This window comes from Anoplopoma fimbria, chromosome 24 (genome assembly GCF_027596085.1).
Source record: "Anoplopoma fimbria isolate UVic2021 breed Golden Eagle Sablefish chromosome 24, Afim_UVic_2022, whole genome shotgun sequence".
Lineage (NCBI taxonomy): Eukaryota > Metazoa > Chordata > Actinopteri > Perciformes > Anoplopomatidae > Anoplopoma > Anoplopoma fimbria.
In genome coordinates this window covers 24,032,985-24,154,880 of record NC_072472.1, presented here as the reverse complement: position 1 = coordinate 24,154,880, position 121,896 = coordinate 24,032,985, and the positions used below count along the sequence as shown (strand labels likewise).

At 40.9% G+C, this 121,896-nt stretch overlaps 5 protein-coding genes across 7 annotated transcripts; 3 read left to right on the top strand and 2 right to left on the bottom strand.

The window, feature by feature from the left end:
- Window positions 1–281: 281 nt before the first annotated feature.
- cltca (clathrin, heavy chain a (Hc)) lies at window positions 282–32,851 on the top strand. Its single transcript, XM_054626497.1, has 30 exons — window positions 282–590; window positions 10,291–10,498; window positions 13,879–14,147; window positions 14,336–14,497; window positions 14,606–14,719; window positions 15,216–15,389; window positions 17,768–17,965; window positions 18,144–18,344; window positions 18,775–18,927; window positions 19,185–19,307; window positions 20,169–20,306; window positions 20,410–20,574; window positions 20,690–20,870; window positions 21,760–21,923; window positions 23,515–23,640; window positions 23,733–23,875; window positions 24,451–24,685; window positions 24,810–24,932; window positions 25,014–25,159; window positions 25,266–25,449; window positions 25,546–25,738; window positions 26,354–26,511; window positions 26,598–26,870; window positions 27,003–27,320; window positions 27,529–27,660; window positions 28,112–28,222; window positions 28,333–28,503; window positions 28,623–28,844; window positions 30,830–30,905; window positions 31,535–32,851. The coding sequence occupies exons 1-30, from the start codon at window positions 549–551 to the stop codon at window positions 31,666–31,668; spliced, it is 5,037 nt and encodes a 1,678-aa protein (XP_054482472.1). The 5' UTR covers window positions 282–548; the 3' UTR covers window positions 31,669–32,851.
- A 435-nt stretch (window positions 32,852–33,286) lies between these two features.
- Window positions 33,287–35,299, bottom strand: ptrh2 (peptidyl-tRNA hydrolase 2). The gene is made up of 2 exons (XM_054626498.1): window positions 35,213–35,299; window positions 33,287–34,576 (listed from the first exon to the last, which is right to left on the bottom strand). The coding sequence occupies exon 2, from the start codon at window positions 34,564–34,566 to the stop codon at window positions 34,051–34,053; it is 516 nt and encodes a 171-aa protein (XP_054482473.1). The 5' UTR covers window positions 34,567–34,576; window positions 35,213–35,299; the 3' UTR covers window positions 33,287–34,050.
- A 5,129-nt stretch (window positions 35,300–40,428) lies between these two features.
- Window positions 40,429–92,846, top strand: LOC129113425 (vacuole membrane protein 1-like). Its single transcript, XM_054625700.1, has 12 exons — window positions 40,429–40,507; window positions 40,688–40,826; window positions 44,290–44,380; window positions 45,916–46,026; window positions 59,055–59,160; window positions 59,236–59,297; window positions 63,168–63,299; window positions 71,971–72,051; window positions 72,439–72,555; window positions 76,091–76,152; window positions 90,695–90,797; window positions 91,961–92,846. The coding sequence occupies exons 1-12, from the start codon at window positions 40,429–40,431 to the stop codon at window positions 92,102–92,104; spliced, it is 1,227 nt and encodes a 408-aa protein (XP_054481675.1). The 3' UTR covers window positions 92,105–92,846.
- Window positions 92,847–101,693: 8,847 nt separating this feature from the next.
- On the top strand, window positions 101,694–112,220 carry rps6kb1a (ribosomal protein S6 kinase b, polypeptide 1a). Its single transcript, XM_054625338.1, has 15 exons — window positions 101,694–101,909; window positions 102,603–102,646; window positions 103,588–103,708; window positions 105,251–105,319; window positions 105,945–106,092; window positions 106,320–106,377; window positions 107,106–107,206; window positions 107,320–107,410; window positions 107,539–107,629; window positions 107,755–107,862; window positions 107,963–108,025; window positions 108,193–108,270; window positions 108,367–108,474; window positions 108,980–109,092; window positions 109,577–112,220. The coding sequence occupies exons 1-15, from the start codon at window positions 101,838–101,840 to the stop codon at window positions 109,815–109,817; spliced, it is 1,506 nt and encodes a 501-aa protein (XP_054481313.1). The 5' UTR covers window positions 101,694–101,837; the 3' UTR covers window positions 109,818–112,220.
- Window positions 112,221–112,312: 92 nt separating this feature from the next.
- On the bottom strand, window positions 112,313–116,436 carry rnft1 (ring finger protein, transmembrane 1). Of its 3 annotated transcripts, none has more exons than XM_054625340.1 (9): window positions 116,242–116,436; window positions 115,226–115,706; window positions 115,067–115,143; window positions 114,882–114,982; window positions 114,469–114,622; window positions 114,193–114,351; window positions 114,010–114,075; window positions 113,821–113,922; window positions 112,313–113,374 (listed from the first exon to the last, which is right to left on the bottom strand). In XM_054625340.1, exons 2-9 carry the CDS (start codon window positions 115,638–115,640, stop codon window positions 113,240–113,242), a joined length of 1,209 nt encoding a protein of 402 aa, XP_054481315.1. In that variant the 5' UTR covers window positions 115,641–115,706; window positions 116,242–116,436; the 3' UTR covers window positions 112,313–113,239. The 3 variants fall into 3 exon arrangements, with proteins under 3 accessions (XP_054481315.1, XP_054481314.1, XP_054481316.1); XM_054625339.1 differs by having other exon boundaries at window positions 115,226–115,686; XM_054625341.1 differs by having other exon boundaries at window positions 115,226–115,573.
- Window positions 116,437–121,896: the final 5,460 nt, after the last annotated feature.

Genomic DNA, 121,896 nt, shown 5'->3' with positions numbered 1-121,896 from the left:
GCTGAGAGGAACAAGTGTACAACACGTAGTCCTGACGTTAATTTACAAAGACGAATGATGTGGCAAAAATCAAAGGGCGAATAGAAAGAAGTAGTTCCAGTTTAACATGTATTTGTGTATGTCTAGGTCTTGTGTAGCTGTTTGGTAATTCATAGAAAACATTTTATACATTGAATCTTTCAAAATATACAAATAAAAAAGTGATTATATACGCAGTCACACTTTTAAAAAAAAGTGTGACTGCGTATCCATCCGCCGCATTGAGTGGACTTCCATTTCCGGGATGTTTTCTCTGCAGACCGACCTCCGCCGCCATTGCAGGTCCAGGGAGTCGGTGTAGCGGCAGTCGGTTGTTAGCCCGCAAGTAAACAGCTCAGGGACGGTTTATAAAGTACCACCACACCGACAGCAGGTTCCACACAAGGCCTACACTTAATCCACTTGGACTTTATAAGAGAACCCCCTGGCTGTCCAGCTAGGATCGTAGAGAAGCAGCCGTAGTTTGTTAGCATTAGAAGAACCCGGAGGAGAGAGAGAGAGGACCCGCCATGGCTCAGATCCTGCCTATTCGCTTCCAGGAGCACCTGCAGGTATGTGGATGAATGAATAGATGAATTGTTATTGTTTCAGTCACTGTAAAATTCTCAGTGGTTCATGAGACCTTTCAAACACAAAGTTAAGGATCGCTAACAAGCTGTTAGCTAACGCGAGCTATGCTAACTAGCTTGGCAGGGTGGATGACGTTTATCTTGGTTAGCATCTAGCTAGCCTTCTTGCTAACACCCTGACCAAAGCTCCCCGATTCGTGATATAAAGGACGAAAGCAATACACAGACAAAGGGTTTATAAACGTGTCTGTAATATCAGACATGTTGTGTTATTCCAGACATTTATTATGAGTTAACTTTCTCAGAAAAAGTGCTTCATGGTTTTCTCAGAGTAACGTCAACGTCACACACTGCTATAGTGTTGACACAAATGGGCACTGTCAATAGTTGTCTAATGATAGTTGTTAGAACAACTAACGTTATACATTGAATTAGTGATTCAGTGTCCTATCACCTGCACTCACCAGTCACCACATACACAATGACAGCTAAATGTAAAGTTACAATATTTACACTTTTAAAGTTCACCTACTTTGTTTTACATATTCTAGAATATGCATTGTCCTATGACTCTGAAAGTGATTATCCGACCTCAGGAGGATTATCACGTTGGCAGGTTGTAGATGTGGTCATGTGGTGTGTTGGCTTGCTGATAGCTATCTGAATAACGTTAGACATGTTGAACCACTCTGACAAAGTTGGCCCATGTTCAGGTATTCACTAAGAATGACTTATGTCAGGCTTACTCTTGCCTTGATATGGTTGTAATAAAGCAGGTATCACATATGTCTGCAATACTACAGGTGGTTCTCTTGATGTGCAGGTCTATGCACTACATGGACTGGGCTTGCTTCTTGGCTTAAATGGCCACACCTTTACTATGACCCCGATGAAACTACCAGTTAGTCAGGTTGAGGAAGTGGAAACATTCATGGCTTATGGATTCAGTCTGGAGTGCTGACTTTCGAGATGTTATGAATAAATTATAGTGACTTTTGGTGTGACAGTCAAGCCTGAGATGAGATATATGATCTCTCCACCTATTGGCTTTAAGAAAGGGGTTTCATGTTTAAGTTTGGTAATTTGTTTATTCAAAGGTTTCATTTGTTTTCTATCCTGGTCCGAACACAAACAGCTTTGGGCTATACAGGCTTATGTGATCGATGACTTTGAGCAAAATGTAGACAATTTACTTGGGATCCAGGCTGTTCTTGTATTTGCTCTATTTTTTCCTTAATCGACAAGAGGCCCCATCTCTGTTCAACACTTAGTAATAACAACAGGGTTTGACACTGATCCCCGATTTGAGGTCAGAGGTCAGGGTCAGTACAATTGGAGTAGATTGTGACTTTCGGTATCTTGTTCAGTGGCAGCTCAGCAGAGTGAATGTTTGAACCCAGGCCTTCTGGACTTATTTCTTCCTGCCACTATGAAACTATCACATATCTGACATATCTTGTGAGAATAGCAAGGTTGGGGTCTTGTTCAAAGCAGGCGGATGCTAGCCTCAGATTTGTCTTGATTTTTCTTTTGTCATTTTTCAAGATGTTAAAACAAAAGACAATCAACACATTTATTATATAGAGACAGAGCTCCACAATGCTATGCAAAAGTCCTTTGTGCATACACTTACAATGAAATTATTTTAGAATGAATTTTGACTCTTTTGTTAAGTCCTCTTCTTTGCAGGAGTGGGAGTGAAAAAGTGAGCACTACAGAAGTGGTGAATTACTGTGGGTACTCTGAATTATAATTGAGATAATAATTTATCTTCAGCAAAGTGAAAGGCTCCTGCAATCATGATGCGACACTAAATCTTTGTAATGAAATTATACTAGTTGTAACATTTGAATTTAACTATAAGCTTTCATTCAGGGAACCGGTGTATGTCACGTGGAACTTGACGGAGCTTCTTCTCATTCATACTTGTTGATATGATTTACTTTTATGTGCAATTTTTGAAGAATACTTCAACAACTTCTAGCTTTTTTTCAGATTACTTGCTGTACCGCACTCTAGTTCTATGTGATATGAACTGCGTGCTTTTCCTGATTTGTGTCATTGCCACGTCACAAGGTCATTTCGTGTGACAAATCAACTCCCAAGAGATCTCCAGCAACTATCACTAATACATGGCCTGCATATGCTGTTTCATGCATGTTTCACAGCATGCATCCCTTGAGCAGATCATGCAGAATAATAAAGCTTGACGATATGACCTAAAACCTTTTATCAAGATAAGTTGTTACAATTTCCTCAGTAATTACAAATGGGTCTCCTGTTTTTTGTGTTGGCTCATTTATTCTAGGAGTGTTCTGAGAAGTCTGTCCATTAACCTTGTTAATGAGTTTATCAGGTACAATAAGATTCCAGGTTCACCCTGGGAGCAGGAAGGAAGTTATTCTAGTTTATTGATGCCTATTGAGGCTAATGTTATTTTGGGTCAATGAGAGGTGCCATGAATTGGTTTCAAGTAAATTCCTCATTACATCATACTTTTGATGATACAACTTTTTTATTGAAGCTTACAAACATGATTCTGTCATTGACATTGTCTGCAGGATTTAAATTATATATTTTTTGGAACTAATGTAGGAAGGTAATACACAATGTTGTGCATTGCCTACAACAGCTTGAGAGCAAGCATTTACCTTGGGCTGTGCGCTCTCTCTCTTTCCCTCTCCCTCTCCCTCTATCACGTTCTCTCTCTGGCTTTCCGTCTTCCTCCCTCAAACTTTGCAATTGTGTGTCTTCTGTCATCCGGTCAACTTGCATAGCTTGCATTTTTATATATCATCCATTTATATAGTGTAGTGCAGACTCCAGTTAAAGGACTTTAATTGCACAAGTGTCAAGTAAAATACCTGTAACTTAGGGCCTCCACACAATGTAGTAAATGCAATCAGTTTGTCATGCATTCTACTTTGTACACTTATCCTAACAAACTCAAAATATGTAATGTTAAATGAACGAATGACTGAATAGCAGGCAGCTCCTACTTCCCAGTAAGGAGCCAGTATCGATGTAAGAGTAATCCTCCATACACATGCCTACTTGGAAGTTTGTTGTCTGTGATAATTAAAAATGGCTCTTTATCCTGTTTAAGTCATGATTATATGGTGCCCATTCTTTGTTGATAAAGGCTTCCCTTGCATATGGTATTTAGTAAGCAGGGTTTGATAAGCCAGGTTCTCTTCCTGTGCCAAATAGGCACTGGTGATGAATGGTGAAGGGAAAAGCCTCAGCTTATCAAATATTGTGTTAATTCAGGACAGTATTTCGCATGCATGTCCATAATGACATCTTACTGTTAATTTACTTTCTCTCCATATGTGGACTTACATTTTGTAAGTATACACAGTAATCTGTTATATTTACAAAATATGTCCAACTGTCCTTGCTAAAAAAACACCCACCAAGAAACCTGTTGTTAATTGTCTCATATGAAGTCTAATATGGCAATCGTTGTATCTTACATAAAAAAAAGTGTACCAACATATTTTGTAAACTTAATACTAAAATTCCATGGCATCATTTTTTCTTTTCATTTTTCATCTCTAGCCGCTGAGAAAGCTTTTTACTCACACACTTAATCAATCCGGGATAGCCACATGAGCAGAGAATCAGACAAACCCAGAGTTATCGAAACTTTTGGAAGATAAAACAAAGGCTAACTTAATATACAAAAAATGATAACCCTTACTTTCCTTTGTAATCACCCATTAGGAGTTACTTCGTTAGTTAAGTGGGCATAGTATTCTCAGATCCCAGCTGCCAACTTTGTGACTAATATTTGCAAATTTGCCCGGAATGCTGTTTTGAGGGAAAGAAAAAACAAGTGTAATTGGTAGTCTGGTTCATTCAGATGAATATGGATAGTTTTAAATTAGATGCTGTTGGTCTGAGAAAGCACCCACTCCCCTGAATAATCTGAGAAGATGGGACTTTTAGTCTGGCAGTAATGACAATGAATGTATATAATTCAGATTTATTTCCATCGTTTTTTTGTAATAAATATAATTTGTTTGTGCCATTACATCCCTACTGTTTGCCTGGTGGGAAGGGCATCAGATTGTGGTGCCATGCGCTTAAGATAATACCTTACAAGGGTTGCATGGTGCACTTTGAACTGTGCTAGTAACTGACCAGCTGACATCTCGTGACAGGCCGGTGAGGATACAGAACTGCTGAGCACTTGACATTCTGCAGCACTGTCTAAATGTAAGATAAAGTGTGCATTTGTGAGAAGAAAAGGAAAGACTGCAGTCCAAAAACCACCTCAGCAGAACTTGCCTGGAGTGTAGATGGATGAGCTCCAGAAATGCATGCATTCCTTCCTTCCCCCCCCTTTGCTTTATCAGTAACGGTAAAGCAGCCCACTTGCTCCTCACCCCTGGGCTGGTCACATGTCTCCCACCAGTGTCACATGGTAGTGGAGGAGGCGGCACTGGGCAGGCCTGTTGTTTCAGTCCTGGTAGACAATGGATCCCTGGTTTCCTGTTGTGGAGCACTGCAATGAAGTGCTGCAAGCCTCAGCACATTACATAGCACATCCTTCCCTGCCCTCCCTTGAACTTTAAATGTGCGGGACACACACAGGGCTTTTTTTCTGCTGAGCAAGAAGCTTCTTTCCTTTGAAGGAAGAGCATACAGGTTAAATCAACAATGGGACTCCCTTGGCGTCGTTGGGAATAGTTCTAATCTGCTGGCAGATTCCTTAAAAGCAACCATCAGCTGGATTTTGACTTTGAAATTGAGTCAGTTTTACTTTCTTACAAGAGAACATGTGTCCTCTGAGCTGGATGACTGTTTGCTCTGGATCATCTCAAATGAGCAGGAACACATCATCACTAGGGCTGCATGATGCATCAGTTATTTGCATTGGGCAAGAGTTGCATAAACGTATGTTGGGATTTTGGGACCCATATTAAATGTATGCCTGATATTACACCTGTTGCAGGGAAGCTCTCATGGGTCCACATGCTGAATAAAAATACAAATATGTTCAAGTAATTTGATGCCAAGAGTGAGTACTTTGTTGTAATTTCCTTAAATTATTTTAGCCACTAAGACACAGTTTAGTAATAAACTAGGTTAGATACTTATTAACTAGCATTTATTTTGATTACTGATTCAGAACCAAACATAATAGTCACAGGCACATGGTGGCACTACAATGTAATCAAGATAATACAGTATTTGCCAGGATAAGACAAGTGATCGCTGGTCTTTATAGAAATTATATGCAAGTGAACTTCATGTGGGAATTTTTGTTAACTCGTTTTCCCAATAGTTCTGGCTTGGGAATTGCTTGGGCTTGAGCCAATTTGTTTTGGTTCTTCTCCACAGTGAAGCTCTTGCTGCGCCTTCAGAGTGAGGGTTTATTACCCTTAATCCATCTATGATATATATATAATAGGGTTTTTAAGTGTTTAGGCTTGGCCAGTATATTTTCTGGTGGCAAAGAAGATATGTAAACGGTATTGTTTCCACTGCCGTCTTCTGTAGCGGTGCTGTCACAGCAACTGATTTTTATTTATTCTTTTGTATCTCATGGACTTTTTGAATTTCATGACCTAGACTTTTATTAAATGTTTTTGAACATTGTCAACTATGACATTTTATCAGTAGTTTTGGCAAACTGTATGTCAACTGATTCCTGGGAACAGTAGTAGATCATCAAGTTAACTTGACTGATTAGTGTAACTGCAGTAAATCGTCAGTAAAACACCCAGTGAGTTAGCAATAAAGGGCACTCACTTCCTGACACTGCCCTGATAAGTGTTGATGGTTGACATTACCTGATGGGCGTTCTCTGAGGCTTACATCATTTTACTTATTTGCATGACAATTTTGTCAAACACTAATTTGGGACATACCCGACTATAATGTCATGTCATTGAAGACCCAGTTCTGAAAGTGATTAGAATTGATTGAGGTATCGGGGCTGAGTTGGTGTCTAATGATAATAATGCATCTTGTATGATAGTGACTCACTGGGCCTCTTGCTGCCAAAAATGCTGCCATTTCTCTGGCTAGCTTGCCTAGTCTCTGCAACATTAGCGTCCAGGTCCTCATGCAAATTCTTTCTCTAATTTAACAAGGTTACATGCTTTGAACACAGTCGCAAGATTAATGTGTTGCTCATCATGCTAGAGTATACTTGACATCACTTCTAATTTATCACTTAGATTTTTGTCCAGTCCCCCCTGTGCTCTCATCCTGCTAAACTGTTATTTAATAGCTGCAGATGGATTTGTAGGTTTTAAGCTAGCATCTTCCCATGAATGCTTGGGCCCGATCCCCGGCCCCTCCTGTCTGAATGTCATAGTGTCCTACAGCAATACACTGAAACCCAAGTTGCTCCTACTGCTAATAATGCTTAAGGTGGGTTAAAGGCAGAGGTCAAATTTTGTGTATACAATGTATGTGAAGATAAAAAGTTGTTTATTTAACAGTTGAGACAAAAGCAGCAGCACCAAGGCCAGGGCGGGCTAGACTAAGTGACTAAATGATATTCCGCATTGGTTGTAGTTTCACTGGTTTGACCTGCTTTAACCCAAATTCCTTCTCATTGATGTCACAGGAGCGTTGGACCACAGGCAGTTTGTTACTATAAGGTTTCCATAGCAAACCAGTCTGACAGACCAAACTGTGGTGTGGTCCATGTTCCAGAAGTGCAACATCTGTCTGTTAGTTATTTATCCCAGGAGACGGAAGTAACATATTCATTGCGATCAGGCCGAACTGCTTTCTCCTCTTTTACGAAGGCTATTCATTGTGAATGAAAGGGCTTCCTGCTGATCCCAGAATAGATGACAGATGGTAGAGTGAGAGAGAGAGAGCAAGTAAATCTGTCTAGAAAACTATTGTGTAATGATAGAGGATAACCTCCTGTCTGCTTAATACGTAGGCATACCTCAGTCTGGTTTATGGAGATTAGAGAGACGATTTAAAGAAAGTCACACAGTTATTCACACGTTCTTGGATCTCACAGCTTCTACATGGGATCTTCTGTTATGGATTCATATCAGGCACACACACTTTTTTGTAACATAATTTCTAGGAACATGGCATTATAGTGATCTCTTTAAGCAAATTGTTTGCTAGTTAGTAAAGCATATTCTCTCTGCTCGGCTTTTCCCCTTTGTGTGGTTTTTGAATAAATGTTGCGAGAGTAAACAAGGCTTGTGTACTGGACAATGGCCACGATAAGAGGCACTGAAGCTCCAATGACGTTACTGTATGATGTCACCCTCCACAGTATTAAAAATAAATAAAAATAGAAACACTGGTGAACACTTGCTACATACCATTTTTAGTTATTTCCACATAACTGGTAGTAACACTTGTTCTGTAAGGTTGTTTATCGCAGTGTCATTGAGAGGGAACGGGGTTACACACTAGTGAAAGAATGTGGGTGGGGCAGGCTAAGGGGAGGGTGTGTCCTGTCATTGATAAAAGGTGTTCCCATTTCGTTGAGCATTTCCTGGAACTGTGGTTTCTGTTTGCTGATTAGGACACAACTGTAGCCAATTGTTGACAGTGGAGCCACATTTTATCATTAGCAAGCCTTGAAATGAACACTCGATGCCACCAAACACTAAATTTAAGTAAATTGTGGCAGGCAAGCTTAAAGGCAGATATCAAGTTTGTGTTCATAAAACATTGACATTTAAATTATGTGGCCACAAATTACGAGTGACAAGTAAAGTAAAGCAGTCATTAATACTTGCCAGTACAGTACAGTACAGGACACAAGTAATTAGAATGTAAATTTAACATTTCCCTGTTCAGCTAAAGCCATCAGCTAAAAGGTCTTTATGCAATTTTAATTCAGAGAGCTGTCAGTTATTCATGACCATCGTTAAACATCCAAGTACACCTGTCTGCTTATGATTTTGATCTAATCAGAGAATTGAATTATGCCTCGGTGACTGCACACAACCAAATGCTGATGTGTTACTGTAATACTACTTTAAATAAGAATTACCTCAGACTGTACTCAAGAAAGTTGGTTCAATAGATTTTTTGCAGTCATGATGGGGATAAAATAATATGATTTAGTGGCATTAAATACTGTGACGCAAATAAGTATTAGTATAAGTAAGAATTGTATTTGTTTATATTTATTCAGTTTGCAAATATATGTTTAAGGTAATATAATGTCTAAATGTGTGTAATTAATTTAATCTGGTCCGTTATGTCAAATGGAAATGATGTCACTACAAAGGTGCAAATAATTGACCACTAAAGACTTTTGTAAAGTATGCATCTACAGAGCTGCTGTGACTCAAGTTTGATCAGAAAATCATGCTCCAGTGTAATTTGTACAACTGTGGTGTATTGCTGTTAGGTTGCAAAAGTAGAGGAAATTGCAACAGCAAACTTTTTTTTTTTGTAGTTTCATTTCCTCCAGGTTCTACTTCACAAAGTGTTGCCATTTGCGATTTGTAAGCAAGAATACAACGAAGTTCCGTTTGTGTAGTGAAAGCATTTTGTCTTTGGCCATGTTCAGTGTTGTCGTTAAAATCTGGTTTGCAGTGGTTTCATTTCAGAATTGTAACAATGATGCATGGTTTGTACTTGTACCAGAGTCTTGGCTCTCCTGCCCAGAGCGGTTCTGGCACTGCCCTAGGTAGGCTTGTGCTGTGTCAGGGTTTGTGTGAGGCAGGCAGGATGCTGTGTTTCCAGCCTTGGCGGTAAACTGGGCTGCAGAGCTTGCTGGTATCAGGCTATGTGCTGCAAAGCATTTCACCCATAGCCGCAGGCTTTTGCTTTTATGCAGATTAAACATTTTTATGTTCTGTATCACATTGTTGGTTATGCAGGGACACCAGGGAAGTCAGGTAAAACTGAAGCCATGCTGCTGGACTGTGGTTTACTTTGTTGGTTGATTCAATTTAGCGCATTCCTTTAACACAGATAATTGTCAGGACAGCTGTTATGGCAGATAGTCTTCATGTACCAATAGTTTTACTTGTAGCCTCGTCAAACTGCTCCCCATATGCAGTAAGTTGCAAGAAGTCAGACTTGTTCAGCTTCTGGTGTTCAGACTGCAGTGAGACTACAGTGTTGTGTAATATGGTTGTAGTTAACTCTTTGGCCCATGCTTTGAGAACTTGGCGTTGGGTTAGACCTCCACCCAGTTCAGCTCTTTAACCACTAGGACCACGCCACAGCTCCATGTGTCCACAGAGCTGCTGTTCAGTGTCGGGCTTGATGACCTCATCAGCTGGCTGTGTTAGTGAGGCAGCTGACCAGAGTGTCAAAGCTTTCTTATTGGACACTGTTGTTGCTTGATCAAGACCAAGCATTTATTTATTTTGACTGTTTAAAATCATAATTTCTGCTTTCAATGTTAACTGGGATTGTGAGCCAGCTGGCACGTACTGCAACACTTGAAAGTCACTTCCTTCAGTCCGAAGAAGAAAAAAAAATTCCCTCCGCTATTTCGCCACATGGTGGCTGGAGTTCTCTGGGGAAATACTGCACTGGTTTGAAGTGAAATTAAAATAAATTAGAAATGCTCCTTGGAAATGGAAGCCTGGAGATGAGATTGTTGCAGGAAGAATGTGATCTCAATATTGCCATTGATTATCTTTGCAACTTATATTTAACTTTTTTGCAAGCTATTTTCTTCAACCTAACATATCTCCCCCCATTTTCCCTTTTCTCTTAGCTCCAAAACTTAGGGATCAATCCATCCAACATAGGCTTCAGCACCCTAACCATGGAGTCGGATAAGTTCATCTGCATCCGGGAGAAGGTCGGTGAGCAGACTCAGGTGGTGATCATTGACATGGCAGACCCCAATACACCTATCCGCAGGCCCATCTCAGCCGACAGCGCCATCATGAATCCAGCCAGCAAAGTCATTGCTCTTAAAGGTAAGGCAGTGTATTGGCATTGCAGACCACATTTCAATAAATCACTGAAACTAAAACTACATTATATTATTTCACTGTTGTATTTTAACTAGCCCCCCTGTAAGGGGCCTGCAGCATTCAGTTCTGACATGTTTGTTCAATATAGCAACATTATCCATTTAATTATTAAGAATATTTATAAATGATTCTCATTTATTTATGTCCATAAACATCCAGCTACTTTAGTTTTCCACTGTGAATAAGTTTATCGGCCAACATGTATGTTTCTTCCAAACATTTGTCCTGTAAATATTCAAAGTAGCATATTTTTATTATTTTTGTCCAGCATCCATGATTGCTTTGACTTTTTGTTGTTTTTGTTTTTGTCTTTTCTATGTTCTTTTTTTTCTTTACTGCTTTCTTATGTGTTTGCAGACGGTGAGTTGAAATTTAACTACTTCATGTGGAAGTAAAATCCTGTTTTCAAGACAGCATTTATGAAATTATCCCATTCAGCATTGCCCTCTGCAGTAAACAAAAAAAACATATAGACTATATTGATTACAGCTGACAGACTTTATCAACCATTGTGTACCATTGGGCACTTTAAACTCGGGTTTTGGTACAATTTTCTTGTTGATGGCTTAGTTTTTTTAAATATTTTATATATCTGAACCCATCTCTGGATAATTCTTTTGACCTTTTCTTAGCAAACAGGATTTAGCTTTCACAACCTTATAGCTTGCTGGCATTCCATCATTTTTATTACATTAGAACCTGTTTAATATGGTAATACTGTGGGTAAAAATAATGATTTCATTTTAATTCACGTTTCTTCTCAATTTTCATTTGAAATCCATGTCTTCCATCTGTGTGAAGTGGTAATTACCCAAACCTGTTGTTTCACTTGTTTCCCAGCTGTGTTTAATATTCGTTAGTTCATTCATTCTTTTGCCAAACTCGTGGTTCTCGAAACCAAGGACTAAAGATTAGTTTTCTCCAACTACCAGAGAGCTTAACGTCCTAACCTGTGTGGGAAGTCTAATGGCATGTGATGGCTACATTCACTATCATAAGTTGTACCAGATGAGGTGACTTGGGACAAGCAGATATTTTCGATAATAACCTGTGAGGCTTGCTTGTTAGAGTGTGAGAAAAAGAGTTAGAGAGCATTTATTGTCCAGCTGACCCAACAGCCTTATGTGTCCATCTGTCTGTTTTAAGCTCATGGACTTGTCCCCTCCCAACTATTAAAATTACATTTCATGAGCCAAACTGCTTGTGTCTTAGCACTTAAACTATCTGCCTGTGATCCCAGTTTTATGCTATAAAATGGTTGGATGTCTAAGGCCCTTTGGTCCTACAGGTTTTCTTGTAAAGTGACTTATATCAATATTTCATCACAATGATCATTAGGGAATTGACATGACCAAATTGTTTACCCCAGCTCATTAAGTTTGCATCAGTTAGTGTTCATGATTAACAATGAGAGATGATAAGGTAATTACTGGTAGAATTGTTATTTTTGTCCTGGGGTGTAAATAGTAAAATAACTGCAGGTGTGACGGTGTCTGTGAAACTGGCCCTCCCTTTAAATTTATTTATAAGTTATACTTAGTTCAACAGCCTTCCTCTGCTGACTGTCTTCTCCACGGAGGATGTGGTACAATGTGCAGTTGTAAACTGTGTGCTGAACTTTTATAGAGTTCTAGGTCATTGCTGACAAACATGTGACATGCATACATGACCAGAAATGAGCCTGATTTACATTATGATCTCTTTACATTATGCTGCGTCGTTAAATCTAACACAGCAAACGGATAAGGCTCTTTGTTTTCTGTATTTCACCCTGATTATGTTTCCACATAAATACAAAAGTTATTGTGTTAATGCCGCAGAGAAGACGCTGATCACCTCTGTTTGCTGTAAATTGGGTTAATTTGTGATTAAGACGGCTCACAAACTGCTCCCCACAAAAAAATATATGAATTTATGATACAGTTAGTTGCTCAAGTTAATGTATCGGTCTTTTCCTTACTAATTATGCAGCGTAGGGTTAGCGTAGACCTCACTCTTCCTACCCCCACTGTCTTCTCTGCTCACTCTACCATAATAATGCTTCTCAGCTGACGTCGTCACATGACACAGTATCGAGCCGTAACCTTTTCATGTAACCATTTCTGAAGGACGGACACAATGCGCGTACACACTTCCCGACAGCTGATCATAACTCAATTAAAATCCCTTTGCTTGTTCTTTGAAATTTGGCTGCTGCTGCTGCAAGTGATCCATTCGCCACACCGCTTTCTGTACTCTGATCCCATGTCTCAGTGATGGCAAACTCATCTTGACAGTTGTGCTAACGCATTGTCGACAAGTATTGAATAATGAGCAAACAAGGAAGTCACACTGCTTCTTAATAAAGCTTTAGCTCACTAAATTAACCCCAACTAAGAAATATAAATGCAGGTGAGTGAACCTTTTGTGAACATGTAGTTTATGATCCATAAACAATCAACCATGATCGTTATTGAAAACCTTTCCTGCGATTCTTTCCCTGTTAATTGTGCCTGTATCTGTCATGCTTCTGTCGTATTCCACCGTTATATATTTGACTCAGATGCAGATGTGTTTGCCTTTTTTGTGAGTTGTTTGTTTCTTGCTTCTACCCTTTGTCTGCTTCGTCTCTCTCGATGAAGGCTGTTCATTTGATGGGGTGGGCCACGTAGTCGGACATGACAATACCTGACGCATACTGAGCACATTTTTGAAACCTCTTTGAAGAGCTGTGGTCTATTTAGTAAAATTTGCTGTTTATCAGTCTTTATTCCTAATTTATAATAACTATTATGCTAAGAAAAAGGTATTCAGTCAATCACACTCCCACAGACCACAGGAAGCCCCTTTAACTACTTTTGTTTTAGTTTTGCTCACTGGATTGTTTAGATGAATGCCCATTGAAAATAACTTTATTTCTTACTCAACTTATTTGACGTTTAATCCTACATGCATCTGGCATTATACAGCTCTGCAGTTGTGTTCTTATTGGACTTCCAATTTATAATATACCAATAGAGTAGAGAGATAAATGTACTTGCTTGAAGTGCACAGAATTGTCACAATGACCAAAATTGAATAAATTTTTTTCCATGCCAGTTGTCTCACTACACTTCAGATACGACATTATTTCCGACTACAGCATGTATGGCATCCCCTTTCTATCAGTCATGGCATCGTTGCTTGATGACCTCTCTATCATGGCTACCAATATTTCAAATTTAAATCTCCTTTTTTCTATCGAAATTTGGTATTTTCTATGAACGTCTGTGGGGACATGCTATTGTCAGAGACTATAACATTCCTCTGGGGCCCGGCTCCTGCCCCCTTTCTCCCCCCACTAGCCGCCAAAACCCTTCAGATCTTCAACATCGAGATGAAGAGCAAGATGAAGGCACACACCATGACGGACGATGTAACCTTCTGGAAGTGGATCTCCCTTAACACAGTTGCACTTGTGACTGACAACGCCGTCTACCACTGGAGCATGGAGGGTGACTCACAGCCTGTGAAAGTCTTTGACCGCCACTCCAGCCTGGCAGGCTGCCAGATCATCAACTACCGCACTGACGCCAAGCAGAAATGGCTCCTGCTCATCGGCATCTCAGCCCAGGTAAATAAAGTCTAATGGGAAATATATTTAGTTAAGATTGAAACATGCCTTCCTCACAGAGAATATACAGTAGAAGCCCTGCATTCATAATTAACCATAGATACAGAGTATCTTAAGGTCTGGATGGCCAGTCGGTTTAACATATGTTATTAGACATATTCATTTGTATTTTTTTTTACCTTTTTCAGCAAAATCGGGTGGTTGGAGCTATGCAGCTGTACTCTGTTGACAGAAAGGTTTCTCAGCCCATTGAAGGCCATGCCGCCAGCTTCGCCCAGTTCAAGATGGAGGGGAATACAGAGGAGTCCACTTTGTTCTGCTTTGCTGTCAGAGGGCAGGCTGGAGGGAAGGTGATAGTGCTAATAACATAATAGGGGGAAACCAATTTTAATGTAATTTGGCATTCTCGTAGCAAATCCTGCATCTGTTTCTCACTGTCTTTTTTCTCTTTGATGCAGTTGCATATCATTGAAGTGGGGACCCCACCAACTGGCAACCAACCATTTCCAAAGAAGGCAGTGGATGTGTTCTTCCCTCCAGAAGCCCAGAATGACTTCCCTGTGGCCATGCAGGTATGAAGCATACTTACAGAATTTACCTCCTGAATCAGATTATGGCTGCAATGTTTTCCAAAAGTAAAGGTCGAACGAATTTGAACTAACACCTTGGTGTGATTATTATGTGATAAGCATGGCTTTGCTCACTAGTGTCATCATCTGTTTTTATACATCAGTTTTGTTTACTGATAGGTCAACAGGCCATGCAATAGGTCAAGCTTATAGTGAAGCTTTAAAGAATGCCCTCTGCTGGACCACAAAGCAAACTACTTGGCCTGTTGCACTTAATAGATAAGTGCACATTCCAGCACGTCATTTCAGTTCAAATATATATGTTTTCCCCACGTTCGAGCAAAAGTTTGAATTTCCAATAAATAATGACGGCCTGTGCGCAATGTAAAATTAGTAGGCTGATAAAGCTTAATGGACTACATAGGTTTAACGAGAGGTCTTTTTTTTTTTAACCATAATCCCATTTTCAGACTCTATACTTCATCTTTGTTTTTGACAGATAAGCTCCAAGCAAGATGTGGTTTTCCTCATTACCAAATACGGCTACATTCACTTGTATGACTTGGAGACAGGCACCTGCATCTACATGAACCGTATCAGCGGAGAGACCATCTTTGTTACTGCTCCACATGAGGCCACAGCAGGCATCATCGGGGTCAACAGGAAGGGACAGGTAAGAAGGTCAACCTGTGCTCCTCCTCAGTGCTCAAGGAAATTAAATGTATTTTGCGAGTGGCTGCTCAGTCTTAATGATGTCAAAGTAGAATTTTGCTGATTATCCAAATATTTTTTCTTAACCTCTAACACACAACCATAACAGAACCACTTCATTATTATTTATGTCATCAGCAAACGCATGTACAGCAAATCTCACACAGGTTAATGAATGTAAACCAGCAGAACATCAACATCAGTTGTTGCATGTGGAAAATAACAACAACTCTTTGTCTGTCTGTCGCCATCAGGCAAGCTCAGACTTTGCCAGGAGGCATTATAAATAATCCAAGGTGTAGGGTTTCACACAGAGAGAGGAGAGGGTTGTGTCTTACTGCTTTTGTAAAGCTGAACCGGAGAGGAGAACTGGATCCAGCCAGCTGATGAATAATGTTCCAGCCAGGCCACACACCACATGAATAATTGAGCGAAGGGAGGAAAGCTGATCTGAAGCGGTGACAGATCTCGCTGTATGGCGGGGCAGTGGAGTGCGTATGTGTGCGTACACACATCACATGCACACAAACGCGTACACAGTGGCAGTGATCTGAGAGATAATGGGCCACTTCTGGTGCTTCCAATTGGTAACCTGATACAAAGTAATACATTACTACAATGCTTTTACCATTAATTTCTCTTAAATCATTTTTCGTTGTGGTATTACAGTACTTTGGTTAATTGTAAGCAAAACCCACTGGGGGGGAAAACCCTGCTGTCACAGAGGTGAGAAAAAACATACCGCCATAACCCCACTTTGAGGTCAGGTGCTAAGATGTTGATGTCATGGCTACCAATTTGAACATAAGAATCCTGGTTTGAATCCTTTTACTTTAATTTCTTATTATTCTACTGGTTCCCTGTAGCTGGAAGTTTCTAATTGGCAGCTATGAACTTCACAGTATCTGCTTGTGAGTCTCAGGATCTCTGATATTGTGACTCACACAGGGCAGTGTGTATTTGTCAGGCCGGGCCTGACATTGACATGCAGTGGTGATAGCTGTAGAGCAGAACTGCTCCACACAAACCAGAGAGAGACCGAGAAAGGGTGAGGGAAAGCGAACAAGCAAGAGGGAGAAAAAGGGCCCACCACGCATCAGCACATGATGTCAAGAGGGAGGCACAGCCTGGTGCCCTGAATCCTCTTAGTGCTGGTCCTCTCATCCAATCACAACCTCCACCTTATCTCTCTGCAGTTTTACTCTGGTGTGGGTGTGTGGGCCAGTGTATCACTTGATACGACAGTTCATTTGTCATCTGAAGCTTGGTGCTCTCTTGTTGAGAACAGTTGTTCTGGCAAGCTTGTCTCTCTTTTTTCCCATCACACTCTGATAATTGAAATGGCATGTTGCATTTTAAATTAACTTAAGTAATGGCTCACTTGTCCAGAGGATGTATCATATCTGCCATGTTTTCTCTTTATCATTCTTGACTTAAATATTGGCCTCATTATCTCTTTCTAATGTTTTATCCTCCTCTCTGACCACACTAAAAGCACATACTGAGTAGAACACAAAATCAGTCAGTGTTTTATTTCAACCAGCCTACCTCCAATTAGTCGACCCATATTAGAGTGAGTGAGTGACTCTGCTTTAGTGGCTGGAAGAATGAGGTCTAGTCACCCGTGTTAAAAGCTGGGGGCACTGACCTGCTGGGCTTGTTTGTAGAGGGGCCAACACTGGCTGTCTTTCTCCTTTCGCCCCCCCCTCCCCTTTCCTACACCCTGCTCTTTTCATTCGAGTCATTCTCCTTTCGGTTTCTGTTGCCAGACTTCTCACAAAAGCCATGCGTTACACTGACCCACTAATAAAACATTTGCATTCAGCAGCCACAACCCAGGGCCAGGCAGCGATTAATGGCGTTTAGTGCTATTGCCCACAGTTACATTCAGCTGAGCTTGCCAACTCTGCAAATTTCTAGCACAGGATGGAAATAAGGAATGTGTTGATTTATGCCAGCATCGATGAGATGTTTCTATGTTTCAAATAAAAAAGGACCACCTATCTCTATCAGTCTAGCATTATTGTGGAGGGTAGGGTTTAGGAAGCAACGTATTATTTGATTTCATTGACTTTAACATGATTTCTATATGATAGATATATATACCAGCTGCATATTCACTTACTTTAGACGGACTGTGAAAATAGAGGATCAGAGTGGATGATAATGAACTGAGACAAAAACGTCAGAGGAAAAACATGCTGTAAGGAAATGTGGTGTTTTCCATCAGATTTATACAAACCAAGAGCTTTAAAATAAGATAAAATCGTGCAGCTTGATTACAGTGTTTTGATTACAGTGAACTGTACTGCAACATTCTCTATTTTCCCTATAACACAGGTGCTGTCAGTCTGTGTGGAAGAGGAGAACATCATCCCCTACATCACTAACGTGCTCCAGAACCCGGATCTGGCTCTCCGCCTAGCTGTCCGCAACAACCTCGCCGGTGGTGAGGAGCTCTTTGCACGCAAGTTCAACAACCTGTTTGCTGCTGGCAACTACTCCGAGGCCGCCAAGGTTGCTGCCAATGCACCAAAGGTACTCATCCTGTTAGCATGGGGTCAATCAACAGCGCACTGAAATAGTCAGAGTATTTGTATTTATTTCAAGGTTGAAGTGTCTGATTGCATTATATTTTATATTTTACCCGCTTGTTTTTCCTTTTATCAGTCGTTTAGACCTCCTCTCACCTTCAGTTGACCTTTCCCCCTTTCAGGGTATCCTGCGAACCCCAGACACCATCCGTCGCTTCCAGGGCGTTCCGACTCAGCCAGGCCAGACCTCCCCTTTGCTGCAGTACTTCGGCATCCTGTTGGACCAGGGCCAGCTCAACAAGTTTGAGTCCCTTGAGCTTTGCAGGCCTGTCCTCCAGCAGGGGCGAAAGCAGCTCCTGGAGAAGTGGCTGAAGGAAGACAAGGTATTGCTGATCTCCATCTTGGCCTCCATTCACAGGAAGAGGCTCTTCCTGAGCCGGCTGTTTGTTTATGTGACTCGCCTATTATATTGGATGATGTGAGAACATCCGTTATGTCAGGAATTTGTTTCCCTAAGGAACTGCAGTTTTTGGTTGTTCTAAGCTGCCTCAATGGTAAACAACATAATCTGAGATGGGGGGAAATCATGAATCATGAATTCAGCATACAATCATTTTCTCAACCTTAGTATGCTCTCTTTTTCATTTGACGGTTTGGGTGTATTTTCATTATGTATGTTCCCATTTGGCCTGTTTTAGCCTTTTAAATTATACAGATACATAAAAAACCACAACAAATACTTGTATTAGAAAGTAAAGATATGAATAATAAATTAAAAGAGTGTATGCTGATCTTAGTTGTCCTACGTTTCAGTTGGAGTGCTCGGAGGAACTGGGTGATCTGGTGAAGGCAGTGGATCCCACCTTGGCACTCAGCGTCTACCTGAGGGCCAACGTCCCCAACAAAGTCATCCAGTGCTTTGCGGAGACCGGTCAGTTTCCCAAGATTGTCCTGTACGCCAAGAAGGTATGTCTGTCTGGCTGAGATGATGTTTGAGCTCTTTAAGTTTGAAATGCATGAACAATAAAGGAGAGGGCAGACTATGTGAAATGCATTTTCTAAACCGTGAGCCTTCCCTAATGCCTATACAAGGATGTAGTTTTCAAGTATATTGTAATACAATGTCAAATGTTTCATGCTTTAATGAAGATATGCGTCTCCATGAAGTGTAGTGAACATACGACTTGATTATAAAGTTGATGGGTCCATTGTTTCTGTTCCAGGTCGGCTACACTCCAGACTGGATCTTTCTGCTCAGGAATGTGATGCGGATCAACCCAGAACAAGGCCTGCAGTTTGCCCAGATGTTGGTTCAGGATGAAGAGCCACTGGCTGACATCACACAGGTCAGAGGAAGGGATGATTTCTAGTGATCCATCAGGAACACTTGGATTTGATTTTGATAATAAATTATTTCCTATTTATAAAAGAGGAGTTTGGCTGTATGTTGTTATATCTTATTATTATTATTATTATTATTATTATTATTATTATTATTATTATTATTATTATTATTATTATTATTATTATTATAAGAGTGGAATAGGTATCTATTACAGCACTTTAAAAAGATGTATGCATTTTTTCTGATTTGAAACTGACCGAGATGAGTTTAGTAGAATTTTAAAAATCAGTTGTTGCCCTGCAGCACAGGATACATTGGATTGTACTGCAATTGTGAGCTTCTTACAACCCAAGTCTATGGTTAACAAGTGGACTCCAGACTTTCCTTGTAACTTGTCAAAGTATTTGACTGAGTCACATGGCATGCCAACATCTGTGAACCTCAGCTATTCTGTAGTATTGAGGAAATGCACCTCTTCCTTTATTTCCCCCCACTGCAGATGCACTCTAATGCAAATACCAACTGCTGACACAGCTTTCTGTGTTGCCTCGAGTGCTGTACTGGCGAATAAAAACATGTTGCATTGGAGACTTTCTTAAATCTTTGGAAGAGGGAATGTGTTGTATTCAGCCTTCTTTCTCTATATCTCTGTCTATAAGTAAAATCTGTCAGTGGTACAGAACATTAGAAGACTGTAGCAGGAGTCTTATGCTTATGTTGGACGAAGGTGTTATGTACCAATGGCTACAGGGCAGTAGTATTTAATTTTTCAATAAGAAGTATTTTTCTTGTCAGGGTTTTAGCAGCTAAACAATCATTGTCTGTCTTCCTCTCTTGAGTGCTCTCCTTTGTGTCCGTCCAGATCGTTGATGTCTTCATGGAGTACAACCTGATCCAGCAGTGCACTTCATTTCTCCTGGACGCTCTGAAGAACAACAGACCCTCAGAAGGACCACTGCAGACCCGCCTGCTGGAGATGAACCTCATGCATGCTCCACAGGTGCGTACATCTACACATGCTTTACTTTAAGGAGTCCAATTAATAGAGCTGGGGGTGATTATTTTATTTTTTTTCTAACTTCTTTCTTGCGTTGTGTTTTTAGGTTGCTGATGCTATCCTGGGCAACCAAATGTTCACCAACTATGATCGTGCTCACATCGCCCAGTTGTGTGAGAAGGCTGGTCTCCTGCAAAGGGCGCTGGAGCACTACACCGACCTGTATGACATCAAGCGTGCTGTGGTGCATACACACCTGCTCAACCCAGAGGTAGGCTTCGGTTACTGACTAAGTGAAATTAAATTAAAACTTGAGGCTATTTTTCTTTCCTATCAAAGAATGTTCAGCCTGTGCGTTAAACTATAACTCCCTTCTCCACCTCCAGTGGCTGGTGAACTTCTTTGGCTCGCTGTCGGTGGAGGACTCTCTGGAGTGCCTCAGGGCTATGCTGTCGGCCAACATCCGCCAGAACCTGCAGATCTGTGTCCAGGTGGCATCCAAGTACCACGAACAGCTCACCACACAGTCTCTCACAGAGCTCTTTGAGTCCTTCAAGAGCTTTGAAGGTGAGATCCCAAACTGAACACTTGCATACGGCTTCATTTTATTTTTGAATCTTTCTTTAATAAAACACTTCTTATTGATCTTTCTTGGCTTAAGAAAAAAACAACGTGTGCGTGTGCGTGTGTGCGTGTGTGTGTGTGTGTGTGTGTGTATAATGACTATGACTGATCTGTTACACTTGTGGAACAGATGGGTGTTTATGGGATTCATCGTTGTCAAGTGCTTTGCTAAACTATGTCTGTTTATTATTTCTTAAACTATTGCTAGACACATGCAAATTGTGTTGTTTATTACATTCCTGGTATTATTTCCAGTGATACGCTGCCTGTAGAATGCCAGTTTTTGACTGGGTTTTTTTTTTTAAGGCAATTCTCCGTCACTTTCCCATACAAATGAAATGCGTAAACAAATAAACACGTTTTTAAGTTCATGGACAATGATGCCATCAGATACTCTGAAAGTACTGAAAAATGGCTAATAAAATCCTGAAAAGTGCACGATATGTTTTGTACAATAGGGCAGTTCACATCGCGAGACATCAGAGTGGTATTCAGCTTGTCCTTCAGTTGTTTTAATGCAGCCATTCCCTCATGCCCAGTTAGATGTCCCCTAACTATCAGTTAGACAAGTAGGCCACAGCAGAGCCAGGACGATCAATAGATTGTGCAGGATGGCCTGGAGGTAATTAAGTTCACCTCTACTATTACTGGAATAATGAAGCATAAAAGTTCAGTAAGCTAATTGGGGAAGAGCAAAACGGCCGTCATGGAGCTACATTTTTAATGTCCGTAATATCTTTTAGAATGTATTACTGCATCCATAATGTTGTATTACAGCCAAACTTCTGCAGCTTCACCAATCTAATGATAAGTGACTGTATGTGTCTCTCAGGTCTGTTCTACTTCCTGGGCTCGATTGTGAACTTCAGCCAGGACCCTGAAGTCCACTTCAAATACATCCAGGCCGCCTGCAAGACGGGCCAGATTAAAGAGGTGGAGAGGATCTGTAGAGAGAGCAACTGCTACGACCCTGAGCGTGTCAAGAACTTCCTCAAGGTAAAGGCACAGGGACAGCTGGAGTGATCAAATGCTGACATTTTACTTATTTTCTTCCTTTACTTGGTCCTTTCTTCTAATGTGGTCACTCTCTCTCCCTTATAAGTTGCATCTCTCTGTTCCTGATCTGCTTTCTTGCGTCTTTCATTTTAAATCTTGTCTTAACCAGAACAGTTTTTCAGAATTTTATGCCATGTTGGTCTCAAGGCAAAGTTTAGAGTGTTGCATTTTTTTAAATCTCCATTCCCAGTCTCAAATCACATAGTGTTCGTAGTCAACTTCGCTGAGTCAACCTTTAAAAAGCTGCATGCTATTAAAGGAAAAGCGTCACACGACTCATTAACAAAAAATAAAATATTAGTCACTGGCAGATCCCCAGCAGTGAATTATCTTTTGTGCTTTCCCTCTTTTGTCTTTGGAATGGCAGGACATGTATCAGGTAAATCTATCCTTCCCCACAGTACAGGACATTCCCTTCTTTCTTTTTTTTTGGCTTTCACCCCTACCCCTGAACTTCAGGCACAGGATTGAAATTGGGATTTGTATGGAGGTGTATATGCTTATACACCACAAGTCATACACCCATACTACATAGCATTATGTAGTCCTCGTCATTCATTGGATGTTTTGTGTGTAATTGCAGTTTATGGTGAGCAAGTTAGGTTCCTGCACTCCATAGTTGAAGACATTGGAGGCGTCTGTGTGTATAGTGTGTATTCCTGTAACAGGAGCCCCTAGTCAGCTCAGCATGTTCTTGGATGACATGGACATGGTGCACAATCCCAGTTTGTTAATCCTTTAAGAGTGTGGATGGCGGCATTGTGGTACAGAGGACTAGTGGTCAGTGCGGTGTAGTGTTAAACCGGACAACTGGCAGCTTGCTGTCTGAGAATAAGTAAGAAATAGAGATGCACCGATGAACTGTCTAGTGAACGGAATCGGACAATTTTAAGCTTGATCCGCCATCCCCGGTGACTGGCCAATAAGTCCCAGATATAAGGTACATGCTTTGCATTCCTAAGATATAGCTATGCAGTGTTCTAAGCAGACCTGATTTCATGCAGCCGATGATAGAACACGTATTACAACCAGAAGAGACTTCTCTTGGACTTGCAAATATCGACTTGAGCATCTCTGGGTCAGACTCAATAATCTGAAAAAAATCTGAATCAGCCAAGACAATTGCAACCGGTGCATCTCGAGTAAGATAGCTACCGTCGAATATTTAGGTTTTGTTCTGTGACTCTGCTGTGAAACATGCTAATTTTGCGATGTGACGTCCATTTGTTGTAGTGACAAACCTTTTATTTTTTTCCCCCTTTGATATTAATTAATTGTGTAGTTTTTCAATCTCTTAAGGAGGGTTGATGTAGCTGGATAATGATATTTGAAATTACATTTTCAGTGACTGATGAATGTCTCACCATCTTACATTACAATATTGTCATACCTATAAAATACATGTAAGTACATTCTAAGTGCAGTGCTAAAAGATGCACCAAGGTTGGTTGATGTGTTGTGGCTTGTTTAGAACTGTTGTGTTATATTACTGAACCTGGCGTCTTTTTCCTCCACTGTGTGTGACGGACAGGAAGCCAAACTCACCGACCAGCTGCCGCTCATCATCGTCTGTGACCGCTTTGACTTTGTCCACGACCTGGTCCTCTACCTGTACCGCAACAACCTGCAGAAGTACATTGAGATCTATGTTCAGAAGGTAAGGCTTTCAATGAAGATCCTGACGATTATACTACATTATTGTATTTTAGAATTAAAATAATGAGATTTATTGTTTAATTTGTGCCTTAGGTGAATCCTAGCCGTCTGCCTGTTGTGATTGGTGGTCTCTTAGACGTGGACTGCTCTGAGGATGTCATCAAGAGCCTGATCCTGGTCGTCAGGGGACAGTTCTCTACTGATGAACTGGTCGCTGAGGTGGAAAAGAGAAACAGGTGCTGCCCTATTCTACCTACATGTTTCTAAACTTCACAAATAAAAGAGTTAAAAGTAATTTTGTCCTCCCAGATTAGGTTGATAGTTTTTACTTTAATTTAGAAAGCTGCAGCTTTGTCTGAAACACAAGATGGTTGAGAAGATATGAGTATTTGAAATTTGGATGACTTTTCTATGACAGACAATTTAGCTTTGAAATATAGGGTGATTAATACTTTGATTGTAACAGTGTTGCTGCATTATTACTCTCTGACGACAACAAAAATGTCAGATTGTTCATTCATATTCCTCAGAAATGGGCTGCTTTCTGTTGCAGACCTGCATAGCCATTACTCTAATTTTCATCAATCAAAAAGACATTTAGCAGGAATATACTTTTCTGATCATTTACAGGAGAGTTAACCTTAGTTAAACATATTTTATAGTAGTAGTGGAAGTAAAAAGTTACATCTTATTTAATTCAACAAGTCAAACACAGATCCCCTCATGGGGAACCTTGTCCATCTTGTGCTTCATTCCCGTCTGAGACGTTGAGTGAGCAGTCAGAGAACGTGACATCCCTCTTCCCCTACAGACTGAAGCTGCTGCTGCCCTGGCTGGAGTCTCGTATCCACGAGGGCTGTGAGGAGCCCGCCACCCACAATGCTCTGGCCAAGATCTACATCGACAGCAACAACAACCCGGAGCGCTTCCTGAGGGAAAACCCATTCTATGACAGCCGTGTGGTGGGAAAGTACTGCGAGAAGAGAGACCCCCACCTGGCCTGTGTGGCCTACGAGAGAGGACAGTGTGACCAGGAGTTGATCAATGTGAGGAAGAACTTTTTGTACTTGCCTGCCTCTCACCTGTGTATCCAAATGCTTCAGTTCACCCTCCTTTTTTGATCCTTCACTAAAGCAGGAAGAATTGTAATTGATGTTCTTTTCACATCAGGTCTGCAATGAGAACTCCCTGTTCAAGAGCTTGTCTCGCTACCTGGTGCGCCGCAAAGACCCTGACCTGTGGGCCAGCGTGCTGCTGGAGAGCAACCCCTTCAGACGACCACTCATTGACCAGGTAAAGTATACACAAAACAAGTCTTATCCCATTTGATGCGACTGCCTGACATTCCCTAAGTGTCCATTTCTTGGCCCTCAGGTGGTGCAAACAGCACTGTCAGAAACCCAGGACCCAGAGGAGGTTTCAGTCACAGTCAAGGCCTTCATGACCGCAGACCTGCCCAACGAGCTCATTGAACTGCTGGAGAAGATTGTGTTGGACAACTCAGTCTTCAGTGAACACAGGTGTTTAGTTGTAACACTTTTGGATTTCTTGCTGTGTCATTCCAAAATCAAATAGCAAAACTAAAGTGTGCTGATGTTTTCATGTCTGTTTCCTTTTCCTCCACAGAAATCTGCAGAACCTGCTGATCCTAACCGCAATCAAAGCCGACCGTACTCGTGTGATGGAGTACATCAGCAGGCTAGACAACTATGACGCTCCCGATATCGCAAACATCGCCATCAGCAACGAGCTCTTCGAGGAGGCGTTCGCCATCTTCAAGAAGTTTGATGTCAACACTTCTGCTGTGCAGGTCGGTCATTAATTATTATTTAATAGCAAGAGCAACGCCTTATTGACTGAAGAAGTATTGATTGACAATGTTCTTCTGTTTGTTTTTTTAATCTAGGTGCTGATCGAACATATTGGCAACCTGGACCGCGCCTATGAGTTTGCGGAACGCTGCAATGAGCCGGCTGTGTGGAGCCAGCTGGCTAAAGCTCAGCTACAGAAGGACTTGGTTAAAGAGGCCATCGACTCCTACATCAAAGCAGATGATCCCTCTGCTTACATGGAGGTGGTACAGGCTGCCGATAAGAGTGGTAAGGACACTTGTTGGGCTCAAGTAAGAAAATAAATCGAGGGGGAAAAAAACCATTTTATTTCATAGTGTTCAATGTGGCTAAGGCCACGCTGCTCTGTTCCAGGCACAGCAGAGGACTTTGAAAAAACTGAGCAAAGTGTAGAGGGGTAGAACCCCACCTGACTTATTGTGAGCTGATCAATCACTATGAACAGAAGGCGGGGTTTCAGAGAAAGCTGTTTGTTGTTTGCCAGTGCCACTTCGTTTGCAATCTATCAATATAAATCAGCTGTGCCGTGGAGTGTGTTGTTGGATTTTTATCGTCCAGGGGTATTTTCTGATCGAAACATTGTTTCAATTCAGCTTGTTGCGCTAGTTTATCTCCACCCAAGCGTACTAATTTTACTGTTTCGCTTTCGGCTGTTTAGGGGTTGTTTTAAGTAACTCCATGCTGATGAAAACCCTACATTACCCGATTTTTCTGCTCATAGTTAAAGGTTTTGAGCAAAAATAATGGGGAGGAATTCAGAGAAATTAGCGTCGCTCTGTTGGCTGCTATTCTTTCATAACAACAGGCTTGATTACCTTGATCTATGTAGAAACACACCAGCAGCTTAACATCGCTGTGTTTCAGGAAACTGGGAGGACTTGGTCAAATTCCTTCAGATGGCCCGTAAGAAGGCCCGTGAATCCTACGTGGAGACAGAGCTCATCTTTGCCTTGGCCAAAACCAATCGCCTGGCTGAGCTGGAAGAGTTCATCAACGGACCAAACAATGCTCACATCCAACAGGTTAGCCTTGCTCTCGTACAACCCTCTGTGAATACACTGTCGGGTCACAAAATGAATACTGTTTCTTTATTGTATCTGTTATGCAGGTTGGTGACCGCTGCTACGATGAGAAAATGTATGATGCTGCTAAGCTGCTCTACAACAACGTCTCCAACTTTGGTCGTCTGGCTTCAACTCTGGTGCACCTCGGGGAGTACCAAGCCGCTGTGGACGGCGCCCGTAAGGCCAACAGCACCCGCACTTGGAAAGAGGTGTGCTTCGCCTGCGTGGACGGAAAGGAGTTCAGACTTGCCCAGATGTGTGGTCTCCACATTGTGGTGCACGCTGACGAGTTGGAGGAGCTGATCAACTACTACCAAGTAAGATGGGAGTGAAGGGATTTTCTTGGTTGTATGTTTGAGTTTTCAACACCTGGTGTGTAATTTTGATTTATCCTACAAACATGTATAAACCCATTTTTCCCACAATCCATCCTCCCTCTTCCCTCTCAGGACCGCGGTTACTTTGAGGAGCTCATCACCATGCTGGAGGCCGCCTTAGGCCTGGAGCGCGCTCACATGGGGATGTTCACGGAGCTGGCCATCCTTTACTCAAAGTTCAAGCCCCAGAAGATGAGGGAGCATCTGGAGCTCTTCTGGTCCAGAGTTAACATCCCGAAGGTCCTGAGAGCAGCAGAGCAGGCTCACCTGTGGGCCGAGCTGGTCTTCCTGTACGACAAGTATGAGGAGTTCGACAACGCCATCATCACCATGATGAACCACCCGACGGATGCCTGGAAGGAGGGACAGTTCAAAGACATCATCACCAAGGTACAGTTCGATTTGTTGTCAAAATTAAAATAGTTTGTTTTTTAAATATCATTATGTTTTTTGACGTATTTAATTGTGTCTCATTGTAGTTTGCTTATTCAGCTAGTATTGCAAAACCATCATCATGGCTCATTTTGCACTGTTTTTCTCGCTCCAGTGTTTATGCTCATTATCGGCTCTTATGGTTTTCCCTCTGCACCCTGTGTAGGTGGCCAACGTGGAGCTGTACTACAAAGCCACCCAGTTCTATCTGGAGTTCAAGCCCTTGTTACTGAATGATTTGCTCATAGTGCTTTCCCCCAGACTGGACCACTCCCGTGCAGTCAACTTCTTCAACAAGGTAAACTTTAATCTCTCATGAAAAGAGAAGGGGTGTGATCTAAACTTCCTCTGATTGTTAGGATTGAGTGCTTTTCGATCAACCTGTTTTTATGCACATTTTCAATTTGAATGTTCAGTGAATCTTTGGGAATTCTACAAGGAAATCTGTGTGGACCATTCCTAAAATTAATACATTAAACAAACATAATCACAATATTCCCATCATGTTTTCCACTGTTTGAGATTTGGTTTACGATCTTTTGACACCCTCTCCTTGTGTCCTATTCTTCTGCAATGGTTTTATTGCACCTGAGAGGAAAATGAGTGCCACCAACTGTTAATCGCTAAGCACCCAACTCCTAATATTTACCCAATGGTAGTGAATTTGTGGAGTTTCTGGAAATTCTGTTAGAATTTAGGATTTGAACTTGTCTAATGAGATGATGGTGACTGTACACGTGTGTCCACAGGTGAAACAGCTGCCTCTGGTCAAACCCTACCTGCGGTCAGTACAGAACCACAACAACAAATCAGTCAATGAAGCACTTAACAACCTCTTCATCACAGAGGAGGACTACCAGGTGAGAGAGTCTTTGACGGAGCAACTGTATTTTGTTCAATCTTTTCATTTCTTACATGTCATTATTCTTTGATTTGATGTTCTCCCCTGTCCCCATCACGCTCATGTTAGGCACTGAGGACATCAATAGATGCCTACGACAACTTTGACAACATCTCACTGGCCCAGCGCTTGGAGAAGCACGAGCTCATTGAGTTCAGGAGAATCGCTGCTTACCTCTTCAAGGGCAACAACCGCTGGAAACAGAGTGTGGAGCTCTGCAAGAAGGACAAACTCTATAAGGTGGGTTTTTTTCCCTCTTGGAACATTCACCTTTACTCTCGTTGCAAATGTTTCTAAAACACTGCTTAGATTTGGCATAGACCATCCCTGAACCCGTCTGTGCTGCGTCTCCCCCACAGGATGCCATGCAGTATGCGTCGGAGTCCAAGGACATAGAGCTGGCAGAGGAGCTTCTGTCCTGGTTCCTCCAGGAGGACAAGAAGGAGTGTTTCGCCGCCTGCCTGTTCTCCTGCTACGACCTGCTGCGGCCTGACGTGGTGCTGGAGACCGCCTGGAGGCACAACATCATGGACTTTTCTATGCCATACTTCATTCAGGTCATGAGGGAGTACCTCAGCAAGGTGGGTCAGCTCTTTTCTGAACGTGGAAATAAACTGGTTTGATATAAACCCGCTGTCATCAAAGCTTCAGAGCACATTCAAGTTTGTTTAAACAAATTCATGCAGGTTTTGTTATGGGGGCATTGTGACAGACAGCCGGCATATAATCTTAACCAGGTTTGAACTTTTTAGACGGTGCAGTCAGGTATAAGGATGTTGATTGATCATGTTTTAATTATTTATCTGTTTTTAGGCCTGATTCTTTTAAGTGCAACATCGATTATCCAAACTTCAAAATTTAAGTAATTAATCATCCTCTTTATTTTTTGATCCTTTGAGTTTCTTAAGTCTGATCCATAAACCAGAAAGTTTACAAAACTGTAGCTGCCTAAACCATCTTATGTTTTATGGACAATTTTTTGGAAAGTTTCAAATGAAAGACATAAAAAAAAAAAAAATGATTTCCAATAGTTGTCTGTTTACCAAAATGCCTTTACAGGGAAATCATTTTAATGTTGTTTTCCTATGCTGCAACTCTTCTCTTCCAGGTTGATGCGGTAAATGAACAGGTGAAGCTAAATGCTCTGTTTTTGGTCTCAAAGTATTTAGCTCGGAAGACTGCAGCCTCGAGTGTGCATGGTTTCAGCTACACTCTCATTTTGACACAGTCACTGAGACATCTTTCAAGCTGAAATTGTAGTTGTTGTGGAACTTTCTATATGTGTAGTCCCTAATAAAACTACTAAGTCTGAGAAAATGAAACTGTAGCCGTCTGCTGCAACAATACAGGATTGGAGATTCCGTATTCACTATATTGACATCAGATGCATTTTGACATCTGTCATTAACTTGCATGCATAATCTGTCATCATAAAAAAACCCAGCTGTGATTGTATTTATTATTTAAATGATGGCCATCTAAACTACAGTGCTTGTGGAAGGAAACAAAGAGTAAACCTCAACATTTAATCTAGTCAGAGGCTTTAACAAGTATTATAAATTCTCTGCAACTTCACATAAAATTGCATTTTCTCACAGATGCTGACACTGCAAAATATGAAGCTATATGTTCCGTAAAATGTGTTGTTTGTTGCTGGTTATATGATAAAAGCATGTCACTCATGTCTGTTGCTGATTTATAGCAGCAGACTGTTGTTTTTTGCCTGGCTTCCTGTAGAAAAGCCTTTTAGCTTTAGGGATCACCTGGTCTGAGACTCCCCCTCCTCTCTCCTCCTCCCAAACTGCATCTCAGTGCTGCAGCCTCTTACTCACTGCCAGCGGTGTAACACAAAGAGCATGAGACTGTTTCTGTTCATTGAGAACTGAAATAAAAGATCTACTGTTTTTCTGAAGCGGCATGGAGATAATGAATGATAAATGCATATGTACAAGATGTGAGAGTGCACTGCTGAGCAAGCCTTTACTTTTAACACTGCAAATAACTGCATCCAGGTGCTGCTGCTCTCTCACCCATTGACCCGATGTGTACATTGTGCTTATGCTGCATCTGACTTGCTTTCTGTGTTTTCTTATTGTTCTCTCTTTATTTATTCATGTATTTATTTAAAGAATTTGGCTATTTTTATTGTTACTGTCAGACACCCAGCCTGTTCAAACAGAGGAAAACAAAAGATCAGTTTAACTTTTTTCTTTTTTCGTCTTATTTGATATTACTAGTTAGACTTCTACTGCTAGTAGTCAAATTTATATTTAGTATAAACTGTATCAAAGCATATTGTGTGTAAAGTGTCAAAAGCTTAAGCAAAAGCACTGGCTCAATCACTTGAAACTGTCTTGTTCCTGGCAGTTTTGTTTTTTTTGTCTTGCTGCTGCGTGAAATCTGCGTATTAGCGGCCCACATGAATGTCCCTTGTCAGAAATGTTGTCACAGATAAGTTTACGAATACATATGTAACTGTTAGTGTTTTTTTAACTTGTTTGGTGTGTTGTTGACTCATTAATTGTTGTGTCTTTGCTCTAAATGCTATTGTTTCTTTGCTTTGCAGGTAGATAAACTAGAAACCTCAGAGTCTGTCAGGAAAGAGGAGGAGCAGGCAACAGAGACGCAACCCATCGTCTATGGTAACAGTCCTCTCATGACTTTAGTTTCCATTTCACTTTGATCAAAAGCAAAGGCAGCAGTCTTCCCTTCATATATGGATCAGAATAAATGACAGACCCCGAAAACTTGTCTTCAAATAGTAGCTCCTCCATAAAATACAAATATTTATTACCAAATTAGCAACTATCACAGTTTTAACAAAGGGAGGTACTATTTATTAAGAGTTTTCAATCATTAACCAAGTCTGCATTGAAACGGTTTGATCAGATTTAATTGAGATTGACCAAACAACCCACCAACTGACAGATTCTGTGTAAGTAAGTGGTATTGAGTTCATTTAAGATCCTCTCCCTTTATAGAAAGAAGTTGATTAAGAAGTTTTCAAGGCATTTTGGGGGGAAAATCTGTTTGGTTTTTGTGCATTAATCTCAGTAGTTGGTAATTGCAGCTTTTAGTTCCACAGCTGAAAAGGAAACAACATGGTTAACCACATAAGCGCTTTTTAAAGCAAAAAAACAGGATAAACAAACCAATCTGGACGCGCTGTGACCACGTAATCTTCAACGTTTTACATTAGTTATTTGACTCTGGTTAAAATAAAACAAACCAGTAACATGTTTAAAACCTGACCTGTGTGTGTTTCTTGCAGGCACGCCCCAGTTGATGCTGACAGCGGGCCCCAGCGTACCCGTGGTACCCCAGCAACCGTACGGCTACGGCTACCAGGCGCCTGCAGGATACACCCAGCCAGCAGCTCAGCCAGGCTTTGGCTACGGCATGTAAAGACCCCACCCCCTTCTCTCCACATGCAGGCTGGAGCAACCATCCATCCATCTCCCTCAGTCCTTCACCAGACCATTATTGTCTCTCTCTGACCCCCCACACAGGGATCAAGGAATAACACAGACAACCCTTTTTCGCCCCTTTTTTTTTTTACCTTTTTTTTTTTCCTACCCCTTTTTAAATTGTCATGAAGGACTCAGTTTTATTTCTGTTGTCAAAGAAAAAGATTGAATCACAAAGATTAATTTTTCTCACATTCCGTATTGACTAGATTAATTTTTCTTTTGTCTATTTTATTTGAATGGGAAATGGTTTATGTACAATGGGGGGCTTGTGGGAAGAGCTAGTCCTCTTCTCAGTAAAAAAAAAAAAGTCTGTTGTGAAGCATCTGATTTGCACTCTGTAGTGAAAAAGAAAATTAATGTTAGAACCTCTTACTTTTGACGTGTGTGAGCAGCTTCTTCTGTCCGACTGTAAAATGCATTTAATTATTGTATATTCAGACACAAAAAAAACGCTACTATGTTCTTCTATATTTGAACATGAGACCGCCGCTTCCATGACCACAATCCTGAAACACTACGATGTACCAGTCATGTCCCCACACAGAAAACCCAAGAGAGTATTTTACATACGATTTACAGGAGAGTTAGATCCTTACCTGCAAAGCCTGTGGAGGACTCCCCAAACAAATTGGTATTCAGACGACGTTTCCATGTGCTTTAGATACTGCTCTAATGTGGGACCATTCCACCTCAGGAGGGACTGCAGACCTGTTTGACTAACATCCCCGTTCCCCCTCTTACTGCTGCGGTTTGTTTCTGCTGGATATCATTCACTGTTATTGAGTGCAGGAGATATTTTTCAAACTTTATTCTCCTCGTGTCCTGTTGAGCGGTTTCCTTTTGACCTTTTCAGTTGACCCGCTCATCCAATTCAGAAACAGGATCACAGGACTTGTGGTAATTTGAAGTTTTTATCAAAGGCTTGCGTGTATACAGGAAATCAGTCATTAACTCCTTTGATCTTATATTCTTATCTAAATTACCTTAGATTGAAATTGTGCACTTAAGATACTTGATTGTGCATAATCAGGATCATAATGAATGAAACAGCGGTTTTGTTTTCCACTTAAAAAAATAAAGGCTTCTTGTTTGTCAAGAACAGTCTGATTGTGTCTTACTTATACTGTGCAGGAGTAATGGTGCGGGTTACATTAAAATTACATCCAATGACATTGCCGCATTCAGCCCCAAAAGGCCACGATGTCACGTTTCTGATAGGAATGATATGTAAATAATGAGCAGAGTGATCATCGGCTGTAAGGGGTATGATGAGATGCTGTCGTTTGTAGTCCAATTTCATATTGCAGAAAGAGTTAGAGAACTTCTAACTTAATATGCTCAGGTCAGTTCAACAACAGCATTGGCTCCCTTTATGCATAAGGATGCAGTCTTAACACCCTCTGGTGGTAAATATCAGTGGGTGCTGGAAGTAACACTAGCATAAAGGCAGATCTGATGAGTTACTGCTATAACATTTTTAATATCTCAAAAACGTCTGGAAGATTGTGATTTAATGTTGTTCAGAGTAGATTCACACATTAGGACAACTTGGATTTGATTGATTAGATGGAAGCATTCATTCCTACTTATCTAGAACAGAAACTATTTCCATGATGATCAACTGTAATGCAGCATTCAAGACCAAGAAAAATATTCAAGATACTTTGATTTTCTTTTTTCAAAATACAAATGCCATCCAGAACATACAATATTGTTATGATACTGATGTAACCAGCTGAACTGCTAAATAATGTCAGATCTAAGTGTTCATGGCAGTTACTTCCATTGTATTTTATCAAAGCGTTACAATACAACTGATTAATTTTCAGAAATACTTTTGTGAAATTAGGGTTTGTCTTTACTTCTACATAACAGAACATAATTTGGGGATTCCACTCATTTACAGCAGGTAAATCATTTAACTTATACTAATCATCAGGGCACTGCTGTGTTGCCTACCAGCTCACAGCCCTTTTTAATGTTATTAGTAACACTGCTTTTCTTGCTTTGTCAAGTCAAAATGTCTGCAATGGAAACGGTTATTTTATTGTGCTGAGATTCCGATGAGATCACTGATGTTCATCTGTTTCCTCTGAGCATCATGTCTTCAGGTGGAGGACTGAAAATGAACACTTGTTTTTTGCCGCCGTCACACAAGTATCACAGTAAATTAATACACATCAATCCGTTACTGGTATTCAAGAGTCAACCAATGTGATCGACGTACGTGCCCAAAAATGCACCACACAATCAAGTAGTTTATCATGTTATTGAGTCAATTGTTATTTTAGAAAGACATAGACTAAATGGTGTCCCACTAGTAGAGTTTCAAGTGTCCAGTGACTCTGTCAATCAGATCAGCCTGGCCAGGACCGATACCCAACACGGTACGTGACCCGGGTGCGATTTGAGTCCTTCCTGCGTCCTGAATCAGGCTGACAGGAAGCCCCACTTCTTTGGCGTGACCCAGCAGATCGATCAGGGTCTCCTCATCGGGGGCCTTCACCACCACCTTGGGCTGGCCGCAGTATTCCCACTGTTTGAGAAGCTCTGGGTTCCTGCGCTGAACCTGCTTGTAAGCTGATACAGCAGCATGGGAGCACTGGGCAGCTACCTTCCCTTTACCCATCTTCAGGTCATTTCGGACCACTAGTATCATCTTGAACTCGCCTCCTTCCCCCATCACGCTTGCTTCACCAGCCCCGTTCCCCATCGCTGCCATCAGGCTTTTGGATGTTGGGCCCAAGCGAGCTCGAAGGTGCCAACCAAGCAGGAGCCCACAGCCCAGTCCTGCGACTACACCCAGGCCCAATGGGCCATATAGCAAGTCCATATTTTTGAGCCTGCAAAAATGGCATTCAGAATAAGTGAAGTCAATGTCACATTTACACCTCTAAACTTTATCAGTCAAAGTTATTTTTTAAGTTTCTTTAAAACATAGGAAGCAGCAATTGAAGAAACAATCTCATCACTAACTGATTGTTCCTCCATGTTGGCTTACAAATTGAGATTGAAAGTATTTCTTGAAAGCTCCAGGTCGGCTACTAATGTTGTTAACCTTTTTAAAAGGTATTCGCATAATAAATGTATGTTTGCATAACTGATGTTCTTGTGTGGAACGTTAGAGAGGAGCATCAGTTCATTGTGCATTTAGCTAGTAGAGAATATAACTTACTTATTCTAACTTACTTTAATAGTGTTTAGTAACTTTGGCTTTAAATAAAACCTGGCTACACATTTGACCAAATTGTTTGTTGTGCTGTTTTATAAACTAATGAGAACTTCTTGTGCTAACAAGCTAACGCTAGCTAGCTAACTTTAACTGTATGTGGAGCTAACGTTAGCTTCCGGGCTAACTCTCCAAAACACCGCTTAAGTACAGTACACATCACTTGGCAAACAGACGGCCACACGTTTATGTCTTCCATCCCCCTGTAGAGCCAACCAACACCGTTCAGCCCACCAGTAACACTTCATACCTGCTGGTTCTGTTCGTGCTAGCAGCAGCGTGAATGAAGCTTCATCGACTGTTATTGTCGCTTGGTGGTGACGTCACAGCACCGCGACTTTCCGTCAAGTAAAACATCTGTTATTTTTTTTTAAACATTTATTATATATTTTACTTGAATAAAGTTGTTAAGAAAACATTTTTGCCCAAAACTGATCTGCCACTACACATAACATACTGTTAATGTATATTTTACACATCTTAGAAGTAGTCATACCTCTTATGTAACACACTGCATTTGAAATATGCTTGAGGTGCAATGCCAGCAAGTCTTCTGTTGTTGCTGTGAGGTTATTTCAAATACTTCCAAGACAGCAGCAGCTCAGGCTGGAGAAACACTCCCTCCACAGCCCTGAAGGAAGGAGCCAGCATCACCATGAGGTCATTCTAATGAAGATACAGTTGCACATTGTTGTCAACATTGTAAACACATGGTCACAGCTAGGTAGAGCAAGAGAGACCTAAAGGTAAAGGCAGTAGATTATGTGAGGGGTTGTATGGCAATAACTCAAAAACTAGCTCACTCTAGTGGTTCCACTTGGAAGAAAAAGCCTTCAACCAGAAGGAACCCTCAAACTAAACAGTGCAGTTTATAAATGCTGCCAGTGCTTCTGTGACTGTATGCTCTAGGAATGATGATGAATATGTTTAGAAAAATACAGATCTTTTCAATATAATCAAATTAATTCCAAAGATCAAATACAAACTACATGTTCTTATAAATATCCACCCCTTTTACTGTAATAGCACCAGAATAGCACACACCTAAATAATCACTGGTGCAGCTGATTAGAATTAGAAGTCACATAATTAGTTAAAGAATATCACCTGTGTGTAATCAAGCGATTTCAATTGGTTGTGGTGTAAATACACCTGTATCTGGAAGCTCCAGTGTTTGAGTACCGTGGCAAAACCTACACAAATAAAAGGAACACTCACATTATAGCACAGCTGTAAATCCGCCTCCAGCAGCCCGAGTGTGCCAGTAGACGACCAGTGAAGGAGGCCACCAAGACATATTTGATAACTCTGAATAAGATCACTGTAATGCATTACACTCAGACTGGGTTATTTTAAAATGCTAGTCAATTATTAACGAAAATGTATTCCCAAAATAACCAGCAAAAATATAACTCAGTTATTACAATATTTGCTCCTACTGTCTTCTGCTCAGCTGCTCTCAAAGTTGTTGCTGATCCTGACTGAGGTCCTGGAGAGGACAAATGATGAAAAAGAACTCTGATGTTGAAAATGGAGCTAAGAGTCACTTCCAAATATGATGTTTTGAAGATTGTCATTTTCTTAATTAATAAATCTAATCTTACACATCTTTGACACAGCAGGTTAGGTGCCTTGCTCAAGGGCACCTGACTCTCCCCACCCAAACCTTTCCTGTTGGATAAAAACTGTCTTTTAGATCAACACTGCTCTCTGTTGAGCAAAGCAGAGAACTACAGGCACCTAAAAATACAACCCGGTAGAAATCTAATGTAACATGATGCCATTTGTCTCTTGCTCCTCATCATTTAACAAAACACATCAAAATGTTTATTTTTGGGGCAACATCTCTCATAGTCTGATACACATGCATGATGTCAAGTGTACTAAAGAAAAATGCTCTATATCTTTTCCTTCTTATCCCACATTTAGGATACTGTGCTGTGGGTTGTGGTATCAAACTCATCTGCTTCATATCAGTTCTTTTTTAATTCAAATATGGAGATAAAACAAAACTGAAGTTATTACAATGTGCCAATGTGTGAAATGCATTGTTTAGAGCATGATGATTCATTGCAGTATACATTGTTAAACATGATAGACGGACAGTGATTCAGCCTATAGTTAGTGTTCTGCATATGTTCTGACATGCTGCTGTAAACTGAGACGACTGCATAATGCCAGTTAGCTTAGAGGTGACAGAGCAAAGACTTTTTCTTCTTCACATGAGTGTTAAGTGTAATAGACGACCTTGGAATAAATTAGAATATGGAAACTGAATAGATTGATGTGAAAATGTTTGCCTTTTTTTTCGGAAGGTTTTTTGGGGGTGTAGAAGTTATTCCCTCAATAGTATATTGCTTTAAAATCATATTTAGCTATGATTATAATAAAATATAAAAGAAGTCCACATTTTTCACAAAATCATAACCTAATAAGTGGGGGTGTATTTATTTTGGGGTAGTATTCTTTTACCTCTTTTCTTCCAGAAAAGTAGGCTACAATAATATACTGTGGTTTGAGCAGAACCATGTTGCTATTGTTCTGGTGACAAAAGGTACAGCACCGTCTTTTTCTGGAAGTTTCCACCAGTGAGTCAATATATATTTATTTGGAAAAAACCTAACTTATGACAACGATAAAATTGCTTTACTTTAATTCGTAAGTATTGTGACCCTTCACTGCTCCGCTGTAGTTTCTGCCTTTGAAATGCTGTGGGGAATTTGACACCCTTTTCTGCCTTGGTGCCCATTACTGTGTCCTGCATCAGTCTTTTATTTGACAATAACTTTCTTTTAAACCTGTTGCTTCTCATATGCGTATTATTAAAGATGTCTGAGCAATATTACAGGTGAAGAACTGATAGGAAGTAGCTGACCTGACTGAGCAGCCTCTAAAGGTTGTGCTTGACACATAAATAATCCATTCTTTGCTTTAATGTAGAGTACAAAGTCATTTAAGTCCTATGTTGTAAAAGAAACTTTAAGCCTTGTCCCCTAGAGACTTACTCTTGCTGCATCTCCCTAATAAAGTCCCAAGGGACAGTCATTCAAAAACTCTGAATGCTCAATCAGACACAATTTCCACCAGGAAGAGTTCTGAAATACTTTTCTCACCCAGATAAACAAGTTGACACTGATACTGAAACTAAAACATGGTGACATGATGTCTTCCGTCTCTAGTTATGACCTGAAAAATGTGATGTCCTGAGGTGGTTTCTTTTTTCAAATTGGGAATTAGCAGAGCTCTCTTTACCCAAATTCATTCACTCTCTGCGTGAAACCCACTGAGGACCGAGTGTTAGAAGTGCGCTCCAGGAAAGTGATCCACTTATTTATAGCGCTTTAATTAGACTGGGTCTCTGGAGGTTCTACCAGCCAAATTATGAAATCTCCCCCTCTTTCTGTGTCTCTCTCCTGCCAGTCTGTTCTTCCCTCCCCCGGCAACTCTGTATCAGTCCTCGATCCCTCACTGGCCTCCTCCAACACCACACCCTGAACTCAAGTTATGATGCATTTCATGGGAAGCCTACTTTTGCCCTACATTGCCACTGGAACGCCACCAAAGGTTTCACTTGAGCCCAGATCTTACTGTGGATCAACATCAGCTGAACGGTGAGTTTACCTTCTCTGCATAGTGCATTGCTAAAACATTTGAGGCTGTTACATTACAGCACTGCTTTGTTGTTTACCCTTTCTGAATTCTCTCTCCAGTGCACTGTTGTTATCTCTGTTTAAAATGGGGAAATTGATTTGCAGATTATCACATTTCTCATCCTGAAGTGTGTGTGCATGCTCTGTGTTGAGTTTCTCATTGTCCATCGCACAAGAGTTACTCAACAGGTCTGGGTTGTTTTGGTAGAAGAGTTTGCGCAATCAAGTGCTTGAGCAGTGCAGCGCTACTGTGTGTCACACAGCACGCAGTGTTGCTATGAAACGGTTTACTTCTGTATGTTCTGATTGTGAACAACGCATAGTTTAAATGAATGACCTAATTGATTATTATGTAGAATAAAGCACATACTTGTACACAAGCAGCTGAGGTGCATATGAGCAATTTGGCACCAATTCTAGAATTAGTGTTGCTACACGATATTACACATTGATCAACTTTGTTAAAGCCTTTTTGTTAGACAATGTATGGTTGTCAATGCAAGAGAAAAAAAAAGTGTATTAAAGTAGATAGATATTGAGCAAGAAGTATTGGCACACTGCTTGCCTTCAGAACTTTCTGCCAGAAAAGGGTTTATTTCAACCCAAAACGTGATATTTTCCCAACATAACCAAGTAGGTTTGTTGCCTAAACCTCAGGAGATTTCTGGCAGAAAGTACTGACAGCAAACTTCTCCCATGTGCTTCCAGTGTCAGCATGTCTGTTCAAGGTTTAGAGTCTGTGATGAAAAGCTTTTGTTTGTGGTTCCCTGAGAAGGCCAAGAGGAGCTCTCCAGATGCCTAGCAGTCTAATGATCTGAGAAGATTTTTTTATTTCTTCTGTGTGACACTTCAGTTGTTCCAATCAGACTGCAAAGTACCCACAGCCTCGTTGTTCAGTGTGTTTGTCCTTCAGGACCGCACACTAAACCAAAACACGCTGGACCTACCAAGTGGTCTTTAACCTTTTCAAGTCTTTCAGGTCCTTCAGCAAGACACAATTATTGGAAATGTCACCGCCACTGCAGACCTCAGAATGTATCATTCATTTTCCTACCAGCTTTAAAGAAGCTTCGTGGCTGTATAGTGTCTGTCACCTGACAGCTCAGAGTGTTAATGCATGGAAACAGGAGCCAGAGGCCCAGACCTAGGGCACAGGATAGAGGGATTTAGCTCCTAGAGAGGGACGAGAGTGAGAAAGAGTATGTGCGCGCGTGTGTGTGTGTGTGTGTGTGTGTGTGTGTGTCTGTGTGTGTGTCTGTGCGAGACACTGACAACACCACCAGATGGTAAACTGCATACCTCCGTGTCAGAGTCCCCGTCTCACCGCTCACTGACAGATTCCTGAGAAACCTGAAGCTCTGTAGTGAGACACTCTGCACGCATGCTTTTAAGCAACTCTTGTCCCAAACATTTCCACCCAATAGTTACTCATATTACTGTTACATCCACTGTGTAAACCATTCTGTCACCACAGGAGGGGATTTATGATCCAGTTTACACACAGAAAAAAGACTTGCTCCCAGTGTCAACATTGATGCTAATTATTATTGATGCTATTATACCGTTACTCATTAGGTCATGTTACCTGTAATCTGCAGGAGCAGGTGAACACCAGGCTGGTGTGATGAGTGTGTTCGGATATGGTGAAGTGGGAAGAGAGTTTGGGGCGCCGTGTGTTGTTGTGTGTGAGAGTCTGTTTGTTTTGGGCTCACTGGCCTCAGTTTCAGATTTGGCGAGCAGTGTGTGGTATGGTGTGTGTGACTCCGTGCTGAAGACCCGTCTCTTCTCTCAGCAGGACTCCTTCCTGGTTAATGAGATGGCAGAGTGCGAGGCCAAACGTGAACTTCCTCAGATGCGTCTTGGTGTCAAGGAACAACAAAATGGAGAGCTGACTGGTAAAGACAAGAGACGTCTAAAATACAGCTGTGGAATAGATCAGACCATTGCTTAGAGATACTTATATTATCGGTGCATCAGTACTTAAAATGCCTCAGTGCAGATGTAAATGTTATGTTGTTGTATATCAGTGATTGTTATTTTTGTGTGTACTTGCAATACCCACGCTGTGCGGCAAGACTGGGATCTATCTGTGGATGAGAGGAAACAGAGGGACAGGGAGGAGTGTGAAACTCTGGTGTTATGGAAGAAACCTGTGCTCACACTCCACTACTTCACCCTGGAACTGCTTGTCACCTTAAAAGAGTGGCTATTGAGGTGAGACCATGGTCGGGCGGCAACCTCCACCAAAAGCACTGCCCTTATTCTGCAGTATTGCACTTGAGGTGTTCCTTCTATTTTTCATATCATGAATGAATGCATTTGGACAATGAAAGTTTAACCCCGAATTATATTGATGAAAAACTTAAAAAAGATAATGAGGTAATTATTTGACTTTTAGTGCCTCAGTGCAAATTTGACTAAAACACTCTGGGAAAAAAGCAGATAAAAGGCAAAGATGAATTTTAAGCTGTAATGTCTGTGTTTGGTTGGACTACCGTATAAACTTAAATTCCTGTCTGACTGATAAAAACAGTATATGAATAATGATTATAGTACATATTATTCATCCGTTAATGCCACTAGTGCCAACTGCAGCTAAGCAGTGTTTTTGTGATGTTAGTTTTATTTATAGAGGTGCTAGTGCTGCTTGTCAATAAAAAAAAAGGTTATGACGGTTGTGAAAGGAAAAATAGCTATCATACACTCCCAACAATATGTACCTCGCACACGCACAAAAGCACAAACACACAAACACACAAACACACATATAGAAGCAGACAGGAGGTGACCTTGAATGTCTCTATCAACCCAGAAGGTCTTCCCCCTCACAATTTAGTCTTCAGGCAGATGCTTAATGGAGCCTATAATGCAGCACTAAGGATTTGCTTATCTTTTTCTCCCCCTAATAACTTTAAAACCTTACTGCTGGTAGAGCTGGCGAGATCTTTCCACTTAACTAACTGATGTTACCTCTCTCACAAAAGCAACAGCATCAGACCAGACTAGTTTGCTTTGATGAAAAATTCATTGCGCTGCACAACATGTTCTTTACACACCTTACAATCTTTGTTGACACAGAGGGCCTAGAATAAGGTCAGAGTGTACACTCAGGGAGGCCTTTGTGGTTAAGTGTGTGAGGACAACGTGTTTATTTTCTAACTACAAGAGGATGTGGTGAGCCGCAAGCACCACGAGCCGTGTTCTGACTGAGAGAAGCTGCTGTTCACCGACACTCAAAACACATGTTGTTGTAACGGCTGCAGGGGGGTACATGAGAACATGTTACGAGGAGCGCACAGAGAAGTTTATCTTGAATGTCGATAGAGGTGGTTTGTAATTTTTAGCATATGCACAGGGAATCCTCAGTGCTCTGCACTTGTCTTGCTCAAGATGTAAATGGTGACAATGGTTATGAAACAAGGGAAGAGTTGGGAGGGGTTATGTGAGAGACTCTTATTTTGTAAGAAATCCTTGTATTCAAATTACTGCTTATTCTGCATTTAGAGTGAATCCCATATACACAACAAAAGCCTGTTACAATTGGTGCTTCCCATAAGAGAACGGCTTGCAGACATAATCCATTCCTGTGTGAGAAAGTCACAAGGACCAGTATTACAGCATGACATAGGCTCCAGTCATTATTGCCTACTGAGAACATTTCTCTATCAACAGTAACAGTTTTTTTTTGTTGACACACTGCAAATTGCTGGTATTGTAATATCCGGTTAACGTGGATATTTTAAAAACATATTTAGTGTCAACGAAATTTATAGAGGAGTTGATTTGCAGATAGAGCCAAGTGGTCACTCGGGACGCGCGTGCGGTCGGTAGCACCATGTGTGAAGTGACGTAGACTACTGAGAGCTGTGCAGGCTGTCTGCAGGCTGTCTGTCTGCAGGCTGTCTGCAGGCTGTCTGTCTGCAGGCTGTCTGTAGGCTGTCTGCAGTGCAGGCTGTCTGCAGGCTGTCTGCAGCTGCAGCAGGCTGTCTGCAGGCTGTCTGCAGGCAGGCTGTCTGCAGGCTGGCTGTCTGCTGTCTGCAGGCTGTCTGCAGGCTGTCTGCAGGCTGTCTGTCTGCAGTGCAGGCTGTCTGCAGGCTGTCTGCAGCAGGCTGTCTGCAGGCTGTCTGCAGCAGGCTGTCTGCAGGCTGTCTGCAGGCTGTCTGCAGCAGGCTGTCTGCAGGCTGTCTGCAGGCCTGATGAGACGAGGCCGCGGGAGGGCGTCCTCCGTTAGTTCAGCCGGTCAGCACACCGGTAAGTTCATTAACGAGGCAACATTTCCGGTGGCCCTTCAGACCGACTGAAAGTTAAATTATGAACGTTGGTAGCTGGCTAACGTTTTCTAACCGTGTTTCACGTTACTTTACTTACACTTGAGATAAGTAATTAGCTCAAAAAAACACACGTTTAACAATACAGCGTAGCTGGCTAACTTAAGTTTAGCAAGTAGTCAAGGTCACCACATCAACATTATTCAATAAAGGACCGTTACACATGACATGTTGAGCGGCAGGAATAGGAAACACAAGTACTTCAAAGTTGTAACCTAACGTGACGTATTAGGTAACTTTAAACGTAGCTAACGTAAGTTTAGTACTCCTCGCTATGGTAACTACAACAATATTGACATGAGTTAGCTACACAACCCAGCAGGTACATTCATTTGCTAACTTTATAATGTGTCTTAAGTAAATGTCAGCCATCACTGTTCATTCTTCTTTTAATATACACGACCAACCTCTCTCAATACACTGCAATAGTGAGGTTTAAAGTAATGTACCAAAGGGTTACGTACACATGCATATGTCAATTAATGTCATTCAGTTTTGTTTTTAGGTGGAGCAACAACTAAGGTATTGCAAAGATGTAAAACCAGAAAATTACAGATTTTAAGGATTTCACATTTGTACACAGTTTAACAAAGATCAGTGGTGGGCATTGGGCACGTATTTACCTGTTTTTCTGAGCTTTCTGTTATACGACTCAATTCCCTGCTTGTATACACTTTAAATTTAGTAAACGGTAGCTATGTTAGCATGTTAAATCTGGTTACTTTTACCAGCGGTTTGGTTTATAACAATATGGCACAAATGGGCTCAAGGTGTTTAATCGAAAGTTTTCTTCAAAAGGCCCACTTTAAAAACATAATCCATGTTGTTTATAGTGACCCCAGTAACCAAAGTCTTCCAGCAGTGCCCGACGTATTTCTCATGTCATGTATTATCCAGAATTGTATTTATTTCAAAATGACTGAGTACCGCTTAAACCACACGTTTTATTTTGTTGCCAGCAGTAGGAGCTTTGCCCTATTGCCCAATATGACCCAGTGCCTCTAAGTGTATTTCCGTCATGACCATTATTGATTATTATATTATCCTATCGAACATGCCGCTCATATTTGTGAAACGTATAATTGTTGCGGCTTGATTAGTTTTTCGTGACTTTCTCTCTCCCACAAAGTTTCAATAAAAGTGATGTTCTCTCTCTCTCAAATATTTCCACACACTGACACTGCTTCACTCATGATTTAAACAATTCCTTTTTCATCTGCCCTCACACTTTGGCCACCATCTTTTCTCCCCACCATCTTTCTCCCCGACCTTGTATATCATTCACCTCTGCATGCTCATATTTTAATCCATAATTTTCCACCTTCATTTTCTTCTTCTCCTTCACCCAGGCTCTGGCAGCAAAGACAGACTGTGTTTGGCCTGCTGATCCTGCTTATCCTCCTCTTCATTGCCTACTGTTTTGAAGGAGCACACCAGAAGGTGACTGAATACTGTAAATATTTTCCAAAGTACATAATAACCATACTTTGGGTGCTATTGAGGGTCTCAACCAGAACTCAGGTATTCCAGCTTGTTAAGGTGACATTAATCATAAAGTCTGGGTCTCCTTAAGGGAGGGTACGATTTGATCATTGTTTCTTTCTGTGGTGGTTGTTTTCCTTATAGTGATGCAGTGCAGGTTACAGTTCCCTACCTTTTTCATCATCATAAGACTTACTGTAATGCAAGAGTGGGTTTCTATTCATCGAAGTGTTGGTGATTTAATCCCTGGTTCCTCCTGTCCACAGGTTCAGGTTGAAGTGTCCTTTAGCAAGGCACTCAAGCAGCACCAGCAGTACTAAGGCTATTTAATGCAGTCCATTTACTATTTATTTAGGTCCTGCATAGTGACGGGGGTGATCAAGTCCGATTATAGTGCGTCTGACCCAAATAGCTATCGGCACAGATAACTGGTTGGGATTCACACCGCAGGAACACAAGTGCGTATGAGAAGATATTTGGATGAATATCCTCTCTAACAAATGTGTGCCTGTTTGAGTGTGCTTACATCATGGTAGTTTAATTATTAACTTTCTGCAAAGCCCAGTTGTACCTGCTAATCTCTTATGTCCACAGGACAAACAACTGTAGTTGTGGCTGTAAACCAGAGCAGACTGTGCTACAGATCTGAGTAAAACCCTTCCCCTTTCATATTTTCCACATTTTGTATTTTTCCTGACATGTGCTGTAGTATTTTGAAACCCAATGCCCTTAAAGGTTTTTTTTCAGTTTTATTAAAAGAGACTCAGAAGTTGTATAATCAGTTCTCAATAACTAGGCGTCACGTAATGATTGCCCATGTCTGGCACTGCACTTCCCAGCAAAGAGTGAGGCAGTATGTGGTGTTTTTGTTTTGCTGGGTTTCCTGGGAAATGGAGTCTTCGGTCAGAGCCTCCCCCAATCCCCACCACCCCTCAGTCCCCTCCCTTCTTCCCGTAATCTACACACTCCATGCTTCCTCCTGAAAATGACCTGCCTTGGCTCAAGGGAGGAGGTGTAAACCGAGTGATAGATGGAGTGATAGTGGCGGATGTACGAGAGGAAGAGGAGAGAGAGAGAAAGAGAGAGACAGAGAGAGAGATAGAGAGAGAGAGATCTTGGCTTGCCTTACTTTACTAGTTGTGTAATAGCTGGCTGCCACCAAAAAGAATAATGGTGCTGTTCTTCTGTCAGTGTGCTGAACACTCCTACCCTACGGCTCTGTCCTCTAAACTCAACAACAACCTCTGTCTCTAAAGGTCTCTCTCTAAGTGTCTTCCTCTCCCTCTCTTGCTCTACCACTCACATGCCCTTACCCACCCCTTTAAGTGCCCTCTGTTCTCTGTGTTGCACACTTTCACCCTTGTACCTTCTCTCACTCACGTCTCTTTCCCTCCCCTCTTCTCTCTGTGCCCCCCTCCCCCTTGTTTTCCTCACACTCTGTGCATGTGTCTCTGCCATGTGGTTGACCGTCCCTCTTCCTGGCCTCTGTGCAGTATGTGCACTACATGGAGAGGAAGACGCTGTGGTGCCTTTACTGGGTTGGCCTGGGCATCCTCTCCTCAGTGGGTCTTGGCACCGGCCTGCACACCTTCCTTCTTTACCTGGTAAGAAAATGTTTTTGTGACTCCATGACAAGTTGCCTTCCGCTTTTAGAGTGCAGTTATTCACTTGCCTGTGCATGTTTATGACAGTGCTGAAACTCAAACACAGTGGATGGTGGTGGTGCAATGACGCAGGTCTCAGAAGCCTGTGTTTATGGTGTTGTGGGTTGTTGCTAAGGCTTTAATAAGAGCATCGATGGATACTTTTGGAGGCTCCTTAGGCATTTGCACATGCATACGTGAGTTAATATGGGTTTGTGAGTGTGTGCATTTCAGAGTGGGGTGGAGATGAATAGACGCTGTGGTAGCCGCACTGTTTTGACAGGCAGTCTAGGAACAATCGCACTCACTGACCCCTCTGACTGAGTGCACATGAGGATAAACCCCCCCCCCCCCCTTTGAGTTCTTTCTCCTTCCTTTCTCCCTGCTCTCCTGCTCCCCACTGTGTTGCTCACTCTCACTTTCTCTTACACTCTCTCCCCTTACTCCTTCTTCTTTTTATGTAATAGTGAGCGTACAGTCCCCCTTCTATTCGCCCTTTCCTTCCCCCTTCCTCTTTTCTGTTTTTACCCAAACTCTTCTCTGCCTCTGAGTGTTTTTGCACAGTTTCGAGCGTGGGGAGGTGTTGGGTCTCTACTGCTGATCAGATCAGGGTCCCAAAACATCTGCTCGTCTTCACTGCTCTCAGTCCATCTGTCATCAGGGAGTCCACTGTAGCACTTGTATGCCCAGTGCAGATGAACTGGAAACTTTGATGTGCGTGTTCTCTATTCTGATGTTTTTTAAAGCCAAACTCTATTGCTCCCAAATGTAATTTGAGAGCTTATTGCTACTCTCCCTCAGTGACCCAGCTCCCTTTTTTCATGGGGTTTTAGTGTAGGATATCACCATCTAGTGAGCATGGCTGCTACTGCAGGTTATGGTGTCATTGGGTTCAAGACAGAACTTGGTGCTCTTTGCTGGAGCTGTTTTCTGCATTTTTTATAGAGTTGGACTGATATTGCTTTTTAAAGGCAGATACTGGTATAGATATTTTTGGATTTGAGCTATTGATAGGCTACAGGATGTTTTGGTGTGGATATTAAAACAAAGGTTTTTCAGAATTTGACCTTATATGCTTCTTTTTATGAAGAATCTCACTTCTAAGTATTATTATTTTTTCCCAGAATTGACTCCTTACAGGGTGGAATGCCTCTGAAATGGCATTTAGACTAAAAGAGTGCTGTAAGCAAATTAAACATTACAGGCTTTTACGGACCGATTTAACTTAATCTGTTGATAGCAATCCAACTTGTCAACACTGAAATAAAAGATGAATACAGTTTTAAATAGTCTGTGGTCAGTAGGGATCATTCATTACTTTGAAGATGTAAAAAACACATTGGCTGATTTTCATTTTTTTTTATAAAAGTGTAGTGTTGGCCTTATTTATAACTCTAACTATATTTGTTTTATACAAAGAACCCTGTCTGATCTAGTATCTAAATCCTCTCTTCAACTCTGAGCTTAAACCATAAGTAAGAAGCACAGAACTGACCTCAGAGAATTCTAATTACACATCATCTTTTTTGTTGATGCTTTGAGATTTTTCAGTGATGTTGTTAATTTCTGGTTCTGACAGATATCTTTGATTTCTGACAGTAAAAATCGTTTTTAGAATTTCTGTGGTCAGTGAACAGTGGCGAGTAGCAGCAGACTTGGGTCACTGATTGGATTAGATCAAATGTCCCACATGCAGCTTGAGCTTTCTGGCACTGTCTTCCTTCCTGTCCATAGGACTTAATAATATGCTAGGAATGAGAACTAAAGTGGGCCTCGATGTTTACCAGCTCTTGACTTTGATTAACTGCCATGTCAATATTTGGAAACAACACCACCACAGTTACTCTGTAAGTGTTGTACAAGTGCACCACCAAAGATATACACTAGCTCAGGGGAGAAGTGCCACAATTAACTTTTATTTCACAGCTTCTCATCCAGTTTACCATTTTGTGAAACGCTTTCATTGGAATTTCCTGATAGTGAGGAGCTGAGCTCAAACAATCAGTAAATTAGACAATAACTTGACTGGCATCCATTGTGATAATTACTGTGATAGTTACTTGTTAAGCATTAGTAAAGTGGGTTTAAGCAGAATGGCCCCACAATTCCCTAGTTCCAGCCTGTAAAATGTTAATAGAATCTGGTTGTCTTGCTCTACTATGATAGTAAACGGACTTCTCGTGGTTTTGGACTGTTGGTCGGACCAAACAAGACATCTGAGGAGGTCACCCTGGGCCCTTGTAATATACATTTTTCAATTTTATTTCTATTTTTGACATTTTACAGACCAAAGGACTCATCGAGATACTAATCTGTAACTGAATAGATGATGACAATCATTGTTAGTTGCAAGCATACCTGATTATTTTGTAAACCAAAATAATCTTTCGCGGCACCTGGTGTTTGTAACTTAGCCGGTTCATTACTATTAACAGTCAATAGAGGGTGCCAGTGGTTTTAAGATGTTGATAAACCAGAAACTTCAGAGCAATTTTTAATTGAAATACTTCCACATGTAGTATCATTCAATTAATACAAATCATTTCACATAAAGGCTACAGCTGAAGATAAATGTATTGTCTCCATGGCAAATGAAAAATGAAGAGACTCTGCAATATATCGGATTATTGATGAGTATAGTGAGCCAGAAAACTACTTTTTCTGGCTCACTATACATTTCACTGTACTCCAGTTTTTTTTACATTACATTACATCAGCAGCTCTTTTTTTTAATTCCCATCTTTTTTGTAAGATTTAGAAAGATGTGAATATTACCAGGTTTAATAACCATGAAGGTCCTCTGTAGTGCTTTTTCACATGATATAACATGTGACTCTGTGTTGTCATATGACTTCCCCTACCTTCCCAGTTGTCATAATGTGTCTGTCCCTTTTCCTGACTTTAAAGGACTAAACTGCTAGATTGAAGCATTTGTTTTACCTTTCTCCAGTTGCATTACATGTGTGCTCACATTTTTCTCTGAAAATGTGTTGACTTCACTGAATTGGGCACTGCTAGGTGCTAGGTTTCCATTTATCATCTGAGGGACTGATTTGACAATCTTTTACCACTAACAGGTGTTTTGTTGGAAATAAATGACCACACAAGTTAACATATTAACAGCACACATCCGTAGTGGTTGGCATGGAAGCCTTGAACATTGTATTATATGAGTACCGCAAAGCCACCAACAGAGGGGGATGCAGGGCCAGTAACATACAAACTATCCCAGTCACTGAAACCAGAGCAGAAGTGGCAGCTTTCCTGTTCCCTGACATGGGCAATTGCTGCCCTGTGTCTCCTGTCTGTGTTTGTGTCCCGCTGTGACTGCGGGAGATCATTGTACACGGTCAGGACTGGTTATTGGAGAAAGATAAAACCCTGCAACTCAGGCGTGGAGAAGGAAAAAAAAAAGCATACTTCTTGGCACACCATCAAGTGTATTTTATCCAGCTGCTCTGAGGGAGGAGGTCGTGGGTGGGTGCTTAGAATACAGATCATGAAAACAATAAAATCATGCAGGAGCAGTGGAGCGATCTCATTTCTGATTTCTGAGCTACAGTGCACACACTGAGAGTCTTGCACCTGCGCATGTATCTGTCAAAATGATTGTGAAGATTTGCAATTATGAGTGCCAAAGGCTTTCATCCCCACTCAGGTTTTTAAGTATTTGTTTTCTAGTGTCAACTAGTGTCCCTGCCTTCCATAAATCCTCTTTTAACTGAGAAGGGGTTAGCGATGAGTGTGACTCTTGAAAGCTTGGGAATGCTGTAAATATTTTAGAAGAGAGCTCATCTGAGTCATCCACCATTAAATTACTTTCAGTAATGGCTGTTGCCATTAAGTCATTATGGGCAGCATGAAAATTGTTGTGCTCAACGTTAAATCAACAGCAACAAAGAATTAAAGTCATTATAATAGAAGCTGCGCACGTTGCTGTTTACATAATAGCAACTGGGGTCGTTTTTTTTTCTGCCTGTCCTGGTTTTGAGCAGTTTTTTGAGTGAGAGGTGAACATATTGTGTCTTTCTGAGAGTATACATTTTAGCAGCCACTCAAGGGAAAGAGACAGCAATCCTATGTGATTACAAACCAAGTTCGTAGCGTGTTTATAACTTGTGATTTACAGTCCCTTGTCTTTCAAAAAATACACCAGTGGCTTATCTAAATAGTGGAGCATTCTATAGTTTGCTCAATTCAATTTCTTTTCGGTTTGCTAAATTATAGGTTGCATGGGAGGTTTGTATAAAATATACAGATTTTCCCTAGCAAACCCCCTAAAATTAAGTTTTGGCTGTTGGCAATTACCAGGAGCACAGCTTTAATTAGCCCCAACTATCGCTGTAAGTGCTGAGCAGGTCGGCGAGTGCAACTTCCAAACACTGTCCCTGCATTGTTGTTAATATCACACTCACACACACGCTGCTGCTAAGAGTTTTAAAGTTCTCCCGCTCATATGCCGTTAGACAGTTAAGTGCAGTCCGCCCACACATTCACAGTCTGACAAGAACATGTGGGTGAGGGAAACTCGGTAACAGCATGGCAGGGTATTGGACAAAGGGCTGATGTGTGTGTGCGCACGTGTGGTACACTACCCCTCACTCACCTGACCATTGTGTGGCTTTTACAGTGACGGGCCTTGCTACAACCCAAGAAGCAAACAAAACGGGCACCTTCACGTAAACAGAAACCTGGTTGCTTTGTTTGAGTTGTGACTCACGCAGTTGTGCTGGTCTGTATGACCTGTACTAACATTTCCACATAAGGGTCACCTGACAAGTGTTGATTAGAGAGTTGTTTATGAGCGCAGAGCTGATAAAGATACAGGTCAGCTCTTCAGAAAGTGTTGAATTTACTCTGAATTCTGATGGGTGTGGTTTTACTGTGTATATATAAACATTATTGATTCAGAATCTTTTTGACTTTGTTGTCAACCCTTCTGTGACAGACATGACTCAACATAGTATAGTTGCTCCTCTGTTCACCAAAGTGAGAAGTGATACCTTGCATGCATGTTACCCGGATCATGGGTGACACATCAGGATCATGTTCAGTTTCTTTGAAAAGCTTCTCTTGACTCACCACTGGCTTGCAGTAACGGATCTCTCGCTTTAACTTTAACACCTCTTAAATTCAATCTGAAGCCATTCCTTTTTAACTACATCAAGATCGTGTGTCAGGACTTTATAGCTTGGATTTGATGCTCCCACTACTGAACGGGCAATATTACTTACGGGCCATAAAGATACGTTGGTTGGGAATTTTACACTGGTAAGTTATGGATCTGCAGCTGCTTGTGAGAGGAATCTAACTTTGGGTTGTATTTCATTTTTTTATTAAAGCTTTATTTAGCAAGATAATCCCATTGAGATTTTGAATTCCATTTACAGGGGGTCCTGGCCATGTCGGCAGCATACAAGTTTCACACAAGCACCACAAAAAAACACAAATAACAGACTTTAAACAAAACAGCAAATTGCATCAAACAAAGAATTGTCAGTCAGTGTCCGGACAAGAACATTCAGTGGTCACATCATCCTTAATCCTGTTTTTAAAATTCTGCATGCTTGTACAATAATTTAGTTTCATTTGACTCATTTGACCTAATTTGTCAGCATGATTGGAGGTTGTAACAATGTTCAATTCAATGCTTTATAAGAAAGACAAACCAACTTTTTCATACAAACTGCAATGATGTGTGCAGAAACCCGAATCAGAGACAATTTGTAAGACAGCATAATACACTGAATCTAACTTTTTCCAAGGAAGACGGACTCACATGCATGTGTAAAAAAATACCACAATCAATTGCTGACAGAAGTGTCACTTGAATATATTTTCAAGACATTCTATATGATGTTTAAAACACAGGTTGTCTTCTAAGAAAACAAACTCCAGGTATTCATAAGTTGAGACTTGTTGAATCACCTTATTTTTTACAATGACAATCTGACACTCATCATCACACCAAAAAGAAGAAGAGGAAAAATGACATCGCAAATGCTTTCATCGATGATTTTCTAAGTTATTCATCTTCTTTCTCATAAGGCTGGAGACATGAGCTTCTGCCCAAACGTCTTGTGACTGACTTATCTTCACCAAGCTCCTTCAAAGATGAATGCAAGATAGATGTTTAAATTGGAGATTGTGTGTGCGTGTGCGTTGGTGGTGTTTCTAATGGCATCTAAATCTTAACTGTCACACCTCAGCCATCTAAGGCATGCGTCTGTCTGTCTACGAGGCCCCAGGAGTCCTGTTAATACCAAGTACAATAATCATTTGATCTCAAAGACATACACTCACACATACACTCACACACCGCCCACAGGAAGCAAATCCCAAGTCACAGTGGGCTTGGAATGGCACCAACAACCCTGCCACAACAAGCCAAACCTGACCAGACCTAACTAAAGTGATCCAGGCAGACTGCAAATGTTAAAGTTATTTGAAGCAGAGTTTGGTTATGAAATTCTACCATAAAGGTCACCCAGGGCTTTTCTGTTCCCGGTCACATCATTACACACTCTCAGGGGGGTCTGTGTTTGGGTCGCTGCTTTAACCCCCTTTTGATCCTGACTGACTTTCTATGAAACATTTTGTTTCCCTGCAGTTTTTATAGTTGTCCAAGTGAAACACACTCAAAGAAGCAATGTAAACCAATTGCATTTGATGTAATTCATTCATAGCATCCACAAACTTAGACATAATGTAAGATTTTTAGATTTCAACAAAAGACGCACAGTTTTCCCATTGTAATCTGTTTAAAATATATTATTATAAAATTTAAATGCAAATTTCTATATGTGTTATGTTTTACGCTTATTTTACATTGTACTTAATCAATAGTTACACATTAACAATGCAGGTTTATTTCACTACATGTTGGAGTGTTTTTAAGACACACAAAGCACTAAAATATTGTATAAAATATATACATTCAGAAATTTGTTCTTTCCACCTACACGTTTGAACTGGTAGTTTCCTGTTCAGATAAGGTTAGCAGAAGAAAAGATTAACTGACTGTGAGAACAAGTTTTATCTTTGCTAATATGCAAATTTGATGAAGCATTAACATTTAGTTTCCATTTAATATGTGTACAGGTTATCGAATTTGCCACTGTAAGTCCCGAACTTGTATACTAAATATAAAGTTACGTTAAAATAGTTTGGATTGAAATGAAAGTGTTATCTTTCAAGTGTATAATCCATCACTCAGTGGGGGGTCAGAGTGTGTGTCTGTCTGCCAGTCAGGGGGAGGTTTCTGAACATGGAGTCATATGGTGTAACCACATGGATAAATCACTGGGACCAGCCCCTCAAACCTCCAGCGTCTCACAGTCAGTATGTGTGTGTGTGTGTGTGTGTGTGTGTGTGTGTGTGTGTGTGTGTGCATGTGTGTGTGTGGTTGCTTACCACCCACTTCTAAACACCCTGCCCCTCCTCTCTCGGTCTCTGCTCCATCACTGGCCTCAGTCTTGCGTTCTCTTACCTCCCTCAGAGATCCTGACCAGAGCTTCTTCGTAACGAAATAACCTCTAATGTTTGTCCTGATTTGCCTCCAGCACGGTCTCCCACTGTAAGAAGCGGTTAACAGGTTATGCTAGCCGGACCATGTCTAATTAGCTTAAATGGCCCTTGACAACCGCAGCGACTTGTTAATGACTGGACCGTCCTGTGGTCTTGGTCACTGAGAACTGGTCTGTTTATGGTCACCCATTAATGGCTGGTTTGAGGCTTTCGGAAGCAACTACATATGCCACAATGAACTAACGAGGAGTCCATGCCATGGCTGGTGACAAGGACGACTATGGGCTGCATCTGCTAGGGTCTCATGAATAAAAACAATGAATTGGATATTGTATAGTGTATAACGTCCTAACACAATTTGTGGGAAATTTGATAATTAATTGTAGCCTAATACAGATTTATATTAGGAGACTATGGAGGGACATATATCAATGATTTGTAAGTGTATTTCTAAGCTACAGCTCACACTTTGGGCCATTGCTTTCTTTTGAAATGTTAGGGATGCTCCCATGAGACTTTTTCAGTCGCGATACCGTCAACGTAACAAACAAATACATTGATATAAATTGCATCATATTGTAATAAACCATTTGATAATAAATCGTACACCAGCAACTTGTTAAAAAATCCTTAAAATTAACAGCAATTACAATTCAAGTGTCAACCTCTTTAATGCAATAACATATCGGTCAAAACTTAAACAGGATATAATATCTTCAACTTAAAGCTTATTTTTTCTAGTCTAGATGGTTATGCTCCTTCCCACTTTAATACATTTGTATCAAAACCCCAGCACACCAGTAGAGTCGACACACAAGCCTCAATAAACGGTAACTGTGGCACTGCGTTTAACGAACAAAACTATGGAACTTTCTAAGAACTGAATTGAAAATGCATCACAATTTTAACGTTTTTTATATAGGTATTTAATCATGTTGAAAATAAAAACAACATTGCTCTCACACCAATACCCCTGTAGACACAACAGTATTGTATCATTTTTTACACCTGCTCCTTGTGCGATAATGTATTTTACAGTTCCAACGCGACTGTGATGTCCATATCAAATAAAATAGACTAAATAATTGCACTGGATCCCTAGGAGGAAAGAAGGTGGCAGGCGGTCTGTGTCAGTCGATCAGCCCAGCAGCAGCTATTGGCCAACCAGCTTTCACTTCCTCCTTCAGTTGGCACACTGATGCATACTCTGTTCGTGTCTTGGCACTGAGAGGAAGCTCCGTCACACTCGTGAGCTTTAGCAACTGCCGTACTCATAGCCAATCCTTGTCACTGTCCATGATAGGTCAGGGAACAATTCACTGCACATAAAAAGTCATTTGTTACCAGTTCACCTCCATTTTGTGAAACTACTGAGTTCAAATGGCGCCATAGATCACTACGACTATCAAATGTTACCCAACACCTGTTTGTGGACTTTTCTTTTACAAAACGTTGCCCTATCATTATTAATGTTTTGTAACTGGGCTGATAAGGAATGGGTACGGATTAAGGGCCATGTGTAGTTTTCAAAAGTTGTGCTGTTATTCAGTGTTACTCCCCAAAAGCAAAACGGTTTAACATACGTGTTGAATGCATTTCCTTCAAATCAATTAATCATTGCTACATTTTCCGAGCTAACATTACCAACTGATGACGGCAGAAAAGGGCAAACCGGTGGTGGGTTTTGTATTGCATCTTCTGTGCACACATAATGCGTCCTCCATGTGCTCCTTTGCGCTAATAGTACCTCAACAGGATACCTTTTACTGACGCGCCATTCAGATGGGATTAGCATTAGAGAAGAAGGCAGGGAATAAAATATTCCCTTTGCTGTTCTGTTGTTTAACTTATCATTCCGAAAAACATGTTAACAATCAGGAAATTGCAGGTCTGTATAAGACCTGGACATTCCACAAGACTTCCCAACGAAAATCTACCTGTAGCTGACTTTATAACAGGCCATTTAATGAGCTGTCATTTTTTTCCATCCCTGTATTGGTTCTCAAATAGGCCTATATGTTGGTGTTAACATGTTCCTGTCATCGGTTTAAGAAAAACATTTTTATTTCCTCTGTTGTCACACAAAATGTCACTCTGGGCTGATAAAAAAAAAAGAAAGAAATCAAAGGATAAGCAGCTCTTCCTGCATAAAAACCCTACATTTTGGAATACAACGATGTAGCTCAAGACAAGAATTGATTTACAGGAGGACCAGAGAGTTAGAGATGATATGTTATCAACACACACACACACACATGCACCCACAGACAGAATCATATTGTACTATCCGATCTAAACTTTGTGTGTCTCCCCAGTCTGTGCGGATGTACTCACATCCAGGAGTGGGGATCACACTCGTTTTGGAGGCCTAGCGTTGGTTTCTGCAGGTCACCACAGGAATGCCAGCAATGTTGCCTCCATTGTGGATCCCATCGGGTCAGAAACAGCAACTTTGTGCCCCTGTCAGAACCAATATGTATATTATTGACTTCAAACATTGTCAACATTTGGCAAATCTCAATTTAGACACAGTTAGGAGGTGGAATAGTGAAATAGTTATTTTAGCACACACAAACACACAAACCCTCATCCCTACTTTGTTTATAGTGACAGTAAACAGTGTATGAAAATTAACAATGGTTTCTCTTAGAGGTGGAAAAAAATACTTCCTCCACTGTGTAGTCTATAGTTTTCCCCTTGTAAAAATCGTCATCTATGCCTTTTTAGACGTGTGTGTGTGTGTGTGTGTGTGTGTGTGTGTGTGTGTGTGTGTGTGTGTGTGTGTGTGTGTGTGTGTGTGTGTGTGTGTGTGTGTGTGTGTGTGTGTGTGTGTGTGTGTGCCCTCAAGTCAGAAACAAAATGAGACAGGGCAGATTAATGGTGAGTTACCTGGACAACATAAGAGGACTGGGCTTTTGTGTAAGGTGAGAAGCAGTGACACAGCATTAGACAGTGAGAGAGAGAGAGAGAGAGAGCAGGTACTCGGTGTCACGCAACGCTCTCTGTTGTCTTCTGTGTGTTTGGTAAACACATGTTACCTGAGAAAGAGTTGAAAGGTGTGAGCAATATTGTTTTTCTTGGCCACACAAACATTCTGCTTGAGGAGTCTGTGTAAATGAAGTGTGTGTGTGTGTGTGTGTGTGTGTGTGTGTGTGTGTGTGTGTGTGTGTGTGTGTGTGTGTGTGTGTGTGTGTGTGTGTGTGTGTGTGTGTGTGTGTGTGTCAGGGCAGTGTGATCCCACTTGAGAGTCATTGGGGAGGATGTGGGGCTGGGGAGTATCCAGTCTGACTGGGTCAGTGCTGGGAGTTTCTTGACTTCTCACACTGGGTCACTAAAGATTTTCCAAAGATTTGTCTTCTGCTTTAGTGAAAAAACTTTGTCCTGGTTGTGATTATTAAAAAATATTATAAATGTGACTGTGCCTGCTTACTCATACTGTTTGTACAGAAATGAATCTGTATCATCAAAAAGGAGTGCATTGTTCCTAGAGAAGACATTGCCGTTTCCTGTTGCGTTGCACGCCACTGTCGTGCCCTCCCTCGTCCCGTCCTGTCCTGTCCTGCTTTGTCCCATGCGGCTCTGGAAGTAACAGCCCCACCCCGGGTTTGTCGGATTGCTTTGGTGCTACATTGCGTAATGTCAAACTGCCCCTGTGCGTCACTGGGAGCACCCTTTCTTGCACAAATACGCATGAGTGTAAACATGTAGAATAGACCGAGTACACAGGGCCCGCTTTAATTAGTCCACTCTGGGGATCTCCTTTATTTGAAGAGATCACTCTAGTGTTACTCACTTGTCTGATAATCTTTGTCATCTCAGATCCATCTAGATCATTGTTCAGGGTGTAACATGCGTTCTTACAAATGCAAAGTTACACAACCTTTCTTCCTGAGCGGATCCTGTTCAGTATAAAACTTAATCAAACACTTTGCATAACAATATTATCAACCTTAGTGTAATAATGAGTCGGTGTAGAACAGCAAACGGCCATTTGAATAAAAAGTTCCTTGTTCCTCTCAAACAACTTACTGTGATATGTGAACTTGTTGCAGCAATAGCATAGTTTTCAAAGGAATTGTTGTACTTTTGGTACCCTGCTCTGTTCAGCAAGCCAGTGCTCACACCTTTGCTTTGACCTAAATAGGAAATTGAATTACCCTTTAAAACAGGTGTCCTACATGAATTCACCCATCAGAACATGTGTGTTAAATACAATTCAGCCTTTTTTATGATGAATTATTTAAACTATTTAATGACAAATTCCTGTCATGTTTTTGATAATAGGGGTACAATAAGAGAAAGGAGACCTCAAATGACCAATGCTTGTACTTGTTTTCAAAATGCCAGAGGTGTGTTGAAATGGAGATCTTGTTCATTTTGGTATTTCTGTGTAATTGAGTTTAATTGTGTGTGTGTGTGGCCTAAGGAGTCTCTCTACTCGGCTGTTTTGTGGAGATTGGGATGACTTGATTTAGGTTTTGAACAAGAACACAAAGCTGGCCTCTCAGTCAACTTTCACTACACACAAGAAATCCAACCTTTTTCACTGGAAGCCTAATTGAAGTGAGTAAATACACAAGAGGCAGAAATGTATACCAGACCAGGCCTTATCAAAGACAGCGGGACTTCTTTTTCTGCTGCTCTTATTATTGCCCTCCTGTGGTCAGACGGCTGCACTCGGTTGTTCGTGTATGTGTCACCTGGGAAAGGTGGGGAGAATCATCCCCTGTGTTAATAAGACAATACTTATTCTTCATTCGTTGTTCTTGGCATGTCTTAAACAGATTGTGTGTGTGTGTGTGTGTGTGTGTGTGTGTGTGTGTGTGTGTGTGTGTGTGTGTGTGTGTGTGTGTGTGTGTGTGTGTGTGTGTGTGTGTGTGTGTGTGTGTGTGTGTGTGTGTGTGTGCCCTCAAGTCAGAAACAAAATGAGACAGGGCAGATTAATGGTGAGTTACCTGTGTACACACCAAATGGTTTCTACACCCCTGCTTTGGTTTCCATCCTAGATTGTTTCCACCGGGCCCTCCACTTTTTATCCGTTGACACTTCTCCCGTAGCCTTTAAACTTCATGAAGCAGCATAATGCTTCTGCTTGATCAAAGTTAGTGTGTTTTTCTCCATTTCCTGATGGCCTATTTAACTCCTACAGAAAGAAAAGCAGAAGGCAAATCACTCTTTAGGTTATTTAGGTTGTTTATAGTGAAAGTCAGAGAAAGAGTTCCACTGCTATAGGAAATACAGGAGACACAGCTTAGATCCTGGCCCACATATAACTGTCCTCATGTTATCAATCAGTATTTGACTCACGTCTTTGACTTTCTCCATGCTAAGGGGTCTTCCTCTGACTCAAAACTACTTCCAACAGGTGGACTCACAACTCCTACTCATTTTTCAGTATTTTCTCCATTTCTTTTCATCGTCCTCCTTCTCCACCTGTCTCTTTGTCTTTCTCTATTTCTCAGGGACCACACATAGCATCGGTGACCTTGGCAGCCTATGAATGTGGCTCGGTGGATTTCCCAGAGCCACCCTATCCGGACCAAATAGTCTGCCCCCAGCAGAACGCACCAGCACCAGGCTCTGCTGCTGAGCATGTGGGCGGGGAGGCAGCGGGGGCGGACGGGTTGGTGGGCTCAGCTGCCATCCAGGGAAGCATCTCTCTCTGGACCATCGTCTCCAAAGTCCGCCTCGAAGCTTGTATGTGGGTGAGTGCCTGTTACACACCGGCTGTGCATAGTGCACGCCAGAACAGCTAAAGAGCAGCCAATTGCAGGATCTGCAAAGAGTTAAGCTTTTATAAACATTTCTCATGGCTCACTTTTGGTTGCAGCTTGCATTGACCTTGCACATTCGCCACAGCTTTAAGCAGTATTCCTAGTGTGTGCTTTGAAATATTGTTGCTGTCAGGTGAAAACCTCATATCTCCCAAATGCCAGTTCCTGAAGGCACTAAAGAAAACATTCTTATTTTCACATTGACCACCATGCATTTTTGAATTTATCCAGTGGGATTTGAAAGGTGTCATTAGACAAAAGGTGGTAGAAACATGAAACCTAACAAAATTGAAGTGGCAGCGTCAAACTATACATGCTAAGGAATCCAAATTAAGTGCACAAATCTTACTTATTATTTATATTTAATGCTATGGTTTGTAAGTAGTGAGAAAAGTGACAACATTCTCTCTCTCTGGAACATCTTAATACAAATAATTATTCAAATATTTTATGTCTCCCTTTGACTATGTGAAATACTTGCATCCTATTTCTAGAATCACTGTAGTTTGCATTATCTCCACCAGTAAAGGCTCAAGGTAGAAATTCTCAAAAATTTGTATCAAACTGTGCGTGCAAATGTGTTCATTGATAACTCATTTGCTTGGAAACCCCCAGCTTCTTACCGTGAATTTCCCCCCATGCAATGTTGGTGGTTTCACACCTCTAACCAGCCTTGTGGCTGCTGAGAAAGATGCAATATTTCTTTTCATTTGACCAACTTTCAGAACAGGAACAATTAACCACTTTATAGAAGAAATATATAAAAATAACATTGTGTGCTTCTGTTCTTGGAGTTAGACACAGAATGGCCTTCTAACCCGGTGTGTAGTTACATTTAGAATGGGGTTCTGGTGGTTTATCAATGACTCACACATGTCTGAGTTACCATGAAACTGCTGACTACACACACACACACACACACACACACACACACACACACACACACACACACACACACACACACACACACACACACACACACACACACACACACACACACACACACACACACACACACAGGTCACATAAAAAGACAAGAACAGATATGCGCCACAGTGATTTAGAAGTCACACTCCACTATAGACTTCTCTGTAACTACAGTATATTTAAATGTTCACTGTTACCGGCAGTTTGCTTTTTCATGAGAAAGGCAGAACTGCCAAACACTGAGAAAAGAGAACTTCGCTGCTGACGCGCGATATGACTTTTAGGATTCTTTATCGGTTTCCCCTGTTCTGCATAATGTGGAAGTGAGGGGGAAATACAGTTCCTCAGCTGCCTCTTCCCCAGGAGCTGCACAGGAACCAGGAAGGCTTTTCACAAGCTGCTCTCTACTGCGATTGCCCCCCCAGGCTTCCTTATTGTTTGTAATACATTAACTTACACACACATACACACTAACAAAAGCAAAATGGAAATGGAACACTTACACGTCTAATAAAGCCATTTTAGGTTTCAGCTGAATAATCCATTACACAAACACACATTTGTACTACTATACTGGGTAAAGGCCTTTTAATCGATGATACTCATTCACTACCGTCTAACCCTAATATTAACCATTTCTTTACATGCTAAGCTAAATACTCATCTTATACTAATATCAAAGAATGATAGTGTAGTTAAGTATACTGTGATCCTTAGTTTTCACCCCTTATAATGTCTTCATACCGTTATATGAGACTAACTTTGCATTTAGTCTGTGTGTGCAGTCACACAGATCCCGTACGTATGCAAAGTCTGTGTGTTTGATTTGCTGATAAACCATGTTAGTTTGTCTGGCTTTGAACTGGAGTTACATTTTCTCTGAGCCAAACTGCAGCCACACCAGAAGCAGCACCATGCTCTGAGGTGTGATATAGGAGAGTGTGCGTGTGTGTGTGTGCATGCCACCCAATCCCCTTGGATTCACCATGGGAAAACCACCACACAGTCACCACCACACCCATGTAACCCCAGCCAGGCATGGCCTCGGCTGAGGCTTGTCAGCTCTACAGTTAGAGACACCTGTTGCATCCATAGTTTCAAAGCACCCACGCCAGCATTCCTCCTCCTCCTCCTCCTCCTCCTCCTCCTCCTCCTCCTCCTCCTCCTCCTCCCGCCAGCCTCCCATCTTCTGGATACCCTGGTGATGAGACATTCCCCTCCCCACCACCTCTTCTCCTCCTCTCTGCTTTCTCTTTTCTGCTTTCTCTTTGTCTCTTTGTCTGTTCCCTCTCGAAGCCTCTCCGTCACTACTGCTGCTCCGTTAAGTGCTGCACTTCAAACACCACCACTGTGCAGGTGGACGTCTTTCAGTGCCCCCTACACAAACTCACACACACAAACACACACACAGGCGAATGCACACTCACAAACAGAGACAGAGCTGTTGAATGGAGCAGCTGCCAGGGAGATTAGGGCACATCTCCATTATGAGAAAAAACTGGCAGATTTCATCAAAGACGGCAGTGTTAACAAGAGAACAGGGTGTCCAGATTAAAGACGCAGTCTGCCAGGTTTTTAGGATAGCACCGCCTCCTGAGAATGATTGTTTGGGCTTGTTGTCGCTGCCATGGTTGCTAACTACCCACTAATCATCTTCTGGCTCAGAAATTCAGCTACATACAAGTAATGTGGCTGTGATTAGTTAGTTATGTTCTTCTGGGAGAGAGATTGAAGCTGTTATTTTATGTGGGTTCCACCTAAACAACTGAATTGCAATTTTTTATTTGCTGTGCATCAGAGGATGTAAGACATGTGTTGAGGCTTGAAATCATCCTTATGCCATCTGTAATTGTAGCTTCACAAACTGTATCCTTAGCATCTTCTCTCAACCCCCTTGCACCCCTACTCTCCCCCTGTGCCTGGAAACATTAAAGTAATGAGCTGTGAGCAACTCCAAAAACACAGCATTTCTTGGCGGCTGTTTTCATTGTGTTAATTAAGTCTGTAGCCCTCACCCCCTCACCCTCTCCTCATGTTTTGGCGGTATGAACTTGGTGAACCGACCAAGTGCTGAGGATTTATTTCCCTCAAATCACTTCCGCTTTCTTCCTGTTAAGTCCCCCTCAATCACACAAGCTCCACCGCTTTATAGCTACAAGCTCCTTTTGGCTGTCAGATATTGATATCTTGGTTCCTTTAGACCCCTGGGGCTTGTTAGCACTTCTTAAATTATCCAGAAACACTGCATTCCACATGTCCAAAGTAGATTTGAACAGAGCAGTTAGCGGTGCAGTGTGTTGATATGCTGTTTAAAAGTTGCATCTGGTCTTTCACCTTCCCTGGCCCTGTGTTTTATGTATCCATGATCGCTTAATAATCTGTGGGATTTTCGTCCTCGTAAATCCTTTCCGTTTTATTCCCATTAGGTGCTCTGATCCACAACCCCAGACGTCAAGCAGTGAAAGCTCCTTTGGATAGTGGATATTGATATTTTTGCTCTATTAACCCCACAGGAACCATTGTAACGTGGTTGTTAAAAAAATAGCATGATATTAAGAAAAATCTAGCATTTTTCCAACTAAACTACTCAATGCATAGAAAATATATACTTTAAAGCAATAAAATCAAAATGCAATTCAATAATATTGATTCCAATAAAAACTGCACTGTACATAACAACTAACAACTCTCTCCCTCTTTCTTAAAGCTATGTTAATTTCGGATTTATTGGCATGTCGGGACAGAAGCCTGCGTTGCCAAAACAGTATACAGAAGCACATAACACCAGGGAGTACTGTAAACAGTGAACTTTGAACGGCTGAGCAGCAGTTATTAACAATCTCCACATGTGTGTCTGTGGTTCTGTGTGAGCAGGGTGCAGGTACGGCCATAGGAGAACTTCCTCCCTACTTCATGGCCCGTGCGGCACGGCTGTCGGGCGCCGAGCCCGACGACGAGGACTACCAGAGGTTTGAGGAGATTCTGGACCAGACCCAGTCTCCACAGGTGACACACTGCTCCTTGCATCATCTTTAGTCCATCCATCACCCTCTGTTATCCAACCCCCCTCAGACCTTCCTCCTTCTCCCTTTAAACCCCACAATGCTCATCATGTAAAGCTACTTTAGCATCAACCTGCTTCATTTCATTCTCTCCCCTCTACTCTTTTGCACTTGCATTCATTGCCCTTGTACCATTTCATTTCTAATTCCTCTGTTGTTGGTGTTGATTTTTGTTTTTATATTTTTTAAATTGGCAATGCAAATTCTTTGAAGTGAAATTCTGTGCCAGATTCCCACATTGTACTCCCACATTGTACCCTGTTAACTGTGGGGCTTTTCAGTGGTCAACACACACACAAACACACATTAACAGGGTTACGTTTTTACGTTTACACAACGTTATGACTAAGAGAACAGCAATGATGCACTTGAGTGAAATGTTCCTGCCGTTTTGGTTCGTTTCGAAATCCCCTGTTAAAAAAAAGTTCTCATATCAAACATCCCTGCAAATGTTTCAACAATGCCTAACAGCTCTTTGTAAATATTTATTTTTCCATCCCTCTTGTGATTATGAATGGAGGAGGAGTGAAGGGAAAAATGCGTGTAGGTTTGTAAAGACTTTTCATCAGACCAGTCTGTCCTAACAGCCTTCATCCTCAGGAATGCTGTTCTTTCTCCAACAGTGCGGGTCAAACCGTCAGACAGGTCAAGTGCAGTAAAACAACTGCATCCATAAATGATTTAAAACTTTACAGCGTAGTCATTTACTCTTGTATTTGCAAATAAACTGTAGCAGACTATAACAGACTGGTAGGAAATAAATCCAGTTTTTTTTAATGAGGGTATCACAGATATCATGGGATTACAGAGCGATTCAGAGGAGCGTTCATTTGGTTTCTAGTATTCATTTCTCTTTTCAGCATTCATACAGCATTAGTAACAGTAAAGCCATAGTTTAGATTTAAATCATTCAGTACCTGCGTGCTGTCTTTCAAAAGTGTGTCTCTGATGAAGAAATTCCCCACACTATATTAAGTCATTAATTTAAATGTTGCCAGGGTTGCCAGAATATATGGAATAGTTACTATTCTTTTCACAAAATTTGATTTCACTCTGTCTTATCCCGATTTAAACATTTATACCAAAAAATGACTTGAATTTGTTTTATTTTCAGCACTATTATCTCTCAGTGGAGACAGTAACAAAAGTCAAAACTTAAACAGTGACTTGGTTCTTTCCCTTTCGTCTCTCCTGGATCAACCTGCTTAGGAACCTCTGCACTAAATGTCTTGTTAAAGAATGTATCACCAATGCTTTATCAATGAAATCCCTGCTTTTATTTTGCCTTTGGCTCGACCACATACTTACAAAACTCACTTCCTTACTTTGTCCCTGCTTTCTCTTTTCTCTTAAAGTTGAACTGTGTAGACATTGGTCCAAACAGCATGTTTGCATCCCTTAATAAGATTTTTTTTTCAACGCATAGAAAATGATCTTTAACTAATAATTTCAATATTTTTTGTAATAAATTGTGATTCCCTAAAAACATTAAATACCCATAAATGATACATTTAGCCCTCAAGATATGTATGTGTGTAAGTTGAGTGTTGTTCTTCTAAAGATAAATATTGCATCGGCCACTTTTTTCATTCCTTATCAGCATAGTTTAGCTGACTCCAGGCACACAAACTGAAGTGATCCTTTGAGACACTAATACTGAAACAATTTGGAGGAAGTCACAAGAAAATGTGGCCAGAAGACTCCGTGCTGAGGGTTATCAAGGGTGCAGCACTGGCTGAAAGTTCCACTGTTACTAATGCTGTGGACAGCTGGGCAGGTTGGCACCAACAGCAGTCCTGGTGTTCGGACCACATGTTTGAGACTGGAGCTCTGACATCACCTACTGATATAGTGGCGCTTTCCACCAAAACAGCCAGAAAAGAGTAGAGGCTGTGGAAGAGTGTGACAAACAGGCAGCGTGGGGGAGAGGAGATTTTGTCTAAATGATCGTCTCAACATTGAAGAGCTTCTGCGTGTCTTTATCCAAACAAACGGCACAGTGTGACGCAGGAGGAGCATCGCCTGTTTGTCTCGCATCCTTGCGAGTGTAGATTAGAAGGGACGCTGCATGCTGCTCTCAGGACACAGCCTTCGTCTTGCGCTCTCTCTCTCTGACATTGTTTCTTTTTCTGTCCCTCTCTTCCTATGCTCTTATTCTTTCTCATGCACTCCGTTAGTCTCCCACTGTGCATTGCTGTCTCTCTCGCTATCTCTCTCTCTCTCTCTCTCTGATGATATCTGGCAGCCGTGTCTATGTATGTAATGTGTGCTCGTGTGATTGGACAGCATCTGGAGGCAGGTTGCTAGCACCAGCGGGGACCTGCCACATACGGAAACATTTTTTCTCTCGCCAGGGCTTTTACCATTACTCGGATGTTCTCAGGGTTCCCTCTTTCGCTCAAGGAGATCCCGCACCACCTCTCTGATTTTCACTCCCACCTTTTACCCTTTTTGCACCTTTTAAGGTGAACACGGATGCGTTCATCTGCTATGGATTTGTGACAGAGGTTTTGATTAAAAGCTGAAAATGAATAGTATTAGGTCAAAGTGGAAACAGACTCCATTGGGAATGGATTGGAGAAACTGTGGTATCGTTGGATTGTTTTGTATCAAAGAGGAAGTGGTTCAATTTTGTCCTCAAGGATGTTACCCCCTTCAACCCTACCCCCCTCCAAACACACACACACACACTCCACCCTGTGGCAGCAGAGCTGGATTGAGATACTGACTTTGTCCCCTCCGCTCAAGTCTCAGAGGCTTGTAGGTGCCAGAGGTTTGATTTAAACCCCGTGGTATTTCTCCCAACTTGCACGTGCCAACTTCCTGCCACAAGTGCACGTGATGCACAGCAGCAGAGCACTATGGGTTTTTTTTTCTCATTCATTCAACAGAGCTATTCAAAAATAATGAAGTCATGCCTTCTCTAACGGCTCCAGACGCTGATGTCATGAACATCAGCTTTTTTTCCCCTCTTAAATCTTAAGCTCAGTGCAAAAGCGCCCGGTGCGATGGAGAGGAATCCTCAGTATCCACACAGACCGTCTCGGAGGATCCTGCAAGGATCGAGTCCGTGCTTGTAACTTGATAATGTAGTTATTTCCTGGCTTGTGTTCTTTTTTTCATCCGGCACGGAAGGGGTTAACAGGCTGTGAATTCTTGATTGCCAACTCCCAGGATTGTATCTCCTGTAACTCAAATCAGGGCCATCTGCGCTGGGCGTATGCCTGCCTTCCCCCCTGGCCTACTGCACTCAAAGGCTCTCTGTGCTGTGGTTTGCCCGGCCCCGTCACGTGACTTCTCTGAAAATGCCCCCTCCCTCCTCCTCCCTCTTTATTTCCAGTAAACTGTTTGAAAGGAGGGGGGTGAGTCAGAGTAAAACCAGCTTCCCTTTAACCACAGCTTGTTAAAGAATTTGTCAACGTGGACTCAGGGGTGCATTTTTTGTGTGTGTGTGTGTGTGTGTGAGAGTGTGCACGCGCGCGTGTGTGCTCGTGCGCAAGCATCCGGATGGATTTGAATGCGTACCTTTTATTTTTTTCTCAAAAGGCGACCGTAGCTTCTATTGCGTCAGGAGTTCTTAATCACTCCAATTCCTGTGCCAGAGAGAGCAGGCGCGGGCTTGTCAGGAGCTAATGAGATGAACTTCGGCCATCTTCTTGTCGGGGGGCTCACGGCCGATTCAGAGATGTGCGTCTTCTGTGTGAAAGACTTTCATTGAGAAAAAAAAAAGAAAACACAGAGAGAGGGAGAGAAAAAATGTGCGTGGGTGTTGACTTGTATATAGGCTATGCATAGATTTTTCCTTGTCTGACACTTTAAGTTTCCACATGGAGCAGAGTGCTTTGTCGCTGCCTGCTTTCTGTCTATGTTTGAACTCTGTACCCCATCAGCACTACTAAAAACTACTGAAAACAAAGTGTTGGCTTTGTAATCTTTTTCACTATAAGTCAACTTTTGACAAATCAAAATAAACAGCTATCGCATTGTACAATAATGCATTTCAGATGAAAAAACAAATAAAAGGCAAATAAAACAAATGTCACTATCATAGTTCTTTCAGAAACCCAACACTTGAACCTCAACCTGTTTACATATATATTATACATGGAAATCAAGAAAAGAAAAGTCATCATTGTCCTTTTCATTTTTTTTTGCTTGTTGTATCAAGTCAAAAGAGAAAAAAAGATTTTCTTTTGTTTTTTTCATGTGGATTTTATTTATGGCTGTCATCACCTGGCAACTGTAACCACAGATATTTGAATGTAGAGGACAGGACATGCATATTCTATTCATAGTCTAGAATTCATTTATTTGCCATGTATCTAATAAGAATTGAATCTCATTTTCAGTTAATGATCCAGGTGCCATAATTCCGTAAATGCTAATATTGTGACCACCATCCTGCTATTCCTCATTTATTCTTTCAAAATAAACTACGGTATATTTGCTCTGACGGTACATTTATTATGTTTGAAATGATGCACAGATTGCTGTACCATTTCATTTTAAAAGAGTAAGAGACAAAACTGGTCAATTGCGGTTTCTTAGGACCACTTGTAGTTTCATTATTCAAATGAGGAATTGGTCAGCCTGACTATAAGATGTATATGGGGCTCAGTTCAAATGTGGGCACTGTTCCACACAGAGCTGTGCGCCGTGTGGGGGTGACTTTGCAGACTGCGAGTAAAGCATGTGTGCCGTTGAGCCAAATCTGGAACCAAAACCTCCACGGTTTTAATGACGCTGCACACTTGACAAGATCTTACCAAATGTAATTGCTGCTAAGCCCAACCCTGCAGGCCGGCGGTGAGTGGGGGGAGCTGGGGGGAGGCAGGCAGCCCTTGGCAAGCTGCCTGGCAAAGATGGTGATTTTCCATAAGCCGCCAACAACAGAGTCTGAATGTCTGAACCCCAGCCATCCAAGATAGACGCTTCACTTGGTCCAGAAATGCAGAATAGAGAGAGAGTCCAAGAACATAGTTCAACTATAGTAAATCAGTGTCACAAGTTCACACACACACACACATGTACGCACACCCCTTTACACCCTCCCCTCACCTCCTTAGGGACCCTTTGTTCACACTGCGGTGATATTTTCATCCCGGCTCTCACTGGATGAGCCAACAGCTCAACTACAGCACCTAATGTAAACAATGCATGTGTCATGATGTCATAAAATGAATGGGATTCACAGCGCGTTTCCATGGCATTAATTGGTTCTGCAGGGTTCTGTCCGCACTGCAGCACCGGCAGTCGTCAGGTGTCCCCGGTCCAGACACAGTTCTCAGCGGTACAGCTGTAAACCATCCATACACATTCCTTCCTTCCCTGTCTGCCACAAGCTGAGAAACTCACACACACATGGGCACACATGCACACACACACATATGCACACATGGGGACAGGCTAGAATTAAAACTACAAGCTAGTCCAAGGAAAAACTTTAATGATTGGACGTCAGAGCAGGCAGAAATTCAAATTGTGAACCAATCAGATTCTGTGTCCCTTCGCTCCCCCCACTGCCACCTTATTAGGCGACCTCCCATGTCTCTCAAGTTTCCTGTCCGCCCGGTTGCACCCCGTGAAAAATGGCATCATCACTGTACTGGTTTTGTTGACCATATAAGGTATGATATGTATTGCCAGCCCCCTCCCATAGTTTAAATGAATATGATGTTTTAGAAACTGAGGCCTACTTTTCAAAAGAAAACATATTTTTCTTGCATGTTCATACAAATCCTATTAGGGTTTTTTTCTTGGTTTTTTTCAGTTTATTTGATATTAGTTTATGTCAGAAAATATTCAGTTGGAAACTGTACTTCATGCACAGCAAACCCTCATTAAGAATATTTAGAGCTAAAATAACTAGACAGGCCACTAACTATTTGAGAGTCTAATAAAAAAATGCAATTGATGCATTTTTGGGAAACACTTTGCTAAATGAAAAACATCAGAAAATGTAAAAACATAAATGATCTGGTTCAGGAAAAATAAACAATTTTCTAAATGTCTGAAGGTGAAAGTTCCCAACCTCATGATGTGTTCATATCAACAGTCAATGTCAAAATTTGTATTTTTCTTAATGGAGGATATCATAGTTTGCAACAAAAAATGTATTACTTTTTTTAATCAGCAGTTTTATTTGCAGTTATTCATTAACTGTGAGCGCTCTACATTCACTTCTATTCTGTTCACAAATATAAATTGAGTTTAAAGTTTAATCTGAAAGGCACAAAAAGATGCTTATAATGGAAAACATATTCATACTCCCATATAGCCAGTGCAGTCTATAATATACAAATTTGTTTCAGTAGGGTTAGGGACTGATTTAGATTAAGGCGTTTAAATATCTTATTTTTAAGCACAATTCTATGTAAGGAAAAATTAAACATACATTTAAGGCTTAATGCTACAAATATTTATTTAGATACCAAAGAGACAGCTGTTACTTATAAAGAGCTATGTAAAATAAACACTTCAACATTCAATATGACTTAAATATAAATACTTTGATATATTGTGAATTTCACAGCATTTTTTAAAAAGCAGTAATACAGTAATTACATTAACTTTGCAAATAAAGAATAATCTTGTTTTCATGAAAAAGTGCAACAACTTCAAGATGAAATCTAGAAATAATAACGAATGAAAACCTTTCTACAGTTTTTGGCTGTAAAATCTATATATTCTACTGAACAGATTAAATTACTAACTTATTAAGGCCTACAAATTAAGAAATATTGCATCAAATATTTCTTTGTAAAATTCAATGTCCTCTGTATATTTTTTATTACCACTCAGAATGAAAGAATTTATGTACAAAAAACGATGAATTTAAATTGAACAATGTAGCGTGGTATGGAAGTAATCATTTTAAATATTACCTAGACATTGAATGCGTCTTCCAAAAATATGAAGGGTCCCGCATCAGGGGTTTCTTTTACATTCCCACTGTGTTCCCAGAACAGTTTAGTTAAAGTCCAAACAGATTAAGGCTCCTCTTCCCAGAAAAGGTATATTGGGGAAAAATCTGTGTCATTGCTATGAAAAGAGGCTTCTGTTACCCGTCAGGAGGGATAGGGCAAGACCAGAAGAAAAAGCAAGAATTTGTGAGTCACTGGAATGACCAAAGTGTGTTCTCTTGTTCACACACTCCCAGTGACAAAGGATTTAATAACTGGCCCTAGATGTCAGATACATGCATGCAACAACCAGTTTATCACTTTGAAGAAGCAGTTGAGCCTCGTAATTCTTTTGGGATATTTGACAGGTGAATCTTGGTTTTATAGCTGTGAACTTGAGGATATTTATGTTGGCAGGATGGTCATGAATTAAACACAGGACTTAATTGATTTTATAAAACCCACCTTTTTCGTTCAAACATTTAAATAAAAAGATATTCCCTTTAACAAGTTGAGTATTATTCGGTGAGTAAATGTTTTTTGTGATAGATATACATATGCAGGCATTAACCCACCAGGAGCTCGTCATCACTTACGCATTTATCTTGGGGAATGTAGATAAATTAAAACTAAAAATGTGTAAAAACAATTAAAGCTGCATGTTGGGGGATTGGGTTCTAGAGTTTTTTTTATCAATTAAAGTGAAGCATGGTAATTTGGGAGGTTTTAAAAACACAAATTCTAAGATTTAGTAAGTGAAAATCACTCCATGCACATTCCATTAAAATATAGTTCAAGCAGTTTGCACAACTGTACATCTAATTTCTGAGGATCTAATTATTGTGTTTGTCAGTTTATTAACTTGCTCAATAATTGATGACAAATTGTTGGAGGCACATTTACAGGATGTAGAAATCCTCCAGTTGCAGCTTGTTCTCATTTAAAAACAAGCAGAGATTAAATAAACACACTTTTCACAAATTTTTCGTTTCATTTGGCCACTATGATGTTTTTAGATATAAAATGGAAGAGAAAAATAATGTTAATACACAACAATAATTTGTAAATAAGCTGAAACATCAACATTCAGAGGGGATGGAGAAATCCTAAAAGCAGATCTTTGATTATAAAATGTTATCTTAAATTGAGATATGATCCTAAATGTTTTGTTTGTTTTAACGTGGCATTTGATTTGGCTTAAGAGCATTCATTAAAAATCATTCCAGACTAAACACATTTATTATATACACTTCTGTGATATTCCCTCTTTGACAGAAATGCTTCGGGAATCAAAGAAAAAACTTTAACTCTTAAATAAATGTTTCAGGAGCCCAATTTATTATTTAAATCCAAACAAATCTACCTATCAATCTGAAAGTTTCCAGGAATTAATTGTGAATAATTCATCATGTGAAATATAAATCAGTGAAAATCAAATTAAACCGTTTCAATCTGTCAGACATAATCCAGTATTAATGCAGTAGAGATAGTGTGATATGTATCTGATAGAAGCTCTACAACAATAATTAGGGTTATAAATAATTGTTAATTTGCAATTAGCTGTAAAAGTCAGTGAAGCAGGTTTGAGATGTCTCCTGTAAATACAGCAATGTCTAAATTATGCATACAGTCTGTGATCAGTATCAGCTAAACATCAGGACGTGACTAGTGATAATTTAATCACATTTCTTTCCCACTTCTGCTTTTTTTCAGGACTTTGCCACCCGTGCAAAGGTAGCAGTGCAGAAACTTATCCAGAGGGTCGGCTTCTTTGGGATTTTAGCATGTGCTTCTGTAAGTCAAATCACACTCAAACTTTTTCATTATATATAATATTCTTCTTCCCCATTGTGGCATTTCAACAGTTTAAATCAGTTTTTTCATGCTTTCAAATATAATTATTTATTGAGGTTTGAGCATCATTAAAAAGAAAATGACAGATCTGAAGTGTTCATCGTATAAACAAGAAATAGATATTATGAAATGTGCAATTGAAAATGATTGGATAGTCTAATGGGACTATCAGCGACCTTCTGTACGTGTACCTGTAGAATACTGATGGAAGAAATTTCAATACTGTGCTAAATAGTTTAATTCACTTTCTCTATGTGGTTTGTTTTGTCGTTCTTGAGGTGAATTTACACAATATCAAGTCTTATTATCTCTATTTCCCCCGCCTAGATTCCAAACCCCTTGTTTGACCTTGCAGGAATAACATGTGGACATTTTTTGGTCCCCTTCTGGACTTTTTTTGGGGCAACACTCGTTGGGAAAGCAGTCATCAAAATGCACATACAGGTGAGCTGCATTTCAAATAATATAAAACTATGTAAATAATACCAGGAGCGATTTTTCCAAAAATGAAAATGCAGACTTGCATACAGTAAAGCACAGTTTCACAGCAGTGGATAAATAAAGTGCTTGTCTTGTATCATTTCCAGAGAAACGGCTTTACTTGTTTGTGACAAAGTTTGAGTTTTGTTTTCTTTAATTTCATCAAAGGGTGAAGTGTGTGAAATAATGAATCACACTCAAGCACACAGTATCTCTGTGTAGTATTCAGCTTGTAGTAAGGAGGCCATTTTGTGCAGCCAAAGTAGGGGGAGTCAACCATTTTGTGATCGCAGCTGCTGCACCCCCAGTGCATTGTACATTAGACCAGTCAGACTACAGTAGATTGAGAATTTATGGGAAACTAAAGGATACATCGTAACCCTTGAATAAGAAAGTGCTGTTAGGAGACTTGGCATCCCAAACGTTTCTTCTAATCCTGGAAAATCCTCAATTTGCGTCCAGGAATTTGCAGTATGTCTGTGATTACTGTCAGGGGCTTGACTTTCTGTTTTCTTAGGAAACGGAAGAATCTGCTCACTGTGATTCAGAGAGAAAGGGTTAAAAGCAAAGTTTTTTTACTTGGCCTCATTCCTTATCATATGCAGAAAGCATTGTCCTGCACCCAACTGAGAAAAAAGGTGGGGTGGGGGTAGAACCTAGTGAGCGCAAGCTAAAGCTGATAAACATTGTCTATGGGAGGTGATGGAGAAAGAGAGAGGGAGAGATTTGTGAGGGGGAGAGTGGGGGTTGCATGCATGTCAGGCACAGTACCAGATTACACCCAGGGGTCCCAGGGGCCCCCCAATGACAGAGGTGTGTCCCTCCCTCGGTCACGGAAAGAAAGACTTCACCCGGCTCTCCGGCATTTCTAGGGGCCCCAATCTCTCCTGTAGCTGCTTGGTTTAATTTTCTTCAAGCTCAGGTTTTGCTTCTAATGCAAATGATTCTGCAGTTTACAGCATGTGAGCAGAAAACAAGAAGTATTAGAGGGAAGCACACTGCAGAGCAGGTGACGTTGTCCCTCATGGGCCAAGAGGGAACAAAAGGGGATTTTGAGGCTTGTGGTGTGTGTATGTGTGTGCGTGGGCGTAAAACTCTCAATGCTTCAAAGCGGGTTTGTGATCTGGGTTTGTACCTGTGATTCAGGTGTGTTCTCACTAGTCTCCAAGGAGAGGCTTTTTTGTTCTGCACTGCCTTCACCTTTCATGCTCATTAAGCTTCACGTCTAAATGTCCACTGTTGAATGGATACAACGACAGTGCCTTTGTGATGCTGTAGGTCACTTGCAGATGATGGGTGATGTCATGGAAAAACTTGTGGGGCCGTTGAGATAGACAGAAGTCAGACAGAAGAGTGTGAGGTGTAGCAGAGGAAATGGATTGTCATATAGCAAAAGTGAAATGAGAGAAATGTTTTACACCCTTTGACTTGTTAACATGACAGTTAACGCAGAATACACTCTTCTCCATATTTCTGTCAGTTCACTCACTGCACCTCCTGGTTTTTGATAATGAGTGTTCCTTTTCTGTAAACGATTGAGAAATGATGTGATGCTTCCCTCTTGTTAGTGTATGTGTGTGTGTGTGTGTGTGTGTGTGTGTGCGTGTGTCAGAATGGTAATGACTGGAATGTGCGTGGCGCTTATCAGTATTATCAGTAAACCCATGAGCGAGTCAATACCATGTCACCGTCAGTTTCCCAGCAGACACATTTAAGGCATCTTAGTCAGCTTCCCTGTGTCGGCCATGTTGCTGTCCCTTTCTCCATGCTTATTGTGGGACTTGTCAGTGCCATTTGAAGAGATGTTAGTGAACAAAATCAATATTCAGGTGCAAAGCTCCAAAATGTCTTCCTAAAATTGGGGTTAAAAAAATGTGCCATCGGGGGATTCATTTACTGTACCGCCTCATGTTTATTTTCTCTGAGGCACAGAAAATAGTTCAATAATAAATGTCAGAATTTTTCTATTGTTGCAGGTGTCAATTATACATTTTTGTAACACTGCCAACAATTTGACTGCGACTCACTAATTATGTCTAACCTTCAATGAAGCCCTGAGGCTTAACACCCACACAAATTCAAAGACTACGAAAGCACACGTATGACCTGGATGGCATGTTACATAACCTGACAAAGAACACTGTAACAAAGCGCGCTGTCACATGAAATTAAAATCAGCATTGATATCTTCAGTGTAACCATGTAAATGTGGGTGTTGTAGTGATGTGGCTGTCACATCTATTCCTCTTCACTCATAGTGCCATTTATCTTACTCTGTATATTTCCTATTATTTTTTCCAGTCTAAACTTCCATTTTTTTAATTGGTGGTTGCTAAAACCCTCCCAGCATTTGCATTTTAAAACCTCTAATCAATATATTCGGTATCAATAGACAGTGGAGGTCATAATTGAGACAGATCTGCATGTCAGAAAGCAGTGTTTTATTTAATTTGATCAGGGGGGTTTTTAGCAGCAGAATATATATTTTAATGTGAAACTAGCTGAAGCTACACATTTATATTGAGTGAAAATATTCAAATCCAAGATGACATTTGTATGGCTCCATCATTACATAAAATGGAAAATTCTAGATGTCTCATCTCATGTATCATTTTATACACTTTTCCCTGTAATTCGGCAGTATATATTTAGTATTTTTGGAAACCTTGGGATCTGGACTAGAATTTAAAATAAGGTTCTGTGGGTTTGAACAATCCTTTTCTGCACAACATAAGTTTGTAATGATGGACCCGCCAAAAGCTCTGTTGGGTTAAGCCTTTCTAATGGCATGTTGAAGGCATCTAGATGTTACTGGATCAAACCCCATTTTTCGCGGTCAAAACGCATGTTTGTTTATAAGAATACAGTAACCTACAACAACTCAAGAGGGCAATTAAAGGACCTTAAAAAAAATCAGGTAAATGATTGTGTGTGTCCCTGCCCCCCTGCAGGAGGACACGGCTGGTATGAGCCAGAATGGCTGCCAGTTGCCTTTCTGGCCCGATGACTAAGCAGGAATCAGAGCGGACAGGAGCCGGCCTCCAGGCCCCCACTGAAGCAATGACACATCTCCTTTGATTCCTCTACTCCTCTATCCATCCATCCTTTACACACACAAACACACACACACACACACTCTTCTGGTGTGATATACTGACCTATTGTACTGTGTTGGTTGTGTGTCATAGAGCCTAGGCCTTTTATTTCTTGCCCTTCCATGACAACAGGGCTTATTCATGGCTGCTTTTTAGACCAAACCGCAATGCTGGTGCATGGCGGCATGGGCTTGGGCATAATGGGTAGTGTGTGTGTGTGTGTGTGTGTGTGTGTGTGTGTGTGTGTGTGTGTGTGTGTGTGCGTGTGCGTGTGCGTGTGTGAGGAGATGTTAAGGAATTACTTATCAAATTATGATGCACATAATGCCTTGTTCTGCCCCCGTGCAGTGACCTCATGGTTCAGTAACTGACTCGCTCTTTCTGTGTGTTTCTTTGTCACACAGAAACTGTTTGTGATCGTCACCTTCAGCAGGCACATAGTGGAACAGATGGTCTCCCTCATCGGGTGAGTAGGCCTCAATTTGTGTGTGTGTGCGTACTTGTGTGCGTTTGTTTGCTCACCAAAAGTACCCTGTGGGGTGTGCAACTATCACACATGAAAGAGTTGATGCCAAACTTGACGGTTGAGGGACCTTTTTTAGGTGGTCATGTGGCATCCAACTAATTCATGTCCCTTTGTGTGAAATTTGCCTCCTCCTCTTTGCGACTCTGATGAAGGTCACGTAGAGTCAGAGGTAGCTTTGAATTAAACATGGTGATTCTTTTGGAAGATGTGTTGCTGCTTTATCCTGCTTGAAATGCTTTGTGCAGACTTTAAAGTTTTGTCACATTTTGTTCTCCGTTGGGCCTCCTCACTCTGCTGTTATGGTCTACATTGTGATTAATGGCTTGGATTTTTCCACTGGATGACTATAGGCATGAACATGTTCTAGTTTCTAAACAGGACGGGATGAACTCTTGTCTGTCAGTGAAACCTCCCCTGTACTATTTCTCTCATGACGCACTGTTGTCGCCCTTTTAACAAATCGGTTGTTCCCTACCTGATTTAATAGGGAGCTGCTGCCAAAAGAGAGGGCCTCTAATGAGTGTCCAAAGATGGATCCTCCTGATCCAGCCTTTTAATTTTTCAATAAAATAAGGCCCTTCACGTGTCAGACAACGCAGACAGTATGTATTATTATATTCCTTTATTGATCCCCATGGGGGAAATTCAAGATGTACTAATGTTTATTAGCTTGAAACCTCTTGGTAGGAAAGAAAATATCGAGTTTGAGTTACAGATGAGGGTGATTTCACGTAGGAAACTTATTTGTGCCAGTATTTGTGTATGCCAAGCTGGAAACGGCATCAGTGTTGTCTTGAATTTACGGCATTAGTTTTTTTTGTAAATTAAGATACCGGCTTTAACAAGAAGCCATCAAGCAGGTTTTGAAGACAAAAACAAAAAAATAAAAACCCAAAAGAAAATGTAGCAATCACACACACACACAAATTCTGTGCTAGATGTAAGCTGAGAGAGCCTTGGTGCTGGGTGTGGGTGCTAATGCGTGCCGTGATGGGTGTCCTTGTAGAGATGCCAGGGTTGCAGCTGGAACCTGCCCTCGACACACCTGCTGGTGGGAGTGTTGTTTATTAAACACACACATACACACTCATGCGCTCCTGACCTTTCTCTCACACACATACACACACACCGGGATGAGATTGCATCAGCTCTCATCCTTGACATGTTGTCTTTTTGCACATTTGCTTTGTTTCTCAAATTAATTTTGTAATTCTTTGTCATGAGACAGCAACTTCAGAAGCTGCTGTTGCTCTTTTCTCCAGGTGTGTATTTTATTAAATATATGTTCTGATTGAGGTCTAATCAATGAAGCTGAGATAGCACAAGCTATGCCAAAAAGTTTTTAGATGCGTGTGTGTTGGGTTGTGAAAGTCCTGTCCCCTCTTGTCAGTCACTGTTCATTGAGCTGCAGACGCAAAGCGACAGATCATTGGTTATTGACAGGTTTCAGTCTGACTCACTGCCCGCTTCTTCTCTAAAGGAAGTTTCCCTCATTACAACTTGTCAACCGTCAGCTTCCTTCCTCGTTGAGGCCTTTCCACCCTGAGCTCTGATTCTCTGTGCTGCTTTCACTCTCACTCACACATCACCTTATGAATGGGTGACAGCCTTTCATTTTTAACCCTTTAAGGCACAGACAGACCGCAGTGTCAGTGTTAACTGTGCAGGTGCTTGAAAGTAAATATACACCTTTACACCCACTTAAATGCCTGCACCTGCAGTTGCCCCCACCAACTGTGCTCAGTTGCAAGTGCATGCACACACATTAACCCTTTGTGGCCACACATACACACACACACACACACACACACACACACACACACACACACACACACACACACACACACACACACACACACACACACACACACACACACACACACACAAACGTTTGTCCTCTGGATGCCCTTTTTTTTATACTATACATCTTGGTTTTTTTTCTCACCTTAGCCACAGGACTTTTACAACATATTCAGCGGATCAATTAACACCTGTTTAAATATATATATATTTACTTTTCTTTTTCTTTTCTTTTTTAATTGAGTGTATGGAAACTATTTTCTGCAAAATAATTATTTCTTGGTCTTGCCTAAAAAGATTCCTAAAATAATTACGTTGAGCAACACCTTCAGAAAATGTTTGATGTTTTTGAACAAATTCCTAATTTTGAGTTTTATAACATCTGGATTTTTTTCTTTTCCCATGTGAAATACTTTAATATTGTGGAGCAGTAGCTTTCCTTTTTCAGCTGTTTTTGCTTTATAATTTAATAAAGACAGATTTTTTTCTTAATTTCAAATAGAATAAAAATGCAAAATGTGTCTTTATTGTAGAATTTTAATATATGGGCTCAGTTTTTATGTTTTTGTTTGCTTGACTCTGGATTTATTGTCTTTAAATTTAGGGAATAGTATTTGTCTTTGTCTTTGACTGAAGGGACTGTGTTGATTTTCATTCTCACATGACATTAGTACAATACTACACAATAAATGTTCTACTCTTTGCATGTACACAGACACACAGAACCACACACACACACACACACACACACACACACACACACACAGGACACAAAGGTCTGTAATCTCTGAGTGTAATGTCTTACACAGAACATGTTTGTGCTGAAGAAATTTCAAATGATCACACACTGAAAATGTACAAAACAATGAACTGTTATCTTTTCTTATTTCTTATAAAGTTATTTCACATAATTTATTTATTAAAATAATTTATCCGGTCCATAACAAAACACACAATAACTAATTTCATCATCAGAATTTGCGGATAGTTTCAATCTTAATAGGAGTAATTTCCTGGTTAATCCCCTGAATTGCTTAGTTTACTGTGACCTTTAATTTTTTTAAAGAGTTTAAATAGTAGTGAAAACTGAAAGTTTTGGTGATATGTGAAAAATGTGCATGTGTGAGCATGTTTGTGCCTCTTAGCTTTATCTAAGCATTTATAGCACATTTATTTCCTAAATCGTGACTGAATTAATCAGTGGCTGCTGGCTAGATGCTGTTTATGATTAAAGTATAGCATTATATTTTGGTTATACTTCATTTTGGTAATTATTGATGGATATTTCAGGGCGTGTCCACAAATTATTCTAAGGTTTCATTAAGAATATATTCTGTCACTTAAAAATCTTAATTATTTTATATATTATCTTATCTCCAATAGTGGCCTTTTTTTAGGGATGTTTCTAAAGGTTTACACTCATTCATCACGATTCAAATCTGAAAAGTAGTTTTTCTCAGAATGACAAATGGAAAGTGTGTTACAGAAATTCAGCCTCACAGAAGAGCTTTGGGTCGCGTCATGAGGCTTTAAAACTATCAACAGCCATTTTCATCACCTATGTTAACAAAAATGACCAACTCTAGTTTTTTCTTTTTTTACATGCTGGAAATAAAATGTAGAGATTATGCAAATTACCTTTTTTAGAACAAAATGAACATAAGTGACTTTTATAATTTCCATTATACATTTATTTATGTTCCTTTTGAGAGTGAGGCAAAAAATAGTGTTTCATGGAAAAATAAGTTCTGTCCTTTGACAGTTGTTCAATCTTGTTCTTCCATTTTCAACTAGTCTGTTTGGGGCAAAAGAAATGCGTGTCAGACCTTTCAAACTTGATATATTACTTCTTCATGTGTATTGTGTAAACAGATTTCTATATCTCCCACAGATGATTCCACTCTTGTTTTCCTGCCGTGCAGAGCATTTAGGGTTACATCTATAACCCTCTGTCAGCAGTAGTACGATAATAATAAAGATAATTTTTGCTTTGAAGTACCACAAAGTCACAATAAAACCCTCCACGGATGCCTCTTGGGCTGATAACAACAACTGATAACCCGGTCTGATGGAGCTGTGTGTCTGATCAGACTTGTTAGGTCTCCTATGTCCTGTGACTAATGTACAGATGTCTCCTCTTCAAGGACGGCGGTGCGTGTACAGTCATTGTTTAAGTCAGGAAATTTTTTGCAAACGCACATGAAGCAAGGCTTTGATCAAGATCTAAAGCACTAGTCCGGTCCAGAGGTTTCATGCTGTTAATTACTTAAAAAAAATAATTTAGCAGATTTTTGCCTTTAGTCATAAAACAACCATGCACAGTTTTTCCATCTTTATTAACAAGTCTTGAGAGTTTGTAGATTTGATAGAAATAAATTGACCATATACTTTTTTGTTTTTTGCTTCTATTTTAACAAAAAATTGTGAAACTTTTGAATAACATTATATCATCCACATTTTTAATTATACCCTTACTCTATGGACCTCTAACTGAACACTTCACCTTCTGAAAAACACAGTCTTATACCAAAACATGCTAATTTTCTACACTTGATTTTCCTTTAATTTAGTGTGCAAGTGAGGTCATAAGAACCAACAAGCCCATGCTGCTGTGCTCCATATAATGTCAGGGCATCAGATTAATCTTTTTGTCTGGCCAGTCCTCCCTGTCCTCTTTTCTCTTATATCAGCTGGGGCTTCGTCAGCCAGTGAGGTGGTGAAATACAGCAGGAAGAGCTCAAAATCAACCATAACATGCAGTAATGGAACAGGGAGCTTTCCTGTGTTTGACATGCTGTCTCGGCCTCAAGTCCCCTAGTTTGATTTGTTGTGAGTCGCCTTGTTTAGGCGGAATTGCTAACTCTGATTCATGCTGCTTTTTCAGCCACCATATGTGATGATACATGAAGAGGGAAAAATAGTTGTCTGCAGGAGTCCAGTGTGTTTACACTGGGTCATTGGTGACAGTGGTGGGATTGAGTTTAGTTTTTTATATTCTGTCTGGGTAAGACAACGTGTGAGGTGATAATGTTTGTGAGAATGTGGAAAAGAAATAAAATGAGAAGAGAGGAGCAGAGACAACAAGAAGGACACCATTACAGTTTAATCCTATTATATCTGATCTTCTGGCTTTACACTTAAAATGACTGTTCTCAATAATCCATCATCTTGATTGAGTTAGCCACTGTATGTGTCCTGTATTGAGCTTGACAAATCCCTCAGACTCATGTGTCAAGGGAGGCCTATCACTGTCGGGCTCTTGGGGAGAAAGCCATTGAGATGCAGAGAGGAAGAGATGAGACCTGAAAAGATTATCCAGTAGAAACCGTCGCACGTCTCCATGAGAATGCATCCATTTCCATGCCAGTCCATCTCTAAGGCGAGAGTCCATTACCAGCACAATGGGCCCGCAGATGGCTGTTCCTGCCACACAAGGCTGTCGGCATTCGAGGACCACAGCAGGCAGGCCTGCTCGGTGGGAGGCCAGAGGAGAGTCACAGGTCAAGGAAGGGCAGTCGGGGGTTCTATGAGTCGCCCACCGGATCTCACTGGAACTTGAATTGTTCTTTTATAATATTATAATGAGAGTAAAGACTCAGTTGTTTAGCTGTGATAGTATACCCTAACTAGGTGCTCTAAGGTTGTTATTGGAGTAAGCATCATTTATACTGTTTGTTCTGGTTCCTTTTTTTGCTTTGGATCTTTGTATCAGTGAATTTGTACTAAAAAGACACATTTTGGAAGTTATACATTGGATTTGTAGAAGCCTCAAACGAGGGATTATTACAGCAAGCATAACCTGTTTCAATTTCAAAATGGGCACCTGACAGACTGTAAAAAATAATGAAACTGTCCTTTAACAAAATCCATTACCTTCTTTTGTTCCTGTTTCTTACTAATGTGGAGGTCACAACATATTCTTCTGGACGTTAACTGTCAAATAGTTCATTTACTGGAGAAGTGAAATTGCTGAGAACCATGCAAGCTATTCTGGGTTTTCACAGTTGTTCAGTTATTTCTGTGCGTGTATAAGAACTAGAGTTAGGGGAGAAAAGTCTGTTAATGCGAGTTTCCACTGAATTTCACCCATCTTGAACACACACCCTTAGCTCATATAGAAACTAGGTTTGTGTGGTTTCATGCTGAATGTGGGGTTGTCTGGGTTGAAGGTAACTGACGCGCGTCGTCTTGTAGGAGTTGAAAGCAGGGAGGGATTTTTTTATGTTCTCTATGTCACCATATAAGTCTATGTGGAGCAAAATGCACAAATTGGAGGCGAAGAATTTCCTTGGATCAATTAATATTATCCATTCAATGAAATATACAGTACAAATATACATTTATTTTACATGTGGTGATGTAGAAGAATGTGTGGGTATTTTTTTAACTATTCACAACTGTGTCACATGACTAATACTATAAATAGCCCTCCCTGAGCAATATGAGCAACGTCTTCCCATTAACCCAATATGCCAGAAAGGGAGTATTTTTCGATGCTATTAGTCACCGGGTGCTCTGGTCACCTGAGAAGCGCCCAGACAAAGATGGCATTGATCAGTCCTTCCATAGCCTGCCCTTCTCTCCTCAAACAGTCTGACGCCTCACTTGGGATGATGGGATCAGAGGCAAACATGGCAAGACAGTGGGAGTGAGGGATGGAGCTGCAGGTCGCGGCCCGACTCTCTCTTTTTATACAGCGTCGTTAAGTTTAATGCGAGGCCCGGCGGGGCGTCCATTTTCTCATCTCACCCACTTCCAGTCTGATTACCTTGGCCCACAAGCTCTGACAGAAATACAGAGGCAGTAACAGTCAGAGAGATGTTTGACTCCGAGCCAAAGGTCTTACCACAGCCATTTAGAATAATATCAATCGCTCAAGAAGACTTATGGTTCGGATTGTGTGCTGTGGGCCTGTGTCTGCAGGTAATAGCACAATGAGGGACTGAAAGGGGGCGAACAAAGATCTGAATATAATTGTACCTTTGATGAGTAAGTGTGTAAATGTGTCTGTTTGTGTGAGTGAGAGAAAGAAAGACACAAAAAGAGGGAGAGGTCAGATATGTGTTCCAGCCCGGTGTCATATTATGTGCCTCTCGGGCACAGTGTGTGTCCCAGGACTTCCTGCTCTATTCATCCCTGATTCATTTGTTTTGGGTCCCAGTCTCACACTCATCAAATCATTCCTACACATGCTCAGGCCAAGGCGATTAAATCACTAAAGTTTTTATTCAACAGGATGGCAACTGGCCTGTATTTTGTTTTAGGAAACAGTACGCCATTGATTCATTTTTAGAGCAGCTCATTTATCAGGGGGAACACAAAACTGAAAAAAGCTCTTAATCAGCATCATCTACTGAAGTGTATTGTTTTGTGAATCCCATAAACTTGTAATGTGTGCTGTGATTTCACCAGTTGTCACAAGTATGTGTGTCTTCGTCTGTGTTGTGTGAGAGAGGAGTCATCCCAGACAGGACCTGACTCAGAGGCCAGCCGGGCGACCGCCCCGGACCCCACTACCCCCCCGGCCCTGCCTCCACCACACCTCAGTCAAAACAGACATGTTGTCCCTGATTATTTGAGAGGGAGGAGAGATATTAAGGAGGGTAAATATGCTCGGTATTGTTGCTGGTGGATCAGCCCGAAAACCAGGGCAGCCATAAATCTTGATTATGAGGAGTTTGTGTTTTATTTGTTTTATCACAGACGCATAAATCATTTGCTTATTATTTTATTTTGTGTCCAACTTCAAAGATTCACCACTCTGAACACAATTCATTACTTTGACTGAATGTTAAGACGAGACCGCTATGGGATCTTATATCACGTTCACACAGTATATCAGTTTAATTGGGAAATAATGTAGTATTTAGCTTTTTGTTCAGTTGTTGTTCCAGAAGACATTCTGTAGCATTCTGTCACACAGACATCAGGAACTTGTCTGCACTCGGTGACTGCAAACCACAAACTCTGCAGCATGTAAACTCAAATGCATGGCTATACTATATGTGCAACTGATCAGAAACTTAATCAGAACGCTAAAATCACTTTTGGCAATTTGACAATTTTTTTTCCTTTTGTGATTTACAAACTTTGTTGCAAAAAAACAGATTGAATTGACCTTGCTGCCTGTCTTAACGCCGAATACTTCCTTGCTGTTTTGTAAAGCAGCCACTTATAGAGCAGAACATACAGTCTTGAAGCGGATGATATACAGCTTTGTGGCTTTTGTAGGTTGTAACCTATGTGGTTGTCTGAGCAGCATGTCACGGTGTATATGAACCACACAGACTGCATACAGTCCCACAGTGTACTGTATACTGAAAAAGTCCCTTACACACACCTTTGTGCTCACTGGCTAGCCTGCTGCGTTGGATTAGTGACATACATGCATGTAGTCCACAGGACAGTCATACTTTAAACCGTCTCAAGTTCTCATTTATTTCAATGGCCATTCATCTTCCACCCCGTGACCTTGATTCTTGGTGTGTTTCAGCCCTTCACATTTATTTAGCATGTCGTAATGTGTTCATTTAAACCCTCTTGTCTGTTTCAGTTTTCTGACTTGCTGCAAAGTTTCCCATTTGCGACTAATAGAAAGTGTAAATTTAAGTAAGAATACAGTGGGTGTGGTTATCACCGGGTCATTAGGTGTCCTTTTGAAAAGAGGGCTAGACGTTGTCCCATAGGAAACAATGTCACCATAGATCCCACACAGCCGCCATTCCTCCAACCATGACATCACAGGATGGATGGAGACACAGGAGTATCAGCGATGCCCTACACCCCCTCTTCTTCTGTTCTTCCACCTCCTCCTCTATTTTAAGGCTGCCTGTCTCTGCCGCTCTACAACCAGCAGTATGACTTTTCTGGATGTGTCTCCAATGATATCTGACTCATATTGAACAGCCCTTTCTCTCCATTGGAAGGGTCCAGGCCTGGTTACACAGTGACCCAGCAACCCCACCTCCACACCCAGACCAGGAGAGCCTGTGTGGGCATGCAGACCTGAACATGGGGGGGGGGGGGGGTCATAGGGGTTGGAGGGCTGTTTTATGTGGCTGTCTGGGAAGTGAGAGGAATAATAGACTTCTATAATTGGTGCCCCCTGATTTCCTGGCAGCACTGCGGGCACCGGAGAGGATAGCATGTGTCCGAGCTTGTGCACATGTGTGTGCATGTGTGTGTGCTGGCTGACACAGATGGCTGTGGAGCAGGGATGTGATAAACACACTGGGCAGGGGATCTCCGTCCAGGAGTGGGCTCCATGCTTTAGTGGTGAAGTCACTGGGAAAAAGCCCGGTTGAACTGGAGGAGGAAAAAACACACACACACAAAACACACACACACACACACACACACACACACACACACACACACACACACACACACACACACACACACACACACACACAGATATTACCTTACAGCATTTTCACGTGAATCACAATTTGCCTCACAAGAAAGCAAAACACCCTCCTCCCATAATTCTATTATTTATTTATTCTAACACTTAATAAAATCAAATTGGGGCAGTAGTAACTTATCAAACTATGAGATGATAAAAGGGAATGAGTCGGAACGTCAGTGTTTTGCACAGAGATGGTGTAGAGGTCAGAGTTTCAGTACCTCGGGTCAGACCGCTGCCTAACCACAGTGTGCGTGTGTGTCTTGCAGCGTCTGTGCTGTTGTGTTAGGTGTGAACTGTGGCCCTGTGGAACATTGGGTAACACTAGTGATTGCCTAAGCCAGTTGTTGTGATGGTGTCGTAACCAGTTGGACCGGGCTTGGATTTGGCTGTCATGTGAGCCCTTGTTCTCTATCATCCCCTTAGGAAGTCAGGGCACGTGTGTGAATATGGTTGTGTGTCCACATTTTTGGGATATCATTAGCATAAAGAACAAGCAATTGTGACTTTTATGAGTGTGTGTGTTGAAGTGCCATTGGAGGTGGCAGCCTTTAGAAGGGGCAGACAGGTCAGAGGTCGTCTCTGACTCATGCCCTGTGGAATTTAGTTTTCACAAAACGAACACAGAACCTAAACACGCTCCACACTGTGAACAGCAGCAGGAAGTGATAGTTCATTAAAGAATTAGAGGCTATCTTGGCCCTCACAAATAAACCCTTCACAGAAATAAAATTTCTGCAGGAAGGTGAAAGATGTTGGGTTTTCCCTCCATATCTCCTTGTTTAGCTAAAGCGTATCTCCCCGTCATTCTTTCCTGATTATTGATCAAGATAGCATCTTTTCTTGGTTAACGAGCAGATGGAGCTTGGTTTCTGGAACGTTTCAGTGCTGTTTTTTTGCAGGTGAAGGGTATATGACTTTTTTGTACTTAAGGCAGTTTCCATCTATCGTGAAACCAGATGTGTAGCTTTTGTGTAGCTTTTGGTACCTAATTGCAATTTTTTAAAATGGAAATCTGGAGCAGAGGATGCCGTTTTGTACCTTTTTAACCTGCAGCCCTGCAGGCATTGTACTCCAAAAGATACAAATACTCTATGTGTTACTTTTTCTTGTTAGAAAAACTCATGTGACTATTTTTAAGAAACAGGCTGTTTGTCACCTGTAAGTGTCAAGATGTCCTTTATGTAGTAAATATTTTTTTCATATTCTATTTTGAATTCTTTAGCAGACAGATGTGATGAGCCCTTTTGTGTTGACTAGAAAGGGAAGCTGTAGAGGTTGCAGGTCTCACAAATCTTCAATAACACCTTACCTTTTCAAATTTAAAATGATTTGGTCTATATTATTCAAATGATTTTGGTACTGTTTAAATAATCATACTTTAAACTGTGTTTGTGTGTGTTGTGATAGCAACAGATCTTGTTCTCCTTACAAACACAGAATAGCTGGTCACATAATGCAATTAGTGTCTCTCTTGTTTGATGCTCTAATCTAAAATAAACTTTGATTGTAAAGTCCTCTAATGGGCTGCGTTGTTGAATTTCACCAAACACACTGATGCAAATTATTAATCGTTTTTTGTCTGTGTGACCACATTGAGAGTGACTTTGAAAAATGGAAAATTGATCAGTTTGGTGATATTGTAGGATGGTTGTGCTGTCGTTTCTGAGTGAGAGCTGTTCATTCAAAAAGAAAAAGAAGAACTTGGGTCACTTTGAATTTATTCTTGGATGAATTGGTATTCCCCCTCTCAACATTTTGCATACTTTGTTGGCACACACTTAAGAAAGTTTGTATGGACGGCCGGAAAATGTCACTTTTATGTCTATTTTCTGTTTTGTTTTTAACTACAGTCTTATACCTGCATTTACATAAAATTAAGCTGTTTGAGCTGCATACAGTATAGTCTTTTATGTTACATTTTATATTTGTTCAATTTTTAAATACCTCTTTTATAACTTATTATTTTAGTTTCTATTTGACGTGATTACATGTCTTTATTGATTTACTTTTGACTGCTATGTTTCATACAGTCATACAATCATTTGCTCTTAATATCTTCAACTCTACATGTAACAAAATTTGATATTGATAAAAAAAAATGTTTTAACACACACTGCTTATGGTTCCTGTTATGTGCAGGTATATAAAATCCAGCTATGGTGTTGATAATATGCCAGATATATTTACTGGGAATAATTTTTGTAACCCAGGCATGTAAAGCTGAGGATTTTGCACAACTTCTGGAAGTAATTCAGTCAATTGGAAAACAAGTGTTGTAAAGTTTGATAGGATACACACATGCAGGGTTTTATAGTTATAAAACCACCTACATTTTAAGACTTTTTAAACTATCACATATTCTTTCTCTTTAGAAGAAGAGGCACATTTTAAATAACTCTGTGGATCAACTGCAATGTTTTTTATAGTTTGCAATAAATTTGTTATGTCCATTTATATCTTTGAATACAGATCCTAAAACAAGTATTCTCCTACGAAATACATATAATTACTATTCATGTTGATTTATTATTTTAATTAATGTACAGCATTGATTCATGTGACAATTCATAGTGAATGTCTGTCCTTAACTACCTTTATAAATGATGCGAAAAAAACGTTCAAAGACAAAAACTATAAATTGAATGTAATTTTAGGCACATATGTCACAGCTGTTTCAACTGATTAAATACAATCAAAAGCCATGAGCTTTATTTTAGTTCATTTTAATTTAGAACTAAGTTATTTGATCTGATATGCATGTTCTTCGGCTTGCCTACTTCAATATATAAATGTATTTGTTTTCCAAATTATGCTCACTATAATTCAGATATGATCATTCTTTGTTATAAATTACTCTTTCGAGTTACAACAGAAATTTGTCCAAAGCTTCTAAGGATCAGTAAAGATCAGTGAAAATATCAGACTTTCTGCTTTTTAAAAGAGCTGTAAATAGTTTTGTTCAAACTGTTTTATTTCCCTTTTTCTAGAGGCCACAGTCTTTTAGAGCCTCACATAGAAAAAAAGATACAAGTGAGGGATTTTCTTTTACTCTCATTTAAAGTACAGGATTTTAACAAACCAGTTTCTAATGCTTGCTCAGGAGCTGCAGAGTAAATAGTTCAGGCTAATTGTTTGCTAAATTACATCTTAAGGCTGTTGTAAATTTCAGCTTCTAGCTTTTCTCTCCCTCGACTCGACTCAATTTAGAAAGAACCCCGAAAATACTTTTTAAAATTTCCAAACTTTTACTTAACATTAAATTCAAGTTTTACTAGAGTTACTGTACATCATCATACTATGTATTACATATATTTAATTCATGCACAAGTTACACAAAACTCTCATTTAATTCCAGTTAGAAGTGAATTTTTATCTCAAGACTAAGAAAAATCTTCTGAAGTTCTTTAAAAAAAAAAATAAGAAGATGTTTAGCACTGGTACTCACTGGTGGCAAATCATGAACACACAAACACTTAAATCCAACAACTTTCAAAGCACCCTCTGCAGAAAGTGAAAATATCTTCCCAAAAAGCAGAAAATCATCAGATTTTTAATGGCAAGACCCAGAGACGGTCCTGACTGTGAGGCATTAAAACGTGTTTTAGACTGCTAGCTTGGAGCTTCTTTGTTGGTGGATTTGCCCAGGCTCATGACTCAGTATTGCTCATCGTGTAGGAGATGATTCGCCCGCCATTTCTAAAAACTGTTTCGCTCACTCTTTGTCCTTGCCTGTTTACTTTTATCTACTGAACTAGTGTATTTCCCCTCTGTTTTCTGATCTTTGTATTTCTTGTGCACAGTCATATTAGGCTTTTCATACAGGTGATATATTTTTTAATGAGTTTGGTAAGTTTCTGTTTGTGTAGATGTTAGGGATTTTGTGACATGGGGGATGGTAATAGGAGAGGCTTTGTTTCCCTCCAAAAAAAAAAACCTAGCTTGATTTTTGATACCGTGTGTCCTTACCATTTTCTATTGTGTAATTTAAAGCGTGATCCATCTGTTGGACTTCCTGTCTGCTTTGCCCAGTCACATGTAGGATATCTATTACCTGGTATGAAGTTAATCATTACTAAAAGGCTTCCTTGTTATAAACTCAATCATTTAACTCAATCTGTTTTTTTTCTCACCATAACATTGTGTGTGTGTGTGTGTGGAGGTGGGGAGGGACGGAAATGACTTGCCTCCCTCAGTGAAAGTTATCAGCCATAAACTCAACCGTATGTGACATGACTGCCCACGCAAACCTACCCTAAAATCTTTGATGATGCCTCCCCAACATGAACAAAAGACTTACTGGTGGAACATAAGGAAAGTTTTGAAACAATAGCACAGAGGAAGTAATGGACTGTGTATAGCCACAACAGAGAATAAATAAAGGTCTTTAGTGTGTATTTGTTTAGTGATTAATCACTAACTCCAGCCTAGGGATGGGCCACTGATTCGCTATTCTAGGGCATTCTCGTGTGTGGGGGGGGGGTGTCAGTAGTATGCTTGTAGTTGGTGGCTAAATCTTGTAAAGGGTTTTCCTAATATGGGCCGTCCTCCCTCTGTGGGCCATCCCCCCTAGATCGCAGCCAGTGATGACACAGCTCGGGTACGACTCACTTCCTCATTAATTGGCTGAAACCAGTTCTTACCGCCTGTGATAAATGTGAGAGTTCTGAGAAGTCATTCATTTCTCCTCTCTGCAGCGGCAGAGGAGGCACTGCAGGGGAGTTGAACGAGTTCACCGCTGTGTGTGTGTGCGGGAGTGAGAGAGAGAGGAAGCCGAGTATGTGTGTGTGTGAGAGAGAGAGAGAGAGAGGAGATGAGAACGGAGCCGGAGAATGTGGGTGACTACTGCTGCTGTACGAGGACCAGTCAACTTTTATTTATTCCATTTTTGTTTTAATTTTCTTTTTACTTTTGTTTTTCAGCAGCACTGTTTTCTAAAGCTGTGGTACAGGCTGTACTTGATTATTTCTGTGTGTGTGTGTGTGTGTTTATGTGTTTGTGGGGATGAGCGGTGAAGGGATCGTACTCGTTGCTCTCCCCGTCTTCCTCTCTTCTCGGAGAGAGGAAGCAGGGGAGACCGACACTGTACAGGACATAGGACAGCATGCCTCCCTTTGTTGCTGCCCTTGGGCTGGTGAGTAACAATGACGTGACGTGATTTGCGCCCCCTTCCCTTCTCCCCCCCCCATGCCTCCCCCTCCTCTCTCTTTCTCTCTTCTTCCTTCCCTCCTTTTCCTCCCCCCCTCTCTCTATCTCTCTCTCTGTTGGTTGAGGCAGATCTGTTCCACTGCTGGGTGCGGCACTGCAGAAGCCCTTCAGGGAGTACTTGGAGGCCCAGAAGGCCAAGCTGCACCATCACGCTGGAGAGGGGATCCCAACTGTAAGTACAGGGGCCTGGCCCCCAGCCCCCAGCTCACAGCCCCCAGCTCACAGCCTCTATTCATTCATGTGAGCGCGCCAAGACAAGAATGCAGCCCCCTTACTTTTGCCTCTTTCACTCCTTCTCCCTCCACTTTTTTTTCTTTGCTCTCTTCTCTTTATCTAAGCCTCCCTTTATATCTCTGACCTATTTTCTCTCACAAACACAATTCTGTTTTACCTGTACCATTTGCTTTCAGATCAAACATCTTTTATCAGTTTCATTTTTTTAAAAACCCTAATTTCATATTTATAAGATAAATGTTAATGTTATAGACTTTACTATAATCTGTAGTGATACAGTAGATTACAGAGGCTTGTTTAGGGCCAGAATGACAGAGTAGGATAGCGCTGCACTGGGCGGGCTGGAGGGGAGGGAGGAGAGAGAGGGGAGGAGGAGAGGGGCCAGTGTGGGGTCTGGCTCCACTGGATGTATTGAACTGTACTACTGTAGCACGGGGCGTGCTGACTCATGCTCCATCTTACCAATCGGGAGTGTGTGTGTGAGTGTGGTCACTCCCCAATGTGTCACACTCACACACTTGCACTCGATGCCCCGCCTGAACCCAGCACTGACTGTAGACCGGGGCGGGGGCCCCGCTTCGCCAGTGACAATCCATCAAAACCCCCTGTCTAGAACAAAAAGAGCCAGTTGTAGCTGTAGCCTTTTTCTCTTTTCAAATCTTTTCCCCCTCCTCCTCTATATTTCTCACTCCCTCTTTCTCGAAGTGATTCATTGAAAACAATTTTTCTCCTTTAAAGCGCAAGAAAAAAAAAGGATAAACTTTGAGTTGCACAAGGACAGATTAAGGCATTTCTAGAACAATGTTCCTCTTTTCTTGTAACTTGAGCCTCCTGCAGTTACAGGAGAGAAGCGAGGCAATTTAACTTGGTGGAGGCAGGCTGAAGGCTGGGGTCAGTGGGGGCGTTAGGAGGGAGGACGGTGGGGGCTGCCGCGTGTTTTATTACCCCTGATCTCTATCTGTCCTGCACATGGAGCTGGATCCCCACCTAGCCTACAGCATCAGGAGCAGAGGGGAGAGCAGGGTGTGGGGTGAAGGGGGGGCCCTCAACTTACTGACCGAGCTCTCTCTCTCTCTCTGTTCTTACTGTGGTTCCTGGCAGGAGGAGAGCTGGCTGCCGTGGCTCTTTGAGAAGGTTGTGGTCATCATGGTATGCTTCTTTGTCTGCTCCATTGTCAACTCCATGGCCCAGAGCTACAGCAAGCGCAAGCAGCAGGACAAGTACTCGGAGGGCAAAACGGAGTGAAGGCCAGATAGCAATCACAGCCAACGATCAACTTCAGAAGCTCCCACCGATCCCTTACTCATTTTAGCTCTCAATTCTGGCCGATAACACGCTTATTATCTGAAGAAAAATATCAGCCTGCATCTGGTTTCCCTCTTGTTATTGTAGCAACATGTTTAAGTTGAACTTGGACTTCCATTGACTTGCTTTTGAAGGCTTTGCATTTGGTAGTAATTTCCGCAATTTTTCTCTGCAAGGTAGGTGCCTGTTGGGATGCGTGTGAGTGAGCTGTTGTGTTGTTTGAACTTTCATGTTGGTGCTTTCATCAGCTCCTGAGCACATGAGAAGAAGCTGCTGGCCGTAACTCCCCTCAGTGAGGCCTTAAGCTGCTGTTTGTTCCACTAGAAGAGTCACTTGAATTCACTTTATTTGAATAAGCTAGGATTGTTACTTTTGATTGTGAAGTGAGTTATTTGTTCAATAACCTAATTATTTATTATCTATATTATTTTGTTTATAATGAAGACATTCTGTATTTATTACTGTACTGTAGAGTTGTTTGAGAGGTAAGATAAGACATGTAAATGACTGTCCACTTCGGAGCCATCTCATTTCTACGTATTGTAGAGTTCTAAGTCAGATGTTGTAGAGATGTTAATGATGTTTCAAACTGATCGCGGTGTTTTAGATGACCACTTCTTTTGTGTGTGCAGTGAAGTTCATCAATGTACTTTTGGATGAGAAATGATAAATCGGCCGTGAATCCCCCTGCTGTTTCCTTTGTCTGCCCTTATTGTTCTGCTTCCAGGAAGAGAGCACATGAGTCAGCCCAGGGCTACTTTACCAGATGCAGCCATATATTGAATCAGATCTAAGGCTGTGTGTGCGCGTGCCTGTGTGTGAGACGGGGAGCGAGAGGGAGATAGTAGGTTGGGTTTGCGTGGCTGCCACATTTGTTGCTCTCCCTTTTATCTTTTATGGATTTAGGCATATTGGCTCCACTAATAGACTAGGACCGCCTGGAAGTCTTAGTATAGCAGACAGTTGCTGCTCCTTTAACTAAGAGACAAGCTGTGTCATGGTAAGTATTTTTCTTTGTCTTCACTTGTCCATTTAGCTTCTTTTTTTTAAAATCCTTTTACCTCAGATGAGGACGCCAAGCTCATGTTTAACATTACACAAGCTGTCTCTCTGCATTTTATATGATCAGTGTTCATTTTTTTTTGCTCAGTGGATAACGTCAGCTGGTTCTCGGTATATTTTCATAATTGCCAGAGAAATGTGCTATTTTCTTCTCCCTCTCTGTACCGCTGCTGTGCTACGCTGGACTGAGCACAGTGGGCGCTAAAGCAAGCAGGAGAGAGAGAGAGAGGGAGAGGGAGAGGGAGGGAGGGAGAGAGAAAAAAAAGAACCCTCAAGCGCACAGTGAAAAGCGTCTGTGCCGTTACCTCAGCTGAACCTTCGAATGAACTCGTTGCACTGCCCCAGTCACAGAGCCAGGAGACGAATCACTCGAGTAGATTCAAAACAGAGGGGCACTGTTGAGCGGGCTGAACCCTGTGCTCTACACCAGCTCTAGTCAGAACATTTACATCTCCTCGTTTCTTCGTCATGGTAAGTCGGATTTGGAATCTTTTTTTTTTTTTTTTTTTTCCTTTTTCCATTGTTGTCGTCTCTGTACATGCGTATGTCCCAGGCATGTCCGTCACTCTCGGCCTGTCAGATAGCTTATCAGACTGGTGTTGGCTGTTAAGATTGCAAGGCGACAACAGTCTGTAGGCTGTCTGACATTTCGGGCTCTTTCATCAGACCAGCATCCTGTTTTGTCCTCCTTCTGTTATTGTCTTTGTCTCACTTAGCATCAGTTCCCATTTTAGAGGTGTGTGCTGCGATGCCACTTCCCAACCGCTTGTGAAACGTCAGAAACATGGGGGCCTATTGTTTATTTCCTACATGCTGACGTCTGTGAGGGTTTTTATGTGGTTTTATGTGGGGAACCAAGTTTTCGCATGTTTGCAAATGCAGATGTAGTGATGTCAATAGTGTACTTCTGTATATGCGTACGTGTGTGTGTGAGTTGGCTCAGTTCTCTTGAATTTCCAGAGAATCCAGACAGTACACACCTTATTGCAACACAACACATTGTGACACCCAGATTTAGGTATGGTACACGCAGTGCTCAGCCAGCTCTCCCCTTCCCTTTCACACTTCCCTCTTCTCTTTGACTGAGAACTTTCTTCTGTTGCTCAATACGCACTTTTTTGTAGGAGGCTGCATTTTATTGGAACAACTCTCTTGAGGGGATGTTTTTCTAAGGGCCACAAATTGGTAATTATACAAAGCTGAAAATGATTGCTTGACCAGCGGATACTTTTGCCGCAAAGCTTCAGTTTTATTTTAGATTTTTTTTTTTTTTTTTTCTAAAACAGAGCAAAAGGGTCAAACTTTTTCCTGGTCATAAAAGCAAAATCATTGGATAACACTGGAATGGCTCACTGGCTTAGAAAGTGTTTTTCTTGGCAGTTTCAGGATGTCCTGTTCCATAAGGGAGCCCCCTTTTGGCATGACTGTCTGAATGTGTGTGTGCGTATGTTTGTCTAGAAATTCTGTTTATGTTTCGATGTGTTAGTGCCTCTATTTCTTGCCTAATACATTTGTACCTGGGTTATTTTAAAGGTATGTGTGTAGTGTTTTCTCATGTGCTTTCACGATAAATAAAGTCTGTTAAAAGAGGATTGGTGTTCTGTTCATTATGTGATAAGTCTTGACCACACGGAGCCGGTGTTGACCCTCAGGTCTCCAAAGAATCTCACATGTCAGCCGAGAAAGAGGGTCAAGAAGGATACTGAGTCCATCACAACTCCGATTTCCCCGTCTAATGTTTCACATCCAAATGGTTATCACATTACTGATTTGCTCTCTCCACACTGACATCATCTCCATTTCAGATTCCATGTTAAACCATTACTATAGCTTCACTTATGCTCTTGTGACAAATATAAGCAACACCATTACCATAAACTAGATAGTGTATTAGCATTAATAAATAATAATAATGTGAAACATTGTTGCAAAATTATTCTACCACTTAAAAAAAGCTTCTTATATTTAACATTTAATTTGATTTAAATTTTGGGAACTTGTCATGAAAGAAATTGTAAGTGTTGTTTCACACACATTTGCACAAATTCATAGATAAATCCTTTAAAATATGTCATACTTTACACACTACACAGTTTAAAAAAATGATGTTATGATAATATAATCCAGGTATTTTCGACCTTGGATAAGGTCTCTGTGGTTATGAAGTAAAAAGTGGTGTTTGGGTTTACTGTGTGATTTTTTTTGTCCTTGGGTCAGTGGTGTCTTGTGCTAAGAAACACCTGTCGGGAGAAGCCCTGTTCCCAGAGCAGCCACACCCTGAGCACCATGAAGACGACTTTTTCCAACCACCGCACCCCGCCCCACCCTGCCTCGGGGCTCTGGCTGAAAACCCAACATGCAAATCCTGCCTGTCCAAACAGGCGGGGGGACTGATGTTCAAGTAATGACTCTGCTTTTGTCCTTCCTCTCTTTCTCTCTCTGATCTTTCCATATGCTGTACATAGACTACAGATGAATCCGTTGGCGCTGGTTAAATTTCTCGCACATTAACCCCCCCCCACGTACACACACACCACCTCCCTTACTGTCACTCACACTCCACCCCCCTCCCTAACCACCGAGGGATGCTGAAATATCACTGACTTCATCCACCACCCACAAGCCCATTCTGCATTTGGTTATCCACTTAGTTCCTTTCACACTCTGTCTCATTAAATTATGCTGACCAAGTGGATTTTTTCCCCTATCCTTTTTTTTTTATTCAAAATCACATTAAGCTCCTTTGTTTTTGTAAGTAGCAGTCAGGGGGTGATACCGGACCACAGTGGAGTGAGCAGGCACAAAGGAAGATGCTTACCAAAGGAAACTTACGGTTTACTGTATCACACAGTTTGATATGTAGTATCCAACTGTTGTAAAGTAAATTGTAGTTCACTTGCAAAAATAATAGAAAAGTCTAACAGAATAAAACAGTAAAATGATGGGCATATAAAAATAAATCCATGTCAGCTTTATGTGTGTGGATATCTTTCCACACACACGTTTATATGAGCGCGCGCACACACACACACATAACTGGTTACCGTAAAGCCCCAGCTCCAAAAGCCTTTGTTTCCTTTATTGTGGCTTCGGCATGCCAAGATCAAACAAGCTTATCAGCAACTTCAGGCTGTTCATAATTCACTCCATCTTAAAGGAGACACATTATTGCTCTCATTTGAATGAGATCCCTAGGTCAATTCAGAAAGATTGAGTTTCTAACTAAACTTATCAGCAGGCACTCGGCTGGCCTCTGTTGCTGTGAGACTTACAATGATTTAAATATATCAGTAAAACTAACTGTAACAAAGTACTATTTCTCAGATTGAATTTGACGCAACAAAACGCATCTCCCTGCACTGTGTTGAACTAATTAAGTGTGGGTATTTTAACAGAGCATAGTTAGGCAGGAGCATCTGCTGTTCCTTCCCACACAGTGCCAACATGGCAGACAGCCTAATGGCTGGTGCCAGGTGGCAATGCCAGGGCACTTCAACGAAACACACACACATCTGTAGCTCTTCCGCCTTTCTCAAAGAGTTAAGATCCAAAACGCGTTGTGTGTTTATTGTTGAAGAATTCTACAACAACTACATAAATCAATTGTTTTTGTTTTAGGAAGTAACTTTCCGAGAAAAATATCACTGACTTTTTGTCGTCCCAAACAAATCATCATTTGGAATGTGCAACACTCACAAATGAGCTTTATGTGGCTACATGTCTTAGCAAGGCAGGGGAGTTATAGACCTGCATATATGACTTGTCATGCTTCTCCATTTCTTCCATATTTTGTGTCCCATGAGATGCATCATTCAGGTGTGTCGTAAATAACACGGGGGTGTGACGGCTGTAGTAGGACTATAGCGACAGCATGCCTGAGAGTAGAGTGGACGTAAAATTCTAGCAATATACCTAGCAGTCCAACACATACACACACACAGTGTCAGAAACAACCTTTTGATGTCAGAGGACGTCACTGAGTAAACCTTTGGAATGCTTGAAATCCAACGGTATGGACTTTCCTCTGCAGCAGAATTTATCCTCAGGCGCTGACTGCAACTAAAGTACAGCTTTACATGTCAATGCAGGTTTATGAGTCATGATGCCATCTCAGAAATATCACTCAGGAATGTCTCACACGGCCTTCCAAGCATGCCAATTCTGTGAATGTGTGGTGTGCAATTTCGCTTGAAGATTGAAATTAGGCAACACTTCAACCGGAAAAGATGCATATTTGGACAAAGGTAGGTGCAGCGGAGACGTTTAGAATGCCTTGATTTGATGACATTTTGGGAATTATGCATACTTGCTTTCTTTTCAAGAATTAGGTGATATGCTGTCTCAGATTGGTGCATTCTTATTTGTTCAAGTCCATCAGAACCATAGAAAAAATAACGTATTTTTAGACTAAACATTTTGATGTGTTGTTGAACAAAATGTGGACAGAAATCTATCAGACACACATATCCTCTGTGTCTATATACCAGCATCAGAAACGTATGACATTACTATTAACAACTCAAGCGCTCAGCCTTTATGGCAGTGCAATCAGAGCTAATTTTAGTCTTGTCCACATACTCTGCATGAGGCCTGTTTACCGCATGCAGCGCGGTTGTATGCAGCGTGCCCATCAACGTGCTCCAAACAACCACAAAGAGCAAACAAAACCAGACCCATCCACGCCAGACTACACAACAAACACACTGTGCTCCCAGCTCTTCTGGACTGGCTTTTCTGCAGTGATATTCCACCAGAGGACTTTTGCACCGTTGACCTCACCTGAGCCCCCCTAAATAAGTCACACACTCGCAGCATCTGTGATAATCACTATGTCGGTCCTTAACCTTCACAGAACAAACGTCCTTTAAATACTAAAAAGTGGAACTTCGATAAGAGGAGACAGGACTCTGCAGACATATTCACACACTAACAGGATTTTTTATTATTACTCTGTAATCAGAGTTTGACTTTATTTTTCAATCCAATCAGTAAAAAATGCGAACATTTCAGCTAGACATCTTTAAAATTACCTTTCACTTTTTAAGCTCATTCTGTTATTCCAAACCCTAGTTAAGAAACCAATGCGAAAAAGGCTATTTTACTATGAAAAATCCAGCACAGTGTATACAAGTCAGTTGTATACACGTCAGTAATATGATAGATATATTATGGCTGAGCCCATGAGACTACTGGCCCTTTGCACAACAAGTACATGTATTCAGGGCTTACAGGGACTACTTATATTAAATATCTAGCTTTAACATCTCACTGTCTATTGTGATAATTTGTGTCAATTACATGCTGCTGTTTAGTTAAAGGATAACACCTGCCATTTTTACAGTTAAGTATAACTTACAGGGCAATTTAGCATCATGAAAAAACAGATAAGGTACTGTTTTCTGAAGTTATTTGTACTTATTGCCCACATGAAGAACATTCAAGTCTTTGTCCCGCAGTAAACAACAGGCGTATGCATTCAAGAAAAAGAAACAAACACATCGAGATGCTGACAGCTTTCAACCTCCGTTTTAAATTAATGACTTTCCATATCGACAAAGTCCAAACATGAGAACACAACGCAGTCGGTTGATATGCAAAGTGATTTTGAGTAATCACAATACTGACCTCAAGTCCTCACAGGGACCCACAACAGAGCTCTGGGACTTTCTAACAGTGTCTAGTCTGTCCTTTTCTAAACATAAACAAAGCTAAACAAAACAGAGAACACACACAGAAAAACATATTTCCTTACCCAGTGCAGCTGGTTTTGATCACCGGGCAATCAAAGTAAAACAAACTATCAGATGGACTTGAGGCAGCGCTCAAAGTAACGCCGCCCTGCAGGGGGCCCGTCCTGAGCCTCTTGGGAGTGGGACCCCCACAATAAAAGAAGCTGTGGTAAAGATTGACCTTCTAGTTCCTAGACTGGGGACCTAGTGGGAACTTCAACTGTAATCATTGTCACTTTTACTAAATTATGGGGTAGATCAAATACGATTTAACCGTCAAATGACTCTTCTAAGAAAAGTTAAAATGATCTTTATTTCTTGCTGCAGCTGTGACGCCCTGCTGACTGGGCTCACATTAGCTGTATTGGAGGAAAGCAGCCGGAAGGGATTGCTGAAGATTACATTTATTTAATACCCACCTCCAACAGGCTTTCCTGTTTACCCCATTATCATTATGAGTAATCGTAACCTTACTTTGTTTTTGCTTATTGTTACTTCACTTGGATGTTTTACTGGGCAGAGTTTGACACTAGAAGGCTGCTTTCACGTTTATCTACAAAGGGGGAAGTTTCTCTGAACTCACCTTAAACACACAAGTTTAATGATGGATAGGCATTTTGTCAGGATCTTAGATTAGAATAAAGTGCTGCGATAAAGTGTATATACCGGCAGATATTAGGATGAATGAAAAATGTCTTTCACACCCTGAAAAGGATTCCCTTTTCATCTCTGCCACCTACTGGTAAGAAATGGGGTTTGTAAATGTGACACCATGAGCTTAGGTTAGCTTGATTTAGCCTGATGAATTTAGGTCTGCAACTTTAAAATTCATTATTTGTTTGGTCTATATCAAATAATAGAGTCAAAAATGCCAGGCATAACAGAGAAGAATATGAACAAAAGATCCAGAGAGAAACACAGAAATGAACAATTAAATTTACCCATGTTCCTGTGATGATCTGGGGAAACGCTTCATCTACATATAAGACTTTCAACATGAAGAATGAGACAAAACTGACCTCTTTCTTTTCTTGGAAAAAAGATGTAGATCAAACAAGAGGATGTTTATCTTTTCTTATGTAAAGTAACCGAAAACTGTAGCACATTAGACCTGTGACCTCTAAACCACAGATAATCCCATATGTGTTATCAGATTATGATTTATAGCGAATATGACTGTCTATATTTTTGGTGGAAAAAGCTAGAGGGAGTAGCTGTTCTTTAGGGGGAGGCACATTAAATGATCACTCAGATTTCTGGGGAAAATGCACAACATTTATGAGGTTTAAACCAAATAACCTTTTGGTTTGGTGCTGTTGCTACTAACCACCAGCTTTAAATGAAATAAAACTCATCTGGAGGTGTGTAATGCTGAAACAAACACAAATGATGTCCCACAGGATTACTTTATGACATCATAAAGTAATGTGTTCCACTGTTTGGGTGGACTATTATTCATTCACTCACTTGAATACGAAAAATATGGTAATGCCAGTGGTGGAGGAATTCAAATAATTTACTTCAGTACCACACTGTAAAAATACTCAGGTGCTGCATTGGAAATGTAACTTTAGTAAACAGAAAAATGGCTCCTGTGACTGTTATGTATATTATTATGCATTAATGTATAAGCAGGATTTTATTCTGCTATTTGGTTGAGGTGGTGCAATATTTTTTTCTACAGCTAATGATTATCTTTTATTATGGATTGATTCTTTGCCTTACACAAATTTGGAAAATAGTGAGAAATGCAGTAACTAATCAATCAATCATTTCAGCTGCACTTGCACATACTGGCAGGATTAATGTTTAATTAAAACTCGTCACATACCTTGAATGCAAAAATATTTCATTTGTGAAATAAAACCGTTATGCAAAAATATTTCATTTGTGAAATAAAACCGTTAAAAAAGTGAAGTTAAAATAGCAATATCCCCTCTGAAATGTATTTAAGTAGAAGTAGAAGGTGTCAGAAAAGACTCAAGTTAAATACAAGTACCTCAAACTCTTCCTTTAGTACTTAGTTATACATCCCATCACCGAGCACATGTTCACCCCAGTCCTCCACTCCCTCCACTGGCTTCCCATAAAACAACGCATCACTTTCAAAGTACTTCTGCTAGTATTCAAGGCCATAAGCTGTACCGGTCCAACCTACCTCCTGGACCTCCTCACCCCTCAATCCACATCCCAGACACTAAGGTCAGGAAACTCCAACATCCTTGCGGTTCCCCGGACAAAGCTGGCTACCATGGGAGATGGTGCCTTCTCCTCACTGGGGCCACGCCTGTGGAATAAGCTCCCGGAGAAGATCAGGGCCTCAGACTCCATCACCGCTTTTAAATCAAGTCTTAAAACTCACCTGTTCCTCTCTGCCTTCCCCTAAGGTCTTGATCATTTGGATTGCTTGTGTTTGGGTGGTTGTTCGGTTTTAATAGATATTCTTAGATTTCATTATGATTAAATTAATTAATTAATTTTTTTGTTTGTTTTTAGTGTTTTATTATTATATTTGATTATTGTGATTGTTCTACCCTGTGCAGCACCTTGAGATTTCTTTGTATTTTAAAGTGTGCTATATAAATAAAATCCATTATTATTATTATTACATGTTTGCTATTCATTCGGCTTGCTCTGACACAATGTGTCTTCTTTTATTTTCTGAGTGTTATCATTGCAAGGTGTCACTTCTTCACTGACCTGTCTCCGGCCGCACAGCAGTGCCGGTGGCCGACACTAGAGGCTTCCCCTGCGCGTCTTGTTTTGGTTAGCTGGGATGCTAATGCTAGCTCATGCTTTCTGCTGTTGCCGGTGGTTACGGTAACGGCTCTCCCATGAGGGGCTGTGTTTTCTGACTAAACACCCAGTGAAGTGCCGTGGCCATGGCCGGGGTTTTCGACATCGACTTGGATCAACCGGATGAGAATGTCTCTGACGACGACCTGGAGGACGGGGTGAGTTTACGTTAACGTTGAGGCTAACGCCGCCGCTGTTAGCCGGCTAGCTAGCACGTAGCTAGCTAGCCGCTGTTAGCCGGTGAGCTAGCACGTAGCTAGTTAGCACGTAGCTAGCTAGCACGTAGCTCCGAGGCCCGCGTTGCTAACACCACTGAGCTGCATCCGTCTGTAGAAATGTACATCACAGTGTGTGTTCACTATTTGCATAAATGCCACATGTCTGTATGGACCTCTAATGTACATTTAAATGTGAATAAGTGGGCTTTAAATGAGCTCACAGCAACAACAGGCTAACATGCTACCAATGCTGGACTGCAGGTGTGACTGAAACGACCAAAGTTTGTAGTTGTAGATGACGTTACTAACTCTACTCTGGTCATTGGTTAATTAGCAAGTAGCTAGTTACAACATACATGGGTTTATTGCTGGTAAACGTTAAGGAGAAGGTGTGTGTGTCTATTGAACCAACCTGGTGATGCTTTAGTCAGCTGTGACATTACCTGTTAACTTAAAGCAAATGAACTAACGTTAGGCTAAAGTATATGTTCAGGAAATTAACTCATTGGCACTACAATTAAAAACAAGTAACGTCCATAATATATCTATATTCAAGCTCAGGTCGGCTGGTTAATGACCTCCCTTGAATTCCTGTATGCTGAGATGTTTCTGTCCTGTGCCTCTTGTTTTCAGGTCCAGATCAGTGAATACATGGACCAGTGCAGTGGCTTTGACTTGTAAGTACAACAAAACTATACATTACATTACATTACATTACATTACAGTCATTTAGCAGACGCTTTTATCCAAAGCGACTTACAGGAAGTGTATTCAACATAGGTATTCAAGAGAACTACTAGTCACCAGAAGTCATAAGTGCATCTCCTTTCTTAAACAAGCATCTTAAAGCATAAACCAGAGCAAAAGTATAGTGCAGAGGCAAATTACTACGAAAACAATAATTGCAACAGACTAATACGAATATAATAAGTGCTACAAACTACTACGAATAGGATAAGTGCAGTAAACAAATACAAATTCAATAAGTGCAGCGAACTGGTACAAATACAGTAAGTGCAACAACTAATACGAGTGCAATAAGTGCTACGAGGAAGGCTCAGGGTAGTACTTCTTGAAGAGGTGAGTTAACGTTAATTTACTGGCTCCATAGTCATAACATTTTTATTTGGATGACTGGAAGTTATCCTCAAGGAGTTGTAAATAACTTGTAGTGCTTGAATACCTTCTATGTAAATGTTTTTACAGTATAAGTACAAAAAAAAACGTGAGCAACCGGCAAGAAATAAGAGGTGGGTGATAACTTAAAGGGAAAACTAACAGAAAGTCTGATTGGAACCATCTCAAGCCTCCTGAACATCTTCAGTGCTCATTGGCATGGTCTGTGAAGCTGGAGGGAAGAACTGCTTTCTGTAGAAAGATATTCCATATTTTTAATTTGTCACCCATCCAAAGAGAACCTGTAATACTTTATATAACCTAGGATAGGGTCTCTTAAGGCTAACAATCCAATTAGGGGTCACTGCACTAATGTGGATCTATGTTTAGGCCCAAATGCTTGATAATCATGTTGATCATACTGCTGTGTCTTTGAAATTGTTACCGCAATGTTAAGTGAATGTTTCAAATGTGATTTTCTTTATTTTTTTTGTTTTGCCAGTAACATGGATGACTGTGAGAAGTTTGAAATTTCAGAGAACAGCGTTAACAAGGGAACAGAGCAGATCAGGCCTGAATGCTTTGAGCTGCTGAAAGTTTTGGGAAAAGGTGGCTATGGAAAGGTGAGGCATCTGATTGTCTGTCATGAAAATAGATAAACTTGTGAATTTGACTCCTCCATTACTCGTTCCTCTTTATGATTTAACATGACTTTAGATTTGGATTTTGAAAGTTGGAACCATATATTCTATATGCAGGTTGATAACTAAAGGCTTTATTTTCTCAATGGGCACTGTATGTGACCCTTTATATTATTTCGTTGAAAAGTTTGGAAAATACCACTTTTTCATTTGGATTTTTGGCTAATTGGCTTGGGACTTTCCATGACTTTGCCAGTACAATGGGGAGGGTTTTGAAATTGGCTTGAAATTCCAATGTGTGGGGACTTATTTTGTGGCTGGGAATTGAGTTTTGCATGCAAGAAATGTCATCACTTTGTTCATGGCCCCCAGAGATATATAAGAGTGTCTTCTGACTGTGGCACCTTTTATATGTCAGACATGAGGTCCCAGAACCACCTCCTCTCTTACCAAAATCACAATGCAGAAATGTAATCCCCTTCCACCCCCTCTATCTTATTGTAAAACAATTCAGATATACAAAACTGTTTTGGTTTTGTTTTGGTATTATCACCCCTAGAGTTTCTGGAAATGTTCTCATTTCGAAGCCTGACTTTGAAAGTGCATATCAGTTATTTTGGAGACACTTTTGACTCTGCAAGCAAACACATGACTTATTCCTTCTTGAAGTGGTTTTGAATATGATGACTAAGAAGTCATTTTCTGCAGCCTGGGAATTTCTCAGCATTACAAAGTAATTACATTTTTGGAAACACACTTTTAAGTAGATATTTTTGTCTTCTTAACAGTATATAGTTGGGCAAATAATTAAAATTCCTTGGTCATAAAACTTATTCTTGAAAGATTGCTGTCTTACGCAAAATCAGAACAGTCCCTGGTCCCACTTTAATCAGAATTAGAGAAGAATAACACACAAATGCAGGGAAAGGGTATCGCCAGGGTATCTATAGGTCAGGAAGTGAATTCAGTTTCCTCAAATAAGGCCTCAGATCATATGGAAAAGTCTACAAAAGCCACTTGAATATTTTCTCTTCCAGCTGTAGGCAGTAATGTTAGTTCTAAAACGTGTTTGTATGTGGTTTTGGGCTGTCGGGAGAAGTGAGACACTAAAGTATGATTGTTTTAACAGTAAATTGGGCATGCAGGAGGGTGCTCAACTTTTTAATTTAGTTCAGTCAGCACCATCAGAACTATAGCGAGCACTACTGCAATCTACATCAACTTTCTCATTATGAGTTACTATAAGTGTCGATTATAGCCAAAACTTAAATGAACTTTTCCTATGAGGTTAATACATATATTCCTTTTCGGCTGCTTATCCAGGTCCTTGTCACCTGGATATTAGTTTAATTAGTTCTATCATCAGGAATTATGAACTGCTGGGAAGTACTGAAAAAATGTGATAAGATAAAGATTGTAATGGATGTGTTATTTAAAAATGTCTTAAATTGAACTTGGTGAATGATGCAGATACCTGTGTAAATGTCTGTAGATTTTGCTTCATGTGATGTACAATTTTTACAGGTGTTTCAGGTTCGGAAGGTATCAGGTTCCACCTCCGGGAAGATATTCGCCATGAAAGTTCTGAAGAAGGTGAGTGAATGTTCCTGTCTCATGTTTGGCTGAAGGTTTGCGTATTATTCAGTGAGAATAATCTCATTAATTTCAGAGAGCAACTCAAATACGTTTGCTGTCCACCAATTAAAGGTGGGCTTAACTTCCCCCAGACATGCATACAGAGACGTTTATTGTGAGAGGAATAGCATCTGCATTATCTAATCTATATGTAAACAAAGACAAGGGGCCTCCATCTATTGGGAATGAGCACATTAAATACTCAGTTCATTTTATCAGTGTTTCACATTATACTGTATGTCACTGTGTGCCTTCTCTGGTGACGTACTGGTGGAGGCTATTTCCCATGAAACATCTGACCTCCTGCTTCTGTTCAGCTTGGCCTCCTCTCAGCAGCTGACACAGAGCTGTTTACAGACTTTGCTTGAAAAGCCAGCTCATATTCCCCCGAAGCTTGAGGTTTTTCTGGTAATGACTGTGTTTATTGGCTCAATGAGACTTGACTGTAGCGACCAACCTGGTGCGTGATTGTTGCTCTGGCTCTGCAGCTGATGTTGAAGCTTTGACACTAGCTAATGGGGTTAAGGTTATTATTAACAACTTCCCACCCTGACCCGCTGTGTGCCGTTCTGTCCTTTGCCAGGCCATGATTGTGCGTAATGCAAAGGACACAGCTCACACCAAAGCTGAGAGGAACATTCTAGAGGAGGTGAAGCATCCTTTCATTGTGGACCTCATCTATGCCTTCCAGACCGGGGGAAAGTTGTACCTCATCCTGGAGTATCTGAGCGGTGAGCATCGTGAGGCCCGATGAAACTGTACAGCGGAAACCCTTACATTCACATGATTTTGAAATACTTATGAAATACTTCTTAGGTATTATGAAAGCATAGACAATTTTATGTGAACCAGACATTGGATGGGTGTTTTTTTTCTTTTTCCCTTCTTTTTTTTTTTTTATAAAGTGAAAATCTATTTCCATTGTGGATAAATATGACTTTTTATGTGTTGACTGCAGGAGGGGAGCTGTTTATGCAACTGGAAAGAGAAGGCATCTTCATGGAGGACACAGCATGGTGAGTTAACTGGTCCGTCACTGGTAAAGCCTTAACAATCCTGGAGAACATTAGCCGTTAGTTTCTGTTGGTGAAAGGGAGTTTATCCTGAGAAACTAAATAAAATGTAAAAAAGGATTTGTTTTTTAAACTTTCCTGTTTCAGGATGTTTTGTGTAAACACGTCAAATCTAAATCTTGTTGAATAATTTTATCCCTCTTTCCACTCACTGTATTTGTACCCATACTGTTTACAATATAAACCCATTTCCAAATGGCAACAGCATGGGCATCTTAACAAACACCCAGTGTTGCCAGTTGTCTCTGCAAGGTATTTTATTGCTTACTCATGATGTACAGGCCAGATAAGGTGTCAGTGTAATCTGTTGTCTCTGTCGGACTAATGCAGGCAAACTCGTTTAGGGTTTTTTAAGTGGGAAGCATTCCGTTTTTAAAAACAGGCAGATATGTGAAACTGCTTCTTAAGCGGTGTGACAGTCACTTGGAACATGGACAAAACTCTTGCAGTATCTGCTGTTCTGTTTTCAAAATAAACACAGCCTGTAGATGCAAACGGTGATTACATGAACCAAGCTGCTGAACAAATAGGGGTGTGTAATATTCCTAGAATAACCCAGATGACATTGAGAATAACACCTAAAGTGCAGAAAACAGTCATAGACATAAATAATCAGTGATTCACTTGATGTCAACGAAAGTGCTTAATGTGTGACCTGCATCTGTTGACAGTTTCTACCTGGCTGAGATCTCGATGGCACTGGGTCACCTGCACCAGAAAGGCATCATCTATAGAGACCTGAAGCCTGAGAACATCATGCTCAACGACAACGGTACACAAACCTGAAGGGTCCCTAACAACAAAGGGAAGATTATGAACAAAAATAGTCTTCCAACTGTCTTTAGTTTCTCTCATTTTCTCACTTTGGTTCCATTTTCCTTCTAGGACATGTGAAGCTGACAGACTTCGGTCTTTGCAAAGAGTCCATCCACGACGGAACGGTCACCCACACCTTCTGTGGCACTATCGAATACATGTATGTTGCACACAATCACTGTGCAGATTATGTAGATTCATTATTGCAGACTTATGCACATTTCCTATTTCTTACACAGTTAGTGTATCTGCTGTATCATAATTGTCATCCCCTCTTCCTTTTCTCAGGGCTCCAGAGATCCTGATGAGAAGTGGACATAACCGAGCAGTGGACTGGTGGAGTTTGGGAGCTCTCATGTATGACATGCTGACAGGAGCAGTAAGTGCACACTAATAAACCCCATAGTCGCATTGCTAAAGAATGAAAAATGGTAATGTACATTCATGTAGGAAGCATTTGCTACTATTGCTAACTGTTGTTTTGGTCCTACTTCCTTTTTTTAGCCCCCATTCACCGGTGAAAACCGAAAGAAGACAATTGACAAAATTTTAAAATGCAAACTCAGCCTTCCGCCTTACCTCACACAAGAAGCCAGGGACCTCCTGAAAAAGGTGAGCTGTGATAGCCTTACTTCTGGCTCATGCTTCACTGGACATGTCACTGCAGAAACATTTGGAGTGACAGAAAATTAATCCAAATTTTCTCTTTCAGCTGCTGAAACGAAATGCCTCATTGCGACTCGGGGCTGGACCAGGAGATGCTGCCGAGGTCCAGGTAAATACATCCGTTTAAAGTAAGGTCACAATAGTATGCATGCAGTGTGTTAACATATTGATCTGGGCCTTAATAGAATAACTCCAAAAATAAGAACGCTTCTTCTTGGAAAACCTTCTGGTAGTCATGAAATAATAAAATCCCTGCTGCTCTCATGAATTTCCAAGGCCCACCCATTCTTCCGTCATATAAATTGGGATGACCTCCTCGCTCGCAAAGTAGAACCTCCATTTAAACCATACCTGGTAAGTTTTCTTTGTGTTTTTTTTAATGCAGCAACGTCCTCTGTGACCAGTGTTATGTCCCTGCTATATGATTAACTGACTTGCTATTTTTGGCAGCAATCGGCTGATGACGTCAGCCAGTTTGACTCCAAGTTCACCAGCCAGACTCCAGTGGACAGCCCTGACGACTCCACGCTCAGCGAGAGTGCCAATCAAGTCTTCCTGGTGGGTCACTAGTGCTGAACTCCCAGCAAACAGTGGACCTTTTCTCTCCTCCTTTCTCACTTTCTGGAGTTTCTAGAATTTTTTTATAACTTGATAACAAATTATATGAGGATTGATCCATGATAAAACATTCAAAAATACCAAAAGACTCAAAGCAGATTTGGGATTGAGTATTAAAAGTAAAGTTTTTAATAGAACACCGTGGCATTTACTCTTGCACTTTGCTATTTCTGTGTTGTCAAACAATCAAACAAACATACAAACAGAGGCCAGCTCTGGACCCAGTGTTTTTTTATTTCCTTAGTAGGTCTTACGAGAATCAGTTAATGCATCCCATCTGGTGTAGTCCTGTTTGCTTTCCTGGAAACTCACTCACTGTTCCACCACATTGCATGATATGGTTTACTCAGCATTTCATTGCTCATCATCAGCTGTGGGTTGTTTTTGGAAAGATGGTCTTTGAAGAGGTGGACTCAGACCTCTCTTTGTTCCCCCCCTCCCCCAGGGTTTCACATATGTAGCCCCGTCCGTGCTGGAAAACGTCAAAGAGAAGTTCTCTTTTGAGCCAAAGGTGCGCTCACCACGGAAGTTCCCAGGAAGTCCAAGAACACCTGTGAGGTAACAGCAAGTTGTTTTTGTCTCAGGTTCCATTGAAGTCCAACTGTTATTTTCAGATTTTCCCACAGTCTTTTCCCACATAGTTTACCCATTTGCTGACCTTGTAAATGTAAATCGCTGGACCTAAACAAAGCCACCATTGGAAGGGGAAATTAAGCCCCTTTTAAAATGGCACACCAGGAATAAGTCGGGGTCAGTTGTGTTAATCTTGAGTTGAATTTCATTTAGAGGAATTTAAGATAAAAAGAGCTTACATGCTTGTCAGGCAGGCAAAGGAAATTGATAAACTTCTGTCTGAATATCTGTAAGCTATTAGAACAACGGTTCTATTGAAATCCTTACTCACCAGGGGTTTAAAAATAATCTGCCTTTAGCCTCCATATTCTTTCTAGGTATGTTTGCTCATTGCTCATTGCTCTGTGACCTTACAAATTAGGTCTGGTGCCTGGCAGACAATAGTGGCTCACATATCTGTCTTCCACAGTCCGGTGAAGTTTGCAGGAGGGGACTGCTGGTCCCGGGGACCCCCGGCGACCCGCTGCACTGTTGAGCAACCCATGGAGGTGTCAACAGCGGAGCAAATGGAGACCAGCGGCAGTGGCGCCTGTGAGGTCTCTGCGCCGCTTCCCATCAGGCAGCCCTCGGGCATCAATGCGGGACTCTACAAAAAGCAGGCCTACCCCATGAACTCCAAGCGGCCGGAACATCTGCGCATGAACCTATGACGCTCGGCTCGCTTAAGAACATTAGGACTCTTCCAATTCCTTTTCTTCTTCCTTTTTGTGGTTAGCTTTCAAAGAGACTTGTAGATTATTATTATTATTATTTTTATTTTTATTTTTAAATTGACTGACCCTGTCAGTGCCGATCACCAGCTCTTCCAGCAGCGCCTTCCCATCCCTCCTGAATCAGCCTGGCTGCCGCGGCCTGACGCAGATAATCAGCAGTGAAGTAGAGTAGATATGAGAGTAGGGGGAAGTTGTGTGAGAGGTTCTCTTTAATGAAAGTAAAGTTGACACGCTTGTTGTTGGCTGGGTAATGCCAGCTTGGTGAACTCAACTGGCATTATCATATGATTTACTGGTGCTCTTTTATCCTCAAGTCTGGTGAATGTTAATTCTATTGTTAACGACTCATTGCCTAATCACAGTGAGAGAATTTGGTAACTGGGTTTTTATTTCACCCTCAATATGCTGGGCTCTTCTTTGTTAAGCAGTCATCTTGTGAGAACTTGCAGGTTGCACTGTCAGTATGTAGATTTATTGGTTAACAATTCCACGATGAACACACTATTCCTTTATGTTTGAGGAAAAACAATCACATTGCCTTTGTCACTGGAGCGTGTGGTCAAGAGTAGGTGGAGCACGAATTACGGAAAAGCAGCTATAAAAAGACAGAAGTGAAATTTCAGCTGAAAGCATCACTTCCACCACAATCAATACCAATTGCTGCCACTGCTTTACTTTGTCTGACTGGAGTGCTTTCTGTCGGAGGCCTGTCCAGAAGCTATGTTCAGTTTCTTTCTGTTGAATGTAAACCGACTCTAAATGCCTTTTTTTTGCGTGTCTCTCCTGTGCTGCTTGGCTCCAATGGCCCCTGCAGCATTGTTTTTAACTCGTCTAGTCATGCAGTCTCATTGCCACGGTCATTTCAACAGGTCCACCCAAATACGCACAGCCAAACTCATGTCACTGCCCTGCATTGATTCAGGCAGTGTTCATGTCTTTTGAGCTTTTTGTGCATTTACAGTAACTGGGCTCTCGGTGGAATGGGTTAAACACTGTTTGACCTGAGATGTATGACCTGTTTATATGATGTGAAGCTGCTATATGAGCCTCTGGAGTCAAGCCATTCAAATCTTCTTTCCCTAAAACTGACCACCGTGTTGGATGCAGATTCCCTCAATGATAACTGACTATTGAATGGATGAAAATTTGCTTCAGTTTGAATGGCTCCCTTATGCGTTTTGTTATCCAAATGAATTGACCAAAAGCACTGTTTCAACGAACCAAATGATTTCTTTTTTTCTGGTATGAAAACAAACCCTGGACAACAAGGTTCAAAGGTCAAACACGTTTTTGTTCACATTGATGCTCATAGAGCCAGTTTAATGTTGTTTGATGTGTAGCTCAGACGGAGGTTCTAATATGGATCCGTGTCAGTCTGAGCCCACTGATTTTCTTCTTCAACCATTCCGGTACAACAATTGTGTTAAAGACCAGTCACTCCACGTTTTACTCCACTAAACTTTCTTTGTTAATGTGTTAAAATATTTATTTTAAGTGCCAATGTGTTTCCACTGTATTGTTCACACTATGCAAACTATGTATTTATTATGTAGTATAAGTTGGGTCAGGCAGCAGAATGTCTTGTCATTTGATTTGGCATTGTCATCAGAGACTTATTTTGCCATAATAATGATAATAGGCATGTACAGTATGATTCTATTTCCACAAATGTCTTACGGCATTTTCAGATGCAGCTTTTTTTTTTTATTCCAAAATTGAGGACAGTTACCTAAATGACCAACAGTATTTATTGTGGGGCTTAGTATCATATTGAAGGGACGATTTCAGAAAACATTTGAATATCTTAGACTTTCCTTGCTGTGAACATGGACTTCAGTTTGTCTTTTGCAGTGCTTAAAGCAAGGGCAGTTATTGTGGCGGAAAAACTGATGCTCAAACTAAGGATTTTAATTTCTTTGCTTCACATATGATCTGAGCAGGATCATTTCTCCTTGTGTGTAGAGTTTAATAGAGATTTAATCTTCTGTTTAGCTACAGTTTAATATCCTCCACACTGAGATGTTTGAGAACCATCTTATCACGCTTACTTTAGGTGAGAAACCCTATCTTTGATTTAAGTGGGTGTTTTAATCCCTGGTGGGCATTGAATAACATTATTCCTGTTGCTTTGTTACCCCTAGATCTGCCCTTTCAGATGGGGAATGTTAATATGTATCATGTACATAACAAAGTCAAAATAAAATCGTCTCAGAGCAGAGGCAATGTAACAGAATAGATGGTACAAAGTGGCAAAATCTGTTCATTTGAACTGTTTTTCAGGTTATCTCAGGACGTCTTGGGGATGAATATGATCTCCAAAACCAAGACTCTTCTAAACCTCGGTTGTCCAGGATTGCTACTCGAAGGTTTAGCTACTCAGTAAATAAGTGATTCTCAGTTTGCTACATAACATAAGTCACAAACATTCAAATGGAAGATCTTTATTCAGATAGTTTATGCATTTAAATGGATTAAAAATAACAGTGAAATTATTTTTGTACATAATAAAATAGATGTTTCTCCCACTCTTTGGTTTTTACAAAAACAAGGCGATGTCGCCTCTATAGAAAAATAATTTGTGTGTGAATTAATCTCACACGCTCAGTTGCATCCTTTTTATCAGACGATGAAAAGAAATAGTAACCAAAAGCCAAACTGTTTATCCATCACATAAAGTTATTATTTAGCCTGCCATGGATGCATGCAGGCAAAGGTCTGGTCACTACTGGACCATTTGATGGTATTATGTACCGGGCTTCCTAAAAGCCTTTAAAGTCCTGTTTAAGCTCAAAGGTGCAGCTAAAGCAGAATCCAGCAAGCACTCTTGAGCTGTTGATTATTACAAATAAGAAATCACTTCCAAAAAAATATAGAAACACTGGATAAGAGAGGGTTTTTGTACGTTGCATGTTTGTTGAAATGTGATGGAGGAAAAACGGTTTAAAATACTTATTTAATATATATTTCTCTGATGTTTCCATATTTACAAGTAGTGGAAACTGTGGAAGTAGAACAATTTGCTGCCCAATCAGGAAAGTTTATACCAAGATTAAAGGTAAATAAAAGAAACAAAAGGAAACAACTTAAAATGGAAAAATCACTTGAGGGCATGACATGATCAACTTTCTCTTGTCTGAGTATGGCATGTAGGTATGTGCAGGTAAATATCCAGAAAGATGCCTACTGTAGGTGCAATATGCGTGTCCTTACTGACCTCTCAGCCTGCAGGGGGCACAGCCCTCAGATGCTTCATGAAACAGTGTGTATAACATTATTTGTCAGTGGGGTTCGACAGCTGCAGAAAATCACATTAAATACAAGCTAATACCAATGCCCTTCACCCAAAAGCCCCTTATCGATCAATAAATCTGCAGGTGTGGAGATGTGGCTCCATCCCTCCACTTGTAAACCTTCTCTGTGATCACGGTGCGGCAGAGAGGGCAGCTCTTCTCCCGGTTAAACCACAGAGCGATGCATTCGTCACAGAATATGTGCTGCACAGCAGAAAAACGACAACATGTCAGCATTTCCCGCTCTTACCATACATGACTAGGAAAACAACGGGTCAGATATATATTATTATATAAGGAATGGGTTATTATTTGAGTAGTTAATAAGAAAGAAGGAAAAAAAACTGCAGGGGAGAAAAAGTCTGATTTTTAAAAATAAATCTAATAATTTTACAGATTTTCTCATGTAATACTGCTCTCGCTCAAAGAAATATAAAGTTGTGATCCAAAGCACATGATTTTAGCAACTGCAGTATGCTGTGATTAAGTTTGATACCATTATTAAAGAGGAGGGATGTGATTGACAAATGCCTGGAGGATCTAAATATGTTTATTAATGCCCACACAGCACAGTTACCTAATCAATAACTTCACATTAAAAATACAACTACAATGATAAAGCCCTGTAGCACACACTGCTTTGGTTTTACCTGACAGAGTAGAACCCGAGGCTCCCTGTACTCTCCCTGACAGATGGGACAGACGTCTCCAGCCTCGCTGCACTGACTCCTAGTGGCTGCTGAGCCTGTATGCTGAGAAACAAAAAACAAAAAAATGTAAACAGCTGGTTGCTGAATGCCACCATTTACCATTTATCAAAGAAGTTGTTTACCACTGACCTCGCCCTTTACAAATATCCTCATGGTTTTCAGTAAAGACGTCCATTGTCCGTACAATCCTAAAAGCTGAAAGAGAGAAAAATAACAAAATTGTAAAAATGTATTTTAGTAATGTTTTTTTTTGTTGCTTTTAACATTTACACAATACAACGATCTATTGCTGGTTAGTTTGACTGATCACACCTTCAGTATGAGGTAGAGCAAAGCCAGCAGGACCCCCAGTGTGAGTCCAGGGGTGCCATCAACCTCCTGGTACGTGACCAGGTAGCGGAACCAAAGTGGGACTGGAGCCATGGCCTGGTGGACCTGACCCAGCTCCTCAGTCAGCATCACCCACCGCCCCTGGAGACATAATACAAAATAGGAGATACTGAGCCTGCGCTGCCAAGACATACATAACATCAGAGTGATATTTAGTTTCTTATCCAACAATTAAAAGGAGAAATCCCCCACACTCACCTGGGTTCTGTATGTCACCAGTGAGGATGGCAGCAGCAGAATAAGGCACTTAATCCCCATAAAGAGAAACTTTATTATGAAGTTTGTGATGCCGACAGCCCAGGGAACCTCCCAGAAACCCAGCGGCTCAATGGCTGGGCTGAGGAAGATGAGGCTGAAAGGAGGTGGACATTTAGGTTAAATGGCACGTTTTAGCATTTAGTCATTCCAGGTTAAGCTGTTTACTAAACTGCTGAACAGGTGAACAAAGTCCCGCTGGATGAGAGAGCTGTGGTAAAGAGACCCAAAGTATAAAGAAATGACCACTGTGTGTTCTGGCTGCCTACTATTTGAAAATATATTCCAAGAACACGTAATTGGTTACAGAATATGGCCACACAGTGTTGTTGTTCTGGTGATGCATTAATTCATACCAATAGTGAATTGTCTCAGTGAGAAAGGTGTAGTAAAGCAGGAGGGTGGAAGAGATCAGGAACAGTAGCAGCCAAACACACTGCAGCTTCGAGTGACGATCCTGAAGAGAAACAGGCAAAACATGGCTTAGGAATCTAACAGCAATAAACTGCATAAGGAATGTGCTTCCTTGTTCTCTTCTTACCTGAAGAAAGACTTGAGTTTGAATGTTTTTATTCACATATAAAAAAGTTGTGAAGAGGCCAACCCCAACTGCTAGACCTGATAAAGGGAAAGGAAAGAGTATAACATTATGTCTTGTGTTTACAGTCGCAGTAATGGTGTTTATGCAACTTCTACTCACCAAGAGCATGTTGGATGACTAGCTTGGCGCACACAATGACAAGGAAAGGAAGACTCTTTTGAAGCCAGCGGAAGAGACAGCGAAGCTCAGACAAGGAGGAACTGGGTTCTCCAGAATCCAGATCGGAGTCAGGCGGGTCAAGCTCAGCCTCAGAATTCGAGTGGTGCGGCACCCGGTTGTGTACGTGTGGCTGAGAATGGGAGTGGCTGTGTGAGTTGACTCTGGACCTCCTGGATGATGCTCCTCCAGTGGACTCCCCAGGCTTGCTGGTCATGGTTACTCGCACCTCATTGCAATCTGGGTTTGCAGCAGCAGCCGCAGCACCTGGGACCGGTGTCCTGGTAAGTTCTGGTTGCAGAGTTAGGGACAAACCATTTCCTGTATGAGCGCCGTGCTCACTTGCATCAGGCTGCATTACAGCAGCAGACTCCCTCAGTTTCAGTGCTCTTCTGGAATCACTCCTTTGACATAAAACACACAACTTTGCAGTCTCAGTAACAAGGTGTCCAGCACCAACTGTGTTTGCAGCTGGATTTACAAGTTGTACAATAGTTACTGGTGGAAGCCCCACAGTTGTCAGTGAATCTACTATAGGGAATGTTCCTTGAATTTCCCCCATGGGGATCAATAAAGGAATATAAGTATAACACACATTTGTACTGAGGTCCTCGCATTTATCTTTGAAAAGAGGGATCCCAGAAAACAAAACACTTTGATAGAACATGCTAAAGTGTTTTTAATAGGTGTCAACACCAATGATACCTTGTGATCATAGGAATATGTATATATCTTGTTGCATAAGTATTAACTTGTAGAATGTTTAAAGGCTGTACTTTGTGATAACTATAAGGTTGACTAAGTTATACTGACAATCCAGGCTATGAGGTGAACTTTACGTCAGTTACATCAGTAATTTCCAGGCAATAAACCCAAAAGTAGTGATCTGGGCTGCTGCCGTTAGCATTAGCAGCTAACAGATGTTCAGGCCACACTTTCAGGTAAAAGCTTCAGCTCACCTGTCATTCTGCACCCGGAGTTTCATGCTAAGTTATTGGTCTCCATCTAATACAATGTCCAAGTCGCCAAACTAAACATAAGCAAAAGTAAATCAAAAACCAAACTAAGCGGTTGTGTTTCAGGCTAAACCATAAGCTGGCCGTTCAGACATCTTGACTTTGTTTACGACAGCAAACGTCGCAAACTTCTTCTGTAGCGTTTTACGGCACATCGGATGTAAAATGCTGCAATGCCGCCACCTAGTGGAGTATTTTAGAATCACACTCGATAAATAATAATTAAATGAACACAATTTAAGATAAGATAAGATAAGATAAGATAAGAATCCTTTATTAGAAATGCAGGCTTACAGCAGCATAGAGTTAAAGTGCACACAAGAGACATAGTAAAGAAAGACAAGATAAAAAATAAGCAATAAAAACAGTAGAAAAACACAATAACTGAAATATAATATTTACAGACAGAAAAAAATAAAATATATATTTTAACTATTATTGCACAGTGTTTTTATTGTCATGTGTCATGTGGTCTACTGGAGCAGAGCTGGTTGTGCAGCCTGACAGCAGCAGGAAGGAAGGACCTGCGGTACCTCTCCTTCACACACCGGGGGTGAAGCAGCCGGTGGCTGAAGGAGCTGCACAGAGCTGCCAGGGTGTCCTGCATGGGGTGAGTGGTGTTGTTCATCAGGGATGACAGCTTGGCCATCACCCTCCTGTCTCCCACCACCTCCACCGTATCCAGTGGACACCCCAGCACACTGCTGGCCTTCCTGACAAGCTTGTTCAGTCTCTTCTTGTCAGCTGCTGAGATGCTGCTGCTCCAGCAGACCACTGCATAAAAAATGGCTGATGCCACCACAGAGTTGTACATTGTTGGATTTTCGCAGCTCGCTCTTCCCTGAATTCAGAGCTTGCGGTCCTAGCACTTCCTTGGAAATCCTTAGCATCACCCCCGACTTCGTGTTACTCTTAGCATCCCTACCTACCGAGAAACTCTCATTAATCATCTAAAATTCCCTCCTGGCACTCAAAATTCTGCCACATTGAACCCTTTCGCTGCTAGGCCACCTAAACTACGCCATCTGCATTATCCAGGAAGGTTCATCCTTCTCATTACACCTCCTTCCAGTTCATGCCTCCATTCCAAATATTCAAGACAACGTCACACTTGACAAACATGCAAACCGAGCTAAAACTGTGGCATCAGTTCCTCTCCTCTTGGAATTGCATCTCCTTCTTTTATGACCACCATATCACCAAGCCAGAAGTCGCGTCCTGGCTAGCTCCAACCAGGCCAGCAGGTCACGCAGCATGTCATCGAGGAGGAGAAGTTGGGATATGCCTTCATCCTCCAGCATTAACAATTTCTCACTTCTGATGTCAAAAATCAGGTCATACAGTCAATTGAACTCGCAACTCTCAGGAGTCGACTTGCACTCAAAATTGGACAGTCTCCGCCGTGGGATGACAGTGGCCAATATAATGTTATACTGATGAACTCCGCTCTCTGGATGACGTACTAGATTGCAGCTTTCCCCAAAGCTTTGGACATGGGTTCACGTTGTCTCAGCACCCACTTCACCAGGCAAAGACCCTAGATTATCCCGGACGAGCCCCAAATTGTTACCCGCACCAGACCCAGGGGGAATCTGGACCGGCAGCAAAGGTTGCACAGGCTAGGAGGCTCTGTGTAGCCAATAAATATAACTGTGGATTGACAGAGAGAGGACCAAAGTTAGCGTCATGCTCAGGCCAGAGCTTGTTTTTAATTCTGAACTCAATTGCATATCCAAACATTTCACAACTTACAAAAAACATGGTGTGACCAGCTGACGATAAATAAGATAAAACATTCTGCCTTAAGAAAAGTGCACATTAATTCAGATGATTTCACCTTTATTCCACATGTTTATACACGTTTTAATAAAAACTAAACATGTAGCATTTGCCACATGCGAAAGAAGACATTTAAAAATAAATATATCTTTTGCAAGACCGCGTCCAACTGGTTTCGATATCACTAGAGCAAAACAACATGTTTTCTCTGGTCGCCTCTTAACTCTAGCACCCACCCCATTACATGATTGGTGTTTCCACTGGTTACCTTGAGCCTATCTTAGATAATATCCAAACATGTTTATCAATGTTTTTTTCTCAAGGCTACGGCCATATTAACAACTTTACAGCCCCCTACCACTTATCATGACAAAGAAATATTATTAAACAGTAACAATCAGACAGTATTGTCAGAGCACATGACTTCAGTTACGTTACTATGTTGTGGGTGGAACATTACTTGAGCTCTACTCTTCCTGTGGCTCAGAGTTAATATTATTAAGTGTATTTTATATCTTCAAGATATCACATTGTGAAGTGTCTCTTTCTCTCCATTTTCAACATCACGGTTGTTTGTGAGTTCATGAAAATGTCAGTTAATATGAGTGTCATTGTGTCTGGCAGAAATCCACAACCATGATTCAAAGAAATAATGAGACAGATGAGTATTTTAACACCACCGAGGTATGTACCACAAACTATAAAGCAAAAGGCCGAAGACAGAAATGAATTACTACATTACGGTTTTGCTTGTTATACTGGTAGTCTTCCGTACATTATTGATTTTAGTAGCGTAGTACATTTCAATGGTTGATGTCATCATTTTGTAGCTAAGATACCTACAACGAGCAGCTGTTTGCAGTGAGTTGTTTGTTTTCTCACATCTGCCTGTTGTTTTTTTTAATAGAGCTGCACAGAAGACATCAACACATCAACAAAAAGACAGCCAATAGGCTCTTCAGCGATGGTAAATATAGCCAAACACCATTATTAAACATATTTACACATGCATACAAGTGCCGACATCAAAACCGTTTATCGCATTGTAAAAAGATTTAGAGTGTAAGTTACCTCTCTTTCTGGAACCCACATCTCATCCCAGCCATCTGTTTTTTCATCCAACAGCCATGGCTGCCTGCCTGGTCGTGCTCCTGATATGGCAGCTGATATGATGTCCCACAGTTTAATAAATTGGAAGAATCAAAGCAGAGCAGGGCAAAAACTGCTACTGAACTTTCCATAATCTCCTCTGGGACAGACTTGATTCAGTGACTTATACAGTGCACTTAAGGCCCCTCCAGTTCATCCAGTAGGATTTAACTTGAAGTAACAAAAGCACCTTTAAAAGCACCTTTAAAAGCACCTTTAAAAGCACCTTTAAAAGCACCTTTAAAAGCACCTTTAAAAGCTAGGCGGTGTTGGGGCCAGATTTCATTATGTCATCTAGCTGAAACAGTTACCTTTACTCATTGTTACTGTTACAGGCCTGAACCATACATGTAAGTCAAAATACTCTATTACAAGTAATAGTCCTGCATTTATGGTCTATAATAAAAAAATATACATTACGAAATATATAAAAAATAAAAGTAAGTCTTCTGCAAAACATTTTTAGCTTGTTACATCATAACCAACTACAATTGGAAAATTTGTAGTTGGTTATGATGTAACAAGTTTATCAATTTCTACTTCTATCTATTGGTTTAATCTTTAATAATGCATTTTACTTTATAAGCTTATCGTATATATTTTTTTACATGTAAGATCTAAATCCCCAAATGCCTAGAAATTATTGATGTCAAATAGAGGTAGTGGTGTTAAAAGGTAATATTTCCCTCTAAACAGTAGTGGAGTAGAAGTATAAAGCATTAAATGGTAACAACATGTACATTAATAGTAAATGTACTTACTTTACGCTGCTTTCCATCACTATGATCCGGACAATATACTGTGTTATAGTACACAACCATGAGTGCATTCTTCTTTAATTTTGCATGGGTTGCTTTAGTAGTTATTGAATTCCACATATTTGTAATATAAGCGTAATTTTGTACCACTTGAGCTTGTAAATAACATTTGGGAATTCAGCCACAGTGGCTGAAAAATTACTTTTTAGAATTCAACTCAATTCAATGCTTCCAAAGCTTACAACAATAAATTGTCTTTCAATGCCAATAAATTAATAAAAACCCATAAAAACCCATAAAAACTAAATATGACCAGTACCTTTTTACACAGAATGGGTTCTGAGCCTCAATTGAAGGTTTTTAGCTGTAGTACTTTGACCTGTTTCTGTTAAAGAGGTTTTCTTTTCTCTAATGTCTGCCTTGGCTTTGCCCAGACACTATATGAGCCTGAAGTCGGCCATAGTGGTGAAAGGAGGTTAATGTACTACGGCTGTGAGAGCTGTTCCCCAGCTCTATCCTGCGCCCGGTAATTGTGTTATTGCTCTATAGAATTGTCAGTGGAGCTGTACTGCCCCAGTCAAGGCATCGGAGCCAAGTCTGTGGAGGGAGGTTAACTTGACACATAAATTGCTATCTGCCAAGATGAATGGAGCTCGCCAGTGAGCAGATGAGGAGAGCTGTGACCTGACATTGCTTCTGACAGACTGCGTACTTCCCCCGTCATCTTTCTCTGTACATGGTGCCAGCTGCTGCTTCCTCTGATGTCTTACTAGGGCTGCCAAAAATTCAATGGAAGCGCTGTCCTGTCTTGTGAACAATCCTTCTGTATGTGTGTACATGCGTACACATCAAAGTAATTCACGGCTTTCAACTGGCTGTTCACTAGGTCTGTTATTAAGGATATCTATACTATTAAATAACAATTCCAGTATATGAGTGCATATTGATTTGTTTTCTAGAGTAATTTCATTTCAATAACTGAAGAATTGAAATCCCCATTCCTAGCCCTACCATCCTACCCACCCACCCATTTTGGGGTTACAGGCTACAGAACATACACATTCAGGTAAACTTGGGTACATTCAGGCGACAGAGGTAAAGACATATGATCAAATAATTACATTAATTAGTCAAACAAAGCAGGGGTTAAATTAAACAAATAAAAACTGAATAAACTAATTATATATATATATATACAATATTTTTTTTAAATACATGAATAAATAAATAAATTATACAACAATAATAACAAGCGTCCTGCAATGGGACATTTATGGGTTTCAGACTAGTGTGAAACCCATAAATGTCCCATTGCAGCAGTGAGCACCCCCGTAGATGTAGAAAGGGCCTCCATACTTTACTAAAGATTTGTTGGGACCCTTTCAGTGTATATTTCTTTTGTTCTAGTTTCAAGAAATACATGACATTTTTGTCCCAATGAGATAAGGACAGGGAAGTATAAAAGTAATTATGCACAAATGATAATGTTGCAGTGTGTACATACAGGACACCCAGCAGGCTTGTGTTTGTGGTATTGGGGGATGGGGACAGGAGAATTGGCTGATATTTTGGATCACATTCTTAGCAATTGAGACCTTCAGAATCCCTAGATGGCAGGTTATTACTGTCTAGAACAGGCAAGATAGCTCATAGACAGATACTTGACTTTAAAACATTACTGATTCCTCAATGAACAGGGGCCAGGCTATAATCTGTTCGAAACTGTAATGATATGATATGACACATGCTATGGCATGTTCTTTCCATAATAATTTGTTTTGTAAAGAAACACGCCCCTACACAGGATTGTCCATATTATGTCAATGGGGGAGAATTCCTGTGCCGACTATGAATGTGTTGGATACACAATTTTCTCCTCTGCAGTCGATTTATGTCTGTATATCCCAGGGGA

Coding starts and splice junctions, on each gene's coding strand:
- cltca (XM_054626497.1), top strand. CDS start 549: ATGGCTCAGATCCTGCCTATTCGCTTCCAGGAGCACCTGCAG. Junction 20,871..21,759: donor GTCCTTCAAGAGCTTTGAAG/GTGAGATCCCAA, acceptor TGTGTCTCTCAG/GTCTGTTCTACTTCCTGGGC. Junction 24,933..25,013: donor GACGACCACTCATTGACCAG/GTAAAGTATACA, acceptor CTTGGCCCTCAG/GTGGTGCAAACAGCACTGTC.
- ptrh2 (XM_054626498.1), bottom strand. CDS start 34,566: ATGGACTTGCTATATGGCCCATTGGGCCTGGGTGTAGTCGCAGGACTG.
- LOC129113425 (XM_054625700.1), top strand. CDS start 40,429: ATGGCAGAGTGCGAGGCCAAACGTGAACTTCCTCAGATGCGTCTTGGT. Junction 63,300..71,970: donor ACCAGACCCAGTCTCCACAG/GTGACACACTGC, acceptor GCTTTTTTTCAG/GACTTTGCCACCCGTGCAAA. Junction 76,153..90,694: donor CAGATGGTCTCCCTCATCGG/GTGAGTAGGCCT, acceptor TGGTTGAGGCAG/ATCTGTTCCACTGCTGGGTG.
- rps6kb1a (XM_054625338.1), top strand. CDS start 101,838: ATGGCCGGGGTTTTCGACATCGACTTGGATCAACCGGATGAGAATGTC. Junction 103,709..105,250: donor GAAAAGGTGGCTATGGAAAG/GTGAGGCATCTG, acceptor CAATTTTTACAG/GTGTTTCAGGTTCGGAAGGT. Junction 107,630..107,754: donor ATGACATGCTGACAGGAGCA/GTAAGTGCACAC, acceptor TCCTTTTTTTAG/CCCCCATTCACCGGTGAAAA.
- rnft1 (XM_054625339.1), bottom strand. CDS start 116,267: ATGAAACTCCGGGTGCAGAATGACAG. Junction 114,983..115,066: donor AAACTCAAGTCTTTCTTCAG/GTAAGAAGAGAA, acceptor GTTTCTCTTCAG/GATCGTCACTCGAAGCTGCA. Junction 114,623..114,881: donor ACTGAGACAATTCACTATTG/GTATGAATTAAT, acceptor ACCTCCTTTCAG/CCTCATCTTCCTCAGCCCAG.